This window comes from Lottia gigantea, assembly GCF_000327385.1.
Source record: "Lottia gigantea unplaced genomic scaffold LOTGIsca_4, whole genome shotgun sequence".
Taxonomy (NCBI): Eukaryota; Metazoa; Mollusca; class Gastropoda; family Lottiidae; genus Lottia; species Lottia gigantea.
The window spans coordinates 4,645,753-4,780,609 of NW_008709379.1; the positions used below are offsets into that span (position 1 = coordinate 4,645,753).

Consider the following 134,857-nt stretch of genomic DNA (forward strand, 5'->3'; position numbering starts at 1 on the left):
TTCAGAGGATTTTTCCATGGGAATTGATAAATCTATTTTTTGTTTTGTTTTGAAATACAATAAATAATAAAATAAGGGTTACAATACTCGGTCAGTTCTGCTGTAAGTGGCGACCACGGAGCAAGATGTTGAAACCTGAGAGTTCAACATGAATGCTTTAGTTTTTATACCCACCATCCGAGATATCAATAATATCGATAGATATCCACAGAGGGGAACAGTTGTATGTCTATTATCTCAACCTTCAGTGAAAGTATGAATAATCGGTTGGATTACTGACGTTTAATCCATCCTTAAATTTCATTCGATATTATATTAATATCTTTATGTTGTCTGGGCTTTTTTAACCGTTTTTTAAACCTGTATGTGCTTCTTTATACATTTCAGTCGGACCTCTGTTCACTAAAGTATGAAAATATTTCAATATAGATTCATGTTAATGTGGACCTTGACGTGATTGTAATTATTTGTTGCCATGCGTTTCACTATTTTAAATTTACTTCCATAAGACAAATGAAAAGTCGACCCGTGTGCATAAAAATTTCATGAATTTGGTTTCGATTTTTTATTGTCGTTTTCAATCAAACTCTGTATGCTACCACTCGGGAACGACCATTTAAAAGTTGTGTTCCATGGCAACTCCACTGAAAGTTAGAAGTTACAATTCGAGATGATCGGAAAATACTCATCGATACTGCTCTTCTGAAACAGAGATCTGTGAATGATGCCATTATCCTTTTACTATATAGTACAATAGTATATTGTCGTTCGAAAGGGACAATAAACTAAGGCTCCGCGTTCGACTGGCTGTGCACGTTAAAGAATCTGCGGAAGCTGTAATTCCTTAAAACGTGTTAGTCGTTTTATTAAAGTGCCAAACTGTTCGTGATAAGTTTTAGGTTAAAGTATTACGTTGTTATATTGAAATTTTACCAGATAATTTTAGCTGTAAGTGAATTTGTCCACTTGTTTTTTCAGACAACGAATACGGATTGAGTTAGTTTAGGAACGACAAATCGTCTTATTGATTCTTGAATAAACTGACTTAAATTCTCAGACCTTTACAATTCCTCTAGTTAAGCCGGCAAAGAGATCGGTATCTTTTCATACAAGCTAGCATAGATAAATCTAGAGCCATGTTAATGTGTCACAATTAATCGCGCTATTGTTATTCTGATACAGAGCGTTCACCAGTAGAAACAAAATACGATATTAGTCCCAATTGAACGACATTGGCTTTATATACACTAAATATATATTGTATATTGGTAGAATTATACTGAATCCAGTATATGAGAATGCTAATTATGCAAACATCACTCACGACTTGGCTAAATAGCGCTGTAGATCGATAATAAACTCAACCTATTGCGGCCTCCAACAGTTTACACCGACTTCTACCCGCTTACTCCATACACGCGCGCCTTCATCTAGTAATGGCGTCGGCCAGCATTTTTCAACAGGCGGTATTTTGTGAAGCTTGGCGCTACTTGCAGGCTGTGTATAGCTGAAGACGTGAGTGAAAATTTATAGTGAAACAATCGGATACTAGTATGTGTAAATTGGATTTATAAATTGTGATATTCTGGCAGTGTTATTGAACATATTGTTCTGTTTATTTTGGATTATAATGTAGTTTTGTTAGCGACAAAATTGTTATCTTATACGAGTAAATGTAATCCAGGAAAGAGTGGTTGGAAGTGTCGTCTTCTCGTTCTAGGCAGTATCATTATATATGAGGTGATATCTTACCTATGTAGGTACAATGAATCGAATGGTATCCTAGCAGATTATCAGCGATTTTTAAACATTATACATGACGTGTTCTCTGCCCTATCTCCCTTATTTCTCTATTCTACATCTTAATTCTTCAAAATTGTTTTCACGCAGGATTTAGAGCTTTTCTCAGTGAAGGGGAACAGCATGGCGTCGGTTGCTGCCTGGTTGCCGTTTGCTAGGGCATCGGCGATTGGGTGGGTTCCCATTGCACAACACCCCCTTCCCCCACCGATGGTAAAGACCGAACACAGAAGGGGGGATGAGAAACTGTTCTTCAATGTCAGTGGACGGAAATTTGAAACCTGGCGAACCACCTTGGAGAAATATCCGGATACTTTACTGGGCTCGAACGAGAGAGAGTTCTTTTATGATGAAGAAATTAAGGAATACTTTTTTGATCGAGATCCTGATATATTTCGCCATATTCTCAACTACTATAGAACTGGAAAATTACATTACCCTAAACATGAATGTATCAGTGCATACGACGAGGAATTGGCATTTTTTGGTATCATGCCTGATCTTATTGGAGACTGTTGCTTTGAAGATTATAAAGATAGAAAAAGAGAGAATTGTGAACGATTAATGGACGATAAAGACTCTGAAGCCGGGGACACTAACCCAGCCGGAAATTTACGCGAAAAAATGTGGAGGGCATTCGAAAACCCACATATAGGTACAACTGCATTAGTCTTCTATTACGTGACTGGCTTCTTTATTGCTATTTCTGTCATAGCCAATGTTATAGAAACTGTTCCCTGTGGGGTGTTACCAGGTACAAGAGTCAACCCACCCTGTGGTGTACGTTTTCACGTAGCCTTTTTCTGTTTAGATACAGCCTGTGTCATGATCTTTACGGCTGAGTACCTCCTAAGAGCCTATGCCGCTCCAGATAGATGTAAATTCATGAGAAGTGTCATGTCTATCATTGATGTGGTCGCCATTCTACCTTATTACATAGGCCTCGTCATTACAGACAATGATGACGTTAGTGGCGCATTCGTCACTCTCCGAGTATTTCGTGTGTTCCGTATTTTCAAATTTTCCCGTCATTCGCAAGGATTACGTATTTTGGGTTACACACTCAAGAGTTGTGCTAGTGAGCTCGGCTTTTTGCTCTTTTCGCTAACAATGGCTATTATCATATTTGCTACAGTTATGTTTTATGCAGAAAAGAACGTTACTAACACTAAATTTACAAGTATTCCTGCAGCTTTTTGGTATACTATAGTCACCATGACAACGTTAGGGTAAGTTGATTTATAAATATAAATGTGTGTGTATGTGTGTTTTTCTAATTATTATCCTTTGTCGATGATTATATCGGCAATTCATTCGCACAACTACAAACATAAGCCTAACTAAGCCACTAATTACCACCAACGGTCTGTAATCTCTAATACAAATTGTCATATGGCAATATATAACATCATCACTTGGCAACGGAGTACAGGAGTACCGTGTCCATTGGCAACTACAAAGATACAAATTACAGCTGATATTAATTAGTAAATTGCAAATCTCTCAGAAATATTTCTCTGAACCTTGCATCCACCACCTTACTAAACGTTCAATTAACAGAAGAGGTTCATAATTAAAGACACATAAAGGAAAGATAATAAAGTTCAACGATTTTCAATGCGTTGAAATGATAGATATATTGCAAGATTCAAACAGAACAGCACGAGACACAAATAATGAGAATTAAGGGCATTATCATATACAAATGCAGCACTTTCCAATGGTTTTGTAACTACAAGATTCACGACACGAGACTAACATCACATGTCGCATAACTCCCGAAAAAGAGACTTAGGGTTAAATACTAAAATGCAATCGATAATGCATAGAATGGTTAGTGATTATAAAAACAACTTTCAGAGAAATTAATATAAATCTTTTAACACAAAATAATGATATCCTGCATGGATACAGTGCCGATAAAAAAAATACCATATCAGTATTCCGTCAGTTGTTTGCATTGCTGTTACAGGTTCGGTTTTTCAATGTCCTTGTGTAGAAATATACCTCAGACCTTGATAAACGTAATATAGTTCCTCTGTTAGGTACAAGAGTATATAATAATATTCTATCAATAAGAAGTCTGATATATAACAATCATGTTTTGCCATTTCGTTATGAACTGTTGAATATAATTATCTATTTTTCAAATGTCAGGAATGCTACTGCTACGCCCTACCTTTCATTATCTACAACTTTACTTGTAAGGATTAGTTGCAACTTTTACTTTCTGAATTTATTTTGCCGAAAAATGTTGGCAATTGGAGTGGAAATTTTATTAAATTTCAGTTGTTGTAAGGCATTTGGGTTAACCAGTAACTCATGCCTCCCACCACATGTCCCTGGAAGTCATTTCCCAAGTAAATCAAGTATGGCGTTCTGCTAAAACATGAATAAATAATAGATGAGGCCGTCCTGGAACTGTTTTATGATATAGCTGGGGCCAAGTGTGATTGATCCTCATTATTAATGTATCAATGGGATGTGCAATCACGATCAACCAATGAATCAAATTAACTTTCAACTTTTGACAACGGAAAATTCGAAATTATAAAATCAATTGAGTTGGAGCTGGAAGATTGACTTTGTTGAATCAGTAAGATTACTCAAATTTAGAATATATTGCTTGATTTATATTATGACCTGTCTTAAACCAAAATATGTGGTCTTTGCACACTGCACCGAATTGCCGATCTTCTATAGTCTAGTCGTTACTGGTGCTCTTAATTTGTTTGACTACATGTACAATTTTTACAATTCAATATTATTATGTATGTTCCAGATGCATTATATAATGTTATGTTTCACAGGAATATGTTTAAAAGAGCCACCTGTAGAAAATGTCATTTTTTTCAATTTAGACAAGCACTTTGTATATACATACGTCATAACTGATAATGAAATATCTTAATTATTGTCATGTACGTCATTATCCTGAATATAATGACCCACAAGGAAATAATAGTGTCATTTTGAAAACAATTAAGCCACAAAATATAATGAAAATTATATTGAACAAAATATCAATATAAAAATCAACTCCTCATTAATAGACCATCTCTATATTATTGGTGTGAAAAGTGGAAAGCATTCTGCAATATGATAGTATACTGAATAATTAATGGCTTATCGACCATGTGACGTCATAAAAACATTATTACGTCACATGCAATTATCATGGGTTTTGGAGGAAAATCGAGTATGTACGTTTTAATACAACAGATTATAATAATGTTATTTTATTGTATTGCACACGTTCATATATATTGATACTTTCATGTTTCTTATTAGCCTAGTGTATAAATCGTGCCTTCCAGCTAGAGAGAGAATTTAATAACCTTGAATAAGTTGTTTCAGACTGGATATTTCTTCAGTTGACCTAAGATATAGTGAGTTTTGAAAAAATCATTGCTGATCGACTTTGGGAGGGGACCCATGGGTTAGATCGACCCATTATTATTCTTTTCTAAAATGCCCCTTGGGGCCTTGAAGTTTCTTATCCCCTTTAAGTTTATGCAGTCTAACGACTTGAAATCCCGTGTAATACATTATAATTGCTTTGGTTAATTTGTTTTAGTTCTTTCGATTTTCAATCTTCCAATCTGTACATTACATACATAGAAATATACAAAATATAAAATGAAATGTCCTACTTTTCTGCACCGTGTGGGCTAATGCAAGGTACATTGGGGGAAATTTTTCCAGGACATCAGCATTAGCCTGCTCTTTTTCTATTTCCAGCTGTCAAGGGATCTTTAACGTGTCACATCCGAACGACTAGACGCTTTCAGCCCCTCTTACCTGCGCCACTGACAGGGGGAAACCGGGTTGAAAAATCCGAAAGAATTTAATCCTGAACCTTCAGGATAGGGAGCAAACGCCTACCTCACTGAGCCACCATGGATCCCTGCAAAACATAAAGACATAGATAGATAAGGACAGATAGATAGATAGATAGATAGATAGATAGATAGATAGATAAGGACAGATAGATAGATAGATAGATAGATAGATAGATAGATAGATAAGGGCATCTGATGTAATCATCTGATTGAACTGCTAGTGTCTTAGCACCCAGTACACTACTGTACCTACCAAATTATCAAATTGAGTAATAGCAATATATATGCCACGTGTTTCTAAGACAATATTTATGTGTTTATCACATTATAGGTGTTAATATTTGATATTATAATAATATTTCTATAATAAATAAACTATACAAGTTTCCGCATTTTGTACTAAAAACTGTTTATAAATTTACACGATAAAAACAAACCTAGATTTTGACACAGTGGGAATAAATTATTTTTATTCAGAATCCAATTGATGGGAATTTAATGGGAAATTTTTTTTTTCTGAGTCGGGGACTCCTATCTTGGCAAGTCTGAATACAGCAACTGTTTTCTTTAGTGTGATACCGCCTTTACGTACGAACATGAACCTTGATGCATTTACAAAGCTTACATATGGGGGACACTATACATCAAAGTATTGTTTAAATAATCCAGAGGAAGTAATTGTCTATCGTGTACGAAGAAATGAATACAGATTGCATATATTTTGATTTCATAATTCCAAAAATATGTGTTTATTCCAAATTTAAAAGAATCAATATGTGCATATACTGTATGATTAACTTACTCACAAGGTAAATAGGTATAGATTGAAGGGTGTCTCAAGTATATGAGATATGTTTAGCTTGACTTAAACTTTCTAATGAAACTTTAAGTTATTGAATAACGATATGTTAGTCCATACCACTATAAGGAGTAGTTTCTTTCCTACGCCAAAAAAAAAAAAAAAAAATCCCCAAAAGCTAAAAAACTCAAAAAACGAAAATACATGCCCTTAATGCCAGTTTCTTGTTATTCTTAAATTTATGCATATATTATTGCTCTGGATTGTTATCACAACTGCCAATATAGATGGTATCTCTACGTCAGTTTATAGGCAGGATGAGTTGTTGAATTATTACCAATTTAAGGTGCTCAATGTCCCAAGTTTAAAGTTTTCAGAGGGGTATAACTACAGATGTCAAGATACCTATGCCAAGAACAAATAATACCCTGAACGTCATTTCAATTACTAAATACAATCTACAAATCGATTACAAAGTAATCCCCGGTTCCGTTCCACAGCTTATGTCCATTTCAGAACGTCCGGATATGTCAATCGAACACATTAATAATGTACATAATAGGTAAAAACCATATGTATACTAATTAAGACAGAGAGGTCGTATATAATAATATAGGTTTATAATGATAATAAGCATTAGATTAATATTAGATGTATGTATGTTACCATTGATTACTTACCATTATACTGAACATAACACGATTCTATACAATATAAAATCACTCAACCATGGACAATACTATTGAACCATACTATTGCTGAATACGGAGCATCGTGAATGGTTTACCAATAGATACAACTTTTAGAAACTAAAAATGTATGCCAATAGCTCATTTCAACCTAGACTACCTTGTCCTTCGTACAATAATTTTATTTCAAATAGAGAACATCGATTTCTGACAAAAGGTTGTTGTGGAACAAGCAATTTGTTCTACTCAATATGTGCTAGGTTCATAAAGCGAATGATTTTTTTTGCAAAATAAAATAAAGTGCAGCTGGTGTTTTCTATCTATTGGCATGTTTTATTCTATTCATAATATTACATCTCAGGGGAAGGGAGGGTTTGATTCTCCCAAATGTACAGGCCTAAGGTGGAGCAGACACTTTATTTAGAAATTAGGATTAAGGGTCTTGATATTGGGTTTTCTTCTGTTCTAATTCTAATCTGAAATTAGAAAAAATAACTCGCCCGATGGGCGAGAAGTATAGTATCTGTTATGTACTGATTGTTTTTAGTTTACTATGAACAATATTATCATTTTAAGTTCTTATTTTTTGAATATGCAACTATCATTTTCTGCTTATAGACATAGGGGAATTTATTTTGAAGGCTCTTATAGTGGGCATGAACTATCTTGCTTGCTCGATTGCTGGTTGTACTGGACAACAAAAGGTGATATGCCTACATTATGGTGAATATTTAGTCCTATAGGTCTTGCTGTATTCAATGTCTCAATCCAATGGGCTTCCCTAGATTGACGGAATTTGGTAGTTTCATCTTCGGGCAAGTCAATTTCTATGCGATCAATTACAGTTAAGCTTCATCATACATTTCAACGGAGTCTATTATTCTGTTGTTTAATTGCTCTAATGACATTTGGTTCATAATCCAGTATATTTTGACTCACAAATTACATAGGAAATTGATCAATTATCGTATTTAATTATTTATACTATATTTACTTGATCAACAGTTATGTAGAAATCGTTTATTGCCTGCAAGCCAACGTTTATATTCTCCCCCTTTTCATATTCATTATGAAAATTTGTTGATATTTTTCTCCAATATATTGCTAATTGATCTATTTTAAAACTAATATTAATGTTCTGTATATTCATAGATTGTCCTGTATAAATATTTTAAGTCGATAAGCTTATTATAATACACTCTTTCAGTTCGATTTAAATTGACTTATTTATCATAAGATTTTTGCTGCTTTAAAAATCTGCTGAAAACAAATCTTCTCATACAGGAAGTGTTGGTACAACCGCTCAACTGATCCAACCGGAAGTAAACAGTGCGCAAAAATTGGTACTGTTAATAGTGTAGTTTAAGGATTTACACTAAATATAAACATTTCAGACTTCCGCCCAAAGTTTTACTTCTTGTGGGATGATTTGGATTGTATATCCTTCCCTTCTCAATGGTAACACATCCTTCCGTTCCCAATAGTAACGCTATCCTTCCTCTCTCAATGGTAACACCATCCTTCCTCTCTCAATGGTAACATCATCCTTCCTCTCTCAATGTTAACACTATCTTTTATTTTATGGTAATGGCTGCAATCTGTTACTGTTACACTTCATTCATCGGATTATAAATCAGTGAAACTTGAGTGAGGAAGGATGTGTTACCATTGAGAGAGGAGGGTTATTAAACATAACATTATAATGTAAAAAAAGGAAACTGCTATATTATTTAGTTGAAAATCGTAAAAGAAATAACAGGTTCATGTACTTTTTTCATTTACTAACTTTGTCCGATTTTATTCGTCTAAACTGGAGCAGAAATGTGAATTATTTTTTTCTTATTCGAATATGTTGTATTTAGGTGTAATTGGTGTATTTCAGGTGAATAGTATCACCACTCTAAAGTTACCCCAAATCACTTCACCCATGTAGCTGAAACATACCTTAGTTTAATACAAGATAAGCTAATAATTATTTGTTGCCAAATTATGATAATGAATACCTGATGTTAAGTATAAAATGAAAGATAAGAGGTTATTACTCGTGCCAATTATTAAGCCGGAGAGTAATTGTAATATCCTATTTATATTAGTTATTTAATGTTCTGTAACGCTATCTGCAGTTAGTCCAATATCTTTACATAACCACTTGTTGTAAAATGTTCCAAATTTCAACAGTATTAGACAGGTTATATTCGGAAAGCGAAGATTGATTCAGTGCTCTCAGATCCTGACCTCGATGTTCAATACGTCCTTGGTTTTTCAGTTTTATTGTACACGCATTTACTTGCCAGAATATAGATTTCAGTGCAATTCATTTCCAAACATGAACAACGAAGAAGATAAATTAGTCCTGCTAATTAAATTGCAAACGAAAGTCGCACGACCTCTAAAATAAGGCTGTACCGAAAGAAGTGCTGGAAGTGCTATTCTTATCAAGTATAACCATTATCCCTTCCTTTGATATGTAGTATAAAGCCCATTAGAATAGTTCAACTGATTAAAATATAGGACTGTATACTAATGCGTTCGAAAATATAAGAATTGTTAGAAACGTTTTCTAATTTGATCATCTGACCATGACCTATTCTTAGAGTTAATGGATAATTAAAATGTTTTTTTTTACCCCGCTTCGTGGCTTGAGATGATCTTTGGAACCTTCTTTTCATTTCAAACAATAAAATTTATTTGATCAGTTGACCGTTCTGTAAACCGCCTATTATTATGGTTTACTAAGATATTCAGCCAAAGTACTATTTAATCATCACTTTATTTACAAGTGGTGAAGAAAGAGTAACAGCCTACCCTTTTAGATTTAACAGTCTATTATACCAGAGTTAAAATGTCTGTGCTACTATTTTGGTACGAAGGTAAACCTACACTGGGTTTAATTATAGTAAAATCTATTAGCTCAGTAAACCAGGATTCCAATCGACTGCCTTAATTTCTTAAATTCGATATGACGACCTTTAGACTTTGTGCTAATTTATTTACAGAAGACATTTCTTGTTATTTGATCATTTTATAGTAAATAAATATTGCTTTCAAATGCTAAATTACAATAAGAAAACCACCATATAACCTCGAAAATCGCAATCTTTAACACCCTGCAGAAACGGGGGCCACCCGTTGGAATTCAACCCAGAGCCCCTTTACATCTGTTAATGTGCGTTTAATTTGTTAGGAGATCAATAGGTACATCTGTTGCATTGAGTGTGGGTGGGGTTGATAACTGTTGCTTTTTTTATAGTGAACTTGCATATCGGGATAAAATTCTTATTTATTGAACCATAACTGCAATACTTTCTGAAAGCGTTCTGCTTATGTTGCACTGGTTGAAGTTCAACCGGAAGTAAGACTATATATCCCCTTACAAGGTGATCGTCAACAGATAAAGTGTATGTGCTAGGCCAAGCAGGAAGCGTTCAGTAGGACAAAAACGTAAAAGGAATTAGAGTAGGACCGTCGAGACAAGTTTATCTTCTCGGTTGATTGTTGTTGAAGCTATAAACAAAAGGTTGTAAAACTAGTCGTGAGGCAGTAGATTCAAACGTCTTCTTTTGTGTGAAAGAAAATAGACAGATGAATTCGGTGGATAAATAATTTATTAAAGAAGGAGAGTCCATTTTCATTGATTACTCCATATACCTATCATCTAAAGTCGACAATACACGCTAAGCTTGGCTTAAATCATGTATTATTTATTCAATTCTGCTAACTTTTCAATGGCGGCCATACACGGACTATTTTAAATACGATTCCATCCACAACGAAGCGAATTCAATAGAATTTGATATAGATTAGTTTTGTCATTCATACAGCCAGCTTCAAAATCAATACAATCTACCAAGTTTCAAATATTCTTTTAACACAAATGTCGCGCGTCTGCAGTAGATAGTATTTGTGACAAAGAATAGGCTTAGGATTTTTTTTTATAACTACCGTATTATGATAATGCGGGTTACTGTGTGGGTTATTTTGGTCTAAGGCAATTTGCGAGGTGGGAATGACGTGGACTTTCAGGATTGCATGAAACAACAGTTACCCATGTGCATTACATTGGGTTTAGTTTTTTCATAGTAGTGCGAAGTCCCGGTCTGCAAGGTTATCATTGTTGTCAGGCCTAAATGTCTCCAATTAGACAATATTATTCGACCATCTTTCATGTTATTGGCACAGCAACAGTACAACGTAAACCATCGTTTCCTTTTGATTTACGAAGGTTACTTGAAAGGAAGCTGAAGCAATGTAGAACTTGGATCATAGCTTTGGCAATTCCACTTTATTTAATAGTCCACCTCAAGTTGTTTTTCTGACAGTTGTTAGTATGAATCGTACTGAGAAACCCCATGATCCTCTCTAGTTAAAAATAGAATGAAGCCCATGTTTTTGTATAAATCTGTAACTATTATACGGGTATCTAATACGATTTCCTGGTGTTAGTTGATTTGAACGTGAAAAGGTGAATTAGCAGGTGCTACGAAAAGCTCAAACTTACAGTCGAATCAAATTAAACCAATCAAGCAACGTGATAACGCCAATTCCCTACTTGTTTATTCAGAAGACGTGAAAAAATCTGGCAAAACTTCTATCATAAGTAAATCGAGACTTGACAAATGTTATGAAGAACATAGCTGTTATATTTATTGTTTATATCATTTTCGGTGTGGATCGAACTATCTTATCATATTCGTGAAAATTTCGTGGAAGCAACATCAAACGTTTTGCTGTCAATAGGTGCTTCATTCTACAATTTCGCAGTAAGAAATAAAAGGTGTCTCGTAAAGTCACAAAAGGGGAGGCATTAATACAACATCCGGTTTGCAGGTTAAGGAAGTTTTGAAATCACATTAATTTGTCAATGTCTACTTGCATAGAATGACTAAATAATATCTTGTATGGCAATCTTCAGTCTGCATTTTACAAGTTTACAAATTGGGAACCAGATCATCTATTTGACATGTACCACAGTGCCCAGCTATTATTAGCACCATATACTCATAGTCAATGGACAAACCTTGTGAACGTGAATGAGTGCTCTGTAGTGTATCCATCATCTCAGCTCGAGTGTTTTATGGAAAGTCTCCCATGCTGTTTTTAAAGACTATTGCATAATACCAGTATTAGTCTTCAATTGTCTTCGCAGTTCTAAGAATCTTTAAATAGAATTTTAAATGGCAAAGGTTTCTCTTTCAGAATTTGATAGATTATTCCTGTTAATAGGTTGCAGTTTTTTTTTTCTTTTCACTCCTTCTATTGAGAAGAATGCTATTTTTTGTTTTGAAAAAGAAGTAGTAAAATGGATGAGAACTCAGCTTGTTTTAGAGAAATCGATAAAAGTTTAAGTAACAAGAATGTCGTTTAATAAAATCTTTTGCCTACTGTTTTAGTTGTCAAGTATGAGAACCAACATTATTCTTATATAAGACTTGACAATTTTTAACTTGGTTAATTATAATGGTTAGAAACTTGTCCGCTGGCTAATTCTATTGGAATTGGTCTTTCTTTGAGTTTTTAGCTACATGGTTCTTGAATGTAGTGCGGATGAAATATTTGGCTGACTTTTTTTGAAAAGTTGGATCAGACAGGAACAGTATTACTAGTTCTTCTCGTAATTGGTCTGGAAATCGGTTTTGCTTACAGATGCATAAAATGATGTTGGCATGTCAGAAGTATCGGACTGTTCTCACATAATTTGTTGTGGCCACAATTCAAGGACATACTAAGAAGTTTGACATGACATGAAATCTCTGTTATTCCATAGACTTAAAATCAACATGTAGACCTGTATAAACATAGATTTAATGACTTATTTTCATATATCATATATCGCAACAATTGGTCTGGAAGGTCAAGACTAGAAAATATCAAAGGTTATCCAGTCGGAACGTGAGATTAATGTTTGTAGACGCGTTATCGTGTAATCTCGTGTAGAACAAATAATGACGAGATTAAGGAAATGAATACAGTATTTTCCGCCATTTTGTTTTATAGAATAAGATTGTATGTAAATCGATTTGAGGTTATTTCTAGCGTGTATTATGTCAGTTATAGCATTTTATTCTATTATAGTTCCATTACCATTTCGTTTTGTATACTAAAGAATTTAGACCGATCGTTTTTCAAGCATTCGATTCACTAATTATCGATGTATACAGAAGGATATTTTGTTACAAATGTATTCTAATAGATACTCCATGACTTTAATAATTTATTGAAATGAATTGAAATTTACGCCTTACTTTACAATTATTTTTTAGAATGGAATAATTTCATGTATGGTAACACGTCGGACATTTTTAATTAGACTATTTTTAAGCCAACTGGAAAAGTACCTCATTTTCAACCGTCCAGGTGTCCAGCTTATAGCATATTTATTCATCAGAATAAAAATAAATCTTTCATTGATGCATGACGCATGGGCAATTAGATTGAGCTCCGAATGTGAAATTATATAGGAGGTCGTCACAGATGGAGATAGGAGTTAGAAAAACTGCATATGGTCTAGTCTAGAAAATGAGTTTTACGTCCTATTTTGGGTAAAAAAGGGTTAAAGAAATTCGATTGTATCACCTCCAACAATGCTAGACGCACAGGCTCTCCACGTAATTATGAAGTAGAACTAGCCTAACTGTTGGATTTTTTTACAAAATTGGACCACATATTCACCAGTATGAGCTCAACATCTTTAAAGGGGCATGTTGGTGATAATATTGGTGATAATATTACTGACAAGGTTTATGCACATCTACGCACAGATAAACAGTATTTCCATTGAAAACCTAACAACTAACGCCACATATGTGTTGTTCTTGTCTTAATGAATTATGAATAACAAAATAATTATACAATTACGTCAACCATTGCAAACTTATTCATAATTTATGACCTCCCAATGAACGTTTTACTTGCCTGGTTTCAGTTTGTTTCAAAGTAATTATCACATCTGCTTCGGTTTTGTAAAATACAAAGTAACGGATCCAACTTGCAAGCATATTATGACAAGTTGGAATTGAATTACCATTGCTCTTCAGCTCAGGAATATACCATCAACATATTATGTATATTGAAATTGTCAAAAGCACAAAATAGTCAAACCGGCGACGCTCACCTTTACTAGAATTCATTCTTTTAATAGAAATATAGTTTCCCCTGCCTTTTCATTCGATTTACAATGAAGAAGTCCGTATCATCTGTAGGCCACGACCCTAAAACTCTAATACGGAAGTTCATAGCTACTGAGAAGTGTGCTGGCAGCTGGGTACCAAGGCTGTTGTGATCACAGAGCAAGTTTATCTTAAATAAGGATTTTTTTCTGTCGATCTTAATGGCAATGACGTCAAGAATAAACTACTTGAAATTGTGGGCGTCATACATTACAAAAAAATATAATAAACCTTTCTGGGATTAAATTCTGAGCTCCATTCTTACATGCATCTAAATCTTCCCTCTTGTGAGTGTGGGTGTCAAAGTTAAACTCGAGAGACCGCAAAAACCCATCAACTTGATAATTAATTTAAAGCAAATCAAAAATTCTAAAACCACTTTCGTCTTCTCTATTCTAGTTTCTTTTTGCCACTTGTCGAATCCCAAGCGACCATCTCTCGATCGATTTTCTCAACTAGTAGCTGCCATATATGAAGTTAGTGATTTGTGAATGTTAATATATATTGCCACTTGAGAAACTTACTGTAATTTGTTGTCATTGTCTTCTGAGCAGTTATTTATTCCCATCAATATAAATGAAGAAAAACTTATATTAACCACTTGTCCCTAGACTGATGTCTAGGTTCATTACGTCATTTCCATTATAGTTGGAAGAAGGTTTAAATGTTTTTTTTTTTTCAAATTTAAGTATACCCGTTGCCAATAATATTAATATTGCAAGAGTTAGTACGTCTCGATGGCGGGTTTTATTCCTTTGTACATGCTTTTAACAATGTATAAGTACAAATTGCAGTTTGTATTCGAATAGATTTGCTAAAGAATATATAGTAAATATGATTTTTTGGAAGACATGTACGCTATTTATGGCTTTGCTATCCTATCTTTTCGGTGAAAACAGACTTCATGTAGTGGCTTCTCGTAGAAAACTCATTCTAATGAATCTTCTGTTTGTTTATTTGGCCATTTTTACAGCTTAACACTTCGTCTGTATGGCATATGTGTGGAATATTTTGGCGGAAGAAAATAGAAGTGGGGTTAGTTTTTCTAACTAAATGATGCTGGTAAAATAGTTATTCTTAACGTCTGTTTACCAAATGAGCAGACGTCAAAACGACGCCATCTTGATTTTTTTTCAACAAGTTGTTATTTAGCAGGTCATGGTAACCTAGTCAATGAATTAGTGCCAATATTGTTCTGCACAATATTATTGAAACATTGTCAGTCGATATGTATTAAAATCAGTGCCAGATCCTTAATTGCATTCATTTTTATACATGCTGTTGAATGACAGAGGATGCTAAATTACGCTTAAGCCATTCGTATTGATTAGCCTTGCCTTTATTAAAATGAATATGGTAGCCAACAGCGCAACTCTAATTTCAATTCATTGTCAGGTAATGGACCTAAACTGTGTCAAATCCTGACGCAACATTTATGAATAAAAAGAAAGTTGTTATGATATGTCATTAGTACGGAAGCGTATTAGGGCCATTCATTTTTTTTTTTTTTTTTGAATTTTCAAGTTAGTATGTTGAAAATTCAAGTTACTAACTTGAAAATTCGAGATACTAACTTGAAAATTCAAGATACAAACTTGAAAATTCAACATACTAACTTGAAAATTCAAGTTACTAACTTGAAAATTCAAGTTACTAACTTGAAAATTCAAGTTACTAACTTGAAAATTCAAGTAACTAACTTGACAATTCAACATACTAACTTGAAAATTCAACATACTAAATTCAAGATACTAACTTGAAAATTCAAGATACTAACTTGAAAATATACTAACTTGAAAATTCAACATACTAACTTGAAAATTCAACATACTAACTTGAAAATTCAACATACTAACTTGAAAATTCAAGTTACTAACTTGGAAATTCAACATACTAACTTGAAAATTCAACATACTAAATTCAACATACTAACTTGAAAATTCAACATACTAACTTGAAAATTCAACATACTAGCTTGAAAATACAAGATACTAACTTGAAAATTCAAGTTACTAACTTGAAAATTCAACATACTAACTTGAAAATTCAACATACTAACTTGAAAATTAAAAAAAAAAAAAAATTGAATGGCTCTAATACGCTTCCGTACATTAGGCTTACTGTATTTATCCTTGATAAATCTATACCAGACCATGTTAATGAAAGAGTTAGCTAGAAGACACAAATAGATACTGGAACGAACACGGTGTTTCTTTAGCCTTCAAACCATTGTTTTTAAAGAAAGTACCACTAGATATAGTCAGTAATATATCAGGAAAACTATCATGATCAGTGTCTTGTGATGTCGGTTTCTATACGAATTGTATCTTATATTGTAAAGCAAGTTAAAGATAAAAAAAACCTACCAACTTTGTTGTACCAATAACCCGTGTAACTCTGCACAAACGATGCAGTTTAGAGTCTCTTTGTCAGGTGTGACATAGAGGAAAATTGCTAAGGTCATTTGCACATTCTTACTGGTTTTCTCGAATCTCATTTGTACACAGACGAAGAAAGTATTCAAAGGATTTAACTTTTGACTGATGCTAGAATTGTATTATTGTTAGAATAATATTCCCCATGGTGTCATTACAGAACAAATCAATCTGCAAGGCTTCTTAAGTCATAATAGAAATAAGGTAAATAGAAATAAGGTAGATACAAACATAAATGCAACCCTGATATATACATAAAACTCTGATGAGAAAATGTAATGAGATTGTCACGAGATGACGTAAAAAGAAGAATGGCATTTACCTGGAAGCACGTGGTTGGGGTTTACCCAGTGCCGTACCATTAACCACTTACATTCTGTGACCAGGTGAAAAAATTAGAGTAAAAGAGTACTTGGTATCACACGGAGGAAAATCAACCATTTTAACAGAATATTCAAGCAATTCCCCCGTCGCCACTCTCCACATTTAAAAGGTCAAAGGTTTCCAATACATCATCAGTGATTGCAAACAGCTTCAGTTTCTCCTCAAAAACAAATTACACCTGGATATTAGGTTCTACTTATAGTAGTCAAGGTTATTTGATATTAAATTTAAACATCGGGTGTCATTAGGATTTTACTCTTTACATACCAGTCTGTCTGTTCGATGCATAACTTAACAATTTGTACTTACTGGTCTGAAAATTTGGGTGCAATAAGGAAGGGTGGTGTTATACAGTTTCTTTTGTGAGTTTCTGTGAATGAACTCTACGATTAATAGGATACTATTCTGTCTGATCAAAGGAATATCTCTCTTTTAAATAATGAGAACTTTTCCATTCTGAACATTGTGCTAATCAAAACAATACCATGCCTTGTTCCAATCTCTGAACTGTGTCATTGAAGATGCTATGACTCTTTTCTATATAAATATAAAACCTATGTTTTTACCATTGGGCTGTGTGTAGATGTATGCTTGGTCTTTTAGAACCTTGTGAACTTCAGATTGATCTGTTCAGAGAGTAAGAGAGTAATAACCAACAGCCGGAATAAACACTTCATGGCATGTTTTCATGTAACAGAGTACACGTTTCTGTACCTTTCCTTTGAAAATGATTTTTTGTTAATATTAGATTTCCCCCAGAGCTAAAGATCAAAATATTTCCTGGCAAAATGATAGAAATGTTAGTTTTTTACGCCATAGAAATTGAAATTGAATATAAACTCTGTTTGAAGACGATGTAAACACCTAGATCTAGTGTTACTCGGGTTAGACAAATAGCCAGTTTCACTTCAGTATGAGGTCAGATCTACAGAGTACTCATTATACTTCATGAGAAATATCGAGCCAAAAACATTGGATGAAATGAAACATTATGTCTTACTTCTCAGCATTATTGACACATGATTCTCGAATTAGTAAAGGTAAATTCATTAATAATACATAATGAGGGATTGGAGGTACCAACATGGAAAAATGATATTAGATTTTATAAATAGATCTTTTGAAGACCGACGCTTTAAACGTGTCTCTTTTTATGAAATACAATATGGTCTCATACATGTATACAGAAATTGCCTCCAATAATATACTAGAATTTAAATATGATGTTCCGAAATATTTTCACCAGAAAAGATTCTCCCTCTGTGATTGACCTAATTTGTGTTTAGGGCAACAATGCATCCGGAATCAAATAAAGACCAACAAAGGAACAAGTAGAGTACAATTATTTTTAATGTCATTAGTTTTCTCAATAACAATGTTATATTATATGTTAAGGTAGAAAGATAAAAAAAAACTGATGTTATAAAAAATGATCAAATTAGTTGATAATGAACCTTTCTTCCAAAAATATTTTTATGATACAAAAAATCATTCCCATTTGGTTGACTAGAAATCGATTGACGTTCTCAAGGGGAAAATGTTCTCCGGTATCTGATTGGACAAATTAAGTTTCATTTCGCGTATTTAAAAAATAACGAATGTTTACAAAAAATGGACGCAGACAATATTTAAAGTCATTTTTCTCATGCCACTATTTGACATATTCATGTCAATCCGAAGCTTTTTCGGCTTGAATCGCGATTTACAAGGTGTTAGTTTCGCCTTGCGACTTGGTTTATGTCAGATTGTTCAAGGGACTGCCTATCAATAACAGTTTGTCTTCCTTTATTTAACCTCCTCTTTTAATAAAAGGAGATTTCAGTTTCATGCACTTTGCACAGATTCGATATATATCGATAAAAATTGAGAATTATGTGAATCAAATGTTAGCATCATACCGTGTTATCTACAAATTTTTCAATTCGATCAAGTAAACCTTAATTAAATTTGAGAAAAAAGCCCGGGGAATATAAAACGGTACATGGAGTTATTTTAGAGGCATATTGATTTTATGTTAGTTATTTCATTAAACTATAGAAGCTTGAAATAAACTTATTTCGTGGTTGCCACGTAAAAACTGTTTACTGTCTGAGGGAATGATGGTTTATTGTTCAAAATGGCACAGAGAAAATTGAACATTCACCAAAACACTATCTTGCAATCAATTAAGATTTTCACAACTCTCCAGCCTGTAAATTGAGGTTCAATTCGAAATTTATAAATCATCTCGCTTTTTGTAATCTTGATCGTTTTCCATTCAAATGCAAATCCACATGGCACACACATGGGCATTGCTCTTGTATCCCACATTGAAATTGTACTAATATAATGTGAAGAATGTTTATATTTATATTCCTAAGATAGTATTGGTGTCATATTTTTTCATGAAACAGTCAAAGAGCAAAAGGACTCAAGCAAACAATCATAATAGACTATCCAATCTACAATCTATATTGAAATTATACACTATGGTTCATCACGCATTCTAAAGTGCAACAAAAATTGAATAGTAAGCATTTCGTAACTATGTCTCGTGGCCTATATTGATCAAATCCAAATCGAATGTTTTCAGGAAAATGTAGGTCATCCTCTTTAAATTTATCAACAAATCTGTAAATGACGCGTGAAAAATAGAGTTTTGTGGTTGTTAATAATGCTATTTATATACAGCTGTTACCTCTACTATTATTGTAAATGGCTCAAGTCTACCCGGATAATCCAGGTCATACTAATCAATATTTCAACTAACTCATTCAAACATTTTGGTCAGCGTTGACGATTTTAATGACTAGTTACACTATATAGATTTCTGTCAGTATTTGTTGTTTTAGTGTTAACTATGTTAAATTTACAGTTGACATAGTCAGGAAATATAAATCCAGAAGTTCTGTTCTAGATTTTTTTTTAACAACAATTAGCCTAACTTACGCTTCATACAGCACATTTTCGGCACACATTACTAACAGCCACTGCATGATTTGTATTAACTTCGCAACGAGCGACAATTCCTACCACTGCAGAATACATTGTGCCAGTATGTGATTGTGTTTGTCAACTCGGGACTGGTGTAAATTTGTTGTTATAAAGTTCATGGTGATATTCATATTAGCATTTAGAGACGGCTATAGAATAATATACTATCAAATATTGATATATTGTATTATTCAACCCACGCCATAATTATATCTATACTCTTCTATACTATCAGTCGCAGTCACTGTTTTTACCAATTGTGTATAATTCTATGTTTTGAGTAGACAAGCCGTGTTTGCTCTTACAACACGAGTAGGTATCTTCGGAAAGGATAAATAATATATTTCGTTGATCAAAGCTATTTTAATATCAAATACATTTCAAAGATTCATATTATGCTTGACATGGAGAAATGTTCGACAAGACACCATGAAATATAAGGAGAAAATATCAGGTTTATGTTATGGAATCGAGATGGAATTTCCTCTTGGAATTTTGTATCACGTGCTTAGATAAATATCAACTTTCAAATTTGTATGGAAATTACATCGAAATCATACATCCGCCCACTGTAGCCAAAGAATTTTCATTTGGAATAATTTGTTCAAATTATTACAGTAGACTTATTGATTTTAATAAAATAAAATATATGGACATAATAAATTATAGTTTCAAGTCGGTATTTTGCTGGTTATTTTGTATCTGTATCGATCTATTTGTGTCGTTTTATTGATTATTGTAACAGGCCGTCCTCGTCGCCTTTTAACTTAACTTAATTATTTAATATAATTTCTTTCGGAGAGTATCTCATATTGGAATTTGAATGGTGGCTGCCTGTGATGCATTTCGTGTGGAAATTTCGAGAGCATTTTCTTTAACAGCCAAGGCGTGGTGGTCATATAACATCATCACTTTCTATTCACCAAACCATAACCGATTAAACGTGGATTTACTGTCCCCAGTTAATCATGCCTTAAGGCAATAATTGAATGACTTTTGAAATGCCAATGAAGTTTATTGACTGCAGCAAAAATTGTACATGATGAAATAAAAGCCACGCAGGCACAGTAGGTTATATTAACAAATAAATAAAGGTTTAGACTTCAAATTGCTTATCTAGACACGAAAAGATGCTTAATACATGAAGACGTTAACTTATTTGAATTCAACAAGTGCATATATATAAAATCCACAGCAGGTTAGAAACGTATGTCTGTAAACAATCAGTTATCTAAAGTGGGTAATTTTCTCTACAAATTACTTAGTTTGATAAGATAGTATAAGTTGTGGAACATTTCAAGCATAGCGTGAACCAAGGGGTGTGGCCTCATTCATTTATCACTACCAGACTTCGAGACACTGGCTTGTCTCCAGACAAATACAGATATTTACCCAATTTGGTAGGTACTTATATAAAAAAGGGTGGAATGACGAGTATCTGATGAAAGTAAATATAACTTTGTCCAATTGTTATTGTAAATGTATTATCGGATGTAAGTCAAACTTGCAGTTCTTGAATGGAACTGACATTTGATATTTGTTCATATTTGCTAGGTACACTTGTTCATATGCTGAGAATGTTGTTTCATATGATAAATATATTGGCCTGGTATACTGGTTTATATGAATAAAGCCTGAATAACAGGCTGCACCTCAATTGGGCTGTGTTCTCTTGGTCAGTTACATAATTTGACATACAAAACATTTCTTTGTGAAAAAATGTTAAATTCTTGAACAAATTATCATTACCTAATATTCAGACACTGAAACCAGGTTTGTAAATGCAGTTCACCGATATTTATGTATGTAGTATGTTTATTACATTTATTACCGTTCTCATCTATTTTTATTACGTTTACATATCTTAAAGATAATGTTTATTAGTTGAGTTATTTCTTACTGTTGACAGCTACAAATTAGCAGCCACTATTTATATTCTGGAAATTTAAAAACACATTAATAACGTCTTTAGATACTACGCTAAAGTCGAAAACTATGGTATTACTATTTAAACTTACCTAATCAACATACTTTCATTAATCTTTAACCTTTGACCTAAAGACTTCTTCGATATAGCATTAATTTTCATCCTTTCAGGATTTAAAACCACCAAATGAAATGGTCCGCATTACTGCTGCGTCAAACTGCGTACGACCGAGCTATTTTCATGATTGTATAGTGCCACAATGATATTGTAAAGGTTTCGCCTATTATAATCTGTAAGGTTAACGATAGCTTTACACTACTTTTCAAGGATAAGTTTAAGAATTTGTTCAACAAATCTTCAAAGTGAAACGTCTGAAGTCATATTGCTCCACGCCAAATCAATGTGGAAGGCAGCTAATGTTAGACAAGCAGGAACCTTCAAACGGCTTACAGTCAGATCGATGATCGGTTTTTAGGCCAGTTTTCTCTTCAGACTAAATTACTTGCGTCTAAAACAGGACATGGAAATCAGAATTGATAATTGATTATACTCTAGGTCAAGTAAATCCAAATATCATTGAGATTTCTTCTTTTTTAATGATGTTCTCGAGAAAAACTAAGACGACTCTTTTTAGGCAATGTTTAATAATTAAATCAGACCAGACTTTTGACTGAATTAATGCTCTAGGATGCAGGTACAACTAATTTAACGCTTTGTAAGCTGGAAATAGACATGTATGTCAACAGAAAGGGCATATTTGCCGATATTACACCATAGTGTTTACAAAACCTTTGCGAACCACTCTCATATTGATCTTGATTGCTAACAAATAAGGTGCCATTCACTTGCAGAGACATTGTACAACGATAGTTCAACGAAATGAGAGGATTGGAGAGTAAAAACGAATATATATTTTTGTCCAATTCGAATCCAACTTATAAATCCTTATGGTCTCCTCTCTGTCATATAAACCTGTACAAAATGCAAGAAATATATTTTAAAAAAATCTGTTGTGGGTGCCTCACTATCTGACTGACTGACAATCACGTGACAAATAATTGCATTAACGTGGAAACCGGAAGTACTTTCAGCGTGCAGGCTGTCAACTAATGTCAACTAATTATTTATAGTTAGTTTGAATCCTGAGATTCGTGACTATAGATGGATGTCATACAGCTAGTAATAAATTGCACTAGATCATAATAATATAAGGTTTAATACACATTTTGGTATTTGTACTCTGGATTGTCCATCTTCATCAATTAAATCTATTAATAATTATTCCCTTGATAAGGCACTTTGCATGTACTTACGATTACACTACTAAAACGCTTTGTTCTTGTGGTAATGACCGAAGAGCCCCCCAAACAAGAGATTGTCTGGTCTCTTGTTACATTCAAGACTGGGTGCGCACTGTGTTAACCTCAATAAATAATTGATCACAGGTGGTGTTACCTATACTGTTTTTATTTATAAGAAACGGTATATGTCTTGACGAAGACACGGAATCACTAAAGTCAGCGAACCCACTGATTAAATAGATAAAATAAGTAATGTTTTTTAAGAACCTGAAGGAATGTGCACAATTTGGATTAAAAGCCCAGGAAATTGTGAATAAAGTAATATATAGAAAAAGACACTGAAGGTTATCCTAGTAAATTATTTGTATTGTAAGAGGGTAGAATAAAACGTGACATTGGTCTCAGCTAGCAATTCCCATTAAGTTGTTTCAACAAAACTAAGTTAAGCTTCCAATCAATATCACGATGAAGAAAGAAAACAAGCTTTTTATTTCTTAGAATCATTATCAAAATAACTCATTGATAAAGTAGATTTTGTCCCGAAGGCGCTGTACGTTCTTGTTTTTGTCTTACAACAAAACAATGACTCGGTACATTGGGTTGTTATGTAATCGGATGGTCAATGGCTAACTATAATGAACAATATTATTTTTGTGAATGGTGTTCAGAAAGCGATATAACTTAGAAGTTCTCTGCATTACGGTACTAAACTAATTCAAAGTAAACAAACTTAAAAATAAAGTAACATGTATATGTCATTCTATTTTCCATAAATATTATGAAACGATTCTAAAAGAATAAAATTTCTACAATATGTTTATCCAATGCTATATTCAAGCAAAAGTTAAAACCTATTTGACTTTGAGTTTTGTCGTGATCTGGAATTAAGATGATGTCGAAGCCTGTTCCCCCTATTCTTTTCATAATATATATCTTTGATTTGTGAATGAAATATTCATATATGTATATATATATCCAAAAAATATTGATAACCGAATCATAGCAATGCACCATATTGGTACCATAATGTAAACCGAAATCGACTGTATACCAGCACTCGTTGAAGCTTTGCCTTTATTTTATTAAATAAAACTACTCTAGTTCACACACCTGTGATGAATAGATTATATTATTTGTAATTATTTATTTTATTAACGATTGGCACAGTAAATTCAACATTTACATTAAAAAAATAAAAAAATCTAAATAACTATATTTAGTTCGAATACTAACGCACGTGCATTGTTCTTACTGTTTTAAGTTGAATTCTTTGGTTACAAAATACAACAATAATGATTTTGTATGTTGGATAAAAAAAAACATTATTATTATACTTATCTATGCGGTCATAGCCTGTGCACATACGTCCTATATTGATGAAAAATATTGTCAATAACCTTTATTGAGCCAAGATATTGACGGATCAAAATTATTTTGATTTTTATTGACGATTCATCAAAATCGTGAAAGAGCATCAATTATCGATGTGTGAATTTGTGTGGTAGTTATTGAACTTGTAAAGGCGGTCTCTTGTGCAATATCTTGTGTCGTCGTGTGAAGTCGGCCTTGAATTGATCGATCAAATTTCAATATACGCCGATGTCCTTCAATATTAATACAACACAAAACTGTGCGGGTAATTGAGTAAAGTAATGTTAATTAAAGTGATATCGCCCGGTCAATATCTTTCTTTCCATGTCAAACTATAGGAGATTCCATTTTCTGCATGAAAGCGTTGCTTAGCATCCGAACATAGTCTTGGCAGTGATTGACACACGTTATTAAAGATTTAAGTGTAAGGCTCAACTTGAGGCGACCTTTTAAAGTAGTCGAGCAAATAAAGAATTTTGAGACGGGTGTGAGTAATAACACTACGGTGTTAATGTAAGCATAGACAGTGCTAACCCTTCTGCCAGCTTCTAACGTCAGTCTAATAGTTTCTCTGGCACCTTGCCAATATCTCGGCATGAGATAATGGTAAGAAACGAGTGAATTAAGACTGATTACGTAAATCGAGTGGAGAAATAATCTATTGACTAATATCGTATAGCAATCTTGCTTACATTACTTACATCGACTATATTATATTCTATATTACATCTTATAATGATGAATTCCTTAGTGTACTGTTATGTGTACGCAGTTCGATACAACAGAGCCAAGATGGCCAAAATATATTAAATACATACTGAAAAGCAGTTTTTATGATATTAACGTTAGTGCATGCAAAATCCATCCTTAGTTGTTGTTTTTGTCCGAGCAGAAAATAATGAAGATTATTCCTCTCCAGTTTATTTCTTTTCCTTCCCTGCCATAGTCGATAATGGACTATTTATATAGAATTGATATCAAAACTAGTTACCAATATTTACCAATATCATGGCGAAAAATTCTAGCAGCATTCTATGACATTTCACTTTACCAAAAATAGGTCAAAAAGATTATATTGATTGCCCTTAGGAGCAATTTTAATTTACCTCGAATATAAGCAGAATCATTCCTGATAAACAAAAATTTGTGGTTCTAAATTAAATTTTGACTTGCCATCACAAACACTGTAGTTATTACCACATCGGAAGTGACGATTGCGCAACTCTCTTAGTTTGACAGACGGTTTATGTCAGTTTTTATCACGTTAAATAGAGTCTGATGAAGATCACGTGATTCTCCGACTAGAATAGCTAACAGAATGTTCGATTCGGATACAAAAGACTTTTATTTCTCGTGGATCATTAGATAAAAAGGTCAAAAGTCTCGATTTAAAATACGCTGAAACTATTGGTCATATAATCTAGGTAGGCGAATAACCGATAGGCTGTATTGATATTTCATTGTATTTTTAATTAATGTTCATCAAAGTTAGATTGATGAAATTATTAATGGAATCTTCATAGGGAATGCTGATATTTGAATTGATATTTCAAAGCTTTCTATAGCAACGGAAATTACGCAATAGTACACAATTAGTGGTCAACAATGCACAATAAGCCTAGTGTTTTCTACAAGTATCAAACTTGACTCATCTAAAATTGAATGGACAATTCAAATGATCTGTTTAGACAAGTGCTATTTACATAAGTGAACAAAGCGGGCGTAAATCATTATTTTAAATGTCAAGCATGCACTGAAACTTAATACCAGTATTGTTTAATGTAATGTTGAAGTTTCTATTGAAACTAGGGATGTTTCAACTTGTCAAATGCCTAAAAAGCGTTCCGACTGGAGAAATAATGTGGGTTTCGAGACGATCGTTCTGTACGGAGTTTGATTCACATCCCAATATTCTTCTCATCGCACGGACATACACTGCATTATTGTATTCTAATAAGAAAGAAATGGATTAATATCTATTTGGATGAAAGTTCTTGTTACTCGAGGAATGTGTCAGGTGATGAAAAGGGGTTATTACTCTGTGGTATGGAATAGACCAACTCTTGATATTATATGTTCTAAACTAGAAACGCCACAGGACCTATACATCTATAAAAGTTCAAAGAACTCAACAGTCAAAATAGTAATAATATTTGATTAGTATGAGAGAAGTACTATGATGTTTGCCTATCAATATCTTGAACAATATATAATAAGTTTACATTCTAACTATATTAAATAAGGCTTATAGTCAGAATGATGGTGATTATTATAATTATTACAAATACATTGATCCGCTCTCAATCCGATTTCGTCCTCTTTATAGCGATCAGAGCACAATCCGAATTCATGTCCCTGCTTTATTATGAATTTCTGTAACCCACAGTTGGTGATGGTAAAATAGTTATTTCTATTGCTTATTTTGTCATAATGAACAACACAAGTGCACACACAGATCAGTGTCAATAATGCTTGTTTTTAACGAGAAATTAGTGTCTATAGCTACACCTACAAAAAAGTCACTTGAACCAATACCAGTGGAAAGGGTCACAGTTGTTATCCTTAAATGTAAGTCTTCAAGACCTATATAAATATTCAGCACTATTAGACATATAACTCCGCTATTTTTTTTATATATTTCAAATCAATTTGAAATAATTTGTATGTTTCTTATAATTAAGGTAGGTAAAATATCTCATTAAATTTTTAATATGATCTAATCTCAAGTTCAGCGTAGTTGCAGACTATCTCGGATTACTATCCTATAAACATCGGTTAATCCCATTAATCATCACATTGCCATAGCAACATATTATTTCTATAAAAGGAAATGTGAGAACTGAAACAATATTTGTTATTATGATCTGTCTCTATAGTCTAATAATATTTCCATAGATAACAAATAGTCCCAACTTTTATTAATAAGGACTTATTGAAATACCTTTATTCCGTATAGCGATAATACTATTTTTCTTTCAATGTCCCAAAGTCAAACTTCATCAATATTTCTTATTGAATTATTTGATCCTGAATAATTATATCTTACAGAAATTCTAACAGACTCTCATTTTCAAGGATTTATCACTATCACTATATAGAGAATGAATACTTTGCCTACTGTTAAAACTCTTGTTACATTTATGATTATCATTTGCTACTAAATACTAAATAATTGTGCAATTTGCCTGTTCCTAAGAGCCATGTCGATTTGTCAGATTAATACTGAAATAAGGTCATGAAAATATCACTAAAGAATAATTGTGCAGTAAGGATGTGTGGGGGCTGGTTAAGTGGAACTATGTGAATCGTATTTTCCTTAACAGCCTATCATTCTCGAAATTACATAAAAAATTGCCTCATAACTATCAATAATGAGGAATTTGTCTTATCGCAAATAAAGTTCTGTCGTATTGCGTCATAATTCCTAGCTTCACGTCGTTAAAACACGTTAATAACACTGGTTTTCCACGATAATGATAACTTTAAAAAACATTACCCAAATAAAAGCGGAAGAAATAAAAAAAAAATTCTACGAGCATTTACCGGCGATATCAAATAAGTAATTTCCTATTAGTTACAGATAGTAAAACGTATCGGATTTAACCTCGGGCCAATACTCTTTCCAATGTAAGCCCTCATATTGATCGAACATTTTATTCAACATACACTGCAGGCCTCTATTAAAGTAATGTTCTGTTCAAATTGTCATGACAATAAAAATGAATAATGAATTCCATTCTATCATGGGAATATATTTTTAAAAGAGTTTAGAAGTTCTCTGCTGGTCTTTTTTCAAATAATACATTATTTATGACAGATTTGATTGCTAGAGATAACCTAGTACGGAGTCAAGACAGTATTTTCCCCTGCCTATAATCTGAGATAAAGAAACCCGAAATGAAAAAGACTAGTTGCTGGGACATAAAAATGACGTCCTTGATGTAATAACCTACATAATGTGTTATTTCTGTTGTTCTGGTAAACATCGCATTACGATATCTGTCTTCATTGACCCAATATTCTGCAGAAAAATAGATCGTACAACTTTTATTCATCAGGTCTACAATATTCTATAGGAATGCACTCATTCTTTCACACAACACTCTGAATTTGGCTTAACCATTACTTAAGCCCTCATGCCTATTTTTGTCAATTTCTTGCTGACGAGCTATGGAAGGATTCATGCGATAACTGTTCAGGAAAGTCAATCTTTCGAAATGTGCCCAGATAACAGCACTGCAAACTAGATTGTCTGGAAAAAACGATAGGAGGTTAATCGCCTTTAGACCTAGAAAACTGAAACACCGCAGTGAATTTGACGTCATTTAATTTCATTTTGACGTCATTGTCTTCAGTTCTTCCGGTCGAAGAGGATGACCTGATAGTTAATATTATTGAAAGAAGACACTTGTCAACCATCTGCTATGGTCAAAGGTATATAGAATAATGTACTATCGATTTCTTATATTGAGTATAACCTGAGTATAATTATGGAATGAACTTTTGTCATGGGGCAGTGTTTCTGAGGAGAAACAAAAAATACCCTGTAGGCCCTACCAAGATTAGTCTCAAGGATAAAAATTGGATGCGTAAAAACGACCCTGTAGTAAGTATCTCAAGATAAAAGAAAACCTGTAAATAAATGAGACATAATAATGGGCTTGGTATTTCATTTAATGATTCAGTACAAGCTTAAAACATATAAGAAAGCGAACTGACCATGTGAGCTGATGTTTAAAATCTATTAATATAATATATGTGAAGGTTAAAGCAACTGGTTTACATCTGTTTCATACCGTTAATATAACATGTAAAACATTTTCTTTCTTGTTTATTTTTTTCTCACATGGTGGTAAAATTGGCTTCGTTTAACTTATGATTCATTGTATGATTGTCTGATGAATATATTACCACTTAAGATATTTGACAATAAAACCACCGGATTTTAGCAACAACAATTATTGCTCTGCTTAGATGGTGTTATCCTCAGATATTGTTATCCTCAGATGATGCTATCCTCAGATGGTGCTATCCTCATATGATGTTATCCTCAGATAATGCTATCCTAAGATGGTGCTATCTTCATATGATGTTATCCTCAGATGATGCTATCCTTAGAAAATGTTATCCTCAGATGATGCTATCCTTAGATAATGATAATGTTATCCTCAGATGATGCTATCTTATTGCTTATTGTGCCAAAAAATGCCCAATTTGGCATAAATATGACGTAGAATCTCCATTAGGAAATATATACATAAATCTTTTTTGATGACGATGCAATTCAAAAGTAAAACTCAATATAGCCATGAAACCAATCACAGTACTATTATTGAGTTCGAGATGTTAATTTATTTAGTAAAATGAACTTTAAATGTAGAACAGAATTTATGTCACCAAAGTATATCTTATATTAAAGTCCAAAAAATCTTTAGAAAAACTCGCTTTGTATATTAAATCTTTGAATTGTAGGAACAATCACGGTAATCATGGCATTACCTCTCACGTCACATTTACCTCGTATAAATGAGAGCCGCTATTCATTTTTGTAGGAACTAATAAGTAATAGCGAACTGTATTGGTGGTGGAAAGAAAAGACACCAGCTAGCTATATTGTGAACGCGAGAGTGATTTCCTGTGTTGTCTAGGAGGCCATCAATTATATCGAATCTTGTATAGAGGAAGAAAAATCTCCTTCATATTTCCAATCCGATTAGTTAAATCAACTCCATCAATCTTGAGAGGAAGACATTTTTCAAGACGATAAATTTCGCCTTCACGACGTAGTTATTTTGGGGCAATAAAACGCTAAGTAGATTTTTCTCCCAATGTAGACACGATTTCCTAAGCTTTACTGAATTCCAATTATGATCTGTCAAATCCATTTGCTATGTTCTCGACCACCCTATTTGGCAGTTGGCATTTGTACTTGAAGAGGTCATTGTTTTGGATGAATAGGTGAAGAATAGGATATTCTCGCCTATTGTATTTGGAAATGATCTTTAACAATGTTTTGGTATAATAAATTGAGGCATCACACATAGGTTACAAACAGCAGTATTGGGACATTCATATAGTTAAAAATCTGGGTAAAGTACAATATTCCTCTTTTGTGTTTTCGATTTCATTCAACTTTTGAAAGTACCATGATAGATGCTTATAGAAAACTCTTTATTTTCAATGTTTCATTTATATTAAATGCAGACTTAAAAACTTGGTAAAAACATCTACGTAAAAAATTATTTATTTTACCAACGTTTTAGATATGTCATTTAAAGATTACCATGTTTAGTTAAATAAACACTGTGATTTTTAATAGTGAATCTGCACTCGAGTAAGTACTTCTACACACAGACATTAATTTGGATGTTTCTATTAAAATGAAGTGTGTCTGAATTATAAATCTTCAGGATGCGGGAGACAGTTGACAAAAGGACAGAACTTCCCACGGCTTCTGGGATAATGACTGAATTGTCTGGTCATTCTATAGATTACGAGTCATTAAGAAAATGGAAAGTAATTTTCTGACACAGACCATCATTTTACAAAGGTCGAGACGTAACTGATCGAAGAAAAGACGATATCTTCAATTAAAAACATAATCAGCATTTTTACAAGTTCTCCAATTATTGAGACCACAATTACTTTATTTTAGTATGCTTCTCAGTAGTATGTACTGCTTGGAACCGTTACAACTTACGTTTCCTAAAATATCATGAGATATGCAATAAAAAATTAGTTTGACGCCCTGCTTTTCTTCAACTGATACTCAATGTTTGTATTGACAGGAACATAAGCTTGCTCTTTTCCATTTTTCTAAAGTTCTTCCAAAAGAGGAAACTTTATCGTTCATCTGAAAGACTGTTAATGATGAAAACCAATGCCACGTAGTCCTGTGCTGCTTCAATGCTGAAAGTGAGTCTCGAATATGACCTGGCGCTTCAGTGTCTGCTAAAATCAGGTTGGAGAATATCATAAGTAAGTAATACTGTGCATTGTACGCGGGGAAATTGTTTTATCGATCGACAACGCATTTATTGTGCTAATTTTAGTCGTTGATGAAGATACATGCCATGTGTCCTGACCCATTGACGTGTATCATGTTGCTTAATTAACATCATCACTATAGGATCAATGATATTCATTAAACCATCTTTTCATCTATTGATAAAATACACTCCACTTCATTAAGAAAATGATCAGAATGAAGTGAAATGAAGAGTCGAAGACAACATCAGTCTGTGTTCAGAAAACTACAGTTGGGTGAAAAGACGATTGTTTTGTAATATTTATTTTATTATTCATTATAAAACAAGCATGCAATCGCAACTGTATATCTGTAAAGTCAATCGAAAATTCAAAGTTCAAATCGCATGACATATATCGAAAAGGGGACGTAGACAGTACTCTCCGCACAGCGCTGCCATTTTCACAGCACAAATGAGGTGCTGTAATGAAAAAAAATAAACGACACCAAGTCAAGATGACACCTGGGAGTTACTCCCAAATTTGGACACTCATCATGGCTCGAGTCCAACGTGACTCGATTTATATTTGAACCAATAGTGGTTTGACCTTTATGTGAACTAATCGTGACTCCACGGTTTTTAGTCAATTGTGACTTGACCTTTATATTTATATCAATCATAAATTAACCTTAATGAAATCGAACTTGCTCTTGTTTTATCTTTTATCAGACGATTTAATGTATTTTTAATTATCTCATATTAACTGCAATTAGTTCAAGCTGAAATGATAAATTGAAAAAACTGACGGGACAGTTCCAAGATTCTAAAGCCCCAGATTGAAAGGAGCTGTACACAGTTTATAGGCCTAATGTAGCGATGATACGATTTCTTTTTGCTATTTTATTATTCTCATATCCATGAATAATTTCTTTGTGAGATCTGTAGTCTGGACTGTGTGTGGTGTAATGTGGTTTAGCTGAGATCGAGATCGAGTTGATATGATTTGACAAAACTGATACATTGTCATTCCTGAAGGATAATTTGGGGTTAAAGAGGGACTCAACATGTCAAGCTGGCGTCGTGTATTCTATCTTTAAGGAAATGATTATCAGTTCGTTAGCACATCATTATCACGGGCAACTCTAGAAACGAATTAGGTGAGTAACTAGGTATTGTTACACATGGTCTGCTGCTAGGTGATAATGTTTTTACAACACAGTTACAAAAACTGCATAGTGTCTTAGGGGGTGGGCAACTAATATTTCAGAATTCATCATTAATGATCGCATTTTGCGATTTATACTGAATAGGAGAGTTGAGTTAACCCTCAACTACGCTCTGTTGCCATTTCTAATTGGATTTTTCCAATATGATCGGTTTCCAAATAAGCGGAATCCCTTTGAATTACAACATTGCTTCGTATATTGTTGATAATAAAGAAAAGTATAGTAAATCTAGAATTTGTGATCTACTTCATCTAAATTCTTGTATTGATCAGAAGGGATATCGATTAGTCGGCAAGATCTGAAAGTTATTTTCTTCCATCTCGCCTTACACTATAGCACAGCCGTTTATTGACCTGACGTTATAGCGAGTAATAGGTATTTCGATTGGTAATTTTAGTCTTTAGAAACGATCAGAAGATTATTAGCAGAGAAAATAAGACCCACGTCGGAATCGAAAGATGGACTTGAACAAATCATTGTATCTTTCCATTTCTAATTAACAGTTATTCCAGCTAAAAGCTTCTGGTTTTATCCCCTTAAATGGAGTCTTCGTTATCTATTTTCCTTGTATACAGTTAATGTAGATTTTACTAACATCGATAAATTCGTGTATGTAAAGGTCTTTATATATTCTTGAAGCTTAAGGCTTCTTATAAGATTAGCGCCAAGGGTTCGCGACTTGAGTTATTAATAGCATTACTCTAAAGTGACAATCATAAATATTCCAGCCTATGAATTTATTGAATTGGTAAAAGCCCATAGCGTCCAATATGTTTCAAGGTTTTATATTTAATAAGTATGTATGTACGAGTATATAACTGACGGGTACTTACTCAAAAACGATATCTTGTTTGATTGGTCTTAATCTTGCAACTGCCTCACAAATAAGAAAGGAATTTCGCAGGACATACCCTTTAATAAATTAATCTTACTGGATGGATGAAAACAACAGTTAATACCTAATTCATCTTCTACCTTTTTTCTCCTTTTCGCAATCTCCTGACAAATCTGACCATTCGTCCCCAGGGAAATTACACTTTTAACTGTAACCAAGAAAATCCACACGCATATCTACCATTTGGGTTTAATCAAGGAAAAGAAACGTGCCGTAACAGTAAACACAACAAGCAAAAAAACAATAAAGAGTCAATGAACAAAACGTATATAACTTGATTGCAATGAAGCACAGTCTACGTGCCACTTTGATCTTTGCTTTGAAAACTATAGACTCTATTTTTTAACGTATAAAAAAATTTATATAGCTTACTAGAGAAATATATGGGTGACTTTTTAATGTGATTGTTAATTATCATACTTTACTTGCTTCATTATGTAGAACACCAGCAGACTTCCTGGATGTTGATTCCAATTATGGTATGAAACACAAAGCAACAATTGCCTCTGAACAATTCAAGCAAATTACAGATTGGGATTAATCTTTCGTTAAATATAAATAAATAAATACTTATGTGCCTCTTAAACTTATTATCACAAATCACATTGTGCCGAGGGGTCAATAGAATTGAACGACGTAAGATTGAACCGATATTCTTCAGATTTCACCAAATCAATATTTCAAAAACCGTTGTTTCGAAGAACATCAATGAAGCATTCAAGATAATTATCATTGAACAACTTGCAAGTAGTCTACGTGAGATTGAAAAATCAACACTTTAAGTTAGATAATTATGACTGGTATCAATATTTATAAATACTTGGTTAATTAGATCCACCTCGACAGCAACTATCTTTGCAACAACCAAATGAAATATATCAATAGAGATAGTGATGTCTATAAAAAAGTATCAAGATGTCAAGGAAACTGATTAATGACATGAACAAATTGAAAGTTATTTCACAGTATTCACAAGTTTATTATGTACGATTAAATGTTGCTGATTATGATGTCAGCATTCAAAGACTACATTTACTTATAAAATACTATTGCATAACGTTATTATTAACACTATAACAAGCAATTTCTGGAATAAGTGAAAATTTACTCTCCAGTGTACATGAATTCACTTTCAAGGCAGGCGCAAGTTCTTTAAGACAGTTGGAAATCGAACCTGATGTTCTGGCAAATATCCCTTCAGTGCACTTAAGCATTGTCATTGACGCAGCAAGTCCAGTAGTAATATCTCATTTTCAGTCGAATAGACTTCACCTCTCTATCATTTCATCAGCACTAACATGAATTCCATCGTCTGATTGATCAAGCTTCATTATACAATCGATCTAAAGAATAACATAATACAATACAGAAGAAATAAGAAATAGACAATATGACATGAAATCAATGAAGATATTAATAATACAGGTAGAAAAATACTCAAGGTTATTCATTCATTTATTATCTATTTATAGAACATCTTGATTATTCCTTTACTTGAGGCTCGCGAAAAGTGATTGGAAGAAGCGAGATCGTCAATACCCAAGTTATGCAGCCGGCATGCTGGATAAGTGCTTTTGGGACTTTCTGAAACGACAGGATGTAGGATATGTATGAGTCGAAAAAGAGATTCAGCACCTTTTTTCTTATAAAGAACCACCAACACATAATATGCTTAATTAAACACTGACAACTATACTATACTTTTGTCTTCAATAAACACTGACAGTTACTAAACTCTTGTCTTCACCAAACACTGAAAGCTACTAAACTCTCGTCTTCACCAAACACTGACAGCTACTATATTCTCGTCTTCACCAAACACTCACAGTTACTAAACTCTCGTCTTCACCAAACACTGAAAGCTACTAAACTCTCGTCTTCACCAAACACTGAAAGCTACTAAACTCTCGTCTTCACCAAACACTGAAAGCTACTAAACTCTCGTCTTCACCAAACACTGAAAGCTACTAAACTCTCGTCTTCACCAAACACTGAAAGCTACTAAACTCTCGTCTTCACCAAACACTGAAAGCTACTATACTCTCGTCTTCACCAAACACTGACAGCTACTAAACTCTCGTCTTCACCAAACACTGAAAGCTACTATACTCTCGTCTTCACCAAACACTGACAGCTACTATATTCTCGTCTTCACCAAACACTGACAGCTACTATACTCTCGTCTTCACCAAACATTGACAGCTACTATACTCTCGTCTTCACCAAACATTGACAGCTACTATACTCTCGTCTTCACCAAACACTGACAGCTACTATACTCTCGTCTTCACCAAACACTGACAGCTACTATACTCTCGTCTTCACCAAACACTGATAACTACTATACTCTCGTCTTCACCAAACACTGACAGCTACTATACTCTCGTCTTCACCAAACACTGACAGCTACTATACTCTCGTCTTGACTAAACACTGACAACTACTATACTCTCGTCTTCACCAAACACTGACAGTTACTATACTCTCGTCTTCACCAAACACTGGCAGCTACTATACTCTCGTCTTCACCAAACATTGACAGCTACTATACTCTCGTCTTCATTTTCGTCTTCATTAAACACTCAAACCTATAGTACCATTGTTTCTGTTAATTAATCAACTATTATCACTCGCTTGAGGCATTGGAATTAAGAAATGATTTAATATAATTCGTCACATCAATCGAGTATGGAATCAATCAAGTTAGGCATTGCGTGGGTAGAAAGCTGCTTAGTTTGTCCTGATCCAAGACAGATTTTCTCACTGGTCATATCCCTCTTATCAAAACACTACAAGTATTTGTAATTGTTGAGTGTTATTGTTAAGGTTGGTGGCTTTCCAAATTCATCTTATTAAAGAAATGAAAACATATGATTGAATTGTACGCTGTCCTAGTAAGCGTAGCAATTGAAGACATTGAAGTCTTAAAAGAGCGATGTGATTTTTGGGTAGGCTATGAAAAGACGTATTTGCCTAAATCTGATCCAGATGCCAAAATATGTCGATCTTTGTGTGACATCATATTCACATAATATGAAGGAGTGTCAACAGCTGACCTATTTAACACTGATTTTTTTTATTTTTAGCCAAATAAAGACATTAAAGAGTTGCAATCCTTCGAGTCACATTGGTGTAAACCACGGAAAATATTTAGGTTAATTGATAGCCGAACTGAAATGGCTATCGCTCTCTTTGATAATATTTGAAATTGACCAACTTTAGTTGCCAAGATCTTCAGCAAGATTGAATCTAGTTGTCAAGCTGTGGACTGTATTTAGACTCGATCAATACTTGCCATCAACACCATCAAATTCTCATTAATAAGGTGTGACTAGGAGAAAAAGACGAATAGTAATGGAGTGGCAACTTAATAAGATAAATAGCTTGGAGTTCAGCAACTCTCAGAACTTTTTCCCTAATAAAATGAATATATTAGAATGAGCTACTCATTTCTCCATCCATTTTCCCAGCCACTGAATACTGTATTCAGTTATAATGAAGTTAGTCGGTATATTATGAAAGCGTCGCTGGTCTTCAAGAAATTGTCTGTTCTGCTTCAGATTGATGTTTATGACTTTTCACTACAAATTAATAATCAGAAGGAGGGAGAAAACTGACATATATGCAGCAAAACAATTAATCAAAAGGGGTAAAAACGTCCATCATTCAAATTTTCTGGACTTTTCTAGATTTGTTGGAGTGATTCAAGTAGTGCAATTGCTACCTTTTCGTATGTGCCTTTTACGCAGTGCAATTGCAAGGGAATATATAGGCTTAAATGAAAAAGATTTAGCACATTCAATAACTTGTAAAACAACTAAATGTCATTGGCAAGAACCATCTGATGGACATGAGATATGGCCCCGAGTTATTAATGAAACGACGTGCTTTCCGTAGTGTTTTTCGCTTGTGCCGCTGACAAACTATTTGTATAACTATGAGTATTTAGACATCAGACACAATAACTGTTACATGTTTTAGTACTTTCTAAAGGTAATATGATAAACAGAAGAAAGTAAATAAACAGACCTATTTATGAAGTAGAATATATCACGAGAACTAATTTGTTCTAAACATAAGTTGCATGATTTTCTAATAACTTCAGCTTGTTCATGATGCCTCAATTACGGTTTTTTGGTAAGATGAGATGAATTTTATTCTTCAGGTCGGGAGGTGAAATTGGTGTACAGGTGCATAATTTGCTTTCACGCCCAAGTTTCTAAATCATCATCGTTCACCTATTTTTGTATAAATGTTGTGACTAAAGATATTCTCGAACAGGTGGCATTCATGTTAGGTTCACACCTTATATTCAGTCAAACCTTCTATACAAATTAAATGAATTGAATTTAAATGGAATCTAATTCCCAGTTTTATACTCTCGCCTACAGTGGCTAATAGTTTTTCGGTAAAACAGCGACTTGGCCTACAATGCGCTTGTTTGCTCTTGTTTGCTCTTTGTAGTCGGACCCATTTTTCGATATGAACTAGTATCGGTACCTTTAAGTATGAAAATGTAGACGAATGTGTTATATAATGTACTCGTGTTAACGTTAAATTCGTCTATAGCCTTGCCATTTGATAAATGACTGATATTTAATAACAAGTCGTGACAGATTCTGTAGTTAGCATATAAGAAAGTTATTCATCCGACGAAATCCAAATGGGTTTTGTCTAGAAACCTACTGATAATAAGAACATTTCACTGTAGGTGCACCTGTACTCAACACGAGTCTTAGGACTACCGCAATATAGTTCTAATAATATGATTTCCATGATTCAATAAATTACATTGAACGAGTTGTGTTTAATGTCTATAAAACTCAAATAATAGATAATGAAAATTGAACTAATGTTAGGTCCAAATTGAAATTATTTTTTTCCAAATTGTATAGGTATTTCTATCTACAATCATCAAATATTAAATGACTTGTAAAAAGCTGCTAGTTGTTCCGATAGGACTGAGTGCTTCGACTGCAACTGTCGAAACCTCTGTTAATTGTACAACAATAAATTGTAACAAGAAACTATAGACAGGGCGATTCAAACCTGCCTTTTCCTCACAACATTTGAAAATAAATAACAGTTAAGCCAAGATAAACATACTTAATCAGATTCTTAGTTAATCTAAACATAGGTGGCAAAAACAACCACATTCTGTCATCAACTAGGAGAATAAGTGTTAAAAAATTAAACAAATATTGAAACAACTCAATGTAAAAAAGTAAAAGAATATATCAAGACGTAAATAAGGCATAAGAAATATAAAGACTATCATAGATTAAAAATGTATTATATTATTGTAAATGAAATAATTCCAATGTGGGATGGCGCAGAACCAGTCCTTTATGTAAGATTAAAAGTTATACTATGCTTTTCACCATAGAATGATGCAATACCAAGAAATGAAAATACTGCTTGGACAAGTCTTCATCTCATTGGTCATTAAAATGAACCATGCCATTCCACTTCAATTACTGCATCAGAAACATTTTTTAAAAACATTAGATTAAAGCAATGGTGCAACTTAGTCTCGTAGGCTTTCTATGGACATTATTATGAAATATTCTTGACCTTGCCAACCGGTCTCCCTAGAATCTGGCATGTGCTATCAGGATTTAGCATAAAAAGGCAAATGACATAACTGGATGCAGGACAAAATTGATACTTTGGTCAATTTTTTTTGAGAAAAAAAACGGAGTTCAAATGTCAAATTGCAACCTAGGTTGACACCTGCCGATATTACTGACAATAAATGAATAAAAAGCGTGGAAAGGAATAAGCACAAGCTTCTAATACATGGTCAGATGGTCTGACCGTCAGGTTCAGTGACCTTCCATGACATGTTCCTGAAAGTAATACTACGTCTCTTTGAAGTATTTATCAAATATTAACGTATACTTTTTTTTCTAATACTTCTATACAAAAGATTAAACAATAATGTAATCATAGCAAAGCACTATTTATTGGATCGATTACAATCATTCAGCAAAAACAAATCGAAACTTTATTGATATCTTGTAACAATTAAGAAGACAAAATGTTCACGCCTTCTGTTTGTTCCTGAAGGTGCGATCAACCAGTACATTAGTTCGAACAAAAGTGGAAACAAAGGACGAGACAAAAGCTACGATATAGCAAGAAAAAGATATTAAAGCTAGTGCAATCACACAACATGGTAATATTGGAAAGGATATCCGGTATATATGATTGAATGATTCCTTTTAAAGGGATGTAATCTCAAATTTCCATCAATAATGTCACATTGGCCTTGCAAGTGAATCAAAAAACCCATTGATACACCAATATTACATGGCTGTTTTATATACATCTATTAAATTTCAGATAAAGAAACAACAACACGTTTATATTTTAATTCAGATATAATTTATGATGTTAAGTAGAGCCAAACTATGTGTACTATTCCCACAATACTACGTCGTCTAAGGGTACTTCCTGTCAAACTAGTTTCTTAAAAGCGTAACCAACTTGAATGGCTTTGCTGTACAGAGTAGCCTGAAAAGATGCGACAACCATAAACCAATGAAAACTAATTCAACATCTTAATAGGATTTAACACATCTAAAAAGAAAGCACATGCCTTGGAATCAAATAATTGTCATGGCCCTAGAGGAATTGAAAGTTGTCAAAATAATAATGAGATTAAAATCTATAAATCGACATATTGATCTTTATAGATATCAATATTACTGTCTGGTTCCATTTCATAACCATTCTTTATATGTACTTAACTTGTGTTACTAAAAATTGTTATACTTAGTGATTTCAAATGTATTGCAATGATCTAAAATGAAATACAATTTTATCAATATAAGTAATATAATTAAAATATTTCATACATGGTCGTATGTAGTTTATGGGGTCCATAGATTTGAAAATCCATGTAAGAAAATGTACAGCATAACAAGCAAAGATCGTTCATATACTCAAAACTTTCATTATGATACAGCAATTTTAATATTAAAAAACGACGTTAGCACATTTTACACATTGACAACATTACTGCATCATAGATCTTCATTGTTATCAAAGAATGTAGCATATCAACAACATTATTATACAGATACATAATAACAACAGCATAATCAACATAATATTATAAGATAACAACCTAGTAACGTTAACATATAAAACAGCATAGCCCAACAATATTTGTTATTATATTTAAACGAGGTTATCCAAAAGAACAACAACTGATATAGTAGTGTATAATAATATAACAGTAGAATATTTTAGCAACATTTCCAGATATATGTGTGAAGTGTACTTAATATTCTAATTATTTTTCTTTCCAGTTATGGTGATATTGTACCTAAAACAATAACTGGTAAAATAGTCGGTGGCGTATGTTCATTAAGTGGTGTATTAGTTATAGCTCTTCCTGTTCCTGTTATTGTCTCCAATTTTAGTCGAATTTACCACCAAAATCAACGAGCTGATAAACGCAAAGCTCAAAAGGTAAGTTCCTTTGCGAAAATTGATTTTACTCTATCTATACCATTAAGTCATGTCAAATATAATAATATGATAAGTCCAATATTCGTACAGGGTAAAAGAAAACCTGAGCAACTCCGCGACTGAAATGTATTGTTCTGTACCATTTGGTTTTGCATGGAAGTTATCTTGATACAGGTCAATTTGAGTATTGCCTTAGAGATTTTACTTGCTGTTGTTTACGAACTAAAATCATTTCAGTCTCACTTTGGAATTGAACCACAACTAGTTAAATAAACGTAATTTTTATGTTCTATTGGTAAAAGCTTATAGGTATTAATGTTTTGTATTCCCTTGTTTCCAGAAAGCACGATTAGCTCGTATTCGCTGGGCGAAAAATGCGAGTGGTGCTGCCTTCCTCAATAGTAAAAAACGTGCCGAGGAAATGCTGTTAGCTCAAGAACAAGGTGTTGAATTAGACGATACTTTTAAAGAACAAGACATCTTTGAAATGCAACACCATCATTTATTAAGTTGCCTCGAGAAGACGACGGTGAGTATTTCAGGTTTTCAATTATGCTATAATATTAATGTAAATCATATCTATAATCGAGTCGTGCCATTAAGTCGTAACGTTGAATCATGTCGGTATCAGGCATCAGTAACTGACTTTAAATAGTTCTTGCAATATCTGAGTCGACAAGAAAATATCTGGGTTGTACCAGCTACTTGAACAAATACACTGATCATTATAGTAAATTGGGACGCTTTCTGGTCAATGCAGCTTCCATCAAACTTCTAAAAATCTGCACAGTGGCCATTTCATTGTTGGCAGTTCGGTTGTCTGGTATGGATTTCATAAAAAATGCATAAGGCAATTATCTTAGAGATAATAAGAACGTCTTGCAAATGTTTCAATTTCATTCCAGTGCATGAAAATGGTCAGTCATTCAGTAACTTCCCTCCTGCATGCTTCCCTATCCTTTAGTATACACGCACCATGTAATCTCTATTTTTCATATAAGCTTTAAAGGCTTCTGCATACCCTTTTCCCTTGCCTGGAATTCCTGACAGTTGATTTATGTATTGACTGTGTGTTTAGGACACTACTTGGCTCGACATATCTAGTACATAAAGCCATTTTGCCTAGAAAGGTTCGTTTCCATCACATAACATGGAATTTGGTTTTACCCTAACAGATGAAATTTCTTCGACAACAGTAGCAAAATAATCAGTTCTATCCACAATGGCTTAGCACCAATATGATACCTTTTGATAATAGCCTTTTTTTATGGTACCTACCTATCTCAAACCTTTCTCATTGCAGTAAACCATTTAAACATTAACAAAAATGTGTACTAACAAAAAAAAAATCTATGACTCTTTAAGTCCGTTTGAAAATGATACGCCGTCATTGGTAGCGAACCTCTGAGGAAACTTAATGTCCCTGTATTATGGTTTGTTGTATGCATATCCAACTCCAAAACAATATTGTGATTTTTGGATCGTTATTTTAGAAAAAAACCTCAAGTGTACAAATGAATACTTAAATTCCAATAAATAAGAACCAGCACTCACTTTTCACCGTGTTTTGTATGCTAGAAGTTAAGTGTCTTATAGTATTTCGTAGCATAACATACTGTATGTTTTCTAATGCTATTTTTTAGCTATCGTTGCTTGCATTTCACTTTCATTTCAAAATTTCACAGTCGTGCTGCTTTTCGTAATTGTGTTGAACAAAAAATTCAAGACCACAATAATTTTACAAAAACGATTCTTCTGTTTTCCACAGAATCAAAATCTGTTTGAGATGGATATGTCATTCAACGGAGCACCAAATAAACCCTCGGAAACCCCACTACCATCACCAGACCCGTCAATGGAGTCTCAAGATCAACGAAGAAGAGGAATTGGCTGTTGTGCTCGCAGTTTCTCACAACATCGAAGATATCTTACAAATAAAGTAAATAGTAGAACCAAGTTTCCCCATAACGCGAAAACATTCAGATAAGATGACCCTGCTACTTCTCTTATCCTTCGTGACAATTTATTTGGGTTGGTGGTTGGCCACTTTTAGATTGCATCAGGGAATGGGTATGGTTTTGTGTACTGTTAGGAGAAATCCATCAAAATATCACAATAAGACTTATCGCAATAATAAAATATCAAAATATTCTATGTTACACAAAAAAAGTTCCCTTTTTGTACCGGAAGAGACTAAAACATGACAACATTGGCCTTGTTCAAATTTGAAATGAAAAGCCACGAAACTCCTTCATCTAGTAGGCCTATTATACAAAAGAGAAGTTCTTTCCATCGGGTCGTCAGGTCCGCTTTGATGCCTGTTACAAAAAAAGTTCTGAAGCTCAACTTTATTTTGATATTTCACTTGACATAATAAAAACAACGGTCAAATCCATTACCAATATAATATAGCAACAGGGTTGTGTTTAAGAACACAAGGTAAGGGGTATCCGCTTCCCTTCCCTATTATCATTTCGACACGGCTATTGTTTTGAATTGACGTTTCTTAACACTTATTAATTATAAATTATAACATTCATTTATTCGCACGTTTATTTTCTTCAAAAAGGCATGGATTGATGAAAATATAAAGCCGATGTTATTGCATGCAAAGGAAACAAAATAAAGTGCAATGATTTCAAAACAAGTACCGGTACTTATTGGCATCTGAAAATGGCATATCTGAAAATATTTATATTTCAGCATCATCTCACGTCCAAAAGAAAATTGGTTTCATATTTTGATCACTTTTGTTAATGATATATAAAAATTATTCATTAATTGTTCTTTTCCTCTTATTTATTATTATTCTTTATATTTATTGTTTACGATTTCATTTTCAGAAGCGAACGTCTGTTGAACATAATTTTGAGCCGCACGAATTAAGTCCATTAAGTGATATTAAAATACGACTTCCAGCTAATAACCGTTCTTCTCGGTCGAGTTTGAATGCAGTAGAAAACACAGCCAATAAAACCAACAATTCTGTGACCGTCACCACGGCCATTGTTACTCTTCCAACATCTAGTACGTCTGAGACTGAATCGGTGCGAACTCAGAGTACCAGTGCCCAGACCCAATCCCCTAATCCAAGCGTCGTGCGCATCTCCACGTTATAACAGCATTGAATCGATTATTAGAATTGTGGACCTTATTGCGATAACATCCTTTCCTATTATTTGATTTTTAAAAGATGAAATTATAGTCATATTGCGATGTATCTATAGTAACTGACGATATGGATGGATGAAAACAGATTTTTTTCTGTTATTATTGAATTTTGTGATGTGTTACCGTTATTAAAACGTCGACACCGAATGAAAATAAAACCAGAAAGTGTGTACTACGTCATATATTTCTGTGATTTACGTTGAATTAGTGACGTTATTCCCCCAGGTGATGCTCAAAATGTTCCTACCCAATTCTGATCATATACTATGATTGGACTTGTATTGATCCATATTAGATAATTTCGTTGTTTATTATTATTATCGTGTTTCAAGGGGAGTGTTCTATCAAGTTCAGTTAGAAACAAATGTATTATAAATCAGGTTTAACGGATTTTTTCAACAAAATATAATAAGAGTTATATTTCATGAGTGTTTTTGAGTGAATGAGATGCGATAAAATCATAAATTCCATAATTTAAAGATGTACAGCTTGGTCCCAATGCCATGGACACTTTTTTTCCTTTTTTAAGTATTTGTGTAAATGGTGACGTGAATGGTAACGTATATTACTTGTATATGATGACGTAAGTGTGATTTTGAATATTCGAGTTTTAGTGCAGTCAGATGTAGATAATATGAACACTATATCAAGAAAATTAAACCAAATTCGAAAGTATCAGGTTGTGGAATCAAAATGCTGGGCGTTAACAATACGAGACGACCGGAAATGGAATAACGAGCAAATCTGTAAGACATTGAAGATGAGATTAAGCAACAAGATGGAACGTGTGTTTGCAATTTATGTAATGGATAACAAGGTTAACCGAACAAATGAAGTTACTTTTACGTGCAATAAAACTATGAAAAGAAACGAAGATTAAAACGCATGTGTAAACATATGCGCATGTGAATGTGCACCAAAATGTTATTAATGCAAAATGATTATGCTTCAAATTGACTTTTTCATACTTGTAATATAATTTAAATAGTTACTTCAGAATAATGTACATATTTTCTATTTACGGTTTTTGCATATCATTCAAATCTTTGTGTGTTCTATTCACAGGTAAATATCTATGACGTCAGTGCAATTCGAAGCCCTTATTCTGTTGTCAACCTGGTACTTCTTAAAGGGTCGTCAAGGGGTTAAACCCACAATCATCGTTTAAAAGGAAATATTTGCATTTTACATGTCAAAAAAAAACAATTTAAAGCCTTTTCTATAAAGAGATATTTGTCTTTTGAAAAAAACCAAGCCACGTAATTTGCAATTCCTTTTACATTATGAAGGTGATTACTGTAAGTCTCAATGACCTCGACTTTGGCCAAGACATATTGAGGAACACTTTGCATATTATATTGATGACGTTATAATATTTGCTCATAGTTTATTAGATATCAACTAATTGACTTTTCTATCATACTATTCAATTTTTTACCATCTTTTGCACTTAAGAACTTACTTTTGGTCTAGCACTTTATTACATAAACTTATATTTGTTTTAACCAATTTTTGAATATTATTAGTATTATGCACGTTAACTCTAAGTTACCATTTACAATGGTAAAGCACTTATAAGCAATATTCGCTGGCTATTTTTTTTGAGTAAATTAAGTCATTATTTGCATCGGTATGCTTTTCTGTCTTGTCTGTGATGTCTTCAAAATCAGAGTTATCCCACATTATCTGTCAATTCTTCTCAACGAAATTTCCTTTGGAATCAAAAATACCATTGCATAATGTTACCTTTCAACTTTTTTTTTCACTCTCCCAGTTGGAAATAGCCTACTTAACTAACTTTTTACTGAACTTTTTACCGAACTCTTCAACTGATAAGTATATGATGTTGGCCAACAGGAAGCTGCAAATAGTAGTAGGCCTATAAAGAAGTTCATTCAATTATCCCTAGCCTATGTTAGAATCGAAGAATTTATTTCAACAATTGTTTTGGTTGTATGTTTCTTGTGATATCTTCGAACCAATCTACTGGCGAACATGAAGCTAATCAAATAACTTGCCCACCGTGTATACCTTGAACTGACACCATGTTATGCCAAAGAAAACATGCAAAAAGTAACGTACATGTTACCAGATACAACATAAATCATTTGCAGTCATAGCACGTGCTCTAAATTTTTCTTTTTGGTTTCAAAGCATTTTTTGCATTTACTTGGGCAAATTATTGTATTTGGCAAATCTAAATGTAGGTTAGTGCTATCGTTGCTATCGTTGTTATCATGCTGGTTAGCATTGTTGTTTAATCCAGTGAAGATCTAGTCAAAATACAACAAATTTACAAACTCCAACAGCACGATAGTTACCGAAGCATTAACCTGTTTTAAGGTGATTGGTCTTTCAATTTGTCTTTCATATGAATGATAGAACCTTCTATGGTGATTGTATAACTCCATGACCTGTACTCTTTCAAAACAAAACTGTCTTGTATCATCAACTATTTTGAATATTAACATGTAGTCCTATAGTCCTACAACTGTTTTGTTTATAAAATAATAGTTAGTACTACAAATGTAGGACTACTATAACTGTTTTGGACATGGCATAATACGTAGCTCTCACTGTTTTAGATATGACTCGCAAAGTCAGTTGATAAATTTGTATACAACATGATATAAAACGTAGTCATATATCTGTTTTTGACATGATATAAAACGTAGTCATACATTTGTTTTTGCCATGATATAAAACGTAGTCATACAACAGTTTTTGACATGATATAAAACGTAGTCATACAACTGTTTTTGACATGATATAAAACGTAGTCATACATCTGTTTTTGACATGATATAAAACGTAGTCATACAACTGTTTTTGAAATGATATAAAACGTAGTCATACAACTGTTTTTGACATGATATAAAACGTAGTCATACATTTGTTTTTGACATGATATAAAACGTAGTTATACATTTGTTTTTGACATGATATAAAACGTAGTTATACATTTGTTTTTGACATGATATAAAACGTAGTCATACAACTGTTTTTGACATGATATAAAACGTAGTCCTACATCTGTTTTTGGCATGATATAAAACGTAGTCCTACATCTGTTTTTGGCATGATATAAAACGTAGTCATATAACTGTTTTGACATAATGTAATACGTCTTGTAGTCCTACAACTGTTTTGATGAGATATAACACGTTGCTGTACAACTGTTTTGGACATGAAATTAAACGTAACTCCACACTGTTTTAGACATGATATAGAACGTAGCTCTGCACTGTTTTGGAACAGGTCATGGATACCAGTACAGGTGAAATATCACCTTATTTATTTATTATTTGTATCATTTATAAATTAATTTAATTCGCACGTCGAGTTTGTACAATAATTGTTATTTATTATTTGAAATTGTGTTATTAGTTTATTACGTTCGATTATAAGCTGATACTAAAGTAACCGTTTGATATGGAAATAATCGATTTATTGTTATGTTATAAATAGTAATTGTGATAGAACATTATTATAAAACTTTATAATGCACTGATGACCAAATACATTTAAAGATTTTTTCCCAGTGATTAGAAACTGTTTTGGTAATCTAATGATGCGAGGTCTGCATAATTTCGAATTTCATGAAAGCTATCGAGTCTGATAAACGAAATCAATATAAAATAATCCTGTTAAAAAAAAGTAACATCTATTTGCATTGAAAAGTTCAAAACTGAAATATGTTTTATGATCTCCGGGAATTGTGCTTGTATTACTTTGTTTTATTTGTTTTTCCTTTTTTGTTTTCATTGTTCCGTTTTTAAATTATTTTGCAAGATATATGAGTGTTTGAGGTTTCTCTTACTTGCTGATTCTCTACGAAATGTATATCACTACACCCTTTTCATTCTTTGTAAATTTCCTTACCTTTAACTTAGAAAAAGGAGAACCTCTAATTCAGTCATATCATTCCACCTAATCTTTCTAAGAAGTTAGCAATGTGTGATTTATGCCCAGTTGAGTTCCAAGGAAATCAGAGAGCCTAGAGCATTTCCACGCAATTGTACCTTTCTGTTCTGTCGGCCAATTTTTTGTCCAGCTATCTGCTCTAAAGTTATTCATGGACGCAATCATTTTTAAATAGCCTCCATATAGAGATCCAGTGTATACAGTTTTCTGTTAATTTTGTGAGATACACAATATTGCGTCAGGACGTCGTTGAGAAGAATAACCTTTGAGACACACCATTCGAAATTCATTGCAATTGCAAATATATGGCTGAATATGTAGTGTTGTCCTCTTTCTAACTTCTTCTTTCTAGTTATTTTCTAAACTATCAAATGCCAGCCAAGAAGACTATTGTTGCTATTAATTTTTCTTGCTTGGCTTGGTACTCGCCATATCTGTTTTCAAATTTCAAGCATTAAATAAAACCCCCAAACAATCAAATGTCGTTTGTTTTCTTTTATTCTGTTAAGAATCCCGTTACACTCGGAACATTTGTTAAGGAGTACCAGTCAAATCAAATCCCCTCTTTGAGTTCGCTAGCAAGTGGTGGTCAGCAGTGATGTACAACATGTAGGTTGAAATAGTGGATAATACTGACTAGGCAAATGGTCCTTTTGTATGACTGATTTGAATATAGCTTTAAAACAACCATGTTTTTTTTTTAAACAATATTTATTCAAGAATTACAAATATTACATACACATATGGTTTTGGAAACAAGCTTTAAAAGCTTATATATATCCATTACCACAACCATGTTGATGACTTATTCTCTGGTTTCTACCGTGGAACATCCTAGGCACCAACTATTGTATTTCCTTTGAGTCTATGATGATTTTTATCGCAAGGGTATGATACAGAATCGTCAGAAGCCCCAATACCGTTTAGCACAATGTCATTGGATGTTCATCATTCAACAAGCGTCTCATTTATAGTAATGTAGGGGAAAGAACTCCTGACAATCTCTGAAAGTTGTCTCCTTTAAACTGTTTTCAACAGTTGTTTAAAGCTACCGATTATAGCAACCGTATATGTGACACGCATTCATAGATACTTACTAGGTGGCAGCATTTCTGATTTTCTCATGGCTATTAGTCTGACCAATCCCGAATATTAATACAATGACCCGGATGTCGTATTCATGATAATATATCCCAATATATTTACCAGCTAGTCCTGGCTGCCCGCGACAGAAACCAAATCTATAAACTATCGCCCACAAGTTCTGATGAATTTGTGGTTTCATATAATACTCCATATTTTGCCCGAAAAACTTGCTTTTGGGGCTGCGAGGAGAGGCGGCTCCCCCCTCTCTCTTTGGCTCCGCCACTAAAAACAGATTAAAACACTTCACAATTTTTTAAATTGGGCGTTGTTATTGCCTATCAAATAAAAACTTAAAATAAAAATTAAATATTTAATTGGACACAATGAATGAATGTTTACACATGGAGAAGGTTCATTTAAAAATTACAATGTACGACACAGTATAAGTGGGTGTTCAATGACCCATAGTATTGAGTACATAGTATACTAGTTAATTAGTAGTGGTGGTACAATTAGTCCGAAACATTCCAAATCAGTCAATGGTTTTTAAATATACTCACTTGAATATAACCTGCTTCAAGCTGCTTTAAGATTTTCTGACGATCAATTAAACTAAATTATAACTCAAGAATTATAGGGAAGGTTTGTGCTCATAAATAGACGTTTGTCCATGTATATAACATCCTTTTACATGTGTAGATATCGAATGGTCATATTGAATCATGAACCAAATTGACACGTTACTAGGTAAAAATACTCTAATGGAACATATTTTCTTTACGACACAGTTCCATTAACAGTTAATAAACAAATGTAATCTCGTTTGGAATATCAGTGTCCTTACGGGGTTTGTAAAAAGATTTTTTTTAAAAACATTTTATATTTTAAAACGTTTTCTGACGTCACTATCGCAGAGGTTGCTATTGATATTATATAATAATAAGGCCTTTGAAATACTGACGTCATAAAACGCATTGTATTAGTGTAAATTGATGCAATCATTGTCCCCTATAGTATACACATACATTTTTAGAAAAACATTTATAAACCATTTAAATCTGAAAACCACCAAAGCCTCTTCTTTATTTTCACAGAAAAGAACAGAACTCAGTTTTAAGACACATTTCATTTCAAACTAACAATGTTTCGGATTATAGTAGTACATGATGAGCATGTAAATGGTATGCTTATCGGATTAGTGTTGAACACAGTGACTGTAGTTAGTTAAATTTCACAGTTGAATTCAACAAATTCTTGACGGTTCTGTATCAAACAGTTGACGCTATTGAAATAGTGTGAACTTTCCTGGTGGTCATTTCTAAGTGTATTGTAAATTGAATGGATGTTCCTGATTTTTTTATACAATTAATAAATAGTTAAAACAAAAGATATGGATATACTATTTATAACACTTATCAACTCAATATTTTATTAGACTGAGCATTTTAAAAAAAATTTAAAAAATCACTCCTCCCAAATTGTCCTCCTTGTGAAACTCTATATTGTCGCGTGTGAAGATCTGACAGTTATCTTATAATTCCAAAAATAAATATTGCTGCACCACCCATACTCAACTGACTGTTCATTTTCGGGGTTAGAATATTATTCTTGGGCAAACAAACAAAGGGTAGGAATGTAAATTGGTTTCGATTTTCAAATCGGTTTTCTGCACTTCGTAAAGACTTGCCAATTGAATTTTAGATGACTGTATAATGCAAGATATTTCCGCACGTGTAAGAGGATGACTCAGGTCCAAAATTTGAAACAAATCATTGCAAGAAATACCCTGTTTTTATTTTTGTTTGAGGCACATCAAATAAGTGCAAATGTTAAATTCCAGCTCTCCCAAGTCCAAAATAACTCTTACAGCATTTCAGCAAACGCAAATCCTGGATACAATTTTTCTACGACACTCGACGAAGAAATTGCTGATAGGTAAACCAAATCCTTATACCAATCTTGTAGGGCCAGAGGTTCGCAGATAAAGATGTACACGTTTAAAGCTTACTAGAACATTTTGAAATATATAATATTGAATGAATCCCATTCCATTCTGGTACCTTGTAGGAGGATTTCAAACGAAGGAAATCTGTATCTATATTTTAAAATCGTTTTCAATGTATGAAATATGTATGAAGAAATTTGAATTAAATTTAGAATAAAAAAGATAAACTTGTTAGACTAATGAAATGAAATCAGTATTATTTGGATATTTAGGTATCAAATGAAGTGATGAAATGAAATGATGAGAGATAATCGGAAAGGAGGAGAATTAATTTGTTATGGTATTTGTTCAGATGACGGACTGGTGTTTATTTTGTTAAGGGACGGGTTGTCAAACGGTCGTGATTTTCTACCGTTTGATCACTTTAAACTTTTAGTCTATATATCTTCTATTTCTCGAGCTCATGTTTGAATGGTGGCCAAACTGATTTTACTTTCAATTTGAACTACTGTATCGTTGTGTGTCGTAAGTTGTTTTCAAAACATGGTATAGTTAAACTGGAACTTGAATTAGCAACTGTGTCACCATCCGTTTGGACTTTCTGGATCACTTTCGATAACCGTTTTGGGTGTTTTACAGTGTTTTTCATAATAAACACCATATACAATATTAGTACCGTCCTGGAAGTGTAGCGCTGGGAAAATTTATAAATTATAAGGTGACATAATACATAATAAAATATAAGATCAGTAAAATTGTTATGTTATGAACATTGCATATGTATTGTTTCCGGGTAACTATTGTGTTTTATTCTTGTTTCTAAAACATGTTTCTCTGTAATTTACTGGTATCTTTATCGGTATGTTATTGTCAGTCTTCGTATAACTTGTAAATGCGGGTTCATTGAGAACATTGTATCTTACATTTCCCTTGTATTGTTTTATGTAATGATTTGACAGTGCCCTCACGTAAGACAGATTAGGGCGGAAAGTTTAAAACTGACGGAAGTTTTGAAGTGAAAGAAATTTTCGTTGATTTGAATTTGATAATCACCAACTTAATACCGGGGCTCTGTTTGGCTTTTATCAACTGAATATTAACGGACAATTTAAGTCAACGGATGTAAATATCTAAATTAACCTTACAAATCTTGTGTAGGACTTCCACTGCTTGCCAAGCATAACATACACTCAGTTTAGAAACAGTCCAGTTTTCTACCAAAGAGTGCAGTGAAACACCCAGAAGAAAGAAAATAGAAGTTCGACTTATATACTTATTTTCAAGGACCAATAAGAAGTGTGTCTCAGTAAGTCTTGTGTTGATAAAACGGATGATTATGGCGACCGAATCTGCTTAGATAATGTCGGATTACTTTTTGAAAATTGAAACTTTTAATACCCAATATATTAAATATAAGTATAAAGAAGATAGAAACTGTGTGTAGTTGAAACGTGACTGGTTTCGATTTGGTTTTGTGTCACAAAATTTCTCACATAATTCAAACTTTGTCAGCATAATTTTTCTGAAATATACTTTACATTTCTTAATTTAAGATGAAAAAATATTTAAAATGTGCAATTGTAGCTTCTATAGTTCTTAATTATTCAATTTCTTGCATATTTGGCTGTCGACAGTTTATACCGTGCACACGTTGTGATGTTTACTATGAACGCGCACCCACAGATTGTACCTCTTTTGTTCTGTGCCGAGAAGGAAGACCTTTTCCATGGTTTAAGTGCAGCGTTGGTTTGGTTTGGTCCACCCGATTAAAAGCTTGTGTTTGGACGTACACCGATCCTACTGATTGTATCCATCAGGACAAGATTAATATACCGGAGACTAAAAGACCTATACCAACTCTTAAGCCTATTGCTAAAAGACCACGCCCTATTTACAAACCCAGAAAACCAAAGAGACCCAGGTTCTTCGCGACAAAGGCTCCAAAAACAACCTCTAGAGTCGATTTTAAGTGGACTACGAAACCAACAACAAAGGAACCTGAAAACACTGGTATGTATAGTTTTATACCTTTTTTATAACATTACTGCAATGAGCTCAGTCTTGCTCTGCCTTTCTTATTGCATGAAAGTTGGGCATGCTACCTTCTGACTTAAACGGTCATCAGCAAGACCATATTGCATTAATCCCAAGACAGTGGCGATGAGACTTAGATCTTTGTAATACCCGAATCTACCGAGATCAAATTGTTATATACGTATTGTGCTATATATGAATATTATTACAATTTCAATCAGGTTAAATACTGTTTCAATTGGTTACATATACACAGAACATCACTATATTTAAGCTTGGAAAAAATAAATCCAGATTGAAACATTTTGTCAACAAAAACATGTTCTTAGCTATTTGTTTTATGGTCTAAATAAACGTGTAAAATTGGCTAAGTAGCAAATATCTGTGAAGTTTTTTTTATCAATATTGAATGAAGACAATGTAGGGACGTCCAATTTAACAGAAACATTTTGCTTTTGGTTGTATTCCGAAAAACTAAAATGTTTTGGATGCTAAAATCGTAAAAGCATGATAACTCCAAAAGAGATTATAGATACTGACATTGTATGATGTCTGCCATGATTGCTATGATCTCTAATATATAATTTGGTTGATATTAATACTGCCATTTTATCATAGTGGTAATGAATAGTTGGATATATAGTAGTTAAACAAATTACAAATCAGACTTTTTATCACATATTCACGAAACAGAAAATACTCATTCCATTGACCTTTATGAAGAAATCGGAAGGGACTTCATAAAAACTAATGTTACAATTCTGTTTCTATGCAACTATCTCTTTTCTGGTTTTTGTTCTTTTCTGTTACACCCAACCTTGCTTAAAGGATATTGGTTGGATCATTCATATCTTACAGAGCCTTCGCAAAAACACCTAAACATCGAGTATGTCGATTTGTTAGTATCAGATAATTAGAAATTGATTTGTCAAGGTTTTGAGGTCGACTAAACAATTACCTAGATTAGACAGAGTTAGCATTGAGATTAACCTTTCCACTTTACAAACTTGACAACAAATTGTTAAACTATTTGTTTATTCGTGAAGAGAGGACAGTAAATTGTACATTTACTGCTTGTTAAAAAATTCTCTGAATATCTCTGAATGGTTCCGAAAGCAATAATCGACAAACATTGGTCATATAGTCATTACTTCTAGATTGAACCGATTAAACTTAGCTCAATTCTGAATGAAAGGCGATTTACGCAACTTGTCAGATCGTAAAATGTGTGATAAAGATTCCCCAGAAGTTTTGGTTTTATAGTTGAGATATTCATAGCATCTAAGCGATTTTAATTAAATCTAACTGCAATGTTCAACTGTCCCAGAAAAAATAATGTTTTTGTTAAAATTTAATCATTTTTTTATAAAATACCTCCGAATTATAATCCGGTTAATTTAAGGTTTAGAAAATTTGTAACCTACAGGCATTGCAGTTTTTGAGCACGGAATATCGCACTTCCAATATAAAACAAAAATAAAACAATTACGTGTGCATGGGCGGACTATGCTGTTATTTCACGATGTTTGTTTATTTCAAACAGACCAGTTACAGATCATTCAGTCTAGCAGAAGCTTTTCAACGAAAGGAAGCAAACAGGCAAAATTGGTTAATATTTTTAAGAGTTCTCGCGTGAGAAAAAGTCCAGTAATAGTAATACAGCCACATTTGATAAAACTACAAGGCTGGCTTATTGAGTGATAAAACTGTTGTTAACACGATTTTCTTTATGACGCTTAGCTGTCGATAGTCATCCTTGAAACGTCTGACTAAAAAATGATAACAATAAACGTAGGTGATGTTGGTCGGTTCAAACAGATCTAGTTTAAACTATGACACCATTGGTGTAATATGACCTTCATTGACCCCTGTGTTAAACTGTAAAACAAAAATATATATAATATAATAATAGCCTCTACTCGGTGTTAAAGAAATATAACAAGAAATTATGCTATTTTTGTTAATAAAACGAAATCCATAATTTGCAAGAATAGCATTATGGGTTTCAAGAATCCTTCTATTATCTAGTCTTAGGGCAAGCATTATAGTTATAGATATTTCCACAGTATGGATACCCTTTACAGCTAGTTAGACTGAAGTATGTGTGCTCTGGATTGGGAATAAGTCAAGGTCACAGACTGGCGACCACTATTATGCCTATACCGACATAGCCCATCATAACATGTCATAAGATTTTTATTAATCTTGCACTAAGTGATCGAACTGCTGCATTACAGCATGTCTCAATAGCGATTCGGTTGTAGCAAGCTGGATAGAAAAAATCGTGTAGTGACCTATACATTCCTAGCTCCAAAAAGAAACTCTTACTGTGTCAATCTGTACATGCACATGACAGAAAAAAATATAAAGAAATTGTAATCTCGACCCTAGACAGAAAGTTCTTAAAATCTCAACAATGAAAACTGTCAAAACCTATGACCTAATATTGTCTTTATTATAAACCTAATCCCTTCAAATATTTGATAAAACGTACACTTCCTTCATTTAAAAATCTTAAGTATTTTTTTTATTTAAAAAACAAAATCTTCTTCTTGTAATTCTCTGTATATATCGTTCACCATTGTGATAATGAAGCGCAATGTGTACACTGCCAACATAAATTGAAAAGGATGTGATTTTTAATGGAAGTAACATAATGTTCATATCTTGTTTTAATGTTTGTCTTATTTTGTTCGTTGTATTCTCTCAATTTGATAAAGTGTCTTCACGTCATTTTATAGAAAGATGTGGTATCAAGAGTTCTTTGAATATCGTTGGTGGTCGTGCAGCCAACCCTGGAGAGTGGCCCTGGCAAGCTTCGTTACAAATAAGGGATAAATATACAAGGGAATATCAGCATTTCTGTGGTGCAGTGTTAATTGGAGAATATTGGGTAGCAACGGCTGCTCATTGTGTAATTGAGTAAGTATAACAAATCTATTTCTTGTTATTCCACATACATACATACATACATAATGTTTTATTCGTTTTCCATAACTTCTTAATATCAACAGGCATATTTTTATTGTAAATGGGTATACAAAATACAATTGTGATATGTTTAAGGGATATTACTTCTTAGAATGGACATAAAAGTTAAAGTCTCATACTTGGTCAATAAGAGTATATATTCATCATTTGGACTTACCAGGTGCCAAGACTAAAGAATAGAATCTCTATACAATACGATAAATCCATTAAACTAAGTAAGTAGGCCTATTGAGAAACGCTTCAAATTTCTTATATGAATTATGGTTTAAATGTGTTTTTCAGTAAAAGACAGAGTGCATTGTCAGTGTTATTGGGAGCTCATCATCTCAATACTTTAGATGGTCAAGAGGTCCGAATTGGTATCAGCACAATAATAACAGTAAGCAGCACTTTTCTTTCGAATTACTGTTTCTTCTAAATTTTAATAGTAGATTTGGAGAGGAATTTTTACATACTTCAATTTCAAATCTAAAATCCGCACCGAGAAGACTCACTCTCGTAATGGTGGCAAGCAATCCAATATGGAACTTAAAACTTATAAAGAAAGAAAGCCAATCCTGATAGACATCGAGTTTATCTTCCTAAATGCTTATTTCCATCTTAAATCCATTTTTTTTATGGCTACTTTTACGGATTGATAAAGATTTCTTTTTTTCATGTAAACATACACTGTTATGAATAAGGTAACGACAAAGTAATGAATTTTTTGACCCCCTAAATTTAATCCGGTACTAAAATGATTATACTGGTTGATATTGGATTTGGATACTGACATGAGGTTTGAAACCGTTTAGAAAGAAAGATGATGAAATTCCAAAATAATGGTTAATGATTTTCTTTTTTCAGCATCCATACTATGTTGATTCAGGAAACTATCCCAGTGATTTAGCTTTAATCAAATTAAGTGATCCAGTGGAATTAGCCGATGGACTAGTGCGAGAAGTGTGTCTTCCTTCAGCCTCAGATGAAGTTGTAGGCGACTGCTGGGTGACGGGTTGGGGAGTAACATTACGTAAGTAACAGCTTAACTCTAAATGGTTATTGTGAGAAGCCTACTCATTATTTTTTGACAACGCAAAAGCATGACACTTTACTTGATAGTATGCTGAAGTGTTAAATGTCGTAATCAGTGACATTTGATTGTGTGAGAAAGAATAACATAGCACATGTTGTTTGATAGTGCCAGGCCGATTGACACCATATCAGTTGACTTGAAAGTGTCCGAAAGCATGAAATTGTACTTGATGAGTTGATAATCTCAGAAAGACCTAAATTGTATTTATTTCTGAAATAGTAACTAGGCCCTATGTTGCTTTGACAATGATATGTATTTAGAAAGACTAAACGTGTATCTTAGGTCTTTTTGATATTGTTACAAAAACTAAATTGTAAATCATGTTGTCTTGACATTACTCGAATGACTGACTGAAATTGTGACTATGGTTGTTTCTATGTTGCTAGATTGACTGACTGACTGAAATTGTGACTATGGTTGTTTCTATGTTGGTAAATTGACTGACTGACTGAAATTGTGACTATGGTTGTTTCTATGATGCTAGATTGACTGACTGACTGAAATTGTGACTATGGTTGTTTCTATGATGCTAGATTGACTGACTGACTGAAATTGTGACTATGGTTGTTTCTATGATGCTAGATTGACTGACTGACTGAAATTGTGACTATGGTTGTTTCTATGATGCTAGATTGACTGACTGACTGAAATTGTGACTATGGTTGTTTATATGATGCTAAATTGAATGACTGACTGAAATTGTGACTATGGTTGTTTCTATGATGCTAGATTGACTGACTGACTGAAACTGTGACTATGGTTGTTTATATGATGCTAAATTGCATGACTGACTGAAATTGTAACTATGGTTGTTTCTATGATGCTAGATTGACTGACTGACTGAAATTGTGACTATGGTTGTTTATATGATGCTAAATTGAATGACTGACTGAAATTGTGACTATGGTTGTTTCTATGATGCTAGATTGACTGACTGACTGAAACTGTGACTATGGTTGTTTATATGATGCTAAATTGAATGACTGACTGACTGAAATTGTAACTATGGTTGTTTCTATGATACTAGATTGAATGAATGACTGAAATTGTGACTATGGTTGTTTCTATGATGCCTGAATAGCTGACTGCCATGTTACATTACAAAATTTATCCGTTATCAGAACGGTTCTTAGAAAAGAACGGATGAATTTTGTGTGATGTAAACGGCCGAGCGGCGTTCTGAGAACCGTTCTAATTCTGTTCCACCTTCAGGACGGAACGGGATCGATAAATTGGTGTAATGTAGACGGTAACAGTTTCGACAACGCTTTACTGCGTATGCCTAACGCATGCCTTCACATTGAGTTTACTGTATTGTAAATAGGCACATTTAATGCCGGCCTAGTCCGGACCAAGAACGGAACGCTTTGTAGCGGCCTAGTGTAACATGGGCTTATGATTGTTTCTATGATATCAGTATTACTGACTGGCAGAAATTGTGACTATGGTTGTTTCTAGAATGCTTGAATGGCTGACTGAAATTGTGACTATGGTTGTTTCTTTAATGCTAGAATGACTGACTAACTGAAATTGTGACTATGGTTGTTTCTTCAATGCTAGAATGACTGACTGAAATTGTGACTATGATTGTTTCTATAATGCTAGAATGATTAACTGACTGAAATTGTGACCATGATGAAAGACTGACTGACTGAAATTCTGACTATGGTTTTTTTTATGATACTAGAATGATTTAATGACTGCAATTGTGACCATGATGAATGACTGGCTGACTGAAATTGTGACTATGGTTGTTTCTATGATATTAGAATTATTTACTGACTGAAATTGTGACCATGGTTGTTTCTATGATACTAGAATGATTTACTGACTGAAATTGTGACCGTGATGAATGACTGACTGATTGACTGAAATTGTGACCATGATGAATGACTGACTGACTGAAATTGTGACCATGGTTGTTTCTATGATACTAGAATGATTTACTGACTGAAATTATGACCATGATGAATGACTGACTGACTGAAATTGTGACCACAATGAATGACTGGCTGAAATTGTGACCATGGTTGTTTCTATGATACTAGAATTATTTACTGACTGAAATTGTGACCGTGATGAATGACTGACTGATTGACTGAAATTGTGACCATGATGAATGACTGACTGACTGAATTTGTGACCACGATGAATGACTGGCTGAAATTGTGACCATGGTTGTTTCTATGATACTAGAATGATTTACTGACTGAAATTTTTACTATGTTTCTCTGATGCTAAAATGACTGTCTGGAATTGTTACTATGGTTGTGTCTACAGTGCTAGAATGACTGACTGAAATTGTGACTGTGGTTGTTTCTATAATGCTAGAATAAATGACTGCCTGAAATTGTGACTATGGTGAATGACGGACTGACTGAAATTGTTACTATGATTGTTTCTGTTAGAATGATTGACTGGTTGAAAATAATGCTGACAAATTGATAAGCAACTATGGCTGCCTTAAAATTGCCAGAAAGATCGACTAAAGCTGCTGTTTTGATAGTGCTAACAGGACTGAAAAAGTAACTTTTGTTGCTTAAAAGATGGTAGAGTCTTGACATTATAATAGTGTATTTCATTCAATTGTTTTTTTTAGAGGATGACGGTGATTATTTACAAGAATTAAAAAGTGATGTGGTAAATAACACCCACTGTAAAGATTTATGGCATGGTTATATTCGAGATGATCATGTTTGTGTCGGATTGGGTAATACTGGTGCTTGTAGGGTGAGTACACAATATTAGCTTTATTTACTGACCGTTGCCCATATATCTTGTTCTTGATGAAATGTTGTTTTTCCCATCATAAGATCATGGGTAGTTTTTCTTATTCTAATTATACCGAGATGAATATAATGAACTCTAGTAGCAATAAAAGATCCTAAAAAAACATTATTATCAAAAAAAGGATGCGTAATTGATAATACCAACTGTGTACTGAACTATGGAACTTTGAGCATTTGAATATATTTACAGGGTGATTCTGGTGGTCCTTTGGTCTGTAGAAAGAATGGAAGATATCAGCTTGCAGGAATAACATCATGGGGAGAGGAAACATGCACAAAGAAAGGCTATCCAAATATCTTCACTAGAGTATCGTCATTCGTTGATTGGATCAAACATACTATAAGAGCGTATTCCACTAATTAATATAGCCAGTTAGAATTATTTATTCTATAATACCACTATTGGAATACAGAAAAAATGTTATTCATTGTAGTAAAGGTCGAATTTTATTATCATGGTAAATTATACCATAGAACTCCTGTTTTCGGACAAAATCTTAGCTATAACTGCATTTAATTCACTTACTTCAGTACTTAGAGTATATACCATTATATACTTATGGATTAGGATATTTTATTGGTTACCAGTTTCATGTCAAACTGGAAGACTGAAAAAGGATTTAACTTAAATCGAATATAAAGCAAAAAGGCATGACAATAACTGCACTCTAGTAGATGAGTAACTATTTTTCTGTATTCCAATATAATGTTTCGCATAATAAAACTCGGTGATGATGTTACAAAACTGATGATTACAAAAATATATATTGATTAACTGTGGGTTTGTTTGTACTGTTCAACGGGTACATCAATACCTCGTTCTGTACAGTCAGTCTACTTAACTTCCATAATCTGAGAAACAACGAGACGTTTGGGATATGTGTGTATTCTAGAAACTAGATGTCGGTTACATTATTGCTTGATATTTGATGGCTTTCTGGAACTTTTTAAAATCATGTTTCAGTTTGCTAATTTTTAGTCGTGGAAGGGAACTCAGGTCAATTGAATTGCAACTGACAGAAACTGGATTTTCAAAGTCAGCGATTGTCGGCATTTGAGAGGATCAGATCAGTCGCTGGATTTATTCAGTTGGAAAAATCACAGTTGCCACGTGTTGCACATTTTATGTTTTATACTTCTTTCGTTTCTCCGTTTCGTTTATATGTATCGTGTCCCAAAGAAAAAACGTCAAAGTTCAACAGGTAGTATCGCAGCTCTTGGTAGAATGATCTCTTTCAAAATTCTCAGATAAACTTCAAGAAGTCCAATGTAATCCAATTGGATTATGCTTTGGGATTCTCTGAAGGAAAAGGTGTACCGGAGTCAGCGGGACAAACTGACTGAACAGGAACTGAAAGGCAGGATAGTCACTTCTTGGCAGCAGATACCTTTAGATGAGATCCGTAACAGCATATCCAGATAGAAAAAAACGGTTTCGATCGGTGGTCGAAGAAGATGGAGGGCACACTGACGTTTTTTTTTTTAAGTCACCCGATATATGTTATTTTTACATACCAATAGCGAATGTAAAACCTTGAAAGTATGTCAACAACGGATAGGCCTATAGTTCTCCAAAACTGTTGCGTTGAAAATAAGTGACAAGTTTGTCCCATTTTCTTGTGAAGTTTTAAAACATTCCAATACATTCTCAATTAAAATAAAACTTATTTTAAAACTAAAGACTATTTCTTTTATTGAAGTGCGAGCAGCGTCCATTCTAACCCCGTCTCTATCTGGCAGATATATGGTGGAATAAACAAATTGTAAGGTCGATTATGGCTGCATTATGACTAGCCTACATAACACTACTAAATGAAGCCTTCTTGACAACTTCTGATGGAGATCAAGGGAGGTAATCGAGGTTATTATTTTAGAATTTAAGGGAGGCCACTGAAACTAGTTCCACTGATTCCAAAGTCATTTTCTCGTGTATCAATGGTTCACGTGATATATATAATAAGTACGAGCAGCTAACCTTAAGATAGTGGACCACAGCTATATACGCCCACCACGGCATGCGGATGGTAAATATTCAAGATTTTGGGGCAAGGGCAATAACTCTGCTTCTAACCGTCGAAAATAGCTTAAATTCGAACTTGATCTTCGTATTATGAATATGTATACACAAACCGAATTTCATTTGATTCCGTCAAAAAATCTAGTTTTTAGATCGTTTACAAGCAAATAGTGACGAACTGACGGACGGACGGACCTTCGTTTCATGAATTATGCACATACCGAATTTCATTTGATTCCTTCAAACACTATAGTTTTTAGAGTGTTTACGAGCAATTGATGTTGATAGAAGCACTTACTGTATAGAGGTTAAAGGGCGATAACTCCTCAAAACTGACGTAAGAGGCCTAAATCTTGAAAAAGCCTTAAATTTGATCAGAAGTAAAGTAAACTTTCTCAAACTTTTCGATTTAGGTCCAATAACATCCATTTTAAGTTTCATCAAAATCGGTAGAGAGAGTAATAGTATATTCAAGATTTTGGGGCAAGGGCAATAACTCTGCTTCAAACGGTCGAAAATAGCTCAAATTCGAACTTGATCTTCGTTTTATGAATACGTATACAAATACTGAATTCCATCAAAAAATCTAGTTTTTAGAGCGTTTACAAGCAAATGTTGACGGACCGACGGACAGACAGAGGTGCCGACAATATACGTCCACATAGAGAGATGTGGGCGTATAAAAATTGTTATCGTTGTTGTAAAAAAATAATAAGTGATTGTCTTTATAAATAAGAGATGGGGAAATGGACAATATTGTAGTCTAAGGGAGATAACTCTATTTAAGCCATTGAAGATACCTACAATTAACTATTTGTAAATTGTATTGTGATTGTATTCTGATGTTAATTACAGCGAAAATTCCGATTCGGATGCGCGTACTTCAATGAAATAGTGAATACCCTAATGGACATGACTGCACCGGACTACAATGAATTGTGATCAAACTAAATATCTTGCAGTGTGCCTTGAATTGCATGTTTAGCAGCATTGGCCATTATCCTGCACAACTTGGTATGTTTTTCATGTCATCCCTTCCATAGTGGAGCTCAAGGTTGAAATATCCTAAGATATAATCTTGGCCAATGTCGGGCATTTAAAAATAAGGTAAAAGTTAATATTGAATACAAATTTTATTCAACCTATAGGAGAGTGACAAACATAAACAGTGCATGGAACTAGCAAATTCAAACCATAAACAAGGATATAGGGCAATGGAACATCATTATATATATTAGCACTATATGATGCCAGTTAAGGGTGAACTTAAGGAAGGTACCCGAACCATACGATAACAAATTATAACAGCAAAAGCAACAAGATAGATTAACAGGAGATTATAACAAATAAGCAATGGCACATATACAATAATTACATTTTTATCATATTTTCATTTTGCATGATCAATTCAATATTATTTTCAAATCCAAACATCAAAATGTCATAAAATGAGTTCAATCAAATCATACCAATGAATGATAAGGTACAACATGATATTTGTTTTATTTTATTTTTATAACTATCGTAATTTCCATAAATATTAGAATTTTTAATTGAATGCACACAAAAAGAATACAGACTGGATCTTTAACACAAATTAAAAAAACAAATCAAAATTATTGGGAGAATAGTCTCAATGACATGTCATTTGAACTCATTAATTACTTCAGTTTCTCCAACTACAAAATTGCAGTACTATCAGTAGTCTCTCTAATTTGCCTGATATTTAAGGCTTAAAAACTCAAAGTGAAGGTAGATGTAGATTTGAAAAGTTTCCATGCACAAAAGCTACTGTATATAACAAAGTGTTGACATCTAACACGGTTACTTATAAATTATATCAAGTAACTAAACAGTTTATATTCTAGTGGTAATGAACTTAAAATCACTTCTAGAATTCTATTTCATACTAAGACTAGTAAACAATAACTGAATATTATTAATGCCGGAGTCCCAAAAAAGGAATTTTTTTCTTAGATATTTTGAACCCAAATATTTAAAACAGTTTTAACTTCTATAATTGATTTGACACATAAATATTTAACTGCTCTATCACAAAAAAAATACCTAAATAGTTTTAGTAAGATACCAACTAAGATTAAGCCATTAATTTGTTCAAAATCTGACCACAACAACTAAATAAACTGCAGCAATAATTTAAGCCAGTGGGTTTCGGAATTTTTCTCCAGCATAGACAGCATCTGCACCTAGTTCTTCTTCAATACGTAATAGCTGGTTGTATTTGGCTAATCTTTCTGATCGACATGGTGCTCCTGTTTTAATCTAAATAATATAACAATACAACATTATTTACTTTCTTCAATATATATATATATATATATATATATATATAGACAATCTGGTACATGAATTTAGGATTATTTTTACCAAGCTCATGAATCTATATCACTTTATATAATCAATTTCTAACATTGTGTTATTTGAAAACTTGTAAGGCAAGTAAGAAAATATAAAGACAACTGTATATTTCATCGTAATCAAGATTGAAAAAGAAGAATAGTAACACACCTGTCCTGTACACAAACCAACAACAAGATCAGCTATAAAGGAATCTTCTGTTTCACCACTACGATGTGACACCATTACTGACCAGCCAGCTCCTTGTGCCATTTTACATCTACAGAATAAATTTATCTAATAAAACATAAACCACGTGCAAATTTTTTCGATGTGAAAGGATACAGAACATAATAATAAAACCTTGAATAACTAGAAAATAATAATTAATCTTCAAATACACAACCCCATTATTAAACACAGAAATTCACATTTAAATTGGAAGAGGTAGTTTGAGGTATCCACCATATAACCAGACTTATTTTAAGAAAAATCATCTAATAAGGCTAGACTGAATATAAAATAGCATACTTACGCTTTGATAGCTTCTGTCACAGTACCAATTTGATTGACTTTTAATAATAAACTGTTACAAGCTTTCAGGTCAATACCTTTCTGTACACGGGTTGGGTTGGTAACCAATAAATCATCACTAGATAGAGAGATACAAGACTCTATATTTACAAATTATCATATTGATGTACATAATCATAGTTTAGATATGGCTCACCTAAATCTTTAGAAGACACTGTTCATTGATCATAGTTTACAAAACTTACATTGCTGATTTCATGACTTTCTCCTAATACTGTAACCTTTTTTTTTAAAGGGGCTCTTATACATTTGGCCTTGTTGCCTCAAAAAAGATAGTGGATCAAATCAAAACATGCTCACTTTGGCATGAAGTTGGTGAAATAAGAAACTTCCATGAATTTTTATACAAATCAGTTAAAGAGTCACAAGGGTTGAATATTATCGCACACTACAAAACTCAATTTTTTAGAAATTAAATATTTACATTACATCTACAGAGATGGGATTCTAATATTAAATCTTAAATAAATAATACCTAAATAAAAAAATATATTCTGAACCTACCCCATAATTTGGATATCAGTAGAAGCTGTAAATTTAGTATAACCCTCCCAGTCATCTTGGTCAAAGGGATCTTCAATAGATACGATAGGATATTCTTTGATGAATGTACGGTATAAATCAGCAAGTTGGTCTGGAGAAAGCTGTAATGAAATTAAAAATAAAAATAAAATAAGAATAAGCAATTCAGGTGGTATAACTGCTAACTATCTTACAGTATACACGTGAGCAATATGGAAATTGAGTAGGAAGGTTTTTCCAGACTGAGCTAATAAAGACAAGTTACATCATGCAGAGTTCAATAATAAATATTTTGTCAGCAGCAATAGTCTTCTATTTTTAGATGTCAAGGGTACAGCGAGCACATTTCTACCATGTGTATCCCACCTGCACAATTAGGTTCACCATTATTTACTTGATTCCTGTAACAATATCACACAGAAAAAACATAGGATTTAAAACAAAAAAAAACACATACCCATGATGCTTTATCAGATGCAGGATTTTTGAAGTCTAAATCATATAATTTATCTTTACAGAATTCAGAGGCGGCTGTATCCATACCAATTTTAATTTTACCAGTATAGCCAGCTTTCTCTATAGCTATCTTGATCAATTCTAAACCTATAGATATAAAGATATAACATTTGTTATACAAGTAGAAAACTATCATATGTCCAAAAAAAATTCTGTCATAAAAATAGATTCAGCTTAAAACTAAGGTCAGAAAATAATTATTTTGAACTAAGTAGAGTTGGTGAAGTAACAAATGGCTATTGCTTCAAATTACCCACGTAATCAAATTTGTTAACAGTTTTAACATGAAAGTTACAAAATAACAGCAATGAATGGCATACTCCTTTGCGATTTTTCACCACCAAAAACTTTTTACATGTCATGTATCAATGACATGGTATATGTATATAGCATACCTTCTCTGTTATCTTCAATGCTTGGTGCAAAACCTCCTTCATCACCAACATTACAAGCTAGAAATAAATATATCAAACGCTACTTTGCTGATGTCTTTGTAGATGTACATAACATTCACAAAACAAGATTATCAAAGTTATCAACATTGCTAACAATAATAATCACTCATATGATTCTAGTTTCCTGTCTTAAAGATACATTTTATCAACTAGGCATCTTTTCCACCTAGCTAATATTGGTATATTTATGACACATAAATAGGCCCATGACTCTGTTGGTGGACACATTTATCAAAAGGCATTCACCATTCTCCATTCTATAAGTATTGTGTCCAAAAAATCAAATTTGAGCCCCACTATAATGTACTGTGGTAGGCGTTACTAGTGAGGCGGTAAGTACTCTCTCTTCTGAAACACCAGATGTTACCCTGTGATTGTGTTTGTCAACTGGACATTCATATCCAATACTTGGTATATCCATTAAATTGAATATAACCTACTAACCATCTTGTCCATATTTCTTCTTGATAACAGCTTTAAGATGGTGGTATGTTTCTGTTCCCATTCTCATAGCTTCAGTGAATGACTTGGCACCTATAAACAAGTTACCAAGATATATTCATTACATCCTTTTTAATACATATTCTCTGATTAACATTGCTTGCTTTGGTTTTAGTTTTTCACATGAAGTCCATCTCTACCCTCATTAAGTATCATGACCATCACAGAGAATTGCAGAAAGCAAAATAATATTTTATAACACACATTGAACAGAACAGACTGAGTCATCAGATCCTAGAAACACTTACCAAGTGGAAGAATCATAAATTCTTGCATAGCCAATTTATTACCAGCATGGCTTCCACCATTGATGACATTAAAAGAAGGTACAGGTAAAATGACTTTAGGGTTACCAGCTAGGTCAGCAATATGTTTATATAAAGGAACTCCCTAAAAGACAAATCAAAGCAGTGCTTTATATCTCTACATAACATTTTTGAACACAATATTCTGAAATAGACTGATTATCGTACAAATTGCCTTATATCAAGAATCATTTACTCAGTCAAGTTTCCAAATAAAATGAATAATAAAAGTTTACCTTTTGTTTGGCAGCTGCTTTACATATAGCCAAAGAAACACCTAGAACAGCATTGGCTCCTAGAGTTCCTGTAAGAATCATTTCAATTTATATGTTTTTTGAAAAACATTATAATTATGAACCAAATTCAATTTATTATTCATCAATCACAATCTTTAAACTTGAACTATTGTAGACCACCATAAGATAAGCATATATATTAAGATAATAATCTTACCCTTGTTGTCAGATCCATCTAAATCAATCATCATTTGATCTACAGCTGTTTGGTTGGTGATGTCGGGTTGCTGAAAAAATAAATTCAATACCAAGTTTAAATACTTCATTATCTGTAAAAGTCCAGTCAATGTCATTTACCTTCTTACATGTGCATACATTAATAGTCTAAAGAATGTCTATGAACACTACTTCGTAAATCAATTCAACTGTGAACTACAATTAAAACTTTAATGAAAAGAAAGTATCTGAATTTTTTTCTCCCAAAAGTCTATAATGTCTTCCTACCTTCTCTAATAATAAAGGTGCAATTCTGGAGTTGACATTATCAACAGCTTTGCTAACACCTTTACCATGATAAGCTTTAGGGTCTTTATCTCTTAATTCTATAGCTTCATAAATACCAGTTGATGCTCCACTAGGTACTGCAGCTCGGAATAGTCCTACAAAACAATAACCCTAACCAGTACTGTGTAATATCTTATAAACATCCTGTGATTGGATGTATTGATATTGTAAACAACATAAAATGAAATATTTATTGAGATTGCCAAGATATAGATATAATTCTTACTCTCATCTAGCTAGCATGCTAAGGAACAGTGAAATCAGATCTTAATCTTGTCTGTGTGTTGGTTAATTCAAGCAATTAAAAGATCATTAAGTATAAGCTTAATGTGTAGATGATTGAGTATGAACATTAAATAAAATGTACCAACTTACCATTCTCTGTATAGAGATCAACTTCTACTGTTGGATTACCTCTACTGTCAAAAATTTGACGAGCTTTGATGGACTTGATTGGCATTTTAGCTAGATTCTGAAAAAAAAAAGATGTGAGCAATAAGTAAAATAGAAAAAAAAAACATTTTTTTAATTCATCTATTTTCTGTATCAAAAATATTTCAAAATGATCAGAAAACATCAACAAAACAATGGCTCCCTAATCAGACCTTTATCAGCATTGGCAAGAAATAACCATCAGCTAATCAATAGTCTTGGTGATTAAGTTATCAAGATGTATTAATAGGCACCACGTAATGCAGGTACGTTATAATCATATAGCACAATAGATGGTAAAATCAGCTGTTTTAGAGATTCTGCCAATTGCAAATAGCTTATAGTAACATACTGAACAGATGCCAAAACTTTCTTTCAGTAGAGTGGTAAAAACAATTAATGACACTATTAGTCTACTTAACAATAAAAACCAAAATTTGTAATATCGTTACTAAGCCAATAATGCTGATCTTGCAAAATCTAATAACAGGATGGTAGAATTTCTGATTGTAAAGCACAACATGATAATTTTCACCTGGAGTCAGCACCACCAGATTATTAATTTAGCAATATTTTTCTATACATACATGTACCGTACATTTACTAACATTGTGACTTTACATTTTTTTCACCCTAACACCATGTACAATATGTTGGCGAGACTCAAAATGCGCTTCGACCGTGATTCAATGGCCATCGCTATGATATAGTGCATGGCAAGGATAGACCAATTGCGAATCACTTCAACCTTCCCGATCATTCCATTGATGACCTTCTCATCATACCTATAAAAACAGTTTCTACATCACCTAGCATCAAACCTAAGCTTAGACATCTACAACGCGAAAGTTATTGGATCGATCAACTGCAGATTGTGAGGCCAAATGAACTCAACATTCAACATGATAACCAGATAATACCCTTTATAACGACATTTGATTCTACAGCTACCAAAGCCTCCATAATAGTCAAACGCCATTACTCGGAACTTCAGAACAAATTTCCCCATGTATACACAAAACGTTTGGTTGTAGCTTACAAAAGAAATCAAAATCTTAGCAATTTCCTCTTTCATGGTAGACCCGAACCATTGAACAATGTCCATTCATCCTAGGAGCATAGATTTCTTAATATAAATGTATCATGTTCTATCAATAAATTAATCGATTTCTAAGTTAAATTTCAGGGAATACTTATTTCAGGACTGGTGCCATGGCTATATACAGTATATTATATAACATGCAGTGTATGTTTGTGTGTGTGTCTTTTCAACTAATATAAGGAGTCAACACCGAATTTCGTCAAAGCTAAAAAAACAGAAATTTTTTTTTAAGTCTAAGATGTTACAACAGATATTCCACAAAATAATTAAAATTGGTTTGTTTCGATTTTCTTTATGAATCCCTCACTTTGACCAATATTTCATGAGCAACCAACTCGGCAACGGCGGCAGAATGCGTAACCTATTTTCGTGTACAATGTTTGATCTTGTAAGTCTAGAAAAACATGTGGTATGGATACCCAGTAGAGTAGTATAATTAACTTCTCTTAGTATTTATTTTTAATATCAATTCACTATAACTAGTGACAATTCCTTCAAAGAACCATGATTTAAAAAAAAAATAGTGACTGACAAAATAAGATATGCAGCGTGATTTATTGCTATAAGTCATTGAAACAACATAAGAATATGGCCATATTGTGTTCCATAGAATTTTTCTGCTGATACAGAATGCGCTAGTTGATCATGTGTCTTCATTCTTAAAATGACTACACTCTAGCAGACGATACTTGGAATTCCGATTGCAGCTGGGGATTATAAGGAAATTGGGCTGATAAAAAAATGGTGACGTTTGGTAATACCGTAACTGAAATCCGCCATTTTGTATTTGTCAAAGGATACATTAATACATTTTACCTTGCTTGAAACTAATGGATTCATTCTACTAGCTGACATTGTAGAGATAACCTATGTTTATTGCACATGGAAATTATTTATCCTTTCTGGAAATGCACGAAAAATAGGTTAGCACGAAATTAGGTTACTTGACTGTACTATTATATGATGAAGTGCAGTACAACAACAGGAACAGGGTGTTCAGTAAACTCAGCAACAGTAAACTCGTCAACAACTGAGTTAACTCGTCTACAACCTTGAGTTAACACATCTACAACCTCGAGTTAACTTGTCTACAACCTCAAGTTATCTCGTCAACACTTAGGTCTATAACATTGAGTAAACTAGTGGAGGCCCAATTATAAAAATAGTATTATGCCTACAGTTGTCCTTTCCATCCTATTTAACCTTTTAAATCATGCGACCCGTGCATGATGCGATATCTGTGAACTGTATAATAAAAATTTATACCATCAATAATGACTTTCTCAGCATAAAAAATAAAAATTACTTATTTTTGACATTTAATAAGTCATTGATTCACTTCTTGATCAATAGCCTAAATAAGATTTCAATTTCAACTATTATAAGTGCACACCAAACACAATCATATAAATCATGCAAAAGATAAATAATCAATAGTCATTAACTGAAAATAAATAAGAATATTTAAAATGCAATCTTACAGAAATAAACCTCTTTATCTTGAAGATTCAACCCGGCACCTTCCGACAAATCAAAACGACCTTGGATAAGAGACCTTGACCGAGACCTTCACCTCGAGTTTCACGTGGTAGACTGCAGCTCATTATTTTGAACAGTTTATTTCAAAAATGTCCTGTTCGAGTTTTTTTTCAAAGATATGCATTCAAATCTCAAGAAGGGAGTGCAGTTTAATGAGGGGTGTTTGAAATGGCTGTAAACCAGTTTTTAGTTTACAATTTTAAAGGGCTAATGAGCAAAAAAGAATGTGGCACACATCTATTTCCGGTTTGGTGAATCGCCACCTACAGGAAGTAAGGAAGATAAATATGAAAGGAGGTGTCTCTGTCACTGAAAACTCATAATCGAATAACAGACCTGTTTGCAGACGAATTTTAAACAGTATGGTCTAAAATTAATAATTCAAAGCAGACAGTTGGTTTCCCACTGACCCACAAATATGAAATATTCAGTAGATTTCAAGGAATGTCTCAAGGATTCTCCCAAATTTAGGTAACAGTAACTATTCTATAAATATTGGAATTTTCATTGCATCAAGCAAACAAAATGTCAATGAATGATTTGTTAATGACTTTTGAATGAATCATCATCGATAATTGATCAAGCATTTAGAAAATAATAGGATAATAGATATTTAGTCAAGACATTTATCATTGAAAATAGCATTTGCAGATAAACATGTGTGAATGAGAAATGAGATTAAAAACAAAAAAAAGCACTGTCTTATTAATTATCATGACATTAGATCTAGTATTAATTTTAATATTGTTTTGTTTATATATGTTTTCATTGAAAATCAAAGATGCAAAGTGATTAATTTGGTGTAGTTTGGGATCTATCTTTGATCCGAGTTGTCTGATTCCTTATCTTTGAGATTGTTTTATGAGCCCTGTTTGATTCCTGCATTAAATCTTTTAAAACACATAAAAGTAGTAATTTGAATATGATGTGAGACACATATTTTTGACTTGCATCTCCTTGCATCTCCTTGCCAAAGTGTATTCAGCAGGTTTTAGAATTGAATTTTTTTCTATACCGTACATTGTAGGCCTTTCAATCTAAATCAAATCGTATCTATTATTAAATTACTAAATATTGATAACCATTTATTAATTCACATATTTCATTATTGTTTTCTGTATTGTGTCTTTTCTTTGTATCAGGTGCCGAATTAGCATAAGCTTCGACTTGTTTCCGAAACCTCACTTATTTTCTGTAAAATATTTATTTAATATAGAAATAAAATATTGTTTAAGTCAAATTGAAAAGCAACTAATCAAGATTATAAATAAATAGAACATAGATAAACAGAAAATTTAAAAAAAAGGCATTGGTGAATGGAACATTTTGTATTTCAGGGCCTCACTTGAAGATGCTGAAGCTGATATTGAAGCTCTTGAAACAAAGTTAGAAAAGGTCAGTATATAAACTTTGAAAGATCTGTCGGAATGATATGAAAAAAAACTGAATTAACAATCTAACAATCAACCTTATTTGATATAAAATGATGGTGAAACAGTAAGGAAATAAGTTTGTGAAAAGCTTCTAGATATAATATAAAAGACTGTGTATGTAATATTTAGTTAAGCCAATCCTAATAGAGTTGAGTAGGCTACTTGATAACTAGTACATAATAATAACTAATACAGGGTATGTGATGATACTTTATATGTGATTCATTATAATATCATATCCTATTTCAATTATCACTTATTGACCAATGATGGACTAAAGGAAACTATCAGCAAATTATTAAGGATTTTACCCAGTTGTACTTAATACATCATTAAATATCGCCTTTTCAAGATATCTGAAGGCTTTAAAAAGGAAATAAGTGTCTAAATATAAACTATTTGGGTTGCTCTTGCATATTTTACAACAGAAATTGAATGAAGACCTCTAGTGTTTGCTACTGTGGCCAAGATCAACAATTTTTAATTGTAAAAAAAAGAAAGTAATAAGTAAAGTTGAAGTAAGGCTCTATTAACTATGAAAGCAATGTTTTGAATAATACTATCCTCAAAAAAAAATTCATTAACCCACTCAATTCTTATTTGTAATTGGCAATTTTATTAGCACCAAGAATTTCTTTGGGTTTCTTTAGTGAAATCTTCAGATTGTTACTTTAAGCTTATATCAGTTTTGATGGATTTCTCTAAAAGCTATGGCCTAATTTGGCACTTTTAAAGATTAGTTCAATTTCCTGTTTTTATAGAATGTACGTGAATGGGAAATGTTAATCATATGTAATCTTAAAAGAGCACAAGATTCCTTGTTATAAAGTTCTCTAAAAATATCCTTTTTTATATCCCTATCTGATGTTAAGAGATATAGTAATACATTATATTGACATATAAAGCTCTATTGTGTTGTAAAGAGAATTTAAAATATCATTTTCAACCTTATGAAAGCATTGCCATGTACTATAACTAGTGGATTAAAGTTATGCTTAGACAATCTTTATATTATTAATAAAAGTAGGCATGTTACTTGCTTTCCAAAAAAAAAAAACAGATTTGCATTAAAGGTTGAGGTTATAAAGGTTATGTTAGTAAAAAGACTTTTTTTTTGCTCTTATGCTTGTTTCAATTGATTAAATTTCCCAGTTGAAATCTCTACAATTGAAATCATACAGTTAAAAATAATAAAGAAAGAACACACAATTATAATCATTAAAACAACATGTTGATATATAAACTGAATTATAAATACTTTATATTTGAATTGTTTTTTTTTTTTTAATAAAATGAAGGAAATTAGAGTAATCTGTCATCTATTATTACTTGTAATTGAGTTGGTATTTCAAATATTGCCCAAAGATACTGTATAAAGCTGTAGGCCATTATGACCTATTTGTAAAACTTGTACAGAATTATTCATAGTCTTGTCAATGCTGATTCTTGCCAAAAGTCTCTTTTGACCAAATTATTCTTGTGAAAACATAGATTATGAACTTTATGGGACTAATTTAGTTGGGTGTTTGCCTTTTAGTATTTTTTAGAAAAATTAATGTGCAAGTATTCAACTTGCTGATATGGAATAATCAATATTTAATTAGTTACACACAAACCTGTTGTCAGATTTTAATTTTTAAAAGTGATTACTTATATTACATTGTATCAGGGAAAAATTACGTCATTAAATTAACAAATTAATTAGAAAGGCCTCTTGTCACTCATCTAGAGCAATTTGATATTTAATCTTGTTCATCATTTAATCTAATGGTCATGTACATGTATTATGTTCATGATAAGGTATACCCCTACTGAATCTATATTATGTTAGTGTGACCTGGTAAATTATTGCTTTCCTCTCGATTTGATGTTGAATTCACATTGATGGTGTGCTAGGGATGCAAGGTTGACAAACCCTACCTCAAAATAGTATCAGTTGTTCTAGTAAATATGCTCTACTTAAAGATATACATGTATATTAAAGCTGATAACTATAAAGGAAAATATCAGATTTTCAGCAGTAACAAAGCATATACTGATGTGCAACTTGTACCAAGATGATAACTTAATTTGGCCCAATGATAGTTGGACAATAATCAAATAATCTAACAATCAAAGCAAACAGAGAGTGTAACAAAATAGATGTCTTTATGTAAAAAAATCCTACCCTAAATCGTGTTCATTTCTACCTTTATTACCTGATGTACCTATATCAGAAAATCATTAGTTAATTTTGTCTTCTATTGGATATGTCCCATGTCTTCAATATTTATGAAGGAATAATGAAAAAGCCAATATTAAAACGTGATGTTTTATAATATGCATGTTAGATCAAGCTGTTTACTGTAAGGTCAGATATAAGCTTAGATTATCTAGATTGGCAGTGATATTTTGATTGTATTTCAATCATTTCAAAAACGTTGTGAATATATCAATGAATTAAGTCAAAGATTTATTTTTCAGCTTGTTAAGTTATGTAATGTTATGATTGAAACAGGAAAAGCATTTAACAATGCTAATAGGTAAGTCCTCCATTTTCCTTGTATTAGGTATAGATATATAGTTGTCATAATAATGGCTGTACTGACTAGTGTTGAAACAGTTAGTGAACTTTACAAACCGGGTAATCGTCAGCAATAACCGTTTTGTTACCCTGTTTAATCCCGGTTAATTACTAAAGATTATAAAAGGAGTCAAAAACCACATTTGAGGCGGTAACTCACCGTTAACTAAACAAGTGTAAATGAGTACCCAGGAAGATTTTGGCTAGTTCCATGCGAATTGTCGGTACAAATCGACAGATACCAAACAACCCGCTTCAATGTAAGAATACGAGCGGGCCTGACAAGAGTTCAGACGGACTGGTGCAATTGTCACTCATTGCTACAGTCTCTAACAGATCAAAGGTTTTTTTTGTGGGGTCAGTGTAATGAGTGTATCTCATTGAAGTCGTCGCGAATCAGTGTACAGGTTCCACAATTGGTATAAAACTATCGTCTCAATGAATCCGTACTCATGAATATTAATAAGCTTGAAGCTGATTGACAGGCAAGAAGAAACAAACAGCTAATTACAGGAGATTTACTAAAAAGTAATACGACCTTTATTACTGTTTTATTCTAAGCAACTCGTACCGATTGAAATAATAAAAATAATAACAAAACTTATTAATACACTAGAACATGCTTAAAAAACACTGTGTACATTTGCGCAAATAATGACAAGATTCAACGAACCGTGGCGCGTGCAGAACGTCTGATAATAATTACAGTGCTTATTTGTTTGTTTTACCTGTGAAATACTACCCAAAATCGGTTAACTGATTAACCGTTTCAACACTAGTACTGACTAATTAAAGATTATTTTCTTGGCAGTCAAAACTTCGCCATCTTGATTGAAATTAGGGTGATTACCTCGAGTCATGCTGCAATATCAAAAGATAAATAAAGGTATAGCTTTGTTAGTCTTCGTTGAATCAATTTTCATTTCCTTCATGGCTATTCCCTTTAGATAATACCCAATATTTCACCCGGTGATTCAGTGACGCAGTTTAGATCAGGATAGACACTGATTGTAGACAAAGAAGACAATAAACCCAGACCTGGTAGACTAATGCCACTGTCCTGCCAAATTTCCTCAGTGCACACCAGTCCCTACGTGTGACCTAGGCAAGTGCTTGTATAAGAGAGTATCTCTTATAAAACCTTATACCAGATAGCAACTGCTGTCTTCATTAACCGAATTGGGAGTAGAAATGTAGGATATTAACCTTACCTGAATGCTATAACATTTTTATTTTATATTATAGTGGTTTTATATATGGTATTAGAGATTTGGCCTCCTATTTTCACGATGATAACTTAGTCTCTGTAAGTATATTAGTTATACTATTTTATCAACATGCAGAATTAGTCTTCTATCTTTTGAGTTATGCCCCTTTAATGATAAGTCAACTTTGATCTATATATTTTCAAGAAATTATTGCTTTTTTCCAATTTTTCTAACATGAAATACATCAGGTCTGCATTTAGACTTGCTGTTTTCTTGTTTTTGTCAGTAAATTGAATTTTAGACAATATTTCTATGTGAAATGTGAAAGAAACTAAGATTGACTTGGAGCTGGTGAAAATTCAAACAAGATCTGATAATATTTTTACTAATTGTCTATTCTATCAATGCATTCCAAGACTATCATTAGAACTTTTAAATTGATATTCAAATTTAATATAATGAAAATCAGTAAAACTCAATTTACAACCAAAGGTAATTGTAACCTTGACATAAGATTAGTTTTGCCTAATTTTAGAGTTTAAATGAAATGCAATTCCAATGTTCCAGCTTTCAAATTAGTCTACAATTTCCAACATTTTTTTTGCTTATTTACCAGGACATATTTTTTATTTAACCCTATTAGTTGTTCATGTATTAAATGTTATCATTTATAATTTTGGTAGAGTGACAATAATAAAGTGTCTGTAAGTAATCTTATTATTATGATTATTTTTGTCCTAAAGTATGGTTAGTAGATAGTAGAATGGAGTGTGTTCCTATAATTTTGTTGCTTGTGTTATAGATTTCAATGCATATTAGTTAACTTATTCAAATCTATTTTGTAGCTGCACTGGCTGTGTCAAAACTATTTGGTATTTGTGAAGTGGTTGTTACAAAATGACATCTCATTTTTAACATCATTAGCTTTAACTTGGTTAACTTTAAGCTCTGATCATAATAAGTGTCATTGTTTACAAGTGTTCTAACCCTAACTCTTTGTAGCGAATTTTCTGATTGAGAATATTGAATTTACTAAAGTCAACTGACAGTAAGAAAATATACTATTTTACTCAATGTAAATATTACAATATTCTTATTTAAACCAAACTCAATATTTTAACTTATTATGTGCTCTGCTCAGCTTAATGTCAGAGATTACTAGTATGCATTGCTATCTAGGTGAAAGGCATAAAACTGATGTACCGGGTAGATAACAGGCATTTTTATTAATTGAAACTGTTTTGTGAACATCACAATTAGGATTATAGACTTAGGTGGATGAGAATATTGTGATAAAGGCTGATATTGCATTTTTGAGAATGGCTTAATTTATTATTGCCTGTTTCCAGTTACTTTCAGTCCTCCAATATCTACAATCCATAGTAGTTAATTCTTACTTTTCCTATCCAAAATAGGAATACTCTTACTATGGCACTATTCCTAACTTCAAACCAGCACTGAATCATAAATCTGAACTTTCAAATACATTTCCTATCTTTTATTGTTACTGGAGGTTTATAAAACATTCAACAAGTTGGACAGAAACATTAAACTTTACAAATATTCATTTTCAAAGATTGATTATTGAAATACTATAACTATATTTGTGTGTGTGACAATATGGGGGAATTGGTTGGTGAAGTGAATGTAATAGATCTTAATTAAGCCTATAAAAAGTAGATTAAAAGTGGTTGAAGGCAAACAGTAACCTTTGGTGTGGATTTTAAGATTTTTGAATTTAGGAGCATATATTTCAGGAATTTTTATGAATGTTCTTAAGATTTTCCGCTCCAATTTAAGTATTGAGCAACTAAGCGTTTGGCTTGATAATTTAATTAATTTTAAGCATGTGTTTGATGACTGATATTAAGTATGTGGCATGCATGGTTGGAAATAGTGTCAGCCATTATGATAACCTTCAGCTGTTTAATGAACTCTTCCAAAGTTATCATTTCAATCTATTCCAATTGGTCTTTCGAAGAGTTGATTTGCAAAATTTGTGTGTCAGGTATATCTAACCTTTTGATCATGTATGTATTTGAAAAGAAATTCAATTGGTCTGAAAATACCATGCAAAAATTTATGCTTATGCCAAAATTCAATCATAAGATTTTGCTGTCAAAACAAGACTTTGAGCATATGAAATCAAATAAAGACTAGAGCCACACGTGGCACAGAATGGGACTTTGCAAATGTAGCAAAATGCAAAAGACTGAAAAAATCAACCTTCTACGATAATTAGATCACCCGCAAGAGCTGTCTAAAGTTGAGAAGAATTCTTTGGAAGATTGTTATAACGGAAGTAGACAGACCTCACAAATGAAAGTATCAGAAGATAGCCAAGGTCAATGACATTTGACATTGAAAGGGAGACGGTCAAAAAAGGTCAAGGTTACGAGATAAAAGTCATCAAAATTTTTAAATATATACGGCTATAAAACCGGAAGTTGAGATAGGACAGCAAATATAAAAGTATAAATAGATAGCCAATGTGAATGACCTTTAATCCTACAAAAATCAGGGTCAAAAAAGGTCAAGGTCAAAAATTGAAAATTTTGAATTTTCAAAAGCTGTTCCTTTTTTTGAACTATAAAGCTGAAACAATCGACCTTCCAAGACAACGTGGCTCAACGGATGAAGTAATTGTATGCAAAGTTCCATTTTGAACAAATGTATACGTTGCGAGTTATGTCCCTTGCCAAAATTGTCAATAATGAGTAATTTAACACGGATGTGCTAGGCCCACCTCAATTTCTTTTGCATAGGTTAATTGATATTCTGAATGTTAAGTTGTGTTCCAAATTTAAAGCTTCTACATCATACAGGTCAAAAGATATAGGTCAACAAGAGTCAATAAAGGTCAAAATAGAAAATTGAAAATATGGAAATTTCAAAACCCGTTCCTTTTTTGGAACTATAAAGCTGGAACGATTGACCTATTTACACAAAGTGGCCAAAATAATGAGGTAATTGTGTGCAAAGTTCCTTTTTGAACAAATGTATCCTATGCGAGTTATGCCCCTTTCTCAAAATGTAAACAATTAGTAATTCAACCTGGATGTGCCACGTCCACCTCAACTTTTGTGTCATAGGTTAATTTATATTCAAATTGTCTTGTTGTGTTCCAAGTTTCAATGTTCTACATAAAATAGGTCATAAGATATATACACACCAAGCTCAAAGAAACAGAAATATTGTAAAAAAAAACTCAAATTTGAAAAATTCACGAATTTCAATTTTGCTTTAAAAAACGATTGTTATAAATTACTTGAAAGAGCATGAAAAGCACATTAAGAATCCGAAAAAATTAACCCTCTAGGTTAATTAGGTCACGTGCTAGAGCAGTCCAAAGTTGCGAATTTGGCTGTTTTCGGACAGCTATAAAACCGGAAGTACATGTCGGAGGTCAAATGTCAAAGTATTAACTGATAGCTAAGGTCAATGACCTTTGACCTTATGAAGGTCAAGGTCATCAAAGTTCACGATCACGAGATATGACCCTTCAAACTTTGAAAAAATTCAACCGGATGTTGCAAAAAAGCAAAATTGAGAATCGAAAAACGGCTTCCTAATGTCATGTTTTTTTTTTATCTTCTTTCATTTGACACCAAAATCATTTAAATCGAATGAGCCATTATGTCTGAATAAAAATCGAATCATTTCAGAAAAATCAAAATGGCGGTAAAAGTTTCACATCTGTTCTGGATTTTTTGTTCTTCGTTTTTTTGTCATAACTTTGTCTACCTATCAGCATAAAAATTTTTGTCCTTTACAAATTACACCGGAAGATATTCAACTGGAAGTGAACATCATTTTCCTGTTTAAACCGGAAGTGAAATTGAAAATTTGACTGTACCATTTTGTTTACATTCTTAAACTGTCTTTGCTCAATTTTTTTCAGATTAATCAGACAAAAAGCAAAAAAAATGAAAAAAATGAAAAAAATGCAAAATTTGGCAAAAAAAATGTCTGCAACAAATTTTCGAATTTTGAAATTTTGAAACTGCTATTCTTTCAGATTTTAACAGTAGATTCCAAAAATGCAAACCCAAAGAAAATCGACCAAAAAATACGACTTCTAGAGCTGATTATCTATTCTTCCATATATTGAACTGTGGCACTTTCGGTTTTGCAAAAAAGATCAAAAAAAAAAAAGAATTGACATTTCGATAACAAACTGGGACTTTGCTGAAAGCAAAGTCCCACAATTAGCGCTGCATTACTCTATAATATTACCAGCTTGCATCATTGCAGCTCCCACCTTATAAGGATATGTGCATTTAAATATTGCTCAACCAGCTGATAATGATTAATTTCAGCTATCTGTATCACTATTCAGAATCAAACTCAGACTACTAGTTACATGTTTAATGATCATAAACATACTGTTAAGAATTAGTCAATTGTTGCTTTCTGGCTATTCTTGATTTCTCAGATATGTGACATGAAATGTGTCATGATCTATATCCACACAGTATTTTTTTTTGTTCAGGGAAGTGTAGGGAAACCACATGCTTGATATTATTAAGTGATACAGATTCTGAATAAATTCTTCAGCTTGTAAGAAAATATTAAGGTGTCTGTATTTCTTACCTTTCTTTTTCCCCTCCCAGTCTCTCTATACAAATTTTACTGAACTCCTAAATCAAACCATGTATAAAATATAGCATGGAATTCCAAAGAATTCTGCATGTTGATTTTCATTTCTGATTTGTTGATGTTTTTGAAATATCATTTTGTTATTTGAAATTTATAAACATTTAACTTGTCTGTTAATTTATGAAACTATTTATAGACTTTACACATTTAACCTTTTTACAAAATGCTCCAATATTCATTTGATTATTGTTTAGAAAGTTACTTGCTTGCTGTCTGACTTGAAGGATTTGGGTCGAATTTCGGCAGAGGTCAAAATATTACTTTGAGATTTATGGGAAATTCTGATGCTTATAATTGTATTGTCATTGAATATATGTGTATGTTTCAGGCCAGTTTAAATAGATTTGCTCACGCTATGAATGAAATGTTAAAATATTTTAGTGTAAGTATACATAAGCTTATATAGTTCAATTAACTTGTTCTGCCTCTTGTGTTTCAATAAGTGCTAATTCTACCACATAACAGATTGCTTTTGTTTATACATGGATAGGACAGACATCTTTGTCTGTAGGAAGGAAAAATGTATAGAGTTGAAAACTTATTTTGGGTTTAGTTATATTTTAGACATGAAGGTATAGTAAAAAAGAATTTGTACTATCACTATTATTGTGTTATTTCCATGATGACTTTCACAGATAATGAAATGAAACTTATTTTTTTCAGATATTAATGGACCAAGCTAATAGATGTGTTTGTAAAAATTTAAATAATTTCATAAAAAAGTAAGTCTTAACATTTGAAAGAGACAAATAATATTTAACTGATAGTATATTTTTGTAAATGACATGTTTTGAATAACCTTCCAAATGGTGATATCACTAAATGATCTAAACAAGCTATCCTGATGTATATTTAGTATTGCCAGCATGCAATGTAATGAGCTCTAGTCAAACAGTAATCAATCGCTTTTAGCATGGAGTTTCTTAGATATATAGTTGATCATTAGTTTTGTATGATTTTTATTTTTAGAGATATAAAGAAGGTGAAAGATGCTAAGAAACATTTTGAAAAAATCAGTGATGATATGGACCAAGCATTAATCAGAAATTCATCAGCTCAAAAATCAAAAACCAGTGAATGTGAAGAAGCTTTAAATGTTTTAACCGCCATGAAATCATGTTTTGCTCATACTTCATTAGATTATGTCTTTCAGGTTAGTTTTTGAATTTTTATCAAATTTAACTCTGCAAAGTTAGTAAAATGGTATAGATTTTGTCATCTTGATTTATAAGCAGCATTTTATTCGTATCACTCAAAATATTATATCTGCCATTGTGCAGCCTACTTCTTCATTCTGTTCGAGTAATAATCTTGCAGACTAAAGCCACTGTCCACTGCATGGTGTTTCCTGTCTCTTTGTAAGTCTAAAGAGGTGGAGAAAAGCAAGATGTAAAACTTTATTTAAGTTTATTTTATTTTATAATTTCAGATTAATGTATTACAGTCTAAGAAAAGATTTGAAGTGTTAGACACTGTAAGTAAACTTACTTCTCTAGAATAATGAAATGTTGGATGAGACAAAGGGAAGGGTTAATAGGTGGTGTGTCATATTTTTAAAAAGTGCACATTAAGGAGCAACTTTTGTTTGTTACCTTTTATCAGATTATTGAATTAACAAGCGATATATATATACATGTTACTATTCTTTTATTTTCTATATTGGTCAATTGATGCGCAAACTTGTCCAATACTTTTGAATATTTTTCTTCTAAATTTCAGATGTTATCATTCATGCATGCTCAGAATACATTCTTTCATCAAGGTCATGATTTATCAGCTGATTTAGAATCTTATATGAAAGATGTGGCCTCTCAGGTATGATGTTTTGATTGATTGGTGTTGTGAGCCTTCATGTTATTTCTTAACTTGTCATTGCAACTAAGTGGCACTAGTTTGGGCTTATTTTCCTCATTTCAACTAATTTGTTGATGTGTTAATTGGTATGTCAGTTCAACTAGTACAGATAGTCCTCAGATTTTAAAATGGTCCATGTGTGAATATTTATCAACACGAAGACTATTTCTAAATTGATATTCAAATTTCACAAAATTAAGCATTAACAGAAATATAAAGATTGTAAGCTATATGTTATCTCTAAAAGGTAAAAATCAGTGCCAATTTCTCAGAATTTGTCACATGCTGTCTGTTTTCTAAAAGTGATGAAAAAATTAGTTATTTCTGCAGTTGAATAGTAATCAATTACTATCTATAAAATTAAGTCCATGTTGTGGTTACATTAAACTCTAATCTTTGATTTATCTAAGTATTAAAACTATCGATCCTTTGTGATAAAACTGATAAAGATATCATTCAAGTGATGCCCTTACTTCTACATTTGATCATTTGCTTCTGATTGACGACTGAAAATGTACTGACAATATCTTGCATCTGATTTGAAATCCAAATAAAAGGTGTGAAACCCAATTTCTACACTTCCAGGTAGAGGAATTAAGTTCTAAAGCGAAAGTAGAAAGAAAAGAGATGGAAGAAAGACATACTTTAGTTCAACAAAGAGTAAGTTGATATATTTTATTGTAAAATTATGCATAATTGCCATTCTTTGTTCGATGTGCCATTCATGAATATCCATAAATAATAATTATTCATAATATAGTTACAAAACTGTTTCCCAATATACAACTGATATACATATAATGTATAGCATATAGAGGAGTTAACTGGTCAAGTAATTTAGTTAATCAGCTTCTTGTTGAGTTGTTTCATCCTCAAAAGGAATATTTGGTTAAAATTGGGCTCCATCAGCTGGTACCATCACTATTTAGTTTAGTATATTAAAGTGAAAAGTAAATACAATCTAATCAAGCTTTACAATTTAGTGCGTTACAAAGGCTGTTAAGAATGCTAGTTATGAAATATCATAAAACATATTATATAGCATTGACATTCTATGGTGGCATAGAAATAAATAATTTCCATGAAATTGTATATTGATATTTATACATGAAATCATGAAAAAAGAACTGTATATGTAACCCTGCACATTGTATCAGGTATTAAGTTGCACTGTCTATTAATGAGCTGGCAGTAAAGTATACTCAAATCTTGATATTAGATTGACTTTATCTTCTGAATGGAGAAAGCTATGGAATTGGTATCAAAATGTAGCTGATGATGCCAGGAATCCAAATATACTAATAACTCTACATACCCCAAATGCTACTTAATATCTGGTTTGATGTGTGGGTCACATATTATACTAAATCATAGATTCACATTATGTTATAAAACCATGACCTGTAACAGTTATATTTGTAAATGTAAACAAATGACTGATATTACTTATATTTACCAATTTAATCTTGTTTGATCTTTACATATTATTCAGTATGAGATATATAAATTTATTGTGATTAGTATAAATATACAATTTTCTCTAAAGTTTGTCTATTTTTACTCTTTTTCTGTGTTTTCTCAATTTCCTTTTCCGCTTTCTACATTTCTTTCCATTTCTTTCACATTTCCTTCTTCGGTCTTTACGCTTCCTCTTCCTTTCAGCCTTTCTCATGGATGGTTTGGAATCTTTCTTGACGTCTCTGAATGATTTGTCTACATCTATTGGATTTATTGGTGCTTTCACTTCTGAATTATGTTTCTTTTTATGTTCAGGGAAATCAGTAAGTCTGTCTTTATCTAATTTGGTTTGAAACTTATCTTTGGCAAATATGTTTCTATTTCCTTCACTCTTGTCTTTTTCTTCAAAAGGATTTTTCTGTTCCTTTTGATCATCTTTCTTTTTCTTTGCGTTTGTGTCCCATTTCTCTTTGTTTTTGGCCTTTGGACTTCCATGGTTGTTATTAGGATAGCTGTTATCTGTAGAATCTTTGTCAAAGAGTTCATTATCAAATTTGTTTCTATTTTTCTTGGAATATTTTTGGTCTCTAGATTTTGGTTTGCCTCTCTTCAATTTTGGGTTTTCTTCATTATTCCTTTGCTTCTTTTTATCAGTATTCTGTTTGTGATACGTTATGTCTTTTTCGTTCTTGAAATTTCGTCTGTTTTTGGAATGCTTTTTCTTTTGATTTTCTTTATGATTCTTTTGTTTTATCTGATCAGATGAATTCTCTTTGGCTTGATGATTTTTCTCTGTAGCAAGAGAATCTTTCTTTTCTTTAGGACCCATTGTTTCTTTGTTAAGTTTGGTACTCTCATCTTTGTTTTTATTGTATTTTTTCTCCTGGTCCCCATTTTTAACAGTGGGATACCAGTCTTTTGTATCCTGATGATCTTTACTCTGATCTTTGGGATCTGTTTTGGTATCCTTGGAATTAGCTGTGTTAACTTTTGAGTTCAATTTGGTGTCCCCGATACTGATTTTGGTGTCTTTGTGATTGGTTTTGGAATCTTTGGAGTTAGATTTGGTGTCTTTTGATAGGCTTGATTTGTTATCCTTGTATTTGTGATATTTTTCTTTTTTTTCTTTTTCTACACGATCCTTTTTTTCTTTTTCATCTTGAGCTTTGTTGAACTCTTCTTCAATTACCCAGTATGGAAAATCATTCAGAAGACCCTGGTTGTGTTCCTCAAAATCAGAATCTCGCACATCAATAATGTCACTTCCACTCAATCCAAACGGTGTTTCACATTTAGGTGGACTGTATTCATGAAATGTGATTTGTCCAATTGCTGATTGCATCCATTGCTTCAGCCACAGTAAATCATAATCACAGATCCAAGCATTGCCATCTATGGGAAGTTTTTCAATGTTTGGAAAGGTATCTCTGAATGAGGATGGTAACTTTCTTAGATTGTTGTAAGTTAAAATCACTTCCTTTGTATGTGCCATTACAAAATAATTATCTCGTATGATTTCCAGGATAGTTTTGGACATACCTATACTAGCCATAAGATTTAGTATTTCCAAGTTTGGCATTTCCAGTAAAAAGTTTTGGTTAATTTGAACTTCTTCATTAGGATTATAGTTTAAGGTCAAGGTTGTTAGATTTGGGAGGTTACTGAAGGCACCAATCTGAATAGTCTCTATAGGATTGTTTCCAAGATATATTGATTTTAATGTTTGTAAATTTTCAAAAGTTCCTGGTTTCAGATCACTCAATTGGTTTCCTTCAAATTTAAGAGTTTGAAGTTTCATAAGTCCAGTAAATGCCTCATTGCTGATATTTGACACATGATTATTAGAAATATCCAAGTACTCCAATTGAGATGTTTCTGTGAAAAGTCTGCCTTCAATTTGATGGACCATATTGGAGTGCATGTGAACCTTCTTAACACTATCAGGAAATCCACGGGGTATATACACTAATTTATTTGCCCTTAACCACACCTCTTCCAGACTCCTGGCATTACCTAGAGCAAAGTATTCAAAACGCTCAATTTGGTTTTCATTAAATGTTATCATTTTAAGTCCAGTGACGTTAGCTAAATCAGATTGGTTGATACGAGTCAGTCGGTTGCGTCCAAATCTAAGATCTTCAATGGATGCAGGTAGACCTTTTGGGATGACCCCGAGCTGACAAGAAGAAAAGTCCAATAGTTGTAAAACTTGGCTTCCAAATTTCAGTTCACCTGGGAGATTACTGAGTGGATTATTATTCAAAAACAATGTTCTCAGTTTGATCAGATTTTTAAAAGTATTTCTATGGATTGTAGAGATTTTGTTGTTGCGTAGATCTAGGTAATGAAGATCTGAATTGCCAGCAAAATCGCCTTCACCAAGTTTACGAATCTGATTAAATCCTAAGTTGAGTTGAAACAATTTTGGAGTCGACAGGAAAATCCTTGTCACACTTTTCAGACGGTTGTTTGAAATAGAAATAGTGCGTACTTTGTTCATTCCATTCAAAGCTCGTCCGTAAATCTTCACAATTTGATTATTGGATAAATCTAAGGTCAACAAGTTAGTGAAAGGACGAAACGCATACGCACGTATCACTCTGATATTGTTACCACTTAATTTCATGATTTCCAGGGTTTCTTGTCTTTGAAATGATCTGCGACCGAGAACCTTTATCCTGTTTTGATTCAAATTGACTGAATGTGTTCCAGCTGGATATACTTTTGGAGGATTTTGCATATTTTTATTGGTGCAGACCACATTGTTGCCTTGACAATTGCACTGAGAAGGACAGCCGGTGGTTGACTGGAGCAGGAGTGAAATGAGACACACGATACACATCCAGTACTTCAACATCTTGAATAATTAGTCTCCTGGATCTGGATTTATTTTCTTGATTAATTAGTCTGAAATACACCAAAAAATCTTGTTTATTACGGATATATTGTTAAAGTAGAATTGTGCAAATTCATGCAAATAGATCAAACTGTTACCAATTGATCCAGGACTTAAAAGAAATAGCTTTGTAATGTTGTTAATTGGTGGTATTTTGAAGAAACACAATGTTCTTTTAAGTCATTGAAATATTATGTGGTATTCAGTGACCTTGTCACAAAGCCATAATGTTTACAGCCTCTCTGTCAAGGCCTCTGATTGGGTGTATGCGCTAACATCCAATTCAATCATATTGCTGCATTCTGTGATACAAGAATAGTGAGTATTGGAGTCAAGGTATAAGTCTGCAGTTCCTTATAACTTGACATTGAGAAGATGCTTTTTGTGAAAGGAGAGACAATTGATGACTACACTATTGTTTTTTTTTTTAACATGGAGCTTTAAGATGTAAATTTTATCAAGGAAGCCAATCTTAATCTTTAATATTTCAAAATCTTTATAAATAAGTTTCTGATAGAGTTTATTGTTTACCAAGTTTGAGGTAGGTTAGGCTACATATTGTATATTAACCTCATACAGCCCACCATGAGAGAAATTGATATCTACGTAAACAATGTTCTGTCTCTCTGTGTTCAGCTAGGCGTTAAAGTGTTAATATTAATTATGAAAGTGTTAAATTACCAACACTTTACATAACAAATATACTCTTTATAACTTCAAAAGAAATACAATATGCTTAATTGAATAAAAAAAATGGATTATCTTTGCCCATAGAAATTAAAATCTCCAATTACATGTTGTCCTTTGTGTAAATAACAAGAGAATGAAATCTCCTAAACTCATGTGTTAAATATGGATTCGAATAAACTTGTTATGAACTAGTTTGAAATATGCTGACTTTTTTTTTTTTTCAAGAAATAGTAGCTCATTGAGCTAGGCTTTAGCTAAAAAAAATTGAAGGTGTCGATTGAGATTCTAGCAGAGGTCCATATAGAATCTTTTGATCTTGCCCTTAGTAAAAGTTGATACAGTCACATGCAATACCGTGTTTTGGATTTCAGAACAGATAGGGGTTAATTTTCCAATATGGAACTTAAGACATTAGCAGAGTCAGCAAACTCAACAAGAGTAAGAAGCCATAAACAAGATATTGTACAACTATCTAAGCATCAGAGATGGATTTTATTGAAAATTAAAAAGTCTGGTTTCTGTTTAAATTCATTAAGGAATGCACACCCTATATTCTGAAGCAGAAGTTCTGAATTATGTTAAGTCTGAAGCAGAAGATTTGATTTTTGTTTCATCTGATGCAGAAAGTCTAAATTTTGTTTAATCTGAAGCAGAAGATCTAAATTTTTGTTTTATCTAAGCAACATTGGAATTTCTTTTTATTCTATGAAAGAAACCTGTAATCTAAATAAGATTTCAATTTCATTAAAGGGACAGGTGCAACATTTTTGGGATTGGTTTTAGACTTGAATATATGTTACTAGTCTTCAGAAGTACTAGAAATATATGAAAATCACATAATTCCTTTAATAATATTTCAAACTAGGAATTTTACTCACTATTTCCTTATATGTATTTGCTATATATCACAGAGTATCTTGAAATGATAGGTTGTTATTTTAACATTCGGATTTTAATGCGGATAATTTTGCACACACATGGATTTGAAGGCTCAAATTTCAACTGTGAGCTGTGAACACTATTATTGATTGACTTAGCTAAAAAAAATTCCCCTTTCTGAAACTAAAGTATGATTGGTAAAATGATTTCTCAAAAAAAACAAACCTGAATCCATAAATCATACATGTAACATGTTGAAAATTAATGAAAGTGAAATTTCTTACCTGTTTCATGTCTACATATCTCCTATTCTCTAATCTTGGTGACTATCACTAAACCTTCAATCCATGATACTTTACATAGACTAGATCCTTCAATTATCTATTATACATATACAAATAGCTTGACTTGATTTGAACTCTTCTTATTTACATATTCTAATTTTGACCTCTTCAGACCACACCTCCATCAAATTTGTTTACATTTCATGTTAGCATATGTGTTTAAAGGCACTTAAAACTCTAATCAAGTGTTATTCAAAGTTTGAGTTATGTATAATGTTCCAAAGACAGATTATGTGATAAATTTACATACTTCATTCATACACAATGACTCTTCAAATTGTGTGCAATTTACTGTTGTTTGTTTTTTGGTCATTCTCAAACCTAATACAACCAATCATGACAATAATGATTGTGAAAATTCACCATTTATTTTTTCATAAAGTGAAATAATGATAATAAACATGTGATACTTCATCCTCTTTTAATGATATTAATAATGGTTGTTCTTCTTTATTTCCAGGAGGTAAAACCAAATACAAGCAATGATGATGAAAATGATGAGGAAAATTCTAGTATATTAACTGAAGGATATTTATTTAAACGTACCACAAATGCTTTTAGAACATGGGTTAGGTAGGTATCTTACAAAAGCTTGTTCTAGCTATTTAAAGATGGGTTCCCTTATTTTCATATATAAAAATGAAAACGCTAATACATGTACTTATATGAATAGAAAGTACAGGTGTTCTGATGACTTGGAAAAATACCAGTTTGTCTCACATATCCATAAGTAATTCATAATTAGCTAAATAAGAAGAGAATTACCAGCAGAATTCCAATGAGTGACCGATAAAGAAAGATCAAAAAGTCTTTTTTTTTTGTTTATCCGGATTATACATACTTAGACATTTATGATTGGTTAAAACTTTTAATTATATGCAATAAGAACAAAATGACATGATTAAGAACACATGATAATTCATTAGAAACACCAATTAATCAAATAGTTTGCTTAATTTGTTGAAACTAGAAAAAAAGGAAACCCATCTTTAAAGCTGGCTAAATCTGAATATCCATCTATTATCTCTTTCTGATAATGTAGAGAAGCATAGTGAGTTATTTGTTTGATTATGATTCTGGTATTGTTTGGTATGGAATGGCTCCATTGAATTCCCAAGCTAGTTCCTTCAAAGAAGCACAGACATTTACATTATTGACAAATTTCCCCCCCATTATGAACTGTATCTTTATTCACATGCAGTGTATTTAATTTCATCACTCTAACTGCCAAAAAAATTAGAATCACAGCATTCAAACTTGTTACATTCTACATAAAAATCTGAAATAATGCAGACCTTTTACTATTTAGATTATATAATATTTTTAGCTCATAGTAGTATAAGTAGAAAGAAATGGAACAAAATTGAATTTTTTTGTTCTATTTTCTTGCTCCAGACTCATGAAGACTGACAACACCATGTAGTGTGCAATGAAAGAAATTTTGTCAGTAGAACTGCATTATCCCTCTTATTTTGGATTTCCAAATATCAAGGGATCGTGCATTGTCTGTAGCACACCTTGCCTGTGCCTGTCCCTACAAACTACAGGACTGACTTGATAAATAAGATATGGATGATAGTTTCATTTTTTATGCCTCTATGTAACAAGCCTGGAAAATTTCATTATATTTGAGTGACAGTTGAGGGTTATTGTATAAAATGTATAGCTGTTTAATTGATATTATCCCAGTGAGTCAAGATATGTGCTTGAAGGATTTATTTATTATCATTAAAGAACGATAATCCAGCTTAATAGTTACATTTCTTTGAATTTTGGAAACATTAAAGCTTTCTTCCTTGATGATTGTAAAATTGTGACCAAATAATGCTACCATACAAATTTTACCATTTGATTACAGACAATTCCTCTTTAAGTACTTAATGTAGAAATTGTTCAGTTAAACGTCAAGTTATTGAGGCTGGATTGAGTAACAAAATCAACATTTGGTACATTTTAGTTTTTCATTCAAGATAAATACGTTCATTTATTTAGAATTGGAAATTTTGTTTATTCTCATAATGTTGATGGCTCTTGGCTCTGAAATAACAAAAAATGTCAGAGTGACATCTTAAGTTTTATTGCAGTATAAATAGAAAATATATAGAATGGTGTTTGGTTTCACAGATGGCTTCATTTGTTTTATTTTTCTAAATAATTGTTACATGCAGATGATAAGTAGTAGAGGTTGAATATGTTGGAAAAAAGCAAATCTTTTCTCCTGTGAGACCCTCAAAAATCCAATTGATGCCTTGAAATTACAGTCCAATCTATTGATTGCTGTAGAACACATACTTGAAAAATTCTCAGAAAGCTTTACCGGTGCTGTGTGTAACTTTACATAGCAAAGTCGCATCGAAAATTTACATCAGCATAGTATATTGCTACTTTTTTTGACATTAATGAAGACAATTAAACAAGAATGATCTTACAATATTAACTAAAATTGAAAAATCTATGTACAACAGGAAAAGGAATTAATTACACAATTCCTGAAATTTATTTAGAATTTGTCATCTGCTTACTTTGATATATTATTAATATTTAAGGAACCTTTGAATTTGTATATTTATAAGTCTACATTAATGATTAAATAAATAAACTTGTTCACTGAAATAGTTTACCTGTTTCCAAGAAGTCGATCAAAGTGTAAAAGTTGTCACATATTCTTTCAACAGAGTTTTTTTGAAATTTCAAATATACCGGCAAAGACAACCATTCTCTTACCTTTGGAAGTTTTTGTGAGGTTTGTTGTCTGAAACTTCTATTATCTGGGACTTTGAAGGTGGCTGTCAGCATGTACCATGTCTGTAAATCTATGTGGTTCTTGAACTATGAATATATATTCAATAGTTTTGTTTTTAAGGAGATGGTTTACAATTCAAAATGGCCGACTAGTGTATCGTAAACGATCTAAAGATTCACTTTTAGGAACATTTTTTATGAATCTTTACAACAACTTCTGTTTCTTTTTGCTCTATGTATGGTTAATGATTTGTTACATTAAGATATTGGGACCCTGGGCCCTTTGAAAAGGTAAGCATTCTCTGTCACCATCTTGAAAGAAAGAGATATTTCTCACTCATACAATCTATATTCTATATTTGAAGCAAAAAGATACTGAAGAAAATGATAATAAACCATTGTCATCTGCTACAGTTGCTATTCCGCCTAATAAATCTTCACCAAAACCTAATAAACAAATGATGTAAGTTGATATTTACCTTATTCTATAATGGGGCAAGATATAAAACACTTATTGCTATACTACCATTGGATATTGCTTGAGAACACTTAATTTGAAATTTTAAAAAAACCTATGTACAGTTATAAAAAGCAGACGAACACAGGAAAATTGTGAATGGTATCTATATATTTATTATTTCAGTAGTCAACAGTTGTTAGTTATTCCTGGAAATGATAAATGTTGTGATTGTGGAGCACCAGATCCACGCTGGGCTAGTATTAATCTTGGTATAACACTATGTATAGAGTGTTCAGGTATACATCGGTCATTCGGTGTCCACATGTCCAAGGTTCGGTCTCTAACACTGGATGCCTGGGATCCAGAACAGATTAAAGTTATGATGGAGTTAGGCAATGAAGTTATAAATAGAATATATGTAGCTAAATTAAATGATTCTATAGCTGTTCAAGCCACACCAGATAGTAAGAGGTAGGTCATGATATGCTATATTCTCACTTACTGCTCAGTAGAAAAAATATTATAGATTTCAAACCTCTCCTTCAAGGTGAATTTCCCCTTTGAAATATAACAATATGCAGCTTTCAAGTATTTTCAATTTGATAAAGATTAAAAGTGGTGTTTTTGTATATCTCTCTATTGCTGCTAAAGATGATTTTTTTCTCTTGAAATAGATGAAGCCGGTTTCATTTCAATGGAAGATTAATATTGTACTGACTATATATTAAATGGAAATTTAAATTGCCATAATTTTCAGAAATGTGAGAGAAGCCTGGATTAAAGCTAAATATATAACTAAATCATTTGTTAATAAATTACCTGGTCCTAAATCACCATCTGGGGAAAGAATTAAAAGTTGGAGTGTTAAAAAGAAAGTAAGAAAGTCTATGCTACCATCATCTAAACCCAGTTCACAAGATGATTCAGAATCTGAGGATGTAGTTAGTGGTTTAATGGAAGGTAAGTCACTGATCTGTTGAAGGTGTTGAAGGGTTTAAAACCTCAAGTTTTGTAGACTATTTAGAAAAATCCTATGTTGTGTATAATTGTTGACCGACTCGACTATATAAGAATTATTAATTGTTTTTACAGCTGTAATGTCAGTATCAACAGTTAATAAAGATAGTGATAGTGGTTTAGGTGGTAGTTCTTCTGATGTTATAGTCTTTGGTACAGACTTACTACAAGCTACAGAAATCTGTAAAAGTAAGATATATAAATTGTTCTTAATCCACTGTTCATGTGTTAAAAAATTTTTCTTTTTTGGTTTTCATCCAGCCAATGATCTTGTCTACAAGATATGAGATAATGCAAATTTTGCAGAGCCCCAGGATGAGTGACTAGATCATCTTTAGAGAACCAGCAAACCTCCCAGGAGGTACCCGAGACGCCTCAAATGGACTTTTGTTAACATGTTAATTCACTTTTGCTTTTTCCATTATTATCATAAGAGGGAGAAATCCTTGTTTTATGAAATTGTTAAGCCTTATAAGATCAGTTTTGAATAGTCTTCAATGAAGTAATTTTTTCCCATTTGGTCCACAGATCTAGATTTAGAGAGTTCTGAGAGTTCAGCAACTGAAGAGGAAGAAGAAGGTGATGACAAGTCTACTACATCCTGGGAAGATATGAGTAAACTAGATCCTAATATATTATTATATAAGGCTGCTGAAGCTAGAAATGTACCTGTTATGTTAGATGCCTTATCACATGGTGCTGCTGTCAACTGGTCAAATAAAGATGATGAAGAGAAAACACCTATAATGAAAGCTGTTGAAGCTGTAAGTATATTTCAGGCTTTATACTGGTAGTAGCATGAATATGGGTATAGAAAATTATAGCAATAACTAAATCGTCTAATCCATAAATGATCAGATGATCTAAGCTAACCACTGTCTATTCTGCAAAAAAAATATGATTCTATCTTTACGGATTTTTTTTTTTCTTTCATTGAAGAACTAGAACTACTTGATATTAAAATTGATTTTGACTTCCAAGTGATATGAACTGTCTATTCAGATTATTGATCAAAATAGTGGTTGTTAGCACGAGGACCAGATTGTAAGTAAGATTGTGTAGAATCAAGAATCCAAAACAAATTCTAGCGACAATGAAAACTTGTGTTGTAGGGTTCTCTGACAGTGTGTGAGTTTTTATTATTGAATGGAGCTAAATTAGATAGAAAAGATATAAATGGGAGGACACCTTTACATCATGCTACTATACAGGGTCATACAGGGTAGGTATTAATAGAATGAGCTTATGTCGTGATGGTACATAACATATAGTAATGAATGTAATAATTGCCATCAATATAATGAGTTTCTATCTATAATCATACTTCACCTTTAATTTGATAAATGAATGAATAATTTGATTAGAATTCATGAACGAAAAGCCATTTTGGACAAATAAATGTTGAAAAAGGAGCATTACATTTTATATATTTTACCTTTTTTGTAGTCAAGTTTGTCAGTTTTTGAAACGTGGAGCCGACTTGAAGGCACTCGATAATTCTGGAAAGGTATGAAATTTAGTATTCAAGGTTTACACCCCACATTCTCTGCAAATTTGCCCAGCGTACAAAGCATAGCAATTGCAAACAGTATGCCAGGAAACTCACCTGAGGTACACAAATTAGTACCCATTTTTATACGCCCACTTGTTTGTAATGTGTAAGCTGTAAGATTTTCAAGAGAAATAATTATATATTTTAGGATCCATTGTCTATTGCTGTAGAGGCTGCCAATGCTGATATAGTCACTTTGTAAGTATTCTGGCATTTTGTATGATTCCATTACATTTCATGTTGATGATTGATTAAACTGAATGTAACATTTGGTGACTGATTGAAATAATGATGTAGCATTTGATGAATGGGTTAAAATATTCTGCATGTAACATTTGGTGACTGATTTTACCAATATTGATGTCACATTTGATCATTGATTGAAACAATCTTAATGTTACATTTGAAACAATCTTAATGTTACATTTGAAACAATCTTAATGTTACATTTGAAACAATCTTAATATTACAATTTGTTTATATTTTGAACTATAATTGTAGATTACGTCTTTCCAAGTTAAATGAAGAAATGCAAGAATCTGATGGATATTTTGGTCAGCCCAGTGATGAAACTTTTACTGACGTATTTAAAGATTTCTCCAATATGGCTTCAAATAATCCAGAAAAATTGAAGCGTAAATAGCATAGATTGTCTATAGTACAGTGGTATTCATTTTGTCATGGATGGAATGAAAACTTTTAAAGCAATTTAAAAACTTGTAATTGTAGTTAAAAATAAGCAAAACGATGAATTTCAAATTAATGATAATACAACAACTCAGAATAAATGAAAAGCATTTCATTAATTTTGTTGGTTATTTATTGGACAGTACTTATTTATGATCATAATTTGAAACTCCACAATCTTTATATATAACATTTGAGAGGCTACAACAGTATCAATAATCAATACTATATATGTAGCTTTTTTTTCACTTATTTGGCTAATATGAAATGGCTATTCCATGTATGTTGGTAACCATATCATAATAACTTCATGAAATTATATCAATTTTTACTGTAATTGTACCATAAAGTACTGAAGGTTGTGGCAATGTTCATTTTAAATTTGCAGTCTAACAGTCAATTGAATCATTGATAATATTTAGCTATTTTGTTTCGTTCCCAATGTGAACAAGATAACTGCCATATTGTTTATGAACTGAAGTATTTTCATTATTTGCATTTTGTGAAGTTTCTCAGAAAATGATAAAAAGTGCTCAAAATATTTACTGTGCTGAAATTTGTTAAACAGGTGCTTGATATACCATATCCCAGCCTTTCTGTATTTATATTAATAATATAGTCATACATTCCTAGATTTGATAGTCTGTCATTGCTTGCTTGTTGGAACATCAGGGTTGTTTGATTTGATTTATCAGCTAATAATTTAAGTAAACTACTTATCGAAGTGATGACAGTTTATGTTCCCAGACAGTAGATCATATTTGTAGCAATATTATTAATATTGAGGTTGAACTTTAATGAATTATAAAAATGATAAATGACTTATTTGTAAGAGTATTAGATTATGAAGTTTTGGTAACAAACAATTGAGATAGATATCAAATCCACTTGGAAACTACAGAATTTAACTTGTTGCTATTACTCTTTAATATGTTATGTCTGACTTAATCTCAATGGTTTCTGCTTTCTTTGAAGAGAAAAAAAAATTAAAAGTTTATGAAAAAATAGTGTATAAAAATGATTTGTTCATCCTTGCTTATAAAAATGATTGTACTTGGTTAAGGCTTTCTTCAACTGTAAAACTTGATCAGATGTATAATATATTTGACTTTGTCTCATTGAGAAATAAACTTGGTGCAATTACAATGTATAGTTTCTATATTTATATTTACATGTAAATATATTATATAACCAGTGAATTACTGTCTGATGAAATAATTATGATAATTTAAGAATGTGTACATTTGAAGAGTTCTCTGTCAGAAAATGTAAATATATTTCATGAATCATTTAGGAGAGATAGTAGGCCTACATTTATGATGTTTTATATGAACAAGTAAATATATATTCTGTTTGTATAAAAGCGTGATAGAAGACTATATAGATAGGTAGGATAGAAAATGTAAATATAATAATGAATTTGTGTTGGATTTGTACATAAAAGAGTTCAGTATTTATTTACTTCTAGTGAGGAACTCTGTTAAATTTAGAATTTTGCAATACAATTTTAATTTTTTTTTAGAGAAAAACATAAGCTTTTTCTTACTTTCCTTTGAAGCCCTCTAGTATATTTCTTATAGTTTTAAAGGAATTGTAAAAGGTGTATAGGGACACTGATATCATCAATTTGCACCTTTCCAATTTTTAATCAGATGTCTGTGGTTCTTGCAATTCTACTTTATATATGCATTTAATGGTGTCATTATCTCAAAGATTCAATTGCAAGAGCCAGAGACATCCGACTGAAAATTGGAATGGTGCAAATGGATCAGTGTGTCCCCTATACACTTAAAAAGTTTAGATAACCTCTTTACAATTCCTTTAATACGGTACATCAAGTTACATGTAACTTGAATAGTATTTTTTCATAAATAGTTTTACTTGTTTCATCTTATAAAGAAAAATTAAAAGAGATGATCAAGAAAACTTAAATACGGAGAAATCTTATAACAGTGTGTTAAATATTTCATCAAACTATATTGCAAATTTTGGTTACATCAGTGTAGCAAATCCAAGCCACAACTAAGCGATGAGCTAAAATTTTAACAAGTCATTTAATCTAGCCTAGCGAATATATACAGATAATTGTTATGTTTGAACTTTATTTTGAGAAGTATTCAGATAATGGGAGATATCATTAAGTGCTCAATATGTCATTTGGAAATGTGCCAAAAAGTATTTATTATAAATGACTTTTCAAATTTGTTCTTGGCAGGTTCTGGTGATAAATTGTTTATGTTATTGTGTAATGTATCTGGTTGTAAATGGGCTTTGACATTAAGATTTCTAGTGTCATAATGAAAACATAAGGAACATAGGTCTATACCGGTCCTTTTACCTACTGAGAAGAACGTAATGCTGTACTGAATACAATACTGAATGTACAAAATATTTTTTTTAATGTTGGACCCCTGCCCAAACTTTTAAACATTAAGTTTCCAATTCTGGAAAGTTACCTTGCAACATGTATTGACACATGTACAACTGTTATCCAAATAATACATGAAGTCTCGGTGTTACAACTAGACAATCATAATATTCTTCAGAACTTTGGATCTAGGCTCTGTGATTTCCTCTTTGTCATAGAACATTTCAATTCATATTTGTGAATCTTGCCTTGTTGGACAGGGTCAGATGGATTCTGGTAAACACTTGTCAATATGTTTTTGTATATGTTGCTTAGAATATGTTGTAAAATTGTTGTATTATAGATATATATGTTAGGTATATTTTCTATTTATTTGTTTATGTCTTGCCTTATCTTTGAGAAATTGGCTTTGTATATGCAAAGGTAGATATTTTAGAAACTTGATGAGTTCTGTAGATGAAGATTCAGGTCTGACAACTGATAAATAGCAGTTATCTCTCTCCCTCTTAAATCTGTGGCCAATTCTACAGGCAATGCCAATTTTGTTTTTTGAAATTTTGACCCTGGCATGACCTACAAAAAGATTGTATCCCTTTTTATTCAAATGTGTTTCTGTCTGTAAGGGTTAAGTAAAAAATCCATAGATAATTTGATTTAAGGACAAAAGCTTTTGTTTAAAGTTAAAGTAGTAATGAACGTGAAATTTTAGGAAGAATGAATAGCAATCAACTAAATGAAAGTCTATTTTAGGTATTTTGTGCTGCTGTCATAAAATAGACTTTCATTTAATTGATTACTATTTATTCTTCCTAGAAATTAATAAACTGTTCATGTTGTGAATCAAACCCATTTGTCTTTGCTGGACTTCTTCAATTACTAATGATTTTGCAAATGTTTGAGTTATAACCTATCTCTGAACATCCAAATTTAATAAAGTGAGTCTGCTATAGTTCTGTTTGTTTCTGTCAGGTCAATACTCAATGTTTCCTATTTTCTTTAGATAATAAAATGAGCTGTATATTTTTGAGAAGCTTCATTAAAAAACATAATTGTTTTATTTCAAGTCATTTTTTATGCGCCCAAATGAAAACGAGGACATGTACTGCCCTCACCCCATGTCTGTCTGTCTGTCAAGCTAGTGTTTTAGTCATGTTTAGATTAACTTTGTATCCATATTTTGACTAGTAATCAAGAAGGAAAATCACATTAAATGTTATTTATTATTCTAATAAACAAAAATATATTAGCACAGATTATCACAAATTCTTGTTAATTAAAGTAAATTAAAAAATGGAATATGTTAGGAAGTTTTGATATATAGAATGTATATAGAATAAATTCCAACATACAATTATATTAAATAATATACATATTCAATACCATTGATATACATTATCATTCCCATACAAGATGGATTCACAAAAAAAGATATGATTTCTAGAACTATATATAGTCAAGCATCAAACATTTTTGCCTCATTATATTATTTACAGTGTCTTTAAAAGAAATAAACAAAAAAAATATTAAATAGTTTGGCTGGCAAATCCTGGTTTTATTTCCTCCATATCTATGAATTATTTGGATTGGTCATGTGATGAATAATATTTAATTAGTTAATGAGCTAATGTTCATAATAAATTATTTTATGATATTTGAATTGTGTAAAAACACAATTTACATTCCGATATAAAGAAATCAAACTAGAGAACTTCATATAATAAATTTTTGGACTTGGATATGACTATGTCCTTCTATGCTTTAAATCAAATAACAATTCCTGATTTATGATCAAGATTTTCACAACAAGCTTATGTATAACAATTTCTAACATTCTTGGAATGAGTTTTTGATTATTTGTCATAAACAATATCGTAACAGAGATTCCATAAAAACCAACAAATTAAAAAAATAACTGATTCAAAAAATAACAAATCCAGTTACAAAGGTAGCACATTATAATGTATATATCTTTGTTAAAATTAGACTCTAATAGATCTTTAAATATCTTAAATTAGGGGCGTAAATCTCCATTTACCTATCAGTACTTACTTTTTAAAACATGAAAGCAGAATTCAATTGACCAACTAATTTTGGATCAAAGGGAACTCTCTGATTACCTTCCAGATACAGTTGCACAAGAAAACTCACTTTTTCTGGACTGAGTTTCATTAACACACTCTCTGGTAAGTTCCAACATGTGTCACCACTTACATTTTGATAAAATATTTTTCCAATTGTAGATGCATCGCGACTTTTATGAACAGTCCAATCACTACCTAGTTCAGCCTCATGAAGAAGAAGTCCACAATCACACCGTTCGTTGTTCCGTAATAATTCAGCTAGTTCACTAGCTCTATCTATCTCTTCATCTGTTGGTCGTGTGTAATAAGGAGTTGATCCACCTGCTGCAGGACAAGGGGGGAGTGGTTGAGGTGGACGATGTCTCGGGTCTGTTAAACTTGTAGTGCTTCCATGATGATTACTTAGATTAGTACCAGGTCTTTGGCTTGATGAGATATCAGATGTTCTCCGTGACAATTCTACAGCTCTCCTACTTGAGCTACCATTTTCTGGATTTTCTATAATAGGCAGGCTTTGGGTACGGTTGCGTCTTGTCAAAGGATGGATAAGTTTAACATTCTCTACCTGTTCCAGGTTTCCTATGCGATGTTTTGAGTAATGTTGTTGTAATGCAGAAAATGATTGGAAGACTATATCTGGTACAATGTGATATCTATAGTTGAAATTTTGTTTAGAAACATAAACTTGAATGTGATGTATCTGACCATCATCAACACTGAAAAACAATAACCATCCAATTAATATTGTTATAACTATCATGTCATTGCCTAATATAGGCCCTACTTCATCTTCTTCAACTTATTGGGCTACAAATTACTGAACTACTGGTACAAATACTTATAAGGCACCTAAGATTTTCCTTTCTCATGTAGACTTCAGTTCCAATAATGGTTGCAGATGTAACCATGATCATGTACATACAAATTTGTGAGATCATTTCTAACTATCACTGGCAAGTTAAACTAAAATAAGAAAGAAAAAGGACAAAACCTCTTTTACCTGACAGACAATGTTAGATGGTTTTCTCCCTTTGAACTAGTTCTCAATAAAAAGGAACCATGCTGTCTGCAATTTTTCTTGATGTATGAATGAGCCTGAAAAACAATTGAATATGATTGGCCAACTTCAAGTGGTTTTAAAGAGGTTTTCTAGGTTTTTATGAATTCTCACTTGGACAGTTTTATGCTCAAACCAGTCATAAAAACCATTATAAATAAGCCTTATCAAAGGTGGAAGCTGCTTTAACTTTTTAAGATAATCATTTTTAACTGTTGTCTGTAACATCAATAATTAATACTGAAGTAGTTATCAAGCCATATCTATGTTGTAAAGACTAAAATAAGCTTATAATATTTTAATAATTACATTTTCAGACAGAAATCATATTATGTACAATAAGTTTTTAAACAATTCCATGTTGTATTTTTTTGGTGTAGTGTACATATCGTGTCTACATTTAATCTTAATTATTAATATAGCAATGGGCTGCACTAGCTGTGAGTAGAAATACAGGAAAACAACTTACAGCATCACTGTTGATCAATTCTTGGTGAAAATATGGTAGCATGAATATCTCATCTGGTAACCAGTTAAATCTAGTACTAGCTTGATGGTTTCTAGGTCTTGGTGTTGCTGCCTCTTTATTTAGTGGCATCTTGATGATTCTGTCATTACAGCTTCAGAAACAATAGACTGATGATGAATTTGTCATTGAATAATGAAAGAAGAGATGTATTAAAGCCTCTATGTCCAGATCCCCTTTGGGTAAAATTAATTGAAATAAGAATTACATTGTGCTATTCAAAATAGCAAATAAAAGACAAAAGTTTTGAAAGAAAGAAAGAAACAACTATATTTTACAAGGATAACAACTTATGTTCAGTTAAGGATCCTTTCTACCAGCTGGTCTTTGGCCAAACCTCTTGGCATCGATCTTTCTGACTGGAATTATGAGTGAAGATGCCTTATTCAAGGTCATCGGACTTTTACACGCAGATCAAGATCGAAACACACAGTCACCATTCACGTAACCGAGCAAGTGACATCATGTAAAGAACTAATGCTCTAACCGAATGTGCTATAGAACCTATTAACTTAAATTAAGGAAAATATAGGCCTATGGTTCAGTGATTTTACATTTAAAATAGACACACTTTCCTCTCAGAAAATTCAGATGAAAATAACCCTACTTTTCTGACTGAAAATTCCCCTCTGTAAAATCATTTTCACAATTAATATTTTTTTCGGTGGTTAACATTTTCATCAACCCAAAGACAATCTAAGACTCTGTGGTTTTTGTAATTCATTAAAGATTGTAGTAAGAGAGAAGTACAGTCAAGTAACCTGAATTTCGTGCTAACCTATTTTTCGTGCATTTCCAGAAAGGATTAATAATTTACATGTGCGACCTCCGGTGACCTCCACATTTGCTTGTTTTGATAAACATGGGTTATCTGTACTATGTTAGCTAGTAGAAAGAATCTAGTAGTTTCAAGCATGGTAAAATGTATTAATGTATCCTTTGACAAATACAAAATGGCGCATTTCAGTTATTACCAAATGTCACCATTTTTTATCAGCCGAATTTCCTTATAATCCCCAGCTGCAATCGGAATTCCAAGTATCGTCTGCTAGAGTGTAGTCAAAAGAATGAAGTCACATGATCAACTAGCGCATTCCGTATCAGCAGAAAAATTCTATGGAACACAATATGGGCCATATTCTTATGTTGTTTCAATGACTTTTAGCAATAAATCATGCTGCATATCTTATTTTGTCAGTCACTATTTTTTTTTTAAATCGTGGTTCTTTGAAAGAATTGTCACTAGTTATAATGAATTGATATTAAAGATAAATACTAAGAGAAGTTAATTATACTATTGGGTATCCATACAACGTGTTTTTCTAGACTTATTTATAAATCATACAGTGTACACGAAAATAGGTGACCCATTTAGCAGCCGTTGTCGAGTTGGTTACTCATGAAATATGGGTCAAAGTGAGGGATTCATAAAGAAAATCGAAACAAACCAATTTCAATTATTTTGTAGAATATCTGAGGAAACATGTAAGACATAAAAAAAAAATTTCCGTTTTTTTACTCTGACCAAATTCGGTGTTGAATCCTTATATGCACGAAAATAGGTTACACCACTGTGCTAGTAGCCCTAATACTGTAATAGGTCTAATTACAGTGTCTGGGTGTGATATACATGTATAACATCAGTCTTGACTCAATCTCATATTACATGTATAGCAGTCAAGACGTTGAAAACTTCGACAAATAAATTTATCATACCTGTTTGAAATTACGGTTCAATTTCAATCATTGACGGCTATTACTTAAATGATTGGTTACAATTTAATTAACCATTTACTGACAGCTGAGTGTAAACAGGAAGTTTAAATTAGAGCTTTTATCATCCAGTCAAACTCTGTTACGCCATTGGAATTGAGGCTTAGTCCCGAATGTCTTAGCCAATATTTATGGTCACTTGCCATTTTTTAATCTCAGGTTATTGGCTCCGTACATAGTAAAGAATTGAATTGTGGTTTGCAACAATATGACAAAAATCGAATTTTTCTACTCTCTGACTACAATGATTTCTGAATCGAATGTTGGCAATCATTTCCGAACGTATTGAAAGATTAATTATAACATAATACTGATAGTCTTACGTTGTGTTTTGGTTAACCACTGGAAAAGTTATTTTTTGTAAATATGATTTCACATAGGGGGGTTCAGTACAAAAAGTAGGTAGTTTTCACGTGAATTTTCTGGGAGTGTGTCAATTTCAAATATAAAATCACTGAACCTTATATTTCTATAGACCCGAAGACATTCTAAGACCAATGGCATAGAATTTAAAATTTCATATAAAGCTTCATGTAGTGAGCCCAGCCCCGTCGTTAGGGTATAGGGTCCGTGGGTGCTAAGCCCCAGGAAACCCTCTTCAGTTCAGCAGAGATCGATTCATATACAGTGCCTTTGCGCAAATTAAAAATATTTTGAAATGTTTTTGGCACCACAAAACATATATAAGTATAAAATCCGAGCCCCAGCACCAATTCATTCCAGACTGAGTCAGATATAGTAGTCCCTCCCTCCTTATACGTATTCTTCCACTAAAATGTTATATTTTGAGATAAAAATAGGCCGCTCAGAACTGGAAATAATTTAAATATGCTACCCAGTTCCATTCACAATTCCATAGAGACCGTTGCCCGTCGGAAAAATGGCCGTGTAGAGGTGAACATTGATGGGGCTTCATCTTTGACTGGCCAATAACACACAATAGTCTATTATATAAGCTATATTCACGAGTCTGAAGGCTGTCTGCAGTGGGTTTCGTCAAATATTTAACAAATAATCTGCCTCATTTCCATCACTGTAAACTGTGAAATTAGTCATGCCTTTGGCCATGCCTTTCAGTCTCTAGCCAGCCAAATTCTGACAACTGTTTTAATCAATTCATAACATTTTTTCTAAAAATACAATTTTTTCGTTTTTAGATTTAATTACAACAATTTAAATTCCAAGAAATTAGTGTATCCATTGGCCACAAAAACTCTATTGATGTCTATGACTGAAGTGTTAAAATTAGCGGAAGTAAGAAACCGGGATTAGTCTCGATTATTCCAGGTTTATATAAAACAGACTTCAGACTACAAAATTTGTTAATAACTTCCTTACATGCCTTAACCATATTAATTATGTTATTAATAGTTATGGCCTTAAATAATTACAAAGTAACAGTGCAAAAATAACGTCTTAAAAGTATTGGATTTCCTTCTTTTTAATATAATAGTGTTGATTTTAGTCTTAATATGTGTAATTAGTCTTCAGAAGTACTAGAAATGTACAAAAAAATCGCATAATTCCTACCAACCTAAAAATTTCACTTTCTATTTCAATGTAAGTTTCAAGAAATGACGAGTTGTCATTTAAACATTAAAACACATATAATTCTGGACACTTGAATTTTGACGATGAGCTGATTAGATAAGCTAAAAATTTCCAGTTTCTGAGAGACTACAGTACAATTGGTACACATGGCAAACCTGTTCCTTTAAACAGAGTTCCAAAGTCAAATCAATTTTTTCAAACACAAATTACTTTAAATTGTGCAATATTCAACTACATATTCTAAAAGATGTTCATCATTATGATTTCTTAGATTGTTGTACAGCTTTTTTAGCTTTAATAGCTTCACACAATTCCTTATATCTTTTCATACAATCCTTTTTACTTCTGGTAGGAACAGCTTCAGCAATTCTTTCCCATCTTTCTGGTGTACTTGAATTAAATGTCTTTAATGCTTGTTCTAACAATTTCTGCTCTTCTGCTGACCATGGCGCTGGATTAGTACCTGTTTGACGAATTTGTTGTTCAGCTACACTTTCAAGTCTTTCACTTGGAACGCCAGATAAACTAGCAGCTGGAGCTGTTTTATGAGTTTCACTAAACTTCTCAAATGCTTTTTTATCTGCTGATTCTTTCATAAATCCATCATTTTTCTGCAAATCTTTTGCTTTAGCCAACACATCCTTAGCGTTTTTACCAAAAGAACTGATATGTTGTTTGATGAACTTTGCTATTACTTCCCATCTGTCTTGTGTCCCTGCAGGAAATAAATTAACAGCTTTAATCAAATATTGTAGCTCTCCTTCACTCCATTCTTTACCCATATCTCTATTATCAGATCCTTTCTTCTTATGCAATGCTTGAACTTGCTTCCTTTTTTCTTCTTCCAACTGAGCATTCATTTTTTTCACCTGAGTTTGGTATGCTGATTTGGCTCCATTATCATCACTAGACTGTATTTGTTCATTTAATTCTTTCAAGTTTACAAGAGATAACAATCGAGCCAATTTATCAACTTCTAATATATTTTTTACTCTTTCATCATCATTGTTAGCAAAATAATTTCTTTCCTTGGCTGAATCCATTAATAATTTTCTTTCTGTTTTTAATGCTTTGTCTTGTTCTTCTCTTTCACGCTTAGCTGCTTCAGCCTTGGCTTTATTTTCGTCTTTAATTTTCTGCTGTCTTCTTTTTTCTTCTTCTTCTTTCTCACGTCGTTCCGCTTCTTCTGCCTCTTGTTTCTGTTTTATAGCATCTTGTTTAGCTTTCTTAGTAGCAGCCTTCTTAGCTTTCTCATCTTCTTTATATTTCAATACTCTTGGATCATTGGCATACGAGTTATCAACTAATTGACGTATTCTGGAAGTTTCTTCTTTTTTTCGTTTTTGACGAGCTGCCTTGTTCTGTTTTTCAATCCATCTTCTTTCATCTCGGTTTTCACCCTTTTCTTTCTCTTCTTCATCCAAATAAGAAAATTCTCTCCATGAATCAAAATCATACCAAAATGCATAGAAATCATCAACATCATCATAGGGTGTGTTAGAATCACCTAATTTAGGCACTGGTGTTTTCTTTGACCATCTTGAATTCATTTCAAATACAGGTCGAAATGTTTTGTAGAACTTGTCTTTAGAATAGGTTTTATTTGAAGGTACTTCATCATCAAATTCAGGATCTACGCTGTCGTAAGACCTACGTTTCAATGGTACACCTAGAGTCTCCCATGCTCTTGTGATACAAGTGAAATAATCATCATCACCTTCTTTAACAATTAAACCTCGTGATTTTCTTTTATCTGGATGATGTTTCAATACTTGTTTTTTATATGCTTTCTTAATCTCATCTTCAGTAGCTTTATATCTTAGGTTTTCTAAACCTAGCACATTATAATGATCTTGGTTCTTCCATTCTTTAGGATTCAAGGACATAAGATATTCTGTATTATCAATCCCATCATCTTCATCTTCACTTTCATCAGAACTGGAACTATTGAGAGAATGTTGTGATATTGAATGTTTACTGTTTAACCTTGATTGATAGCTTTCATACCATCGCCCAACTGGCTCCACTGATAGTATGGTGCACACTGAAAGTTTTTTTATAATCCCCGTCGTGTCGCCATCTCCAGCACAAGGCAGAATTGATGGAGGATCTGTGGTTGTGAGCACTGTGACAGCCATTTTATTTTCTTGTAAACTACCACGATGTTTCTGTTTTCAAAGCTGGCGGACACTTTTCATCCGCCACAAATGAAGAGTCAAATCGGACCAAAGACAACTCGGCCACTTTTTTAAGACAATGTCAAAGACAACTCGGACTCAGATAATGTAAACAAATTGAAAGGAAAATGTTGAAGACAACTCGGACCACTTTGTTTTCTGCCTTCTTTTGAAAAGTGGTCCGAGTTGTCTTTGGAACTTCGTCCGAATTGCTTGTAGTCCGAGTTGTACTCGACTAGTCCCATTGAACTGTAAGCTTATAGCATACAGTTGTATCTAGTCTCTATGTAACTCTATGCCATAGATGTATTATAATAACTGATTATAACTCTATGCTCTATGCTTGTATCATAGAACTGTGTTCTGGAGTCATGTTGGCGAACACTTTTCATCCGTGACAAACGAAGTTGGCCAGCTATTAGAGTGTAGCCTTTTTGATTAAGCCAATTAGCGATGATCAAAAAAATTACATTGTTATAAATCCTACCAAATTATAACAATGCATTGTGTCGCCGAACGTAAATTTCAAGAAATATCTGAATAGAGATGTAGTAACAACAAGACAAAAGAAACAATGGAAAACGTTCATTTTTTTATATTTATAATTAAATCCCGATTCCATTTACACGATATCACGCAATTTGATAAGATAACAGCGGTCACATGCATTCGGTTTATTTAAACAATAAACTGTTACCCTATGGCGGCCAAAGGTTGGCTGGAAAATTGAATAAACGCACGTAAGCGCATTAGCTGTTATCCTAGAGTAACAGTTTATTGCTTTTATTTACGTTTTCAAGACATTCTAATTTTAATGTTTTGATACAAAGACTTTAGTTTGAATTTAAGTAGGATCCATGGTTGTTTACATTGGAGACCGTCTATTTGATATAATTTCGTCAATAAATAATGACGTCATTGGTTGAAATTACTACGCCTAATGTTTTGGTGATGAGGCAACGGCGTTTATGGTGATATAAACGCCACACGAATTTGTATTAATCGATCCAATGGAAAAATAATAACTAATGTAAATATATCTGTGTAAACAGAATGTAAATATAATCTTCGCCCCTTGACGGACTACTTTTATCATTGAGCTTGATTGACGTGAACTCTGAGTACAGGGCGTAGATGTTCCTTCGAACGCCAACACCAGCCGAAATCGACACTTCATTGAATGATAACAGTATTTTCCAAATACCATCGAATGTGCACACTCCAAATTCCAACAATATCATGAATTCTGGACTTATTTCGAACTCGTCTTTCAACATACATGGCCGTCAACTTTCAGGCAGCTTATTGTTGATTGGCTGTTCTCTAGCCGTCTAGGGCGTATCTATTGTTAGTATCAGTTCATTAGCGTTAAATTAAAATCTTTTGTATTTATGCATTTATGCGCCAATTTATTACCTTAAGCTTAAGGTGTTGCTATATTTAAAAAACACGTTTTCGAGTTGATTTAATTTGAAGGAATGGCCATAACATTTTTTTAAGTTTATCACCGATTTATAAACAGAAAAAAACTGCGTACACTTTTGAATAAACCGCTACGGACACACATGAAGGCTAAAAATTCGACGATGAGATGTGAACACTAATACTGATTGGCTTATCTAAAAAAAAAAATCCCCTTTTTGAGATCAGGGCACGTTTGGTAGCAAAAATGGCGCATCTGTCAACATCGAATTTTAAAAGTGTCCACCAACTTGAGTCTTCAGTTGTGGCGGGTCAAAAATGTCTGCCAGCTTGAGGTTATTTATAGACGTCATTGATTTTCAAAATATTCTCGATTATTCCAGGCGTTTTATAAAACAGACTACAGACTACAAAATTTGTTATTATCTCCCTTACATGCCTTAAGTTTATAATAATGTAGGCCTAACAGTAAAAACATAACAATACTAAACATAGCCTCCAAAGCAACAATTTATCAAACCTCTACAATAAATTGACCCCAAAGCACATTTAATACTGACTTTCTCGCCTTACTCTTCTGCTGTGAATAATCATAAGATCGTTCAGCGTGTAAAGAGGGAATATTTGCCATAACAGTGGAAATAACCTGCTCTATTTTGATTTCCAGCAGGTTTACCGTCCCATCCGAATGACTGAACGCGTTTTCCATGTCTGATCTGTATCACTAACAAAAAAACGAAATTAGATCTACAGAGACTTTTGCTCGAATGTCCCTCGAGCAAGCGTCCACCTTCCTGAGTAAAACGGGATTTAAATCTGTTTAGACAGTCTTATGAAGTGTTAGTTCGAGTACTATTATTAAAATACAGAATTGATTTGTATAATATATCTTATTTTCTTCAATGAGTTTTGTTTGAAGCATGTCTAGACTAAATATTACAATAACAGGTTTTATAACATACTTGAAATTATCATACAATACAGGTTCTAATTTAGACAATTCTTGGTAGAAGCAGGAGCGTAATTAAATTTGTTATGTTCGTAATGGACTTGTCTGACTTTTTCAGAAGACAAAACCGACCTCTAGTTCGCAATAAATAGTTTTAATGCCATTTTATATTGGCCCGTATCCACCAAATAGAATTAAACCTAATATTATTCTATTGCGCCCGAATAACATTAATTTTTAATTTGATTGAATTTTCTTGCATGCACCACATAGAATTACCTTAAATAAATTTGGTTAATTAACTCAAAATGGACTAAATATTGGTTGATTTAGATGGATTTGGTGACATTACGCTATTAAAAACATGTTACATGTTACATGCAGCATGACATGTCGATTTTTTTTTTTAAATGAAATTGAATTCAAATCACATTAATTTTGTCATTTATTTGTTCCATCTGAGAGAAGGAAATATAAAGAAATCTTGTATCTAATTCAAAAATTTCAAAAATGAAATCTGTCTTGGTGAGCAAGCTTTTTCACTCTTTTGTCAAATTTAGATTTGGTATATACATGTATAGTGTGTGTGGTTCGAATACAAAATATGGTTTCAATTACAGTATAAATATTATTTGTTAATTGTAAGTTTTTGCACACAAAAAATAGAATTATCTCTGAATAACTTTACCTAAGTATAATGTTTAAGGCTTAAAATAAGTGATTTTATTTGATGCATACGGGCCAATGTCAAACGTAGTGAGTCTTGTATATTTACTCTAATAATTCATCTTGTATATTTACTCTAATAATTCATTTTGTATTATAGTATTATTTACTCTAGTTATTCATCTTGTATATTTACTCTAGTGGTTGATCTTGTATATTTACACCAGTGGTTAATCTTGAACATTTACACTAGTGGTGGATCTTGTATGTTTTCTCTCGTGGTGAATCTATAGTATAATTAATCTAGTGGCGAATCCTGTATATTTACCTTATATAGTTGAAGGATCTTGTATATTTACTCTCGTGATGGATCTTGTATATTTACTCTCGTGGTTGATCTTGTATATTTACTCTAGTGGTTGATTTTGTTTATTTACTCTCGTGGAGGATCTTGTATATTTACTCTAGTGGTTGATTTTGTATATTTACTCCGTGGCGGATCTTGTACATTTACTCTATTGATTGACCTTGTATATTTACTCTCGTGAAGGATCTTGTATATTTACTCTAGTAATTGATCTTGTATATGGTTGATATGGATCTTGTATATTTACTCTCGTGGTGGATCTTCTATATTTACTCTCGTGGTGGATCTTCTATATTTACTCTAGTAGTTGATCTTCTATATTTACTCTAGTGGTTGATTTTGTATATTTACGCTAGTGGTTGATCTTGTATATTTACTCTCGTGGTGGGTCTTGTGTATTTACTCTAGTAGTTGATCTTGTATATTTACTCCAGTGGTTGATTTTGTATATTAATTCTCGTGGTGGATCTTGTATATTTACTCTAGTGGTTGATCTTGTATATTTACTCTCGTGAAGGATATTGTATATTTACTCTAGTAGTTGATTTTGTATATGGTTGATATGGATCTTGTATTTTTACTCTAGTAGTTGATCTTGTATATTTACTCTCGTGGTGGATCTTGTATATTTACTCTAGTAGTTGATCTTGTATATTTACTCTCGTGGTGGATCTTGTATATTTACTCTAGTGGCTGATCTTGTATATTTATGAAAAGTTCAAGATAGAAAGATAGTTTGGAGATCAGAATTGCAAATTTTTAAGAAATTGATTAAGAAGTTGACGAAACCCAGATCACCATTCTTTCCTTCTCGAGAAACCTTTCCATCTAACTGGTTTTATCACAGTTTGACAGCATAAAATGAATTTTTATTACGAGAGAGAGAATAAAATCGATAAAGTGGCCGAGAATGTCATCAACTCCCTTGGTCGTTTATCAGTATTCACAATAAAATCGGCATTCCACTAGGATTTCAACATCACTTAGAAAAGAAAATAGGCTATTAGTTTGTTTGACAGTTTTCATGTCTGAAACGTGGAAAACATAGAATAAGATTAAACATCTTCATTTTTTCCCAATTTGTTTAAATTAATAGGATTACCGATAATCGATATGTGTTATTCCATGTGTTATACAGCCTTATTAATTTTCTAATATTTCACACCACATGCTCTAGGATTATTCCAGCACATTTACTTTACATTACTATTTTGTTTAATAGGAGTATTTTATCGTTTAGAATACATGTACCGGTACCATTTTTTTTTTATCCCGTTTCCTTTTCTCCTGCCCTTGGTTATATTAATGGTTTCTTAATGAACTGAAGGATATTTTTGTTGTCGATTTATTGCACAGTCTTGTCTGTTATTGCCGCTCCAATGGCCAAGAAACAATAGCTTGTACTACCACTGACTTAGTAAAAATCTGTATTTCATGGGCTTTATAAGTAACAGTAGCCTGATATTACCAGTTGCCCAGTAACAATAAAATGATATTACTAGAGGCCTAGTAACAATAGCCTGGTATTACCGGTGGTATAGTTACAATAGCCTGGTATTACCAGTGGCCTAGTAACAATAAAATGATATTTCCAGAGGCCTAGTAACAATAACCTGATATTGCCAATGGCCTAGTAAAGATGGCCTTGTATTACCAGTGGTCCAGTAAAAATGGCCTGGTTTTACCAGTGGCCTAGTAACAATGGCATGGTTTTACCAGTGGCCTAGTAACAATTGCCTGGTATTACCAACTAGTGGCCTAGTAACAATAGCCTGGTACTACCAGTGTCCTAGTAACAATAGCATGGTACTACCAGTGGCCTAGTGACAATGAAATGGCACTATATGTGGCCAAGTAACTATTGCCTGGTATTATCAGTGACCTAGGAACAATAGCCATGTATGACCAGTGGCGTAGTAACAATAGCCTGGTACTACCAGTGACCTAGTAACAATAGCCTGTATTACCAGTTGTCTTGTAACAATTATATAGTCTGGTACTACCAGGGGCCTAACAACAATAGCCCGGTACTACCAGTGGCCTCGAAACAATAGCCTGGTATTACCAGTGGCCTAGTAGCAATAGCCTGGCATTACCAGTGGCCTCGAAACAATAGCCTGGTACTAGCTGTGTCCTCAAAACAATAGCCTGGTACTACGAGTGGCCTAGTTACAATAGCCTGGTACTAAGAGTGGCCTAGTTACAATAGCCTGGTACTACCAGTGGCCTATTAACAATAGACTGTTATTACCAATGGTCCCGTAAAAATGGTCTAGTAATACCAGTGGCCTAGTAACAATAGGCTGGTACTACCAGTGGCCTGGTAACAATTATATAGCCTGGTACTACTAGAAGTGGCCTAACAACAATAGCCTGATACTACTAGAAGTGGCCTAGCAACAATAGACAGGTATTACCAGTGACCTAGTAATTATAGCCTGGTACTACCAGTGACAATACCCATGTACTACCAATGACCCGATAACAATGCCCTGGTATTACCAATAGTCTAGTAACATCATCTCTTGATCATGTAGATCATTTGGAGCCATATTACTGTAAACCTAAAGACTGTTTAAGAAATAGCCAGCCATTTTTGGATATTTAGTTTATATACTTGATATTTTGGTCTCAATATTTTGATTATATTCCAAGACTATGGATTTGTTATTCTAATTTCTATATAAGGCGTCTGATGGCTGGAGCTAATTTTCTGGAAAATTCCATAATCGAAGATATAATCATCGTCTATATAACTACAAAGCAAAGCGGGAAAATAATATCGTCTGATAGGCTATAGTTCGTGACAGATCTAGTGTCAGATTGAAGAATGATCCTGATTAATGTTTCTTTGATTGGAAGTCGTACAAAGACTGACATGGAAGATGGAGCAATTACAAATTACTTTTATCGCAATGATCTTCATTACTTTACATAAATCTATTTTCAGTAATTCCGGTACTACCAAACGTTTAGTATTCATTGGATATCCACAGATGCTTTGTTATAAAAAAATACAAATATTCTTACAACCAAAACCAAACTAGCAGTCGCGAATTTTATGGCAGCTCTAAAATTTTGAGGAAATAAACCAATTTCCACCAAATCTGTTACATTCCAAACTATTTTGATATATAACATCGAGATCAATTACTTTGGCCTATGTATTAGTATTCAAACATCCAATGCGTTAATGTCAAAAATATACCAGGTTTCATTCGAATCCAATTAAGTTGCGGCCTAACAGCTAATCCCGGGATAGTAGAATTCACTACATAAATTAGACATTTCAAAAATTATTACTTATATTACAGCACTTCTTTTGTTGTATAACTGCAATAATTCAATTCTGTTCTTGGCAAATGCTTATCCAAAATAGTCAATGTAGTCGCTGATTGCAGACAAACTAACTGAATTCATCGTAACAACTGATGAAATTGAAAAAAATGAACCATGAATAATTCATAATGTATTCTAGTGAACAGTTTGAACTATTGAACTAATTAGAGCTTATTTAAATGTCTCAGAAGGAGGTCGAGGTGAATTCTATAGCTTTGAGATCATCGAGGTTAACTAACATCAATGTAATACATCTTAATGAATGTTGGCTAAACTGATTCCGGACTTCAAGGGACATGAAGCTATTCCCATTGGGTTATATAATTGAGAAATAAATAGGCAGACAATTGCACTCTTGTATATCTCTATCTCCCAGCCTAGAGTAATCTTAATCTTACCAATTTGAGGTACCAGAAATTTGTGGAACTGGACAGCCTCTTGAACAAAGTTTAAGATTCATATTGTACGATAGGGCCTAAACGTCAATTCATTTGAACATCTCTGTCAGGTTTTTGGTGGAGAATGTATAGTCACCGTGATGCTTTGATTTCATTTTTCTTGTCGCAATAATCAAACCCATTCTTAGAAATATGCATAACATAACAAAATTCAATCATGGATTCACAAATCAAATATGACGTAGTATGGTCTATAAGTACTAAAGTCCAATGTAAATCTCTGTACACACAAACAAGTTTTATTTTTCTTCGATATACCACCACAATACACAGAGCCTATATAAATTCAAGGGGTGAACAAAAAGTAAATAATTTAATGCAATAAGAACATAATTAAATAAATACGAGGCAAGATTTTAACAAAATTTTTACACAATTATAGAAACAAATAGATGTAAAACCATTTCATTTGGACAATTTTTCAGAATTCAATACGATCTTAGAAGCAACCAACACTAAGCAACAGAAACTTGTTTCAGGATAAATTGTCATGCAACGTCTTTCATGCAATCATTTTTGTTTTTTGTTATTGACTGTTTGGGATTTGAAATCCTCAGCGGGCCATTTTGTTTTGAAGTCGTTTAACTATATCTATTTACTTTCATGACAATGATACATTTGCAATACTTCACTGACAGTGATAGAACTATCGGTTTGATGGTATGTGATAAACATAATCTTTTCTTACATCATATGTAATGGACGCTAAGAGTCTAAAACCTTTCATGAGCGGATATTTATTTTTATATTTCCATGTCTAGCGTGTTTTATCATCATAATGTTAGACTTATCACCTCTACTTCCGGTTGCGTGTTTCTAACAAAAACTCCTTTTTATCATGATTGCTATAAATCGTCCGAGATGACTTCCGGATCGGACCGCGAGATAAAACATACACTAGCGGACACAAAGCAATTTGAGCATAGGTCATCCAGGCACTAACAGTCACAATATGTGATGGAATACTAGAAGCTTGTCCAAAAATCCGCCAAAATCCTACTATAGTATATGGAGTCCATAACACAGCAAACACTATTGTTACAACAAAAAATAGCCGAGTTAAATGTTCATTTTTTATAACTTGTAAATTCAAAACACGACCAATATTAGGCCTTTGATTATTCCTGACTATATTCTGGTTATTGTGGTTGATTACGGGATTTGGATTAGGACCACCAAATCCGTTTACCCAATTAATCATTGCTTGTCCGTTTGCACCAGGACCAAAGAAATTCCAATTCGAACTTCGAGCAGGTTGTAACTCTAAAGGGCGCATGCGTCGATGATCACGAAGAAAGATGAATATTCTGACATACAAAAATAAAGTTAACAATATTATAAGAGTGAACACAGTTTTAAATGCTAGAGTATCATTTTTCTTGTAATGCTTGTGGTGAAAGGTACATTGGCCTTCTTCTGCGATAAACACATAGCTGCCAACTCCTAAGACAGGTGGAAATGACATAGTGAAGGCAATTGTCCATCCAATTATGACCGAAATAAGATTGACCACACCTCGGGATCTTTTCTTGTAAAACTTCACATGCACTAAAGATAAATGACGGTCAATTGCAATAGCCAACAACACCATGCATGAACTGTACACAAAGAAGGAATTAGCGAAGGCAAATAGTTTACATGCAGCACTGCCATAATTCCACACTGAACCCTGTAACACTGACGTCATCACTAATGGGATACAGAAGATTGCGCGTGATAAATCCGATACACAGAAACTTAGTAGGTAATAAAATGGCGGTTTGTGTAGATTTCTGTCTCTGATAACAGAATAAGTAATAAAACCATTGACAAATATCCCAGATATTGCTATTAGAACTAAAGACACTGTTTTTAAAATTAAAGCCTCCCTGCTCACGGTATAAGTAGCGCTGAGATAGGAGTCGCTGTCGAATGGTTTGGGAATGTAAACAAGGTTTGGGACTGTCAGAATTGACGGTAAGAATGGCGAAGCATCTGTGGCGTTTATATCCATCCAACTTTCTGAAGTTAATCTCACTTCACTTGTCACTGACGAAACAGTTGTTATGTTAAACAGGCTGTTGGTAATATTACTAACCATGTCACTATTAGCCAGCAGACTTATAGCTTTCGGAGGTGTTCCACCATTATACGTCACTTCTTGTGTTAGATTAAATACTTGGGTTAACTTTGAAATTCTAGAAAATATTGAAGTCACTTCCGACGTACCACCAGAAATATTTTCTGCTTTGTTCGTAAAATTTGGATCACTTATTCCGTACTCCATTTAAATGGCCTACAATACCGTTACCGATGGAGAAAAAATATGGCACTTGGTAGGCCTACCCCTTTTAAGCAATGTATCCTTTTATAACACAGTTACTTTGGTAATCTCCCTGCATCATTACACGAGTGAGTAGTACTTACTGTTTCACGGAGGTCTGTTTGAAACAAGACAAAAAGGATGAAGGCTTTGGCTCTACAAAAGAAACAAATGACACCCTGCAGCCAGATAGTTTCATCTTCAGCGAATCCAATCACAAACCACAACAATTCACATCTTGCCGAATATTATTCAAGAGAAAGTCGATTTCTATTCTAATCACGTATCTCGGCTGCCTTAGTTACAATCATCAAACACATCGAGTGGTTTCAAGTATTTCTTTTCTTCCAATTATAATTGTTTCTAAGCCATTTGATTGAAACAAACACTCATTAGATATGGATTAATTTTAATCTTGTTAAATCCTCATTTACGTGGCCTTTTTTCTCGTTAGAATAGAGAAATTAGTGTAAAAAGCAGGTAATTTGTTTATGTTGATGAATGTATCACGAAATATCATCAGAGACAAGTTCATTAAGCCTTTGTAATCTGTATATTATTAACCATAATCCCTTCCCACAACACTGGGATTAAGTCTTTAATTATCTTCCTATTTCCAAATGAATTTCAGCCAAGAATATCAGTTGTTATTCCTCTGGTACTAAAATGATGTTATTTATCATTTAGTCGTTGAACATTGTAATGTAAGTCGATCTTGTCGTGCTTTGCTTCTTTACAATACTGTACATTAAAGACACATTCAAGTTTAATTTTCCTAGAAGATTCTACAGCATTATTTGACCATCGCTTTACTTAAAAAATCTGCAATAACGAATAAATTACATTTCCTGTCTTTCACTATTTTCAGGAATTTTCATTAGACTCCTGTCACTTCTCGTAAATTACAAAACACGAACCACTTGTCGATGAAAACATCTTCAGAAAATTGGTTCCATCTCTTCTAATAATAATTGAAATAGTTTAGGAATAATAACAGACCATATGAATTTAAGGAGTATTTAACATTCACTGCCACATGTAGAAAGTCTGAAAAGAAGAATAATATGATTTGAATGGAAGAAGGGAAAAGAAATATTTATTTAGCACGAATTGCCATTGATTTTGTCATTGTAGCAATAAACTTCCACCGCTTTATAGGATAGCTGTAAACCTCAACGATATGTTACAAGGATGAATGAAATGAATAATGGACGAATGCCTGAAAATAGTAGCCGCTTGACCGTTACAAAAAATGGAGGTTGTATTGAAAATGAAGATTAGGATCGAGCCAATACTTCCTGGTACCGTTTCGTACGTTTTGTAGGGATACGATTAGGATTGGTTAATATCAGACGGTTGTTCAGATCAAAGGAGTGATCCCGAAGTATGGCTCTGATCTAATACAACCACCTACAATAAACAATACGCCACAAAACGATGTGCTGTGGATCAGATCTGAACTGATATCAACCTTTTTCACAATTAAAATTGAGAGTCACCACGATTGAACCCCGATTGGTAAATATAAAACTCAGATGATTTTAATAGTGCGCATATTACAATAGTGGAAGATTGGCAAAAGCGAAACCTTATGTTTCTAGGAAGATAGTGTGATTCTGGATATATATAGGGGTCTAATAGATCTAATATGGGGATATTGTGAGGATATAGGCCTAATGAGAAAATAAACCTAATACGTTATTATAATGAAATACAAATTACATTGGATCTATTGGATTCAGAGCGACTACATAGAATTCCTAAAACCAGGTTTGGAGCAGTAATGAAGGACGAAAGATTTAAAACTCTTTTGAATACAATTCTTCGTTGAGGCGCCCTCATATTATATGCAATATTTAACATTTCTATTTACATGTATATCTTGTCATGTATTGGTAATTGCGTATATATTATGGCCGCTCTCTAACCAAGGTTCTGAAGACAATGGATAAAAATCTTCAATCATTCTATTTCCATTTTAAAAGAGAACTTTTTTCAAAGACTCCTTTCATCAGTGATGAATTCATTGATCACTGTCAGTGATTTTTCTTTGATAAAAAGGCATTATGGTGGATTGCTATTGTAGATTAAATGTCATTATGACTACTGGAATAAGCACTTTCATTTTCAATTCACAATTCAAAATGTGTATAACAGCTAAAGGTACATGGATCTGCTTGGCGTTGCTCAGCATTGCATTATGTTCTATTATAAACTGCTGAATTTAACAAATTAATAAGAAAAGGGACATACAATGCAATAGATGATAGAATTATTCTTATCCATATCGCGTACAGATGGCAATGAGAAACTCAAAAATATGTCTAGTCTACGGCCCAATCCCTTACTAGCCCAATCCCTTACTAGCCCAATCAGGTACAGCTTATCATTTTGGTATCATGCACATTACGAACAATATGCTTGTCTCCAATAAGTACGAATCTAGAAATTTTCACGTATGTTTGAAACGATTCTGATAATAGATTTAACTAGAAGGAATAATAAAACATATGTTTCTTAGATTTCCCCGTCTGGTGATTTAACTATAAGAGTTCTGTAATTAAACTAAAAGGTTAAAGTAGGATTTGAACCCTGACCGGATTTGTCTGAGTTCAGATTTTATGATGTTATTGTATATCAATTGATGTGAAATAACTGATCGATAAAACAAATAAACTATAAGAAATTATACTCTTAGCCCACAGGTTTCTGTATTAACAAGTCATTCCATTTGTTTCAACAACATGTTACAGTAAATGCATGGTCGGTATTGATCCAACATTTCAGATCTTTGTGCGTATATCATTCATTATTCATTACCATTTTTTCAGAATACATTGGTTATAACGTCAGTGGCTTTAAATCTAAATTAGGTAAAAACACAAATGTTCTTTTAAACAACACAATGTACACTGTTGACATTCTGAACAGACTTTACACCTAAATATAGGTGGAAACTTAGTTGTCACCAAATAGATTATTGTTTCACACCAATCCATAGATAAACTCTCTTCTTTGTACATAAAATAGCGTATTTTACTACAACTGCCCTTATGCACTTGGAGGTTGGTATCAGCAATAGACCAATAGTATGGAATCTTAAACCAAAGATTATACCATTTTTGTGTTGCAGAGTTCTGTAATTATGCAATTTCACTTCTATTACAGAACAAAAGTTGATGTGTACATAATCAACATCAAAATATTTTTAAATACTACAAGGGCAAATCGCAAATATTTATACGTACTTTAGTAATGCACATGTATTTGTACATGGTAGACTGGTTCTCAGTCCGGAAGAACTGCATTGAATATAATGTTTAACTTTGAACTATAATTTGTTTATTTAGTCCCTTTCCTTCCTAAATAATTATTTAAATGCATACCTTTGAGTATTGAAATATAGATTTAGATTGAGATGCTTAAATTTGTGGTATACGCCAATGATTTATAGGTCAGTGATTCTCCTATAACACTTAATAGGCTACCCAAACAACGTGGCGGTCTCTATAATCTAGACGATTGGAGTACAAAAGTATTGGGGAAAATATCAAATTATCTGGTTCAATATTCAAATATTGACATTGTAAAACTTTCATCAATATTGTTAGTATAGCTTATACCAATTGTTTCTTTCAAATTCTTTCTTTTCAAACAAATGTTACAAAGATTTTACGATGCTAGATTAATGAATGAATTTGTAAACCATCTGTGACTTCTTGTCGTTGTATTGTCAGCATGGAATATTTTTACTGATTTTAATTTTAACGTACACGTTTATAAATATCATTGATCTTCAATGAAATCTAAATGTCAAATGAGAGATAAATTCGTGAAGGCTAGAACAACGGTAGTACCATTGCATGTGTTTGTATATTGATGTAGTCTATATATTATTACACAGTATACAGTATAAGAATGACCCAAGTCTCCATAGTGTATTGAACACTTATACGGGCAAATGTGTCATTTTGAGGGGTTGATTTGAGTCTTGAAAATATGTAAATAGTCTTCAGGTGTAGCCTAGTAAAAATCTACGAATATTGCACTATTCTTTCAGAAATATCTCAAACTAAGAATTTTATTCAATATTTCTATATATGTCTTTTCTTTATATCACAGAGTTTCTTGAGACGAGTGGTCATTTTAATATTCAAGCGCAGATAATTCTGGACACACTTGAATTTATAGGCTCAAATTGTCATGGTGAGAAATTAAAATATTCTGGGAAATAATATATATGTCATCGATATAAATATATATGCTATACCTATCGTGATAAAAACCATCTTTATAGAGAAATTTCATGAATGGAAACAAGATAATATGTTTAAGTTCTATTGATTTCCAGACTTTGAAAATTATGATCAACGAACAATAAGAAGAAATATTCTATAATAATTCGAGGAAGAAACATTATGTTTAATGTATTCACAACATTCGAGACATTCTATCATAAACTCTAACCTTATGGAAAACATCTCTTTGTAGTCTTACTCTATCCGTCAATTTTTGACTAGTTTGAAATTATGTTCATGTTTACTTGTAATACATTTAAATAGTAAAGCACATTCATATTGTTTCATATGAGGTAATGTATTTTTTTTTTACCAACACAATCCGCTGTCTACTATAATTCCTACGCTTCTGGTTAGTACTGCCAAACAATATGGTAAACAGACAAATGTCCATTTGTAAACTACTCGATCAAATACAAGGAATGTAGCCCATATCAAACACGCAATATTCCACAAATTTATTTTTGGATGAACGGGACTATCTGACTCTGATATTTCAACAAATTATTCCAGTCTAATATTGACGCAGAAAATGTCAATTATTTCACAAATCACAAAGGAATTCTAACGATATTCTTCTTTCGAGACCTATTTCCCCCACTATTTCCATTTCGTAATAATAACATCTTTTAGTTATTCATTAAAGAAACAGTAGATAGTGGCATTATTTCAACGATATTCATTTACAGACGATGAACTGGGATTTGGCAGGGGCGAGGTTATTGAGTAAAAACAAATAGAATGGATGCTTGGTTACACGGTGGTTTAAGCCGAGATTGGTGGTACAAATAGAATGACTTAATAAGGGGACAACTGTCGAGGTTAAGATTTAAAATGCGGTAGCTTTGAGGAAGCGCTAAGGCGCAAACTACCATTGAGCTTCTGAGAGGATTCTCCCCAAGAATATTTTGACGTCAAGAAATACTTTTAAAAAATAATAAAATAAATTATGAACAGCCATCCTTACTTTTTAATTCATTTAAAAAAAGCAACTGTAATATAACATACCTACTATAAGCTATTTTCCAAAACATTGCCCCAGTGAAGTACAGGTCGACTGACCAAAACCTTCACTTACATCTACATTTTACTTACTCGTACAATAAACCCACTTTTCCACGCTTATTGTTTCCGTTAGTCAACAAAGGCATGTATTATTAAGGGATAAGTAAAACTTGTTTACGGGATCATCATTAAGTGATTCATAAAGAACACCATTGCTATTTCAAGTCATTATGGTTTTATGTATTTGAGGCTTAACAGTGATATTTCTTGTTAAGAACGATTTTACAATAAGGCCAACCGGACGCTTTGAAATTTAAGAAGCTATCTTGTATAACAAATTAATTCAGTAGCTCAACAATAAGAATTATGAAATCGCTGGAATTAGGGGTGGAAAGGGTTTGACCAAGTTATACAGAAATACTTTGGCTACTTTCATCCGCCCGAAATTCATTTCTTGGTATCTTGGATTCTTCCTTTCGGCAGGCCTATGCGTCTGGGTAGAACCTTGTTTCAGCCTTTATAGTGCTGTAGGGCAAGTGCTGTGGCGGCGCCAGCCTCCCGAGACTAGGGTACAAACAGGGGGTAGATTGACTCAATATAAAGGGGGCGGGGTGGGGTGGCAATTGTCGAGATTGAATAGGCTCCCACGATATGAACATGAAAATAGGGATCGATGATAACTGGTTTCATTTTATCCTTGACATTCTGCCGTCCTTGGTTAAGCTTCTCTGGTGAGTTACGATTTATATCATCGTATATTGACATGGACAATCGAATCCAGTAGGATAATGAAGATATATGACATATTTCAGATTCTAGTGTCGATTCCATTAAGAAGCATTCTTCATCTGGAAGGTTCATTAGATTAATGACATGATGGTCACTACATTGTCCTATAGTTTGTAAGCGTTTGTGAGAGATTCCGTGACAGCCCCGTTTGAATAATCGCCTATGTTGAAGCAAGAAGAATCGATTCGTTAAAACTATATACCAAACACATTTTGGTCTCTATCTTCCAGAAAACTCGAAAGTGAAATATGGATCCCTTTACATTGAACATTAAAAATATCTTATACTTACACAAAAATAAACTTGACCTTTGTAAAAAGGGTTTGTCTGAGCTATTCGTTTATTTCATTTTCAAAATCTCACTCGATTGTATCGATTAATTGTAAATTGTAAAACGAAATTAAGTTCAGAAACCAAAGAAGCTGTAGAGAATAGTACATAAAATAGAACAAAATAGATTGAAAAGATTTTAATCATGTCTAAAAGTAGCAATATCTTGTTCAAACTGATAATTAATTAGCTATTTAAGTTTTAGATCATTAAAAGATGGTATACACTGACAAATGAGAACATCAATTTTCATTAATAAATTCTTGTTTTTTCCCCACCCATAACCAATCAGTTGTCATGGTCATACATGCGGTGTAGGTCGTTGGTGCCAGTGACATTCATTGAAATCCCTCTAAAGGCATTCGGCTCAACCTTCGTCAATATTCGTTACTTTGCGTGAGTTGAACCAACAGCATCCTAATTCCGAAGTTGAAACAGTGCCCCCAAAGGTTTGTTGACAGGTTGGTAATCGCACATAGACTTAAAGGGACACGCGCCATTTTGGTGGGTTGATTTTATTTTTGATTATATATAAATAATCTTCAGAAGTACTAAAAATGCACAAAAATCGCATAATTCTTTAAAGAATACTTCAAACCAACAAATTTTAACCAGTTTTCCTAAATATGTCTTTTCTATGTACCACAGAGTATCTTAAATTGGCGAGTCGTCATTTTAACATTCAATCGTGGATAATTCTGGACACACATGGCTTTGTAGGCTCAAATTTCAACGGTGAGCTTTGAGCACCATAACTAATTGGCTTAGCTAAAAAACATTCCCGTTTCTGAGACTAAAGTATAATTGGTGAAAACAAAATGGCCTACCTGTCCCTTTCATTATCAGCCGTTAAGTACAAGTATTAAAAATTCAACAATTTTCGTGACTCACTTTCTCATGCAACCATTGAAAGTTTAAACAAGAACTTTAATTATCTTAAATAATCGACGTTTCTAATTCCTGTTCCATTTCAATCAAATTCAACATCAAATATCTGAGATTCATTATACTTACTGTCAATTCAAACATAGTAAGATGTCATGTAGTTTCATATGATGTCCTTAGTAATATTAGTATACATGTATTAGTAATCAAACATAAAGTGATACTCCTATAGAATTTTATTACAAACTATAGAGTTATCGATGATTTGATGCATAATGTTCGTAGTTCAACAGTCCAACTATAGAGGTGGAAATAAGTGACTGTTTGTACCTGCTGTAACTGGCTTATGTTGCCCACACCAAAGGACTTATGGACTAAGACAATTATTTACATCTCTACAAGATGGTTTGCTACCCATTTAAACGACTACATGCCTCTCAATTCAAGTCTTTTTGACCTGAATCTCCGACAACCAGAATCCATACCCTGACCCCAAAGAGAATATGGCGGGTATCATAGCTTCTCCGTGGTTGGGAAATGTTAGTTCGAAACATCTGCATCTATTCCCACAGCCTCTTCTAGCTATTTTGACAGTTGTTCGCTGCCAACTCTGTCAAAATATCTGTCAGAGGCTGGAAGAGAGGCCGATGTTTCGGTCTAGGGGAATGTATAGATTCAATTGTAATAAATGACTATAAGATATAAACATTGTACCATGATATATTTCTAGTTTATAATTAATCAATATCATTGTAAACAGTCATAATTAATAATTATTTTAATTACTACTTCCTATTTGGTTATCATTTATTGATGTCATGTTTGGTGGGGGAGGCCTCACTTTTAATCAATAAATCTATGATATAAAATTACCTTCCTTAGTCATTAAGATGATGACACCTTGTGCATGTTTTCAGATCCATCTATAACAATCTGATCATCGTGTGTTCGAGTTACAACAGCTGTCATGACATAGCATTGTCGATGAGGCGTAGAACAAAAAGACGTAAACTTAATTGATTTATTTTTTGTCCAGTACCAGAACCCGTCCCAGGCGTAGCGCTAGTAACAATGATTGTTATTGACAAACGAAATTCAGTTCCCTTCGACCACTGTTTGAACGGCGCGGGACCTACATTCTGGTTCCAAATATTGAGTAGCATATTTTTAACATGTTTGCGGAAATGCATGTTGTTGCCAAACATTTTTTAAACGATACGAGTTTAATCTTCATGAAGTAATAAAAGGAACATTTATTATCACCATGACCCCTCGTCATACACGAGACAGAGCGAGTGAATGTAATAATATTTGCATAAAATAAAACTTTGTGGATGGAACAGCATCAAACTGATAGTGCAATGGATAAATGACAAAGTTAAGATATTTCAAAAATTATCATTTCATCAAGGGTAAAATTGAGGAAGGTTCTGCCCAAAGACTGCTTAAATAATAATTGATAACAAATTCAATCATTTAAGTCAGGAAATACTAGAAGAATTTACCCTAGAGAAATGATGCATGTGGTAGAAGCAGAAGAAGCCCCGGTCGGTAGTTTATTAATGTCTGTAAGAGTATATCAATAACGGTAGAATTTTAACACCAGTGTCAATTATTCCTCTAAAATCAATACCGTTGACATTAAAATCAGCAAATTGTATACACACTGATGGAACAGTCTCTGGCTTTTAATTTAATACTACATTAACGATAGCACTGAAACATGACCACAATAACCCTTTGTAAAACAGCAGTGAGATAGAATCGTATTCCTAAAGTCATATAGATAACAACTTTCGTGAAGTGTATGGTATTGTAATCAGTGCGAAACAATACCACAAAAAAGGATATAACTAGTAACTTTTAAACACCCCACCAAAAAAAAATTCAAACATACTAACTCACCCTCTCTCTATAATCATCAACAGAAATGTTTACTGCCAAACAGGACACAGGAACACGTCCCTACAGACAACAGAGGCCAGAGAGTCATCGGGTTAATATATCATCTACACACTAACAAAAACATATTTCATCCTCAAAATTGGGCAGTTTATAAAAAAAATTATCATGAGATCATGATATACCAGTTTAGCTACAGCTAACCTTGTTTTGGGGTATGATTTCTAATTTTCTGATTACCAGTGTTATAGGTAATTAATGTAAACATGTTAACACACTAGTCAACAGCAAAATCGAGTAACTCATCAAGATATCCCTTTAGAAATCAGGAGAACAATCTGTAGGCCTATAGATAATATACTTCCAAGTAATTATCATCTGTCCAAAACAATCGTTTCATTTCATGTGTTCACACCTTATAAAGTGGGTCCTATTGACCTAGCATGTTGTCGTCTAACAACACTTGATTAAAATTGATTTGAATGTCTTGAGGAAACGTTTAACGCATCAATTTATTAAGGAAATCTGCTGGTCGTTTTAACCTGAAACAATGACTGCCAGGTCATGATGATCTCTAACGAAACGTTTTCAATCTAGTGATTGACCAATAAGGATGAAAATCAGTCTACCAAGGGAGCCAATGAATTACAGTCTGATTTGTATGTTACCTGAATTATAAAATGTTTTCCATAAATTTGGCCGATCTGCCCTTTGATCACACAAAACGGTAGTTTTTTTTCCGAACTGCCACCATGTGCGTATATTATGTATGTAATATGTAATATATATAAAAAAGATGTTTACATGGATTACATATTCACATACCCGTGTGTACAAGGTCATAATATATTGATGCTGGTGTCAGTGTACGCCGTCATACGTCATTGCTCCACTGAATTGAAACAAAAATATTGCAATATTGTAGTGCACCTTAACTTATTGGAATATTCTATCGTCTGTGGTATTCTAATAGATGGTATATTTAAAGAAGTTGTATAGCCCATTAGAAGTTTTTAGGACATATATTTTAATTTAAACATACCAACCGAACACTACGTTGTTACTCTCAGCTTATTGTCCAAAATCTCTCGAGGATGATATGAGACTTTGGCGTTACACTTAATGAAGACAAACTGTTATTAAATCAAATTAGAATCGATTAACCCTCTCATACCAATAACAATTACTAAATTTCCACTTTCGTGACCGTATGTTCGGAACGCAAATTGATTGTTTGGATATCTCGAAATAGCACACATAAGCGTATTTTACTTTTGTTACCAAAATCATTACAGTAGACAATTAAGGCCAATGCTCCAAAATGATAAAATAAATCTCCAGGAAAATTTAAACCCAAATAAAGCTGTGGTTTTAAAAGGGTTAATTCAGAAATTGTGTTTCAGATTCTGTCAAGAAAACTAATTCACTAATTCACTTTTTTATATGAGAATCTAACCAAGCCAATATTCCGCTTAATGGAATTTTCTCTTCGATGGAAATTTTATATAAAGCTATTTAAAAGGACGCCAGTGGCTTCTTGGTAGTGTTATTTAACGAACTTAATACAGATCGGATTATGTCATGTAGTCCAAATTCACCAGACATATTCCTTTTAAATGGGTTTTGAAACTCGAGAATCTTTGAAAAGATGAAAATAACAGGAATTTTTATCAATAATTTTAGTATATTGGCTTCAGACTTCGTTATTCTTCAGACTAACTGGGTTAAATGAAAGTTATACATGTATAATATAAATGATATTTGCGACTCTGATGTAGTGCATAAGAAACAACGTGTCGTTCTTACGTGATCGTTTCTGGTAACTATTTTTTGATGAAAGGTAATTTTCCATTTCAAACCATTGTACTGTTTTGTATTTTATGCTGCCATAAACGGTATGCAATATGCACTTTATCTTACAATCTGAACGATGGGCTACTTTGCACGAAAATCACCTTCTTAAGAATCCAATGCAGCAACAGCAAGATAAAGAATTTTTGATCGCGTGAATCATTTGTAAATCTTTTGTTAGTTATTTCTCAATGATCAAAGTTAAATTTTCTTTTAATCGTGATGATGTTTAAGGACACAGAGATGGTTTAGAAGGTCCAAAGATCCAAGAATCCTCACAATGTGCCGAATCGCCGATTTTCAATGAAAGCTACATTCTGAACATATACATGAAAGTATAGATAAATTTAATATCTTAACATTCATTTGAAAATCTTTTTCAGTAAAAATCAGTTGTGTTAGCCTCTCGACTCTCCAGACTCTTGTCATAAACAATAAAATTGCCAAATCAAAAACACAACATGACAGGGTAATCAATGAAAATAACTATGAAATATAAAAGACATTCAGGGCTGTAACTAGGGTCTTTTTTCTATGAGGCAAAAATTCTGTTGACTTTCATAACAAGGCTTGTGGTAGACCGCCTTTACCATAGACGTCAAATAAGCGATGTATTTTGGGGATGTATTTATATTAATCATACAAAATGAGTTCTTTTATTTTAATCTTATTTTTCATCAAATTCGGCATGAGGCATTTGCCTTGATGAAGTTACAGACCTGACATTTGTCAATAATCGGAAGACTTGGAAAGATATAAATGCATGTGCGTGTAATGCCAATTTTAAATTAATTATGACGAAATTTTAAAGGTATCTAACTACATTACCTATTCGCTGGAAAGGATAACTAGTTATCAAGGGTTTCAACATAAATATCTACATTTAAATGAATGGTTTAAAAAGAACAATGTTATGTTTACCTATTGGAAAGAATTCCGTATCGCTCCATTCATAGTGTTTCCTCAAAAACTCACGTTCCAGTATAAACTGTTGCTGAAAATACCACTTCATCGGCATCTATCAACAGACGGCTATTTCGTGTTTATCGTTTGGTTTGGAAGAGAAATATCAAACCATCGCTGAAAGATATGCTTGATGTATTGAGTTCGTCTGCTGGAAATTCTAGTTGGCGGGTAAAATCCAGTAATTATTCTCATCGATCTTATAGCTCTCTGTTAGTCACAATTACAGACAGACGTCAAACAGCTCATGTTTAAAAACTAAGATAAGCATATCTATAGAACATCTGACTCTTTTACCAATTCCTTGGGGTTAATAGGAAAATGAAGATGTGTTTTATTGTTTAATTACACACGCCTTTGATTTATTTTCCCTTTTTGATTAACTTTAGGGAAATGTAATGTTCATTACGTATTTTCAGCAGCTATTTTCAAAATATGCATCTTCGTAAATGGACGCTAGTTATGTACACAAAAGTTTCCCGTCAAACGAATACGAATGGTAGTGAAAATCAATTGTTTATTTTAAAGCTACAAATTAGCATGTGAAATGTATTATAGTTCGAGAGGTAGTCTGACAATTGTTTTAATCTTATATATCTTCAAGATTGTCATTTCTTTACTTCAGGTCCTTCTGTTGGTTTGGATGTGGATACAACTCATTGAAACCGTGAAAAACGGATAAAATGCATTGAAAACTTTTATTTATGTACCTAATTTATTAGATGTCGTTACAGGGTTAGGATTTCAGTACTGACCAATACATATAACTCGCTCGATTGACGTCAGATTAGCTGACAAACATTTGGTAGATATTGAAGCGGAAAATTCATGGTCACTCATTAATGTGGACTTCCTTGTCTGAAAAATATCATCATTGTTGTGATATTTTAGTGGAAAATTTCTTATTCTTTTATGTTGTGGATATCCGATGGTCAGTTGCAGAATGTTTAGCCTTGATCAGTTTTTGAAGGGCGTCAGACGTCTTATATTATCAGTGATTTTGAAGTAAAATTTCAGTCCACAGATGTATACAGTAAAAACTGTACGATATTTATCGATATGATGACATCTGTCGTAAGCATCAAGGTGCAATTGAGCTTTAATAGTGCAAATATTTAGTCGATTGTATTACTTGAAGTGTATCCCAGCAATGAAACAATAATATAATCTAAGTACTGGAGAAACAGTCAACAAGAATTATTCCGACTGTCTATAAATTGACCAGTGATTGTAAAAGGCTGTCTAAAGATCAAGAAAGCCGACATGACTTATTGATTTGATAAGAGGTCGAAGCTGGCAACAATTAGTTGTAGTTTAGGTCTAATTTCCTCTGGAGATTTCCACACTGGCTTTCCAAACTATTGAACTTTGAGACTTGGAGAGTCAAAAGCCAAGAACGTTGATTACACTTCCAATTCTTCTTTAGTTTAAGATCCGTCTGCTTGATACACACAAAATTTACAGAATTCTTGTTACTTAGGTAGAGTGGCTCCCTTATTTTATTAATTTTTTCCTTCGTTTTTTACATTTCATTTTTCAAATAGTAAAATGTGTAAAAAGCTCGACAGAAAATAATCACTAAATTATAAGTAGGCCTAGTCTGTAAAACAAAATCAGCATTTTCTTTGACGATATACATGAGTTGCTCCGTATAGTTTCTAACCGACCTTTGCTTTTATCATCCAAATAACTTATTTATTCTCTAAAACCCTTGTTTATGACAGGTCTGTTGAAGGCGGTACAGATGCGTTTGGATCGCTCAAAAGTAAAATGAAAAAAGGGACTGATGTCATTGTCCTGGCAAGGTTTCTCTGAAGCAAAATACACGACGCCTACATCTTCATTAGCTCAAATTGCAGCAGAACTGAGAGGCGTTAAATTCCGTACTCTCCAAACTAGCAGGAAGAATTAACAAAGATTGAGACAAGGTACGGTATATGCAGATCTCAAAGACAGTATTGATCAGTTGTTTCCCAGCTGAATATCTTGCTATGACATAAAAATTAATATTTATGATATTTTGACAGTTCAGTCTGTGACAAGATAATCTGTATTGCATACACAATTCACTTAGTTCTATTTTACTGTGGATTAACTTGTCTCGTGATGAATATAGAGCTTCGACTTGATTTGGACATTTTCTAGTCTTATCGTACATAATAATAGCAATAGGCCTAGACAGCAATGTTATGGTAAAATTGTCAAATTCCCATTACGTAGTCATACGTATTACGTATATATATATATATATATTTTAGAAAACCTCTTTACAATCCCTTTAATACATTTAATATATTGTGGTGCCAGTATACGGGGGAAATGATCCTTGATCTTGAATGTGTTTGATCAACAGTCGCCCTCTTTAGTGGCTTCTCATCAATGAAGAGATTGAATTCTATTATGTTCTCATATACATCCTCAAAACAAAATACAGGGCATGAAAAAAAAACTAGGTAACTTGTAGCACAAGTTCTGCGTTTAGGATATGATACGACTGGTAGATAATAAAAAGGTAAAATATAGACGTAACCTATGCTAACTGAATGATGGGTTCGACGCAGGCTAGTATTTCTGCAGTGTTTCATCAATAGTAACTAACTTTAAACAATGCATCAATATATTAGTAACTTGTTGTTTTTGCCTGCCTATTTTTGGGTAAAATTTGGTCTAGATTTGGAATTTTATGTCTGAAATTGCATTATCTTTCAGATTTGGTGAGATGATGAGAGACCTAAAGGCGGAAGGCTAATTCTAAAAATAGTCGTTTTGTGAAGTGCCAAACTCTAGCGGATGAGTATAACCGGGAGTAGTCTACTTTCAATTTTAGTAGCTCAAAATTTTCATGGTCATCATATAATGAATTTTTTAGGAGACATTGAGAATTGGTCAGGCTTTCATTCGACATATTGGAAAGCTTTCAACGAGATTTCTGGAAAAAGTTATAGAAGGTTGAATTTCGTGTTTTAACATGGGAAGAGATGGCAAATGAATTAGTGGAGTGAGTCCTTAACCGGTTGTAGTCTACTTTCAATTTTAGTAGCTCAAAATTTTCATGGTCATCATATTATGAATTTTTTAGGAGACATTGAGAATTGGTCAGGCTTTCATTCGACATATTGGAAAGCTTTCAACGAGATTTCTGGAAAAAGTTATAGAAGGGTGAATTTCGTGTTTTAACATGGGAAGAGATGGCAAATGAATTAGTGGAGTGAGTCCGTATCTCCAATTGTAGACTTATCTCCCTTTAACATCTCCACACCGAAAAGACCGTGGCTATACTCACCGCGACGGTACAAAAAACGGGCATCAAGAAATATATGGCCATCCCTACTTAACCCTAACAAAGTCACTTAATATCATTCTTGACAATCAAAATGGTTTCACGCTTCAAACACTAGCGAGCCTATTGTGTCTTATCTTATCCGTAGGCCTACCGTTGTTGGTGGCCATAGAGAACACGAAAATAGCCCGTGCGTATTGAAAAAGAAACACGATAACATGTTTCGTCTGAATAAGACATGAAATGATTTATTAATTTTTTTAATTAATTTTTTTAACGATTGTGGTGTCCTTATATAATTAGACTATTATTTTCAGTATAAAAAGCAAAGAGCTTCGACTGTAACCTTAACCAATTTATTACAACCTAAATACCTAACTATATACTATAAGTGTACCCGCGTCACATTCTGCCTGTAGCATATCTCGTTTGAAATATAACATTTATAAATGTTCTTCGAACGCCCTGCTTTGTTTTCGTAACGATTATTTTTTTTTTCGTCAGCTAGGGAGCTTATTTCTCGGAACCAGAAATAGGTACGACAAAACGGACTTCATGACGTTTTCTAACTCACGTATTAAATGTAAAACAAAAATGTTCTGCTCAACCGGAAGTGAGATAGCAAAAACCGGAAATGGACCGATTTTGCTCGGGTTTCCTTTATTATAATTCTTAGTACAAAGGACATATGATAGCAGTTGAAAATATTCGATTTTCCAAAATTCGTTCGATACTTTTTTTGTCGAAATTAATCGAAAAATGCTATTTCGGTTGCTTTTTGACGGATCGATTTGAAATTTTTATCGCATAGACCGTCGGTTTGGGCAAATAATTCTGCATAGTCAAAAAATGTTTATCACTTCCGGTTTCGATATTAGTACTTCCGGTGGCATCACTTCCGGTGATATTGAGTTATGTCAGAAATGACATATGCATAAGCTTAGTGTCACTAATACAAAGTGTTACAACTAAAAAATTTCGTACCGGAAGTAACATATCGGTCGCCATATTGGTTTGCCTCAATATGCAAAACTTGCTATTTTGGAGCTATTTATTATCCGATTTGAACAATTTTGGTGTCAAATGATAGAATTAATGTTTAACTAAAACTTGTGGAGGACAGAATTTTGATTTTCGGTTTTACCTTTTTTGTACGACCGGATATTTTTTTTCAAAGTTTGAAGGCGTATATCTCATGACCTTGATCTTTAGTGACCTCCATATTTACTATGATGATAATTTGTGACCTTGAATATCTGATGACCTTTTGACCTTTGGGGTCAGACTACCATTTTCGATTTTATAGGGGTTTAAAAATGGTCCATTTTGAACCTTTGCAGTGCTGTATCTCGTAGCCTAATAGTGATATAGCAATAATTCTTTCGAATTCATAATGCTGAGATTCCGAGCTTTCCAGTGATATACAACATGTCTATGTAACATGCATATTTAAAAATTACATTCGTTTAACATTGTGGTATCAAATTTAAGTTGGTTAATGGGATGTCAGTATAGATAAAATTCCTGAGTTTGACTTGTCCGTTAAAGTACCATTCTCCCCAATTTCTATTAAAAAGTTCGTCAACTCCGGGCACTTTTGAATATTTGCATTTAGAGATACAGAAAAGTATTTACATCCATGTAATTGCAATAGACCAACTTCGTATGTACCCGAATGTCGTAACACGCCCTGCATCAGTCCTGTTATTAATACAGTTCTAGTTTTTATTCCTTTTATTCCTCTATTTAGCATTTGCTTTGGTGACTTTATCAAAAACGTCGTTACATTCAATTTAAATCATATGACTTTAGGGACATAGTCTGGCTGTTAACTTTTGTGTTTGTTAACTTTGATGATCTATTTTAATACACCAATGGCAAAAAAGCCGACCTTCTGCTTGCTCGTGTGTTTAGTAACTAGCAAGATGCAAACGAAGAATGCAAAAACCATTACTTCACTAAAGCCACGTTTGTTGTATATTCATAAATAATACCTTCTATACTATGCGTATCTTCTTAATAAAGCCAGTCTTCAGATTCATTAATTCTCAAGGCGATCAGTTAAAACGTGTCTTTTATATCAGTTTGAAGGGACACATTCCTTTTATCATTCTTTAGCCCAATACTTATACAAGTACAGCCAAATTAAAACTATCAATATGTCCAGAAAATTTGAACCATTGTAATTCTTCTATGCATATAGGTGTATTGTCTTTTCGGGCGGCGTAAATCTAGTGTTTTTGGAAGATGTTCTAAAAATATTAAGTTCTGAAAGAAAATCCACCGAATAATATCGGGCAACAACCTGAAAACAAAGAAAAACACAGGTAAAATTCATGGGAAAATTTCGGGAAAACCGGCCAACTTCCTAAATGCTTCTATGAGGTTTGTTTAGAGAACATTGCACAACTCCCTACTCTGAGCCAGTTTACTTACACAACCCAACTTTCTTGAGAGGATCCATGGTATATGTTTGCTCAATCAGCGTAATTGGGTAATACTGTAGACAAATTTACCTTAAAGAGATTAGTGCTGCATTTCTTTTTTTTGGGGGGGGGGGGGGGGGGGGGGAGGGGGATTTTAACCCTGAAAAAATATTATAGGGGTAAAAAAAACTTTAAAAGTCCCAAAAACCCATAATTCCTTAAAAAAACTTCAAAATAGG

General features: G+C 32.8%; 7 protein-coding genes across 7 annotated transcripts; 3 read left to right on the top strand and 4 right to left on the bottom strand.

Annotated features, from left to right (window-relative positions):
• Positions 1–1,923: 1,923 nt before the first annotated feature.
• Positions 1,924–41,910, top strand: LOTGIDRAFT_105753 (hypothetical protein; the record flags this gene model as incomplete). The annotated part of the gene is made up of 3 exons (XM_009059846.1): positions 1,924–3,029; positions 41,093–41,255; positions 41,596–41,910. 3 exons carry the CDS (start codon positions 1,924–1,926, stop codon positions 41,908–41,910), a joined length of 1,584 nt encoding a protein of 527 aa, XP_009058094.1.
• Positions 41,911–56,071: 14,161 nt separating this feature from the next.
• Positions 56,072–60,634, top strand: LOTGIDRAFT_105275 (hypothetical protein; the record flags this gene model as incomplete). The annotated part of the gene is made up of 5 exons (XM_009059847.1): positions 56,072–56,337; positions 56,689–56,785; positions 57,253–57,418; positions 60,081–60,211; positions 60,461–60,634. 5 exons carry the CDS (start codon positions 56,072–56,074, stop codon positions 60,632–60,634), a joined length of 834 nt encoding a protein of 277 aa, XP_009058095.1.
• Positions 60,635–63,401: 2,767 nt separating this feature from the next.
• On the bottom strand, positions 63,402–71,628 carry LOTGIDRAFT_182683 (hypothetical protein). The gene is made up of 13 exons (XM_009059848.1): positions 71,354–71,628; positions 68,714–68,810; positions 68,279–68,433; positions 67,992–68,061; positions 67,775–67,842; positions 67,482–67,623; positions 67,177–67,266; positions 66,673–66,729; positions 66,219–66,364; positions 65,744–65,883; positions 65,181–65,297; positions 64,817–64,925; positions 63,402–64,570 (listed from the first exon to the last, which is right to left on the bottom strand). The coding sequence occupies exons 2-13, from the start codon at positions 68,796–68,798 to the stop codon at positions 64,445–64,447; spliced, it is 1,305 nt and encodes a 434-aa protein (XP_009058096.1). The 5' UTR covers positions 68,799–68,810; positions 71,354–71,628; the 3' UTR covers positions 63,402–64,444.
• A 201-nt stretch (positions 71,629–71,829) lies between these two features.
• LOTGIDRAFT_153844 (hypothetical protein) lies at positions 71,830–95,809 on the top strand (the record flags this gene model as incomplete). Its single annotated transcript, XM_009059849.1, has 20 exons — positions 71,830–71,882; positions 72,749–72,806; positions 75,308–75,366; positions 76,653–76,713; positions 81,603–81,656; positions 81,938–81,996; positions 82,244–82,427; positions 82,704–82,748; positions 82,994–83,089; positions 83,714–83,788; positions 89,856–89,968; positions 92,259–92,373; positions 92,458–92,600; positions 92,781–93,068; positions 93,355–93,557; positions 94,143–94,378; positions 94,727–94,836; positions 95,061–95,121; positions 95,315–95,364; positions 95,668–95,809. The coding sequence occupies 20 exons, from the start codon at positions 71,830–71,832 to the stop codon at positions 95,807–95,809; spliced, it is 2,205 nt and encodes a 734-aa protein (XP_009058097.1).
• A 2,687-nt stretch (positions 95,810–98,496) lies between these two features.
• Positions 98,497–101,957, bottom strand: LOTGIDRAFT_228833 (hypothetical protein; the record flags this gene model as incomplete). The annotated part of the gene is made up of 4 exons (XM_009059850.1): positions 98,497–98,794; positions 100,370–101,018; positions 101,303–101,397; positions 101,829–101,957. 4 exons carry the CDS (start codon positions 101,955–101,957, stop codon positions 98,654–98,656), a joined length of 1,014 nt encoding a protein of 337 aa, XP_009058098.1. The 3' UTR covers positions 98,497–98,653.
• A 3,524-nt stretch (positions 101,958–105,481) lies between these two features.
• LOTGIDRAFT_93548 (hypothetical protein) lies at positions 105,482–107,308 on the bottom strand (the record flags this gene model as incomplete). The annotated part of the gene is made up of 1 exon (XM_009059851.1): positions 105,482–107,308. A coding segment is annotated over one exon (1,827 nt), but the record flags the coding sequence as incomplete, so codon positions are not given.
• An 8,075-nt stretch (positions 107,309–115,383) lies between these two features.
• On the bottom strand, positions 115,384–116,580 carry LOTGIDRAFT_105214 (hypothetical protein; the record flags this gene model as incomplete). Its single annotated transcript, XM_009059852.1, has 1 exon — positions 115,384–116,580. One exon carries the CDS (start codon positions 116,578–116,580, stop codon positions 115,384–115,386), a length of 1,197 nt encoding a protein of 398 aa, XP_009058100.1.
• Between the last annotated feature and the right edge of the window lie 18,277 nt (positions 116,581–134,857).

What these genes read in the sequence shown, in the direction of transcription:
- LOTGIDRAFT_182683 (XM_009059848.1), bottom strand. Translation starts at nt 68,798, where the DNA reads ATGCCAATCAAGTCCATCAAAGCTCGTCAAATTTTTGACAGTAGAGGT. An exon ending in CACCTTTATTATTAGAGAAG is followed by an intron (nt 68,062 to 68,278) that starts GTAGGAAGACAT and finishes TTATTTTTTCAG; the next exon opens with CAACCCGACATCACCAACCA. An exon ending in GTGACAGAAGCTATCAAAGC is followed by an intron (nt 64,926 to 65,180) that starts GTAAGTATGCTA and finishes TTTATTCTGTAG; the next exon opens with ATGTAAAATGGCACAAGGAG.